The sequence below is a fragment of the Manis pentadactyla genome, chromosome X, assembly GCF_030020395.1.
Source record: "Manis pentadactyla isolate mManPen7 chromosome X, mManPen7.hap1, whole genome shotgun sequence".
In the NCBI taxonomy this organism is placed as follows: Eukaryota; Metazoa; Chordata; class Mammalia; order Pholidota; family Manidae; genus Manis; species Manis pentadactyla.
The window spans coordinates 111,558,761-111,702,939 of record NC_080038.1 but is presented as its reverse complement, the minus strand read 5'-3'; the positions used below and the strand labels follow the sequence as shown (position 1 = coordinate 111,702,939).

Sequence of the window (144,179 nt, the reverse complement as noted above, 5' to 3'; positions counted from 1 at the left end):
ATTTGTTGGGTGTTGAGGTGTGTGAACTCTTTATATATTTTGGTTGTTAACCCCTTATCAGATATGTTGTTTATGAATATATTCTCCGATACTGTAGGATGCCTTTCTGTTCTGCTGATGGTGTCCTTTGCTGTACAGAATCTTTTTAGTTTGATGTAGTCCCATTTGTTCATTTTTGCTTTTGTTTGCCTTGCCCAAGGAGATGTATTCAGTAAAAAGTTGTTCATGTTTATTTTTTTTTTAATTTTTATTAAGGTATTATACTCTTATGAGGGTTTCACATGGAAAAACAATGCGGTTACTACATATACCCATATTATCAAGTCCCCACCCATACCCCAATGCAGTCACTGTCCACCAGTGTAGTAAGATGCCACAGATTCACTGTTTGCCTTCTCTGTGCTACACTGTTTTCCCCGTGACCCCCCACACCATGAGTACTAAACGTAATACCCCTCGATCCCCATCTCCCTCCCTCCCAACCCGCCCTCCCACACCCCTCCCCTTTGGTAACCGCTAGTCCCTTCCTGGAGTCTGTGAGTCTGCGGCTATTTTGTTCCTTCAGTTTTGCTTCCTTGTTATACTCCAAAAATGAGGGAAATCATTTGGCACTTGTCTTTCTCCACCTGGCTTATTCACTGAGCCACCATTATATCCTCCAGCTCCACCCATGTTGTTGCAAATGGGAGGATTTGTTTTTTTCTTAAGGCTGAGTAGTATTTCAATATGTACATGTACCACACCTTCTTTATCCATTCATCTACTGATGGACACTTAGGTTGCTTCCATATCTTGGCTTTGTAAATAGTGCTGCAATAAACATAGGGGTGCGTATGTCTTTTTGAGTCTGAGAAGCTGTATTCTTTGGGTAAATTCCTGGGAGTGGGATTCCTGGGTCAAATGGTATTTATATTTTTAGTTTTTTGTGGAACCTCCATATTGCTTTCCACAATGGTTGAACTAGCTTACATTCCCACCAGCAGTGTAGGAGGATTCCCCTTTCTCTGCATCCTCGCCAACATTTTTTGTTCTTAGTCTTTTCGATGCTGGCCATCCTAACTGGTGTGAGGTGATATCTCATTGTGGTTTTAATTTGCATTTTCCTGATGATTAGTGATGTGGAGCATCTTTTCATGTGTCTGTTGGCCATCTGAATTTCTTCTTTGGAGAACTGCCTCTTCATATCCTCGGCCCATTTGTTAATCGGGTTACTTGCTTTTTGGGTGTTGAGGCATGTGAGTTCTTTATATATTTTGGATGTTAACCCCTTATAGGGTATGTCGTTTACAAATATATTCTCCCATACTGTAGGATGCCTTTTCGTGCTGCTGATGGTGTCCTTTCTGTACAGAAGCTTTTAAGTTTGATGTAGTCCCATGTGTTCATTTTTGCTTTTGTTTCCTTTGCTTGAGGAGATACACTCAGGAAGAAGTTGCTCATGTTTACTCAGGAGATTTTTGCCGATGTTGTCTTCTAAGAGTTTTATGGTTTCATGACTTACATTCAGGTCTTTGATCCATTTCGAGTTTACTTTTGTATGTGGGGTTAAACAATAATCCAGTTTCATTCTCTTGTGTGTAGCTGTCCAGTTTTGCCAACACCAGTTGTTGAAGAAGCTGTCATTTCCTCATTGTATGTCCATAGCTCCTTTATCTTATATTAATTGACCATATATGGTTGGGTTTATATGTGGGCTCTCTAGTCTGTTCCATTGGTCTATTGTTCTGTTCTTGTGCCAGTACCAAATTGTCTTGATTACTGTGGCTTTGTAGTAGAGCTTGAAGTTGGGGAGCATAATCCCCCCAGCTTTATTCTTCCTTCTCAGGATTGCTTTGGCTATTCAGGGCCTTTTGTGGTTCCATATGAACGATTTGCTCTAGTTCATTGAAGAATGCTGTTGGTATTTTGATAGGGATTGCATTGAATCTGTAGATTGCTTTAGGCAGGATGGCCATTTTAACAATATTAATTCTTCCTATCCACGAGCATGGGATGTGTTTCTGTTTATTGGTATCTTTAATTTCTGTCATGAGTGTCTTGTAGTTTTCAGAGTATAGGTCTTTCACTTCCTTGGTTAGGTTTATTCCTAGGTATTTTATTCTTTTTGATGGAATTGTGAATGGAATTGTTCTTCTGATTTCTCTTTCTGGTAGTTCATCATTAGGGTATAGGAATGCAACAGATTTCTTTGTATTAAGTTTGTATCCTGCAGCCTTGCTGAATTGAGATATTAGATCTAGTAGTTTTAGAGTGGAGTCTTTATGGTTTTTTATGTACAATATCATGTCATCTGCAAACAGGGACAGTCTGACTCCTTCCTTACCAACCTGGATGCCCTTTATTTCTTTGTGTTGTCTAATTGCTGTGGCGAGGACCTCCAGAACTATGTTGCATAAAAGTGGAGAGAGTGGGCATCCTTGTTTTGTTCCCAATCTTAAAGCCTTTCAGCTTCTTGCTGTTAAGTATGATGTAGGCTGTGGGTTTGTCATATATGGCCTTTATTATGTTGAGATACTTGCCCTCTATACCCATTTTGTTGAGAGTTTTTATCGTGAATGGATGTTGAATTTTGTCGAATGCTTTCTCAGCATCTATGGAGATGATCATGTGGTTTTTGTCCTCCTTTTTGTTGATGTGGTGGATGATGTTGATGGATTTTCTAATATTGTACCACTCTTGCATCCCTGGAATAAATCCTACTTGATCATGGCGGATGGTCTTTTTGATTTATTTTTGAATTCGGTTTGCTAATATTTTGCTGAGTATTTTTGCATCTATGCTCATCAGGGATATTGGTCTGTAATTTTCTTTTTTTGTGGCGTCTCTGCCTGGTTTTGGTATTAGAGTGATGCTGGCCTCATAGAATGAGTTTGGAGGTATTCCCTCCTCTTCTACTTTTTGCAAAACTTTTAAGGAGGATGGGTGTTAGGTCTTCAATAAATGTTTGATAAAGTTCAGCGGTGAAGCCATCTGGTCCAGGAGTTTTGTTCTTAGGTAGTTTTTTGATTACCAATTCAATTTCGTTGCTGTTAATTGGTCTGTTCAGATTTTCTGTTGCTTTCCGGGTCAGCCTTGGAAGGCTGTATTTTTCTCGAAAGTTGTCCATTTCTGATTTCTTCTAGGTTGTCCTGCTCATTAGCATATAATTTTTCATAGTATTCTCTAATAATGTTTTGTATTTCTGTGGTGTCCACAGTGATTTTTCCTTTCCCACTTGTGATTCTGTTTATGTGTGTAGACTCTCTTTTTTTCCTGATAAGTCTGGCTAGGGGTTTATCTATTTTGTGTATTTTCTCGAAGAACTAGCTCTTGCTTTCATTGATTCTTTCTACTGTTTTGTTCTTCTCGATTTTATTTATTTCTGCTCTAATCTTTATTATGTCCCTCCTTCTACTGCCTTTGGGACTCATTTGTTCTTTTTCTAGTTTCGTTAATTGTGAGTTTAGACTGTTCATATGGGACCGCTCTTCTTTCCTGAGGTAGGCCTGTATTGAAATGTACTTCCCTCTTAGCATGACCTTCGCTGCATCCCAAAGATTTTGCGGTGTTCAGTTATTGCTGTCATTTGTCTCCATATACTGCTTGATCTCTGTTTTTATTTGGTCCATTGACCCATTGGTTATTTAGGAGCATGTTGTGAAGCCTTCATGTGTTTGTGGGATTTCCCGTTTTCTTTGTGTCATTCATTTCTAGTTTCATACCTCTGTGGTCTGAGAAGCTGGTTGGTACAAGTTCAATCTTTTTGAATTTACCAAGGCTCCTTTTGTGGCCTAGTATATGATCTATTCTTGAAAATGTTCCATGCGCACTTGAGAAGAATGTGTATTCTCCTGCTTTTGGGTGTAGAGTTCTGTGGATGTCTGTTAGGTCCATCTGTTCTAATGCATTGTTCAGTACCTCTGTCTCCTTACTTATTTTCTGTCTGGTTGATTTGTCCTTTGGAGTGAATGGAGTGTTGAAGTCTCCTAGAATGAATGCATTGCATTCTATTTCCCCCTTTATTTCTGTTAGTATTTGTTTCACATATGTAGGTGCTCCTGTGTTGGGTGCACAGATATTTATAATGGTTATATCCTCTTCTTGGACTGACCCCTTTATCATTACGTAATGTCCTTCTTTGTCTCTTGTTACTTTCTTTGTTTTGAAGTCTATTTTTGTCTGATACAAGTACTGCAACTCCTGCTTTTTTTCCCTATTAGTTGCATGAAATATCTTTTTCCATCGCTTCACTTTTAGTCTGTGTATGTCTTTGGGTTTAAAGTGAGTGTCTTTAGGCAGCATATAGATGGGTCTTGTTTTTTTTTATCCATTCAGTGACTCTATGTGTTTTGATTGGTGCATTCAGACAATTTACATTTAGGGTGATTTTCAATAGGTATGAAATTATTGCCATTACAGGCTTTACATTTGTGGTTACCAAAGGTTCAAGGTTAACCACCTTACTATCTAAGAGTGCAACGTAACTCACTTAGTATGCTATAATAAGCACAATCTAAAGGTTCTTTTTTTTCCCCCTCGTTTTCTCCCTCCTCCATTCTTTATATGTTAGGTGTATCATATTCTGTACTCTTTGTCTGTCCCTTGACTGACTTTGATGACAGTTGATTTAATTTTGCATTTGCTTAGTAATTAACTGTTCTATTTTCTTTACTGTGGTTTTATTACCTCTGGTGACAGCTATTAAACCTTAGGAACACTTCCATCTATAGCAGTCCCTCCAAAATACACTGTAGAGATGGTTTGTGGGAGGTAAATTCTCTCAGCTTTTGCTTATCTGGAAACTGTTTAATCCCGCCTTCCAATTTAAATAATAATCTTGCCGGATAAGGTATTCTTGTTTCGAGGCCCTTCTGCCTCATTGCATTAAATATATCATGCCACTCCCTTCTGGCCTGTAAGGTTTCTGGTGAGAAATCTGATGATAGCCTGATGGACTTTCCTATGTATGTGATCTTATTTCTCTCTCTGGCTGCTTTTTTTTTAAGAGGGCATCTCTCATATTTATTGATCAAATGGTTGTTAACAACAATAAAATTCTGTATAGGGGACTCAGTGCACAATCATTAATCAACCCCAAGCCTAATTCTCAACAGTCTCCAATCTTCTGAAGCATAACGAACAAGTTCTTACATGGTGAACAAGTTCTTACATAGTGAATAAGTTCTTACATGGTGAACAGTGCAAGGGCAGTCATATCAGAGAAACTTTCGGTTTTGATCACACATCATGAACTATAAACAATCAAGTCAGATATGATTATTCACTTGACTTTTATACTTATTTATATGTGAATCCCACATTGCTCCCTTTTTTTTTTTTAATAAAATGCTGAAGTGGTAGGTAGATGCAAGATAAAGGTAGAAAACATAATTTAGTGCTGTAAGAGGGCAAATGTAGATGATCAGGTCTGTGCCTATAGACAGAGTATTATCCAAGCTAGACAAGGGCAACAAAACATCCACGGATACAGAAGATTTCTCTCAAAACGGGGGGGCAGGGGGCGGTGAGGTTCTAAGCCTCACCTCTGTTGATCCCCAATTTCTCACCTGATGTTATGGTAATCTGCCTCTGTCTCTGCCTCCACCCAGAGCACTGGGCAGAGCTCTTTCCATAGTGACTCAATGCATAATAACTCATTGCTAATGGGTGTGGAAACATTAGCTTAGCAGCAGGCCAGTTACATCATCAAATAGTTTAGGGTCAGGTGAGGATCCTGGCCGTAGGAACTTCCATTTTCCACACACCATCCTAAGAGTAAGGCAGATTTTCTGGCTAAGGGCTCCATACTAGGAATTCATCTGCAGCCTCATATGGGCCCAAGTTCATGTCTTTTTCCCCCAGCCCCTAAACTTTAGAGCCCTATGTAATCTGAAACTCATTTGGGCAGTAATTCACTCCTAGTTACTGCTTTGGCTTTGATTTCTCTTTTCTGCCAGACAGAGATTTTACTTTCTATTTTGAGCTCAGCTATTATAGTAGATTCTGTTGGCCCTTATCTTCTTAGCATTAGCTCCACATGTACATAGGGAAAACAGGAGTTCATGGCCAGGAGCCTCACCTGACCTTGGTCTGCTCGCCCACTGCACACATGCAGTGCTCACAGGCACATGCTTGTAGACGTGTTGGCAATGAGCTATTATTGACTCTACATAAAGTGCTCCTCCCAATGCTCTATGGCTGTGGCTGAAGAGAGGCCCTGAAGCAGAGATGGACTTACTGCATGCAGACTGTCCTGGAGGCGGACATAATTTTAGCACTTGACCTGCCATCATGAGAATAAAGTATGGTGTAATTCCTTTTACCTAAAAGATGTTCCATTGTCATTTTTTTGTCTCACTGAATCCAGAGGGAACTTGTCCAGGGCTGAAACCCTCAGGTGAAACAGTGTGGAAAGCTATCTGTTACCCTTACCTCTGAGTCTCTGCCTGAGAGCTTTATATTGGATGTCAGCACACTCAGCTTACAGGCAGGGCAAGCTAGGAATGCCAGAGAATTAATGACCTCGCAATGTACCTGTTAACCAATGACTGATAGAAATTTGGCAGAAAAATACCTTACTTTCCTCACCCCTCATTTGGGATAACTCAGACATGTCCTATTAAGCTCCAGTTGTTCACAGTAGTAACTTGGTTGATAATGCACTCTTTAAGGACTTTATTTCATTTCCTACGCCGCATTTCCACTATCGGTGCTTCCTAGAATTGCTGCCTAAAGAAACTATTGGCATTCAAGTCTTTGCCTTGGGGACCGATTTTGTGGCACAGGCATCATCAACTAAATCTAATCATATGTATAAACTGTGACCCATCAATTCCTCTCCTAAGCATATATACAATGGAAATGCATTTATATGTATGCCCAATAACATGTGCAGAAATGACAATAGATGTTCATTCATAATGCTCCGAGCTGGAAAAAACCCAAATGTCCATTAACCATAAGATGGATAAATACGTGTTGGTATACTCACAAAACAGAATACTACACCTCAAAGTGAATGAGTGAATGATCACTAACCATAACATGGTAGCATCTTGCGAACGTAATGTTGAGCTTAAGGAGCCAGACACAAACATATACACCAATGGATTAAATTCATTGGATTCCTACATCATAGTATTGATGGTATATTGTAAGTGTGGGCAATAACATGCAGCCTAAGGTATACACTACGTAACAAATGAAAAATGAGATACCTTGTACTATAATTCAAAAAATAAGGAGCAGCTAATTTGGGTTTTCTTCTTAAACATGATCTAGATAGTTAGGTGGTTATATATAGAAGAATATTTATTATCCTTTATTATTTGTTATTTTTACCATCTGAGGGTCAAAAACCCACAGTATTCCCTAATTGATTTTATAATGGTAATATCTTCATGGTCTTTTTTTTCCTCAGCATCTGATTAATTACATACATATAATGACATCCACAGTATGTATGTGACTCTCGTTTTAATTGATGCAATTAAAAATAATATGGCACAGACTTTTCAAGTGTAACAAGCAGAAATTAATAAACGGATGGTTCACATTTTAAGTCATCAACATATCAAAAAGCATCCAGAGTGATTGTAGGTAACTTTTGGTTGAGATGGTTGGTTTGCTGCTCCAAACTGAATCCTCTGGGGTCAACAATTTCTTCAGTAACCGTATTAACATATTTTAATACCTGTTGAATGTAGAGACTCACTAATATGCTTAGTAAATGGAACTACTATTTACAGTGATTAACATATTCAGTTTCATCCTAGCCACAAGACTCTGAAAGCATTATTAAAATCCCAATGCAGTAGCAGATTCTCTGTGAGTGTTTAAGATCCTTCTGCCATAGAGGAAGCAAGAAAATACCACCTCTCTTTTTGGAGAGAACCTTTTTCTTTTAGTCCTGGGCTCCCAATGTGGGCTTCCTGAAAGGCAGTTCAGTGTGGGTTCTGGAATCACTCTGCATAGCTTTGAATGCTGGCTTCATTACTTAGAAGTAGGGTGGCCTTGAGCTAGTTATTAACCTCTCTGTGCCTCAACTTCCTCATCTCTAAGCTCCGAAAAATAACCATACAAGTTATTATGAGAGTTAAATGAAATGCAATGCTTTTTGAACTGTACCTGGCATCAAGTTAGGCACTTTCATCTATTTGACTAATATTAATTGAACACCTACTATGTGTTGTTTGGGAATATATAAACACTGGAATACATCAGTAAAGAAAACAAAGATTCCTGCCCTAATGGAATTTACTTATATTCTAGCAAATTTGCTTGTTACTTATTTGAACAATAAACAAAATCAATAAGTACTGTATATAATATGCTCGAAGATGATGGGAACTATGGAAAAGGCACATGCAAAGTAAGCTAAGGGTGGCCAGGGTGCCCGCAGGGGCCAGACAGCTGGCACAAATAAGGTGACCAGGGTGGGCCTTACTGAGAAGGTAAAATTTGAGTAACAGCTTGAAGGAGGCAAGGGAGTTTAGCGGATATCTGAGGAAAGAGAGTTTCAGTAAGAAGAAACTGGGCTGGACCAAATGTGCTCGGTGAGCTCAAAGAGCAGCACAGCAAGGAGGCCCGTGTGGTCGGGGCAGATCGTGTGAAGGGCTGTGGCTGGGCCAAGGGACTGTTCTTATGGGCACCGTAGGCTATTATACGGACTTTGGCTATTACTCTGAGTGGAATTACTGTTGTTGTTAATTACCACTACTTTTTCCAAGACAGGACATCTTTGTTATAGATGTTGTTTGAAGTATTTCTGTCCCAGGTCCTTGGGACCCAAGTGACAGTCAGGAAAGTATGCTATAATATTGGGAATGGCTCCTTTCCTGGTCCCAGGACTTGCCAAGGTTGCCAGAGATAAAAGTCATGAGTTCTTTGCCCAATCAATATAGTATTAGATTCAGTATATGCGGCTCTGTGTCCCAGGGCAGGATTGGCTGTGCTGCTTAGGAGTGGAGGAAGTGGGGGAGGATGGTGGCTGGATTTCTCTCTCTTCAGGAGCATTTCTACATTGGTATGAGTAGGCCGGTCACCAAACCTGTGGCTGGGCATAAATCAGGAAGATCCTCTAGACACTTGCACACTTCACCAAACCATTTCCTTAGGCCGCATTAGGGGAGGCATAGGAGATGCACTTGAATGGGAAGAAGGGATATGGTGTGACGGAAAGGAGGGAAGTTCCTTGTCCTGTCTCCTTTCTGTGTGGTCCCCAATTCCTGCTCCATCTTCCCAAAGCATATACCTAGCATACTTCTGGTGAGCATGGGTTATCTATGTGGATGCAAGCTGGTGTGTGTCAGTGTGCCTGCGTGGGCTTCAAATAATGCCCACTGTCGGAGCTACGCTATCTTTGTTCAGTTACGAGTGAACTATATTAGCAGCAGTTTCAGCAAATTATGGGACTAAGTTAGCCAGAGTCCACAGGAGTGTCCAGAGGGCACAGAGAGATTTAATTGCCTTTCCTTGCCTGTGTCTGGCTTTTGGAGAATAACCTCAGCTGCTTTTTGAATAAGAAACATTCCTTACTTCGACATTCTCCAGGTAACTGGCTAGTTTCCAGCACGGAATTGATTTTGTTCCAAGTTTTCTGTGCATATGAAATGGGATGTGGTGACTCATTGCCTCTCAAGTTCCTTCAAGTTCATAACCAAGATAGATTCTTCAGCTCAAATCAGTGTGATGCCGTTCATTCTATTCCCTGTCTCTCCAGCTCATGGCTACATTGGTTTTTTTGTGCCTTTGGGGCCACACATCTGGAACACTCTAATCTTTCTCTTAGCCCTCCCTGCCTGCATCCTGCCTTCTTTCAGAAATGTGTGGAGAGTTTGCCAAAAGTGCATGAAGACAAGTACCAAAACGTTTTTGTTGTCTCAGCCATTTACAAATAATTTAACAGCCTACAAATTATTTACAGGCAATCCAGCCAGGGTTCTCAGAAACTCCAATCATATTTTAGTCCTTGCTGTTATGACAATCTTTGGGCATATTTATTTATTACTGAGAATTGTCTTTGATTGTATTCACTAGAATCAGGCTCTGAGAGAAAGAGCTGCATTCAGAAGGTTGATTGGGCCGTCTCCTGGGAGATTCACCTGTCAGGTAGGATGGAGGGAGAAGGGGACTGGCAAGGTGTTTGCAGCTGATGCCTCAGCAGATCCTACTGTGAGCTGTGGAGCTGAGAAGGCCTTTCAGAGTCTTTCTGAATTGAGGTTAAGGGGGCTGGGCCTCCCTACCTCCCCACTGGTAGTCATTAGCCCTGGGCCACCCTCTGGGAGGACAGTACCTTGAGCCAGGCTCAAGCTGAGGGCAGTTCCCAGTGAAGGGTGCAGCAGGCGTATTTCCAGCAGCAGAGGATTATGTGGATCAGCCCTGAAGAGGGGATTTAAGTGGAGCAGCACAGTGTCTGTTACAATGACACACTCTTGGATTTTGCACTCTTTCTTCCTCTCTTCCTCCTTTTTTGTCTTTTTTAACTGTGAGAGTGCTATTTAAAAATCTTTAGAGACCCCTGGATCAGAAGAATGGCTGAGGGAAAGCAGAGTAGGGAATCTAACATTGCCTAAGGCCTCTCTGCTTTAGGCATTTTGTCAAGTACTTAACATACTCTTCTCCATTTCAAAGCATAGACAGTAAAAAATAAAAAGTGATTAACAGCCATCATGGGAGTCGCATACTGCCAGGAAAGTGGACTATGCACTACATTTAGTTTTCTAAAGATGGAGCTCTGTGATCCACAGAGGGATGACTCAAGAGGGAACAGTATTTAAAGAAAGACCATACGTATTTCCATCCATGGCCGCCTCTCAAGTTGTGAGGACACAATTCTACCTGCTTATACTCCCTTAAACCTTCAGGAAAGGTATCAGCCTACAAAGCTGGTTATTTCCACTTTGGGGGGAACAGATCCTGAGCTGGAAAACATTTTCCCTGATAGTTTGTTTGGACAATGATGAGGTCCTTTCTTACTAATAAATAACATTTTACTTTATCTCCTACCTGCAGTCTCTTCTAAAACTCTCAGAGGCTGAGAACATTCTCCCCCTGATCCTTTTCTCTCTGGTCCTTTGATTCATGCGACCCTTCAGTCCCTTTTCCAGTCAGTATTTGGAGGAGACAGTGCCGTGGTGTGGTGAAGACTGCAGACAGAGTTAGACAGACTTGGGATTTTGTCCAGCTGTACATGCTGGGCTGAGTTCCTTACTTCTTTTTAGCACCAGTTGCCTATCATGGTTACTTTATTACTGGAGATAGATCTACTCTCCTGGGGTAGTGGTAAGAATTCAAGAATAAAATCATGTAAAATTCTTAGCCTAGTGCCTAGTTTATAGAACATGCAATTTAAAGTTCAGCTAATTTTAAATTTCACATTATTTTTTGCTTTGCTTTCCTCACACACTTTTTAATTTTTCTCCCTATTCCCCAGGAAATCACGGCATTATGAAATCTCAGAGTAAAAGGGCCTGTGGATAACAGGGTGCATGGCCCATCTCCGCCTCCATTCATTGCCTCTCAGCACCCTATATACTTTGCTCTGACTCCTTCTCCCAATTCCACTTCTAATAGCCTCTTCCTTTACATATTCTGTTTGGTCACCAGATTGCACTAAGGAGTCATTTCTGTTTCTCGGTACCCAGAGGACACCCAAAGGCCGGCCCACTATTCACTGCAAAGCCCTGGGAACAACCGTTCGTGAGAGGCCAGCCTGCGGGCCCAGCCGCCCGGTGCAGACTGTAGCCCGCCAGTACCTGGTGGCTGTGCTTAGAGCCATGCTAGTGTTAATCCAAAACGAAGCAATTTTTGATCACTGTGACCGTATTTTCTGGTGCACAAACGGCATGGGCTCAGGCCAGCCTAAAGGGCATTGTGTTACCCAAATGCAAAGAGAAAGGGGTGGGGGTGGGGCAACCATGTGAACCAATGGCGTCACATCGCCATGTGACCCTGAAGCTATGGGTGTAAAATTATTCAGGCTTTTAAAAGTCCTGATTATTGATTCCTTGTCTTGGTTGACGACAACTGCTCAATGCCTTGCTCTACAAATGTCCTGAGTTGCCTCCCACTCCACATTCAACTTTATGAGGTCATTACTTGGTTTCCATTTTTTATTTTTTCATGAAACAAATAGGCCACATCTCCTCTCATGTTGTCCTTAGGCCAAGTTCCCAAGGAACGCAAGTTCCTGCCCAAATCCCACAACTCACAGGACCCGCCACACGTGCGCGTGCACGCACGCACACACACACACACACACACACACACACACACACACAACCCCTAAATCATAGCTTTCTGCAAAGGCAAAAATGCGTTTGTGTCCACCTGCTCCAGGGGTCTCTCCCATCTGCCTGCATCTGTTTTCTACACCCCACTCATCTTGCTTTTCTGGCTACTTTATTTTTGGAGGTCTACTCTTATAGCTCATCCCAGGAAGACTCAGCCTTTCCAAGCACCAGATTCTTTCCGAGGTCTTTCAAGGCCCAGTTTCCAGGAATCTACAGGAGTTGCCCTTTTGAGCCTCCTAGGTGATGAGCAGCCCAGTGACACTGACAAACTGCCTTATCCTCTCGGTGCATTTATCAGATCCTGTCAGATTCAGGTACTGGGGCAGGAGGTAGACAAATTCCAAAGTGAAAAGCAGTTGTTAACCAGTTCCCTCTGACCCCTTCTGGCCCTCACTGACCCCAGAACACAGTCCATAGAGGTGCACTGTGCAGAACTAGCATATGCATTTGTCATTTTTCCAGTGGAGATTTTTCAGACCCTTTGAATCAGGAAACAATCATCAGTATCATTTTTTTTCTTTACGAGACATCTTTCTCACACATTCCTATGTAACATGTGTACCCTTTCATTTGTGGTCATTTTACCAGTAATCAGAGCTAAATAATACACAATTTTATAGCACCCTTCATCTAAGAATTTCACTGTACTTTATAAATAGGAACTAAGTGGAGAGGGACTGCTGTGCATTTATTTAATAATACAGTTGTATCTTTGGTTTTAACAAAATGTTTGGTTCTTTACTTAAGTTTTATTGTCAATGTAATTTCCTTCACATAATACAAATTAATGAGGAGAGAAAAAGCAAATTTGTTTTTCATTAGTTACTAATTTAAGGAATTCTAAGCTGATTAATCAGAGTTCTTCCAGCACATCCCCCATGCATTCCACTGATCAAACATTTTTCTTCATAAGAATGTCATTTGCAGCTAAATATTTGTTTTGATTCCTTAACTTATAGTAATTTCTCACTTGCTTATACATCTGCATTTTTCACAGTTTTCTCTTTCTCCCTCTCCCACAACACCCATGTACACAAGATACAAACACATCCGCACCCTTTCTTTCCCATTTTTCTACCAGCTCTCTTCCTTTTCATCTAGCCTTTCAAAATATATTTCAAAATCATCTAGCCTTTCTTTTTTCCTTTTTTCTACTACCTTTCAATTTAACTCAGTGGCCTCAAGGGCAGTCTCTTTCAATTTGAAGTTATCTCCAAATACCCACATGGACAGGATAGCTTTCTGCTGCTGGGGAGATTATTAACTGCTCATATGACTTCATCACAGAATTTTTTTATGTCTGACAGTTGCTTGTGAAATTTCTATTTTTCCTCAAGCTCTCCAGCAGCATTTCTGTCATCACCACGCATCTTCTTTATCAGGCCCACAGGCAAAACCCAATTATTAATTGTGAAATAAACAGCCCCCTTCCCACTGGGGATTTGTTCACGGGCCTGTGACCTGTGGAGTCACACAGGGTCCCATACACTTGGTTTAACCCTTTGCTGTCACAGTCTTGAAACTCTGAATGACTCTGTAACAAGTGGACTGCATTTTCACTTTGCACCTGGCACCACAGTTACATCATCAGTCCTGCTTCCTCGGTAGTAGTTGCTTCTTCCTTCTATTTGCAGGCCTGGGGGCCCCATGCAAAGTCAAAGGGATGGGGCTGGGCCCTTGGTGTTTACCGTTATTCGAGGAAGAGGATGCGGCAGGCCTCTTCCACCCTAGGAACTTTGCCCCGTCGTGCCGCCTTTCTGCCCGAAGCTCCTCTGGGTCTCCTAGAGCGCCGAGTGACATTTCTCCAGCATGTTCTTCTTCTCGGTCTTTGACCTCAGTCTTTCTCCTCCTAGAACTGCTCACCTGGACTTCGTCTCATCCTGCCCTCCTCCAGCAGGTTCATCCCGATCAGGTTGTCAGGAGTGACCGAGCTCGGGGATTTAACGGCAGAGACAGTGGACCTGGCAGCTAAGGACCTGTGGACCTAAATTCTGAGCTCAAATATTAAGCATGGCCTGAAAAAGGCTTTCCTGATAGTGGCTGCAGAGTTGTCTAGCAGCCACAACCAAGAGATGGTCTGAGGGGAAGAGACGGAAACAAGCTTTGAAAGAAAGGGATTAAAGGGTGATAAGACAATCAACAGGGATTACAAAATAATTGGGTCTAAGGAAGAGGCACATGTTCATCACTTATGAATATGTATGCACACTAAGTGGAAGGGGACAGGAAAGATCTCCCGTGAGTATACAACTGATTGAAATGTTAACTGCCATCTGCACTTAAGGGCCCATTGTGAAGGAGAAGCTGGGACTCTACTGGAAAACAGAACTGACGAGCACTGGACTATGTCTTTCTCACTTAAACACACACACACACACACACACACACACACACACACACACACACACACCGCCTCCAACACGCCTCCAACCACCACCACCATCGCCAGCAACAATCTTGACAGTATTACTCTAGCCTGCCCGATGTGTTCTGTTAGACAGCTGCTCTTAGAGATCAAAGTCTTTCTTTTTCTTCGGAGTCTCTGTTTGTTGCGGCATCTAGTATTTGGGGTGTGTTTTCAAAATACTAGCTCAATCTGTGACCCCCCCCTTCCTTTTAGTACCTATGTTCTGCACTGATAATGACATTCAAAGCAGATTAAATACGATTTGACAAGTAATGAGCATGGGGCGTACTGCTTGAACTCAAATACCCTGCTGCCAGCTCTGCAGCCTTGGACACGTGTCTACACTTTTCTCTGCCTCAGTTGCTCCGTCCACAGACAGGTTGTTGTGAGGATTAGATGGGCTAATATACGTGAAGCACTTAGAATGCTTGGTACCGAGCACTTGATAAATGTCAGCTATTATTAGTGTTGACCTTCCTCTCTGCCTCGTCAGAGGCCCTCCTTTCTGGAGCTCTGGAGCCACATTTCCTGCTCCAGGCAAGAGCTGTAATCTTCCTGGGGTTCCACAACATCCTTACCTCTCCTGGCAAGAGCAAGACTTGATTCAAATGTACAGCTCAGGGCCTTTTCCCCTCCCTTCCACTTTCCAGGCTATCTGAGGTGATATATTTATTCCATGCTTATTTCCCACGGAGATTTGCCAGGAAGAGTGTGTCTGACAGTTCCCATCCAGAGCAGACGACAGAAATCTGACTGTGTGATGTGGGTCATGCTGTTGCCAGATACTGATAAAGCTGGTGCAGTGACGAATAAGACAGCTAGATGAGGATGATATATCCAAATGCATAAGAACAAAACATATTACACTTGGGGAAAACCTCTTTGGGAAATCAGTGGGACCAAGCGGAAAAAATACTAACGTATACCTGGTAGGACTATGGTACCTGAAAAAAGGCAGTCACCTTTCCCTCCACATTGCTACACCCCTAAAAAGGCAATAAAATCAAGCCATTTGCACAATGAAATATTTAGAACGTATTATTTAGTTTAATGTGCTAACCCAATGGTGGACCTTGGCGTTTCCATTGCTTATAGTTTCTTTGTGGAAAGAATTCACCCCATTACGTGACAGCTGTCCTTGATACTAAAATAACATTCAATTTCTCTTCTTTTTTTCAGATGCAAACCAGGGACACTTGTGACTTGCTTTTATAGTGTCTAAAGCACTTGGGCTTTTAACTGATTATTTTTTAGAATAGCCATGCTTGCCACAGAAGAATTCTTTGAATTTTCAAACAAAGCCCAATGCCACAGAAACCCTGCAGAGCCCCAGAATAAAGCAATATTATACCCCTAAGAAAGCATTTCATTTCAGCGGCAGCCGCGCTAACATTCATCAACAACATTCTTTGCCGCCTCCAGTAGATTCACATACGTGGACTCCTGCTGGACAAGATTGTCATGTTCTGTGACATTCAGTTCTCTCTCCACACAAGTGTCAGGTTCTCAGGCTGCACTGACTGGCCAGAGTCAGAGAGCCCCCAAAGCAGCCAAATTTTCAGGAGGCAATAGTTCTGTAGAGGAGCCAAAGGGGAAGAAAAACAACCTTTATGCCCCAAGCTGGTTTCCCTAACACTTTCCATCTGAAGGAGCTACATGAGAACTTCAGGGAGATTGTGGCAGTAGGGTAGAATCATGTAAGCCACCTCTGCCCCTGAGTACGTACATAGTCAACAGCTGAGTAACCGATCGCTTAATCTAAGCTGAGTGCTTTTTGCTGATAATAATAATGATAATAAGTTAAAAGAATAGCTTCCTACCTAACATTTCTTCAGGTCACAGCTAGGTAACCCTTTTATTCTTTCTGGTGCAGCAGCCCATAAGCATGAAGGGACAAAAGAGATATAACATGCTAGAAGAATGTATTTAACCCAACACACTGTGGCACTAATGGAATACATCTCAGACATGGTAATATTAAACTCTTTCCATCAACTCCCTCTTGTTGCTGGCAATCATGCTGTGACAAGTGTCATCTTCAACAAGAAAATAACCTTAACATTCCATTTTGGCACAGGCATCTTTTATCAGCAATGAGTAACCCGAGAAAAACAAGTGCTCCTATGTAGATTTCCCTTGCATACACTGACCTAAGGTAAGGAACACCAAAGGCTAATTAACAAGGTGTTTTCAAAGTAATACTCAGGGGCGCCTATCTTTCTGATTTTCACTTGTAAATATTTACTTTTTTCCCTGCTTGTAATGAAATCTGAAGCTAGCAAGACTTTTGATTGGCTTTAGGAGGGCGTTTTGGCGGTGCAAAATTTCCTTCCGTCTAATGTGAGGATCTGACATTTGCTCTTAGTTTATTCAGGATGCATTATAAAACATTTAGTGTGGGATTTAGATACACATCTGCACTATCTATTCTGTCAGTACTGCATTGGTGTTCAAGGATTAAAAGGGTTTGATCTCCCTTCCTATGTGGAAGATGGGGAGGGAGTCATTTGAGGTCCAGCTGACAGAGTGTTTCTTATTCTCACTTGAGTTATTCAAGGTGATAAAAAAATGTTTCCAGAACGTCTTCTCAAAGGGATTGTAGTCAGGACCAAAGAAAACAATTGGAAGCAACTCACCAAATCTAAGAGAGTCTAACAAGTCTAAGAGAAAAACAGCTAAATGCTTGATGCAAAACCAAATATTTCAGGAATTAAGAGGGCTCAATTCAAATCATTTCAGAAAATGAGAAAATATCTGAGTGGAGGAAGGTAGGTGAGCCACGTGAACTCCCTGATAAGATCTTCACTCTTGCTTTTTAAGGGCACCTAAGGCCCCTTGGCTGGGTGAATTGGAAGGGGCCAATTCCAAGTGGGTGACATGACTGTCTTCCATATGTGGGCTTTATTATTTTCACATGGGACCCAAAGGTCTCAGCACCTGCACTTACAGACAGTTTTCACCCTTTGGAAAGCCTACAGTATAATAATATGGGTTGACAAAGACAGAATTTCTGTGATGGACATAGAATTCTTCATAGACCCACAGGTCTTTAAGTCATTTTCTTGCAGTTTAAATTTGTCTCATCTTCCTAATTTCCCCCATTCACTGCATGTGTGGGGAATGATGTATGAGCACAAAAGGACGGAGATGAGGCAGAAAGATATAGTGTGGACATGGGCATCTTCACTGCAATTAGGCAAGGGAGAGTGATTCCTATGGACAAAGCCAGCTTTGGGTAAATTCCTGAGGCTTGAGAGATGGCTTAGAATACAGCTTAGTGGAAAATATCACTTAGTGTATTTTAGAATGGTCGATATTCCTTTGAATACTAAGGAGAAAGGATGGAGATATGGGAGGGAGGAGTGGAGCAAGATAGGGTCCAAGGGAATAAACCTAGTGGAGAGCCCACAAAAGAGCAAGTTTTTAGGACTACCTGCCAAAAGGCCCTCTTCGCCTTCACCGGGTGTTGATTGATTCCATGGGCCTCAGTTTGCACTGCATTAGACTAAAAGTAGAAGACCTGAGTCTTCAAACTGGCAAGGCAACTTACTACCCATGAGCACTCAGGTAAGTCTCTTAAACTATTTTAATCTACAGAGTCACCTAATCTAAGAGGACCTGCTACGTGACTAATCTTTCTTGAGATTTCTTAGGTGGATCACATGAGAAAGCATATGAAAATACCCTAAAAATCTAAAGTGGAACTTTCAACAACATGGAAGACTGAAGACAAGGATGCAAATTCACATGCTGGAAAAATATTTCTCTGGCAATTATTTAATACATATGTTCATTCAAGACATGCAAAGGAAATCCCAAGTGGCAACAACTGAGAAAGCAAAACCAGAGCAATAAGTAGGAGCTGATATCACTTTCCCAAGTGTGCTTCAGATCATAAATAAACCTGGAATCCAGAGGTTGGGGAACAGAGACATGGTCTTGCATCTGTGTGAGGCTGGGGCTGAAAAAGAACTCTGTGCATAGAGCTTGGAGTCTTAAAGTAGCTGCTCTGTTTGTCAGAAATTTAGAAAAAGTTTCCCTATCAGCTCAGAAAAACAGAAATAAAGCTTACTATTTGTCCAATGCCCTAGGGAAAGGGTAAAGAGTTGCTTATGATAAATTTAAAGCCACATGTGGGTTGTGCCAAATGTTGGTGTAGAGTTGGATTTAATCTACCAGGGTGGTACAGAAAACTTAAACCATGAAATTAGCATTAGAAGCTGATTTTGGACTATCAAATGGCTTAAAATACACAGTGAAACACATCCAAAAGGGCCTCAAAAGTGCTTTACTTTTCTCTCCCACATTCAGAGCAATTAGGATCTCCAGGAAAACGTAGGCTCTGCAGAAGATGAGTTTCACAAATTAAAAAATTACAAACCGCGTGAGGAAACGAATCACCATGAAGGAGAGTCAAGACATAAAAACAAATGAAAACTAGCTAATCCAAGTCTTGAACATAATAAATTTGAGACTATTTTTGAAAGAATTAGACAGAATTTCTGGGAATGAAAATCATAAAGATTAAAACTTGTAAATGCTTAAAAGGATAAGTATTAGTATGATGAGAGATTATACATCAGAAATAGATGTTTTTATTTCATACAACAATAATAAATATTTTGAGAATGAGGGTATTTTATGCAATATTTATTAATGTCCACTATGAAAATCTGTATTAAGTTCTGGGGATACAAAACCCAGTTAAGATGCAGGCCCTGACCTTTTTGAGCTCATATTCTAGGGCAGACCAGAGTAGCACAAAAATAGCAATAAAGTGTTGTCACAGACTAGGTTACAGTTAAGATGTTGTGTTGGAGGTTTCCAGCTCTGGACAAGTTCACTCTGGATTTCCTGACACCAAATGACAACAATGGAACATTGGGGGTAAAAGGTCTTATACCAAGCTTTGTTCATGGTGGCCAATCGAGTGCTAGAACCCCATCCAAATCTGGCAAGTCTGCAATCCAACTCCATCAGTTGCACCTCTCCACCTCCAGGCAGAGCACTGGGAGCAATTCTTTATACAGTAACACTGACGATAATGGCTCATTGCCAACATGTGTGTAAGCACGTGCCTATGCAGTAGGCCAGTCACATCATTGCATGTACATAATGGGCAAGTAGATTAGGGTCAGGTGAGGATCCTGCCATATGAACCTCCATTTTCCCTCCATAGGGTACATAAGAGGGAGTGGTCAAGCCTATCCACTGGCTTGAGTCACTACATAAAGAGCTCCATCCAGTGATATGGCTCTATCCAGAGCCATCAGAAAAAGCTTTGTAGATAGAATTAGAGACGTTCGAGTTGAGTCTTGAAAGTTGAGTTTTTCCAGACCCATAAAGAGGGAAAACCATTAAAAGTAAAAAATGCATGGTAAAACAGCATTGTATGTCTGGGCTATTGGGTGTGGAGGTAAAGGAATGGGTAAAGAAGAAGGCAGGAGCAGATCATAATAAACAGCAAATGGTGATTTTTACAGGGAGGTATGAGGAAAGTACAGGGATACAGTGGTGAGGAACCTGGAATCAGACTTCCTGGTTTAAATCCTGGATCTGCAATAACTACTAATATAACCTGTCTCAAATTACTTAATCTCTCCATATTTCAGTTTTTTTCAATTATGAAAGGTAGGGGAAAATAATATAAAATCTTTGGAAGACTGTTGTGATGATTAAAAGAGATTATGCATGTCAACACTTGGCACAATTTTTAGTATGTTTTAAGCACTTAATGAACACCAGCCCTTGTTATTTTAACTACTATTCTTATTAAGAGAGAGATTTTGCGGGAGATGGAAGCAAACAGCAAAGTAACAAATATCACAGTATTTATTCATTTAACAGATATTTGAGACACTGTAAGTAACTAGGTGTCTTGCCTGAGGGTTCCAGCCCTGGGCAAGTTCACTATGGATTTGGTGAGACCAACAAATGTCAGTGGAACATTCTTGGGGTAAAAGAGTTTATACCCGGCTTCATTCTCACACTGGCAGGTCGAGCACTAGAATCATATTGTCTTGCTAATGGGTTTTGGCCCCGGGCAAGTCCGCTATGGATTCAATGTGACCAAAGAAATTGACAGTGAAACGTTCTTGGGGTGAAAGGGTTATGCTTTTCCACGGTGGCAGGTCAGTCATTAAAATCCCATTCACTCAGAGGGGGTCTGCATGCAGCAAGCCGGTCTCTGCCTCTGGGCCCCTCTGTCCACACAGCCGTTCTCTGGGCCTCTCTGCCTGCACAGACATCCCACACAGTCTTCCAGCACAGCCGTCCTCTGAGCCTCTGTCCTCGGTGCTGCCACCACTCCAGCCTCTGCTCTGCTCTCCCGCAGTCTTGCAGCCGTGCCACCGTGTGACGCCCAGAGCACTGGGTGGAGCTCTTTATATAGAGTCAACAGCCATGTATTGCCCACAGGTGTGCAGTGAGCTAGTCAACCAGGGCCAGGTGAGAATCCTGGTCACAGGAACTCTCATTTTATCCAGACATATCTACATCCTGCAGTCTGCCGGTCTGTCATCCTTCTCCATCTCCACCTCCACCTCCACCCAGATCACTGGGTGGAGCTCTTTATATATAACTCAGTCCACAACAGCTCATTGCTTACACGTGTGGAAGCACTAGCCTAGCAGTAGGCCAATTACATCATCAAGTAGTTTAGGGTCAGGTGAGGATTCTGGTCATAGGAACTTCCATTTTCCCCTGCACTAGGGTTATTGTAATGAAAAAAACATATTCAGTTCTTTCCCTCAGGAGACTCACATCTTAAAGAGGAAGACAAATATTAAAAGGAGGCAGGGAAATATTAAAATATTAATAGGCGGCAGAGAAAAATGCAGTCTTAATCAGTATCACATGGGAGCTTGTTCTAAATGCCATTTCTCAGATTCTATCCCAGACCAGCTGAATTGAAAACTCTGTGAATGGGGCCCAGCAATCTGTATTTTAATAAATAGTCCAGCTGAGTCTGATGCAAGCTAATGTTTGAGAATCATGGCATTTGGCTTCTATTTCTTTGAGTTTAACAGAGGGAGCTCTCCACTGTACTGAAACACCCTAACAGCACTTGGAATGGGGCCATTGAAAATTACTTGGCTCGAGGTGCCCTTATTGTGCCTACAGCTTTTCATGGGATTTTCTGAAGACTAATTTAGGTTTAAAAGACCTGTTTTTTTAAATTGAATCTTGGTAAAATCTTCAGAAAGAAATCAATAAATAATTACAGTCTGTTTGATTTCCCCTTAACCACCCTCAGGGAAATGGAACATAGGCCTGTTACCTCCAGCAGGGGGCTCCATGATCACCCAAAGGCCCAAAGACAGGGACCTACCCAGACCAGGAGGAAGGGCCAATTATGCACATACAATGCCAAGAGTACATTCTTTGGCTCTTGCCACTGGCCACTTTTATGCTACTTAAAGTAAGTAAGTGATAGGTCATAAAGTACCTTCTAAAGAAAGTAGATTCAGTTAATTGCAAGGCTTTTAATTTTGTGATTGAGCATACAAACTGGGACAGTACTTTTGACCTTCCTTTAGACCTTTCTCCTGAGTAATACTCGACCTTTATCTTAATATATGTGTAAGAAATATTTAATAAAAATTCATTCCAAGCAATGCGATGATTAGCCTGCCTCGGACTACCACAGATCCAGGTCAGACCAGAGCAAATGAACAATTCTGCCACAGCTTGTTGAGAGATACACTGCTGATGTGTTCTTGGCCTATCCCTGATACTGCCTGCCTCAAAGGAAAGTCAAGCTGCTGACCTCACTGGAAGTTTAAGCAACAGTTCAGATAATCACAACATCTTTGAGGCTAAACCTAGTCTAGAGGTAATTTTCATCCCTAACATTTGTTTGTAAGGTGGCGGTTTAGCATTTAGAGGAAGTTTTCCTATAGACATCTTGTTATGTAAGGTCATTAGGTAACCAGGTCAACCCATGCTGCGCCCATAAAATAGCATTAATAGAGCTGTTTTTAACTAGACATAACCGCTATCTATAAAGCACAAGGAGGAATGCATTTGGATGCCAGGAATGCATTCGGATGCCAAGCACACATCTCTCTTCCTTAATGGTAGGGTCACTGTATGCAACATTTGGTGACTAGTGTTGGGCTGGGAGAAGGGAGATAAGGAGAAAAGATGTATTCTCTCAGTAAAGGTGTAGTGGTTTTTTATACTTTTACATCTTTATAATGGAAGAAAATGCTTGCTGTCAAATATAAGAAGGTGTCTCTTAGTGTTCTGCACTGGACACAGCTGGCATTTTGATGGGTGGTTGGAGGTGGAGGGGTGGATTGGGCTCTCCATCATTTTATCATTTTAAAGCCAGGGTAGAGGTGGGGTTGCCTGTTTGGCAGCATCTGGATGTGGTCCTAAAGTAAATGCCCAAGTGGAGACCCTGACCTTTTCTTTAGATGAAGAACAAGAAAGTGATTGACAGATGGAAAGTGTTTGTGTGTGCGGCCAGAATACTGGAACCACTATGGATCCCTAATATTTTAACGTGAATTCACTAGCATTCCTGGAGTTTGATTTATAACTAAGTGATGATAAAAGGGCCGCTGGTGACACCTTGCCTTGAGGAGTGGAGGATTCCATAGGTCCGACGTCCCCCCTCTTGGTAACTGACCAAGGTTAGACCAAGGTGAAAGATGGGTGAAAGATTATTACATATTTCTGGCAAGTGTTAGTGAGATGTAGTGTAGGTTGATAGAAGATTTTAGTAAAGTTATAATTAAGGCTTTGTACCAAATAAGAAGCTTTATTTTGGATAATTTAGATAATTAGCTTGAGGGAAAAAAAAGGGAAGTTCCTATGGCCAGGATCCTCACCTAACCCTAACTACTTGATGATGTAATTGGCTTACTGCTAGGCTAGTGCTTCCACCTACATTAAGTTTCCTATAGATGTCCATAAGAAAACTTCCTCTAAATGCTCTACAGGTTAGACTATGTTGGGGGCAGCAGGGTAGGGGCTGGTTGCCACAGAGCTAAGAAATAGCCTATGACACAGGTGGGTGTTGTCAAGGTAGAAGTCACCGGTCTCAACAAATTTTTTATTACAGTAAACTGGTTATTTTGGGAAAAGATGTTGAGGATAATAAGGAAAGATGAGAATGGTTAGTTTTTAAGCTTCCAATGGTTGGCTCATTGTCCTTTATGTATAGTTTCTTATGAACTCTCAAAATTTTACAAATGGAGAAAACTGGAAGTAGAGAGAGGTTAGGCAACTTGCCCGAGGTCACAAAGTGGTATAGCTGGGTTTTGAAGCCAGCTGAGCTTCCAAAAACTTAACTGCTTTTAAGCCTCTAGATTTATGGACAAAAGGATGTATCAGCCTTTTGCAGTCTAACCTGCCACAAGTGGAGGAGCTTCTATATATAAACTTTGCACTTAACTTCAGTTATTCTGCAAGTTCAGATATACACGCAGTGAGATTGAGGCATTTTCAATGCATTGGTTTTACTTGGAAGAATTCCTTTGGACTGTTTTTCTTACAGCTAGTCCCCACCCACTCTCCCCACCTCCCATCTCTGCATTATTTAAAAGAGTTATTATAGTGGCTAGAACTACTATATGTTTGTACATGACCGTAAACCAGAGGAATTCTCATGTGATTCTAGTATCTATGCTTGTAAATGGCAGTATCTACATCTGTAAATGGCAGGTAATGGCTATCGCCCGACAGGTTTTTTAAACAACAATTTGTAAATGACTTCTGGCTTTTTGGATCGAAGAATTATATTAGTTAAAACAGGAACAAAAGATTCTGACTTAACAGCAGTTATTTCTGGGAAATAGAAGAATGTGCCTACAATAAGAACCATGGAGATCAAAGGGCCAATGCATTAAATTGAGTGAAACTAATAAATTATTGGAAAACAATTTTCAAATAGAAGAAAATATTACAATATGAACAATAGCATTATTACTAACTTTAAAAGAATAGAGGATTTCTCACATTGCAGTCCATCAAAATCATGTTTCAACCATGTTTATTTGGAAATAATGTTACTATAATGTTCATTTAGAAACTCAAATTCCCAGTGCAGAATAAGCACTTATTCATTGGTGGAACTCTGGAAGCTTAAAAGGCATTAGACTGAGGTGGGTGGGAGCAGCCTTGCAGCCTTCTCACAAGTGAGATCAAGACGTGCCCAGGAGGATTACCACGAGACCTGCTGTCTGATCTGAAGGGGATATTGACAATACACCAGAATCTGGATAGTAGTAGACATATGTTATTTAAAACTTAGGTTTTATGTAGTATATCATAGGTACAGGCTTTCCTTCCTAAGTACCAGAACCATATGGCTTTTAAATCTGACTACTGCCACCCTAGCAATTGATGAAGAAAAACCCTCTCGTTTCATATTCAGACAGATTAAAAGGATCCAAGAGTTCCTGGTACCCTCTGGTTGTTCAGAGCTTCCCAACTTCCTACAAGTATTTCATGCTCCAAAATTCCCTACTCTATATAACTGCCAAAATAAATCTCAGCCTCCTTAAGTCAGATGCCCTCAGACAATGTGCCAGAAATAGGTTACAGGTGCGTTTTTAAGCTTCAGCTATTGCTTTCCTCAGTACTAACGGGGCCGGGGTGGGTCAGGGCAGTGGTTTCCAGGCCACTAGCAGGTTCAGCAGTTTACGCAAGTGTAATATACTAATATGACTTTCTGTGCATGTTGTGGTATTTTACAAACAACTGGGGAAGAACTTTTCTGAGTATTGCAGATTGATGCTCTTATGAGATCAGCTAATACTGATTTAGAAAATGTTTACCTGCTTTTTTTAATGAATAGAACTGTGGCTGCCAGCATCCTGAGGCAGGGTGGCCACGCTGCCGCAATCTGGTTCAGTTTCTTTGACAGGTATGCAACCGGCTGCTGCCAGGGCCTAACAGTCTATGTCAGAACACCGAGAGCTACTTTTTTTTTTCCATGTACGAAGAGATTGAAGGGCGTTTTTATATTCGGCAGGCCTCTGAAGCAGCCTCTCTTTCTAGGAAGATGGCTCTTGCCTCTTCTGTCTAGACAGGGGGCTCTCGGTCTGTCCCCCCACCCCCACCCCAGGGGGCTGTAGAGGGGTTTTGCCATTGCCGAGAATCCAGGAATCCAGATTCTGCAGAACCCGGCGGCCCCCAGGAACTCTTGTAGGCCTTTCTTCGTCTGGGGCTGTGGTAAGGAGATAATGACATTGTTTCTCTCCGGCCCTAGTGCCCTTTCTCCCTGGGTGAGGAGGAAGCCCAAGTACCAGACTTGCTGCTGGACTGCTTTTGTCCCCGTGGCTCTGAGAATAGTAACAGTCTTGTTACTGAAGGGGGCTACAGGGATTGTGACCACAGTGTTCTGCCCCTGTGTCAACCATAAATGTCATGTTTTGGCCCCCCACTTTCATTCTGACCGTGGGCTCATGAGGGCCGAGAGTGAGAGAGCCCAGTCCTTGTCAATCTGAGTCTGTTCCTGCCAGGCCAGTGAGCCTTTCCCCGTGAGGCTCCTTCCGGTAGTGACTGGGCTTCGGGGCTTTGCCTCGGTTGGGGCGCTCGTTCTTCCAGTGCCCCTTCTTTTAACAGTAAGCACACTGGTCCCTGGCTGGGGGGGGGGGTTCCTCGGCTTTCCCCCTCTTGGTGGTGGGCTTTTCTCTGCCTTTTGGTTATTTCTTTCTTTTAGAGCAGCTGCCAGGAGGCGGGCCTTTTTTTTTTTTTTTCGTTCTTCTTTCAGCCTCTCTGTCGGCCTGAACTTCTCTGTCTAGATATACTTTGTTGGCAATTTTAATCAATTCAGTGATATTTATTCTGGCAAAGCCTTCGAGTTTTTGGAGCCTTCGTCTGATGTCTGGGGCGGCTTGAGCTACAAATAAGGTGTTGGCCATTTGCTGGCTCCCTGGTGACTCAGGATTGAAGTGAGTGTAGATTCGATAAGCTTCACACAGTCTCTCATTATAGTCCCCAGGAGACTCTCCTGGTTGTTGAGTGACTGGAGATACTTTGGTCATGTTCATAGGCTTTTTGGACCCAGCTTTGATCCCCTGAAGGAGGGCGTCCTGATACTGGTGGATCTGATGCTGTCCCTTATGGGTGGTAAAGTCCCACTTGGGGCACTCCTCGGGGACAGCGATTTCAGCCCATGCACCCCGATCAAGGACCCCGGCTGCCTCTTCTCTTCCGTTGTGAACAGGTTGTGGAGAAGCTGTTGGCAGTCTTTCCAGGTGGCCGATGGGTTTGGAAGACGGATTTCATGAGATCAGCCGGGGCTTGTGGCTTTTCCGATGGGGTGTTGTATTTTTAATTGAGGAGGATAGTTGTGGAGAAGGGTTGATAGTAAAGCATGGACTGGCTGGGCTGGATGGTCCTGTCTTTATTACACCTTTCAGGCTCCTGCGTCTCTTGCGCTGGCATCTGAAGGGCGCCTGCTCCCAGCCAAGGGCTCAGTCTGGCTACTGGTCTGGGGGAGAGTGGGTCCACTGGTTCTGGAGTTGGCGGGGAGGCTGATGGTGGTGGGGTGGCCAGGACCAGGGGGCTGGGTGCTGATGGCCTTGGGGGCGCATAAAGTGGGGGCAATATTGGCTCTTCCTCTGGATCACCAGCAAGAATTTGTGGCGGCTCAGGCTTCTGTTGATTCTTTGTGGGCTGCTTTGTTGAGGCGACCAAGACCCTACCTTGTCCCTGCCTGTTGCAAGCAAATTGCACCCAAGGGGGAAGGGTCTGGGCAACTCCTAACTGGGAGTCAGTGTATGGGAACTGATAAGGATGACCTGGATCTCTAGTGATGACCCGCCAGACTCGACAGATTGTTGGGACATCTAGGGTCCCCTCAGGAGGCCACCCCACATCAAAGGCGGGCCAATCAGATGCTTCACTTGCCAGGGGTCATACTTATTCCATATTCTCCCTGAAATCCCTTTTTGAAATTTTTGATCATGGCTTCAAGAACTGTGGGTTTGCTGTGTCCCGATCCCACGATGTGTTCGTGAGACGGTGCCGCAAAGACAGACAGGGGACGGGGTGTCATACACTTCATCATTTTAACATAGAATTCCATTAAAGAAGCCTCCCGCTGCTAAAGACTATGACTCAGAAACAAAGGTTCAGCGGAGAAGAACCTAACGCTTTTAAAAAAGTGGGCCTGGCCTCTTCCCTCTTAGCCTTATGCTTGCATTGTTTTTACACTGGCAGTTTCACACAAAGAAGACAGGATGAGCAAAGCAAAGGTATGACAACTTTTTTCCCGTGAGGGATTATTCTGGAACACTGTTCAGGAGACCGTCTCCCTACTCTTGCTTTGAGCAGCATTAAACTAAAAGGTCTCCTTAAACAGCAGGAATTGGGATCTTCTCAAGGATGTGGAGGGTGGCAACATACATCTGAAGGCCTGATAGCTTCGGAGCCAGAAAATATGCTTTCCTGGGCTGGTGGGAGGAGAGGAGAAAAGGGAGAAGAGCCCTTTCTGGCCTTGATGGAATTGCTTCTCATCTTTCTTTTCAAGTGCCTGAGTCACTTCTATTTCCCAATCTCCCCCACAAAAGCTGAGGGTAGTGAACCGAATTTGGGTCATGGTGAATGAATTTTGGTAGCCACCTTCCCGTAAATCGCCTTGAGGAGCTTCTTAGGACGTTTCCCCTAGAGTCCAGTGTGCAGCCTGACCTTGTCAGCACCAATGGAGCTGGTCTGTCTGGAAACACACTGCTCTCTGACTAAGGACTCCCCTCGTCCTATCTTGCCCTTCCTTCTGGTCACAGAGGGGCAGGGTGGGGATGAAATGGGGTGCTGGGGGAGGGATGGAGGAGAATATATGGGCCGCTGCAAACTCATCACAGGCACTTGGGAAACGTCTGTGACATGCAGGGCCTACTGACAGTGACTCGGGGATGTCCCTCATGAAAGGAGGCCTCCTTGTCATTCTGTGTAAACGGCATTTCCTTGCCCATTGCCATTCATACCCTACCTGCCCCATGTGGTACACAGAGACAGATATATTGAGAATGTACGTCTTTACTGATAACACAAGTGTGGAGGGGATAAGGGTGGCATGGGCAGCATGGGTGGCCCATGGGCCCATGGCGCCAGAAGCATCCATCTGTGCTCCAGCTCTGGAACTAGGATTCTAGGGCCCCTCCATCATTACGATGGCAGGGTGGTCTGGGTCAGCTGGCGCGTTCCTGGGCACGAGGTGCTCTGATTTCGCTTGTACTTGGCCCTCCGATTCTTAAACCACATCTATAATCAGAGGGAAAATAGGATTGGTTTAGTATATGAAACAGTTAATGCCATCATAGAAAAAACACAGCATGCAACTTTATATCTGCCATTCGAATTTCAAACTGCATCAGGAGAAACTATTTAATTATTGCTAAAATAACTCCGCAAAGTTAGCACCACACCCCCTCCCTCCGGCTCACCCTCAGCTCCAGCTATGTGCCAAGCTCTGGAATAGGTTTATTACTTTGTCTCTGTGCTCCCAATTTTAATATTCTAGTGTTTTTTCCAGGTATTGGCTGGAAGTCTGGCTTATTAACTGGACCAATCCTTGCTGCTGATCCCAGGCCTGATTACAGGATAAAGAAAGGTCTGTATCCTGACAGTGGATCATCAGCTGTCCAGCTGCCTCTTGCCCCTTCCTCACTAGGGATAGGGTCAGCTTGTGTGCGGGGGAATTTGGACATTGTAAGTAGTGGGCCCTATTTAAATTCGTATTGAGGGGAAGAGCTCCCTATTTGAAAAGCCTATCTATCTTCAGTGAGAAGTAAATAATCAATAGGAAGGAACATGGATTTTTAGACAAGGTTTCCTTCATGGATGTCCTAGGGGTCATGAGTCCTTTGAAACCTCTCGAGAGTTAAAACGCAGTCTGCCCCTTTTTAGGGAGGCCTGGCCATAGGGTCCTGAGGAGTGTGTGGCTTGTCTAACTGGGACCTGAGAGTTGCTGACATCTTGGACACTGCCTTGATTCTTGTAACCTGCAGCATTAAGGGAAGTCGAGACCATCTCAAGGCACACCATGGTCACTGTTGTCAATTCTGCATGCTCCAACCTGCCCCACCCTTCAAACCTTCCTGGGCTCAGGACCAGGTCAGCCCACTCTGCTCTGGCTACAGTTCCAGGATCCTGGACCACAGCCGCTGTTGTCCAGCATGGCAGGTTATCCTAGGCGCTGCTACTCAACCAGGAGGTCCCAATCCCATCCCTTATTCTTAAGGCAAGAACGTGGAACAGGCATTTTAGGAACATAGGTGACAACAATGAGGCTAAGGGGTTGTAGCATGGCTCCTCCCTAAATATCCGCCAACTAATTTTGCAAACAGAGCAAAACTGTCAGTCCAACTTCACTATCTTCTCAGTGTCCTAGTTAATGGGCTTTACATTGTACTTAAATCCTTTTGGAAATTTCCAAACTGCGAATTTTATGTGACACAAAGGGCCTTTTTTCCCTGCCTGAAGCCTCATTTCCGCTCTCCTGTCTTAGTATTTGCAGTCTTTCTGCCGCAGGAATACATGTTTAAGAAAGGCCAGTGTGATAGAGCTCATTTTTGCGGGATCCAAAGGCACCAGTGGTCAAATCTCCATAAACATAACCAAAGCCCACAGCTGGCTGTAGCGGTCTGGGCTGATATTAGGTCTCTATCCCCAATATTGGTTTCACCAAACAGTTCTATTTGCAAAAGAAAGGAGGAAGACTGTGTATTAATTTTCTCATGGAAATGCATGCGGCAGGGTTTGGAAATAGATGAGAACCCTGACGTTTTTTTTCCTGATTTGTGGTTCCTCGTGGCTCCCATTGCCTTCAGAACGCCAGTGAGAGAACACTATATAAACCCGGAGCGGGGGGCAAGCTACTCACCAAGCATTACATTTTCCTTATCCTCTGCAATATGCCTTGCCGGCCTAAGAAACTGCTCCCAACCTCCTCCCACCCTTCCCAAGCCGAGCCAGGCCTGTGAGCCCAGCCTCTGGCATTAGGACGCCAGCACTCAATGGTCGGCTGTGTGGGGCTGCTTTTCAGGCACTCCCAGTGCCAGACCTTCAGCTCTTTGTTCATCACTGCACTCAAATGTGCACTGCAGCAAAGCTAATGAATTCAAAACTCATACCGATTTTCTTTTCTTCTTTGGGGGGAAATACCTCTTTGATAAACCTTAGGGTTCTTTTTATTTTTTTTTGGCCGCCCATTTGTCCCAGATGGGAAAAAAAGTATCATTTCCTGGGGGAATGAAAAGTACTTGAAATTAACACAGCTATGAATCTACCCTGAAAGGAGGGCCATCCTTCCCTCCCCCACCAAACAGATTCCACAAAATTCACCTCTTCAAAGTAGTACCATCACAATGGAAAAAAATAAATTCCTCAGATGTTAGAAATTCCTCAAGAGAATACTGGCACATTTAGTAGATTCATAATGTTGCATTTGCATGGTGTCTGTAAAGACCTATTTTGACTATATGTAATTCTTTTCCTGACCTGTTTCTCCCTTGTTAGGTCAAATTAATATTAATTCAACATTCTTCTTGCTTGCTTCATTCTTTAGGCAAATTTTCAAAGCTTACAAAACTTTCTTCCCATTCTCACCATAATGTGGCTATTCTAGCAATGTCTTCAGGTTGATACATCAAAGAATTAAAGAAAATTGAACTTTAGAGCTGCCGCTCTACGCTGCCTTACCAAACACTTAAAAACACCAGTGAGAGAATCAGGCAACCGGACTTTTAAGCTATCTTCCTCTGTCTCAGCTTAATTAAAAGTTACTCCTTCACTCCCCCATTTATAAACACACTCATTTTTCTAACAGCTTATGTCTGGTTTTAAGTGATTTAGCACAACTGAACCCTCTCATAACCTGCTCTGTGCATTAATTTGAGTACTTCCAAATTTAGGATGAGTCCCACTCTACACAGAAGTGTTCCCTACAGGATACCACTGTTAGAATGAGTGGAACGTTATTGAACATACACATATATATGTATATGGGTATTATATATTCTATATGTATATATAGATCTACATATCTATATGTTTGTAAAATATATGTATTTAGATTTGTACACAGAATAGAAGCAGTTCCTTTTTTTCCCTTTTTCTTTAAGAAATCATGTTCTCACTTGTCATGGGAAATATTCATAAGCTGGAGTTTAAATATCCCATTTTCCACCTGCAAAGATCCCTAAGGTTAAAAGTTCTTTGCCAGTGGAAAAACAACAAAAACACGAATGTGAGAATGCCTAGAATAAAAGCGTCCAATCCTCAAAGCAGGCTTCAGAACGGCTGCCCTGCCATGCAGTTGTACTCACCTGCACTCTAGCTTCAGTCTCACCTATGGATCTTGCAAGTTGGCTTCTGAAGAGAGAAAACCACAAATGTCTTAGTATTCGCAGTTGTGGATAACATTCAATATGTACATTTTATGCTTGTTTTAAATTTGTAGTCTCCCCTCAAGACCGCCCAAGTAAACTTTTCTGTCATTTACGGCCCCAGGCTTCCTTTTTAGATGGCTTCCCCTCAAAATTTAAGGTGGCACTGACAACTCAGTATCCAAGAAAAATAATTTTAATGCACCTTTAAAAAAAATTAATGCAAAGAGTCTAATGAACAAATTATCACAACTTTTAATAAAAGAACAATCCATCAACTGGGGTTGCATGACAGTACCTCACTCTCCTTCCCTGATTCCACTAAAATTTTATTTACTAAAAAGGGCCACTAGCACAGGTGGCAAAAGCAAGAAACACATACATGGGACTACATCAAAATTTAAAACTTCTGTGCATCAAAGGACACAAACGGAGTGAAAAGACAACCCATGGAATGGGAGAAAATATTTTCAAATCATGTATCTGATAAGGAGTTACTATACAGAATATATTAAGAATTCCTACAACTCGACAGTAAAGAAACACCCAGATTAACAAAGGGGCAAAGGGCCCAAACTGACACTTCTTCAAAGATGACACACAAATGGCTACTATGCACGTGAAAAGATGCTCAACATCAATATTCATTAAGGAAATGCAAATCAAAACCACACTGATTTCCTCCTCATCCCATTAAGATAGCTACTATCAAAACACCAGAACACCAAGTGTTGATAAGGATGTGAAGAAATTGGAAGTCTTGGGAATGTAAAATGATGCAGCTGCTAAGGAAAAAACAAAATTTACAAATGGGATTAGCCTATGATCACCAATGTTCCACTTCTGCATATATACCCAAAATAATTGAAAATGGTCTTGGGAAGATATTTGTACTATTCAGAATAGCCAAAAGGCAGAAGCAACCCAAGTGCCCAGTAATAAATGGACAGGTAAAGAAAAGATGGTATTTACGCACAATGGAATATTATTAGCCCTAAAAAGGAAGGACTTCTGGGACACGCTACGACATGAATGAACCCTGAGGATATGATGCTAAGTGAAAAAAGCCAGTCCCACAAAGAAAAAACTATGATTCCACTTCCATGAGGCACTCAGAGTAGTTAAATTCATGGGAACAGATAGTAACAAAACGGTTGCCCGGGCTGAGGGGGCTGGGGGAACAGTGAGTTGCTCACAGTGTACTCACTTCTCAGATTTCAAGATGAAGAGTCCTGGAGATCAGTTATACAACAATATGTGTGTACATAACACTACTGGACTGTATGTTTAAAAATGGTGAAGACACTACATTTTATGTGTATTTTGCCACAATAAAACATCAGGAGAAAAGGAACAAGACAAGGATGCCCACTCTACCCGCTTTTATTCAACACAGTGCTGCAGTTTGTAGCCATGGAAATCAGACAACACAAAGAAATAAAAGGCATCCAGTTTGGGAGGGAAAAAGTCAAACTGTCACCCTTTGCAGATGACATGATACTGTACATAAAAAACCTGAAAGAATCCACTCCAAAAGTACAACTACTATCTGAATTCAGCAAAGTTGCAGAATACAAAATTAGTACACACAAATCTGTCACAGTCCTATACACTAACGACGAACTAGCAGAAAGAGCAATCAGGAAAACAGTTCCATCCACAGTTGCATCAAAAAGAATAAAATACCCAGGAATAAACCTAACCAAGGAGGTGAAAGACCTATACCCTGAAAGCTACAAGACACTCTTGAGAGAAACTAAAGAGGGCACTAATAAATGGAAATTCATCCCATGCTCTTGGGTACCAAGAATTAGTATTGTCAAAGTGGCCAGCCTGCCTAAAGCAATCTACAGATTCACTGCAATCCCTTTCAAAACACCGAAAGCATTCTTCAAGAAACTGGAACAAATAGTTCTGAAATTCATATGGAATCACAAAAGACCCCTAATAGCCAAAGCAATCCTGAGGAGGAGGAATATAGCAGAGGGGATCTCGCTTCCCAAATCCAAGCTCTACTACAAAGCCACAGTAATCAAGACAATTTGGTACTGGCACAAGAACAGACCCATAGACCAGTGGAACAGGATAGAGAGTCCCGATATTAACCCAAGCATATATGGTCAATTAATATATGATAAAGGAGCCATGGATATACAATGGGGGAAAAGATAGCCTCTTCAACAACTGGTGTTGGCAAAACTGGACAGCTACATGTAAGAGAATGAAACTGGATTACTGTCTAACTCCAGACACAAAAGTAAGCTCAAAATGGATGAAAGACCTGAATGTAAGTCACGGAACCATAAAACTCTTAGGAGAAAACATAGGCAAAAATCTCTTGAATACCAACATGAGCATATCTCCCCAGGCAAGGGAAACAAAAGCAAAAACGAACAAGTGGGACTATATCAAACTAAAAGGCTTCTTCTGTACAGCAAAGGACACCATCAGTAGAACAAAAAGGCATCCTAGAGTATGGGAGAACATATTCATAAATGACATATCCGATAAGGGGTTGACATCCAAAACATATAAAGAGCTCATGTGCCTAAACAATGAAAAACCAAATAATCCAGTTAAAAAATGGGCCGAGGATCTGAAGAGACACTTCTCCAAAGAAGAAATTCAGATGGCCAACAGGCACATGGAAAGACGCTCCACATTGCTAATCATCAGAGAAATGCAAATTAAAACCACAGTGAGATATCTCCTTACACCAGTTAGGATGGCCAACATCCAAAAGACAAGCAACAAAAAATGCTGGCAAGGATGTGGAGAAAGGGGAACCCTCCTACACCGCTGGTGGGAATGTAAATTAGTTCAACCATTGTGGAAAGCAGTATGGAGGTTCCTCGAAAAACTAACAATAGAAATGCCAATCGACCCAGGAATTCCACTCCTAGGAATTTACCCTAAGAATGCAGGATCACAGATTCAAAAAGACATGCACCCCTATGTTTATTGCAGCGCTGTTTACAAGAGCCAAGAAATGGAAGCAACCTAAGTGTCCATCAGTAGATGAATGGATAAAGAAGATAAACAATGGAATGTTATTTAGCCATAAGAAAACAAATCCTACCATTTGCAACAACGTGGATGGAGCTAGAGGGTATGGATCTGATGGACCTCAGTGAAATAAGCCAGGCGGAGAAAGACAAGTACCAAATGATTTCACTCATCTGTGGAGTATAACAACAAAGCAAAAACTGAAGGAACAAAACAGCAGCAGACTCACAGAACCCAAGAATGGACTAACAGTTACCAAAGGGAAAGGGACTGGGGAGGGTGGGTGGGAAGGAAGGGATAAGGGGATTAAGGGGCATTATGATTAGCACACATAATGTGGGGGTGGGGCACGGGGAAGGCGGTATGGCACACAGAAGACAGACAGGTAGTGACTCTGGCATCTTACTATGCTGATGGGCAGTGACTGCAATGGGGTATGTGGTGGGGACTTGATAATGGGGGGAATCTAGCAACCACAATGTTGCTCATGTGACTGTATATTAACGACACCATAATAAAAAAATTAGGAAAAAAGTCTTATAAACCATAAGAATGGGGAAAGGACTCGAATAAGCATTGTAAAAGATGCTCAACATCGCCAATCAACAGCAAAACGCAAATCAGAACCACAGTGAGCTACCACTTCACATGCATTGAGATGACTAATATCAAAAAAACAAAATAACAAGTGTCGAAAACTAAGGAGAATCAGAATCGTTGTGTACTGCTAGTGGGAATGTAAAACAGTGCAGCCATTACGGAAGACAGTAGAGCAGTTGTTAAAGTAAATTAAAAAGAGAATTACCACACAATCCAACAATTCCACCTTTGGGTTTATACCTGAAATAATCGAAAACTGACTCCAACTGATACTTGCACACCCAAGTTCACAGCAGCATTATGCACAGCAGCCAAAAGGCAGAAGCAACCCAAGTGCCCATTAATAAAGGGACAGGTAAAGAAAATATGGCATTTACACACAACAGAATATTAGCCCTAAAAAGGAAGAGACTTCTGAGACATGCTACCACATGAATGAAGCCTCAGGATATTACACTAAGAGGAAAACTCCAGTCACAAAAAGAAAAACTGATTCCACTTACATGAGGCACTCAGTCAAATTAACGGCAATAGAGAGTACAAAACGGGTGCCAGGGCTGAGCTGGGTGGGCGAACAGCGAGTTTCTCACTGCGTATAGACTTCTTAGTTTTCAAGAGGAAGAGTCCTGGAGAGCGGTCATATAACAATACGAACGTACATAACACTACTGGACTGTAGGCTTAAAAATGGCAGAGATACTAAATTTTGCCTTTACGTAAATTTTACAATTAAAAAAAAAAAACACCAACCAGTTTCCAGACTTGATTCACATAACTACTGTGTGAAAATATTTCTGTTGCTGCACAGAAGGCATTCTCATCCCCCAACCTTGGGGCACAGGTGGCTTTTTTGGCTTAGGAAGGGAGAGAGGAGGCTGGGGGAGAGACAAAGGTGCTTGGAAATGAACCTAAACCTCCTGAAGAACAGAGTGCTCCCTGGAGCAAGCCACTTACCTTGTGAGCCTGTCCAGGTACCGAGTTTGCTCAAAAATGCTTTCCATCACCCGCACCTGCTCCGGCATGAATTTAACGCGCCAGGCACGTCGCTTCCCACGGTGGGGCAGCGCAGCCTCGGCAGCCGCCGCCGCACAAGCCGGGTCTTCAGGCTGTTGATTCTTCTGGCCACCCCCACTACCCTCGTGGCTCCCGTCGACCTCGTGGCTCCCGTCGCCCTCACGGTTCCCGTCACCTTCACGGTTGGAATCGCCCGGGAGGTCTGGAGTTCCTTCGCCAGGGTGGCCACCTCCTTCCTCGTCTGATGCTGCACCCTGCACGAATCCAGATCTTACTCCGGTTTCGTATGTTCCCAGGCAGAAGTAGCCCAGGTTATAGTAGATGCCCAGGTCATAGTAATTGCCGCTGGGCTGACGCTCCATGGCTGGAGCAAGGCAAAAGCCGTGCGCTTCCACAAACTTCTGGCCAGGAACAGAGCGGCCGGCACAGACGTTTTTTCTGGCGCCAGCTACCGGTTCTAACTGGTTTGGGGCTGGTTCTAGGCCTGCCCACACCCCTTCAGACGACTGCTATTGGCTGTCTCTTTCCCGCCAGTTGTAGTGAGTGGGACTTGCTTCGGCGCGAAAGCGGCTGGGGCGTGGCCACAAGGGGTGCTATGAGAAGGACGTGTGGTGGGGGGATGGGCGTGTGCAGAGTCAGGGCTCTACAGCTCAGCTTACTAATGAGTCAGGAGGCGTGTCTGTTGTGCGAGATTATGCAAGCCGATTTTGGGGAGGGGTCGGGAGTGGGGAGAGATGGAAGGCATGAGACCTCACACCAACTATGGGGAGCCCTTGTGAAAAGTTAGGAGACCATCTTACGGTCCAACCCTCCACATTTGGCATCCTGCATATGCTACGAGTTAATAAGCTGAAATGATTAATTAGGGGGCTGTTTCCTCCTGATTTTCTGCACGTGCACTCAAGGCAGAGCCCACCGTGTTCCCCAGGGTGTCGGCACAGGAGCTTGAGGCTGGGTCTGCAGAGCATTCTGGGTCGGGTGTGCTCTGCAAGAAACCCAAAGCGTCCCTCAAAGTTCAAGTTCTCCAAAGTTTTAGTAATGAATCTGCATCAGAGTGCAGGTGCAGATCCCAGCCCCGTGCTTAGTGCATCCAAGAACGCTTGCACTGCACAGTGGATTCCATAGTGGAGTACACGATCTGAATTCCCTTGGGGAGGATGCTTCCTCCGCTGCACTGCACTCCAGCATCTTGCTATGTTCCCCACACAGGCTCGGGTGCTCCCTGTGCTGGGTGGGCTCCTGTTGTGAACCCAGGTGAGTATCCTCCACCTTTCTGCCTGCTCCTCCTCCTCCTCCTCCCTATATAAACTAGCCCCTTTCCTCCCTTTTCCTGGAAATAACATCCTGACCTCTTGCTCAGGAAAAAATAACATTTTATTTATAGTCAAATAAAAAAGATCCGGGCCAGGTTGAGGGCTCGGTGGTTCTCCCTTCAAGACGTGTTTTGTAGATGCTCCAGTGGTGTTCATATCCCAAATATTTAAAGTGGCTTCTAATAGTGGGCCCTAGGCTTGGAATTTTATGTCCTTTACCCTGTTTTTACCGTGGCAGCCACCAGTGTCTTCAGCATCGTTTTATGAAAGAAACCATTTTTGCGGGTCCTTGTAAGTATCATGGAGCTGAGGCACCTCACCTCCTGCGCCTAATGGGTAAGTGCCTCCCATTTCATATTTCTGGAGGACACCTAAAATTCAGCTAGAATGTGGTGACTGACTAATTCACTTTTAAAAAGATGTCCAGGGATGGCAATCCCACAACCTCTCTCTGACTTCAACCAAATTGTTTCCTTTGCAGGCTGGCACTTGGGGATTAGCAGGCCTCCCCTCCTCTTGGCTAGATTATTGATGATGGATTTTCAACCTTGAATCAGTTATTACACGAGAGACCCAACGGGTTTTCCTCATGGTTTGCAATAGACTAGTTAGGAAATCTGTGACAGCACAGGGGGTGTGTCCTTCCACAGATTTCCACAGTGGGCTCCACTGTTATCTAACCTCCAGTCCCTCTCCTCTAGGTGAGTGTTGCTCTACCTCCATACCAGCTATTCCAGTATTTACTTCAACTTTTTAAGTTAGATGTAGTTTAATTTTTATTTTAAAATAAAGGTGGTGTTCTATTCCAAGCGAAAGTAGCTAGGAATCATGGTCTGATGTGACAGATCTGATTGGGAGATCAAGGGCTCTGGAGCCAGACTGCTGGCTTCCAAATGCTGGCTTTGTTTGCCACTTGCTCTCTGGCTACTCTGACGAGCTGCTTATTCTCACTTTGCCTTGGTTTAGTTATCTTTAAAATGGGGATAACAGTTTTAACTAGTAGTTGTAATGGGGTGTTAGGAGGATGAATTGCGCTGATGACAATAAAACTTCCTAAATGACCATTACACTGTGCAGCCTCACATTTCCTACTTCAGTCACTTTCATATTTTTTATTCACAAGGGTCCAAGAGAGGAGAGACTGCTATCCTCTGGCAGTGTTCAGTGAAGATAGGGACATTTTCGTGTGAAAATGACACTTGTATCATGTCTTTTTTTTTTTTTTTTTTAACCAGTGTGCTTCAGCCAATAAGCCTATGTTGGCTTCTTCATGTATAAGCTCTGTGCCAGCAAGTGTATCAGAAGAGTGCTTATGTCAATCAACAGTTCTTTTTCTGGAGCCTTATATACTTTATCCCTAGGAGCCAGAAAATAGTAATGAAATAATAGTTTCCATGTTTTACGTGCCTATTCTGGGTCCAACAGGAGGACAAGCACTATATGACTCATAATTTGCAGGCATGACAGAGTCTAATTCACATTTTACCCATCACATCACTCTGGCTCCCAAGTGGAGAAGGGTCATAGGCAGGAAAGGTGAAAACATGGAGACAGGAGGCTAATGCAACGCCCCGCTTTAGGATGATAGTGGTTAGATTTAAGGCATGTGGGAAAAGTGAAAGGTGTGGGGATGTGTTTTTGAGATGCAGTTAAGATATACTAATGAGCTGGATGTTTGGAGTTGCAGAAAGAAGCTACATGCATTAAGTCATTGAACCCTCACGAAAACTCTCTATGATGTAGGCACTGTCATTATCGCCATTTTTCAGGTAAGGAAGCTGAGAGTCAGACAGGCTCATGTACTGGCCCAGGACACACAGTGAGCCAGGCTTTGGACCTGTGCTCCTAACTGCCTCTTCTCATTATTGGTGGCCTTTCTCTTCCTATTTTTCTCTTACCCTACTTCATTGCTTTTTCTCCTTCCTCACTCTTCCTTGGCTGAGGATAGAACCCAAGTATCTGGCACTGGGCAGGGATCTGTACTTGTCCTCTGACGTGGATTTCATTTGTAAAACTCTGGAGCACTTAAACTTTCTCAAGGGGCACACTGGGTTTCTTCCAGACTGCATGTGACCATCCAGAGTGCTGGGCAAATCTCTCCCCAAGATCCATCCCCTAGAGCTACAGGTTGCATGGAGGGCTTTGATTTCAGCATCACTGCAAATACTTAAAGCAAGCAGCCTCCAGGCCAATCATTTCAGTTTAATTACTAGCCCCTTTGACGTTACTGGCTGCTGGATATGGAGGGCTGGGTCAAAAGACATCTCCAAACTTTGTTCCAAGAGCTAGAATGAGGTCTCCTCTCTTTCCTCTTCGTATCCAAATCAGCTTGTAAAACCAAGCAAAGCCCCGTGCTCTGGACAGGCACCCCACTAACTTGGGTGTACCTGGCTGAGCTGCACTATAGATCCCCCATTCAGTACACACCCACACACCCTACAGGCACCCTTCTTCTTCCTCAACTTATGATTTCATTGGTCAGAGACGTTTCTAGTGTCTTTCTAACACATTTTTGGTGTATATGGATATATGCTCAAATAAATTGTTGTATAGTATTTGAATGAATGGTGAAAAATATATTTGCTCTTAGAATCATGTGCACTAATAAGAAATGCTATAAAGAGAATGCCTTTAAGAAATCTAGTGAGCCTCAAACATTTAAAAAATACTTTTATATGGTATATATTTATAAATTTAGTATGCATAAATATATAAAACATTTGTAAATAATATACAAAATGTTCATAATAGAAAATTATAAATTATGTTACCATATTCTATTATATATTTAGATTTTATTTATATAAAAAATTTAAATATTTATATTTTGATAGTTCAATAATTATATTCTAAATACATTTTATGTTAATCATACATTTAGGTTTTAATTATATATTAAAATGTAAATATGCCCATATTTTAAGAATTCAATAATTCTGAATATAAAAATTTTAGGTTGGTTATATTTATTTTATATAAAACAAAGTTATTCCTAAGTGTTTTTATATTTACATAAACATATAAAATGCAAAAACATCTAAAACTTTTTTGAAGTTGATAAGAACCACTAAGGGCATTCTCTGTAAGATTTCTTAGTAGTGCACATGATTCTAAGAGCAAATATGTTTTTTACCATGCATTCAAATGCCATATAAAATTTATATTTGTAAGGGTTCTTTATATTTATGAACAACATTTTATATTTGATGGTCGCCCACTAACATGCATGCACCAGCAGGCCCCACCTACTGCAACTGGCAGTGAAAAAGCGAGTAGCCCGTGACTAACATGTAGTACGCGTGCTTTGAACCTGAGACCCACACACTGTCACTGCGCCCAGACACCCCTAGAGCACCTGACTGGGCTGCTGGCTACACCTGTGGACCCCAGCCTGGGGTTGCCATGGATCCCCACGCAGAGTCTGCAGAGAGGCACGGCTACATGAAGATAGTCTCTGCCCTGGTGCAGCAGGGATGAAAATGACTACCCGGGAGTCAATGAGTACTGGGGAGAATTAGCTGTATGGTCAGTGCCTGGATGGTGACAGGTGCTTCAGCCAACAATAGGAAATAAACTTTCCGTGGGACAGCGGAGCATTTGTCTATTTGCCTTTCCCCCTTTCCAGATGCAAAACCTCCTGTGATCTCGTTGATTGCATCAGAAGACGAGGAGGAAATACAGTGCAAACCTAAGGAAGGAGCAGGAGCACCAGCAAAGGGCCATGTTGGCGTGGGAGCTGCTAGCCCCGTGGATGGAGTGTTCTGGGAGGACGGTGGGCTGGAGCCCAGGCAGCCTGGGGACAGGCAGCAGACCCTCTACCGTCCCACTTTCATGTGTTGCAGCGACAGGAGTGGGAGAGCGTTTTACAACGAATTCCCTACTTGGCCATGCTGGCTTGGTAAGCAGCATGCTCAGGCACGCTCACTTTCCAGGGAGCACTGGCTGGACCCAGGCTTCTTTCTCTCTCTCGGAGCCTCTTCCCTCCCTTCCTAAGCCAAAGGCCAGTTGGGGGTCCCAAGGCAACTGGGAGACCTCCTGCCCTTGGGCACCAAGGTAATTATTTTCATGTGTCATTAAAATGAATGAAGCAGGGACACTTCAGCAGAAGCCAGGTTTTTGAATACAGTGGTTGATTGGAGCCAGGGTCATGATCAAGGTGAGAAGAGTAAGGCATGGCTGGTTGTGCAAGTGGCGGGTCAGATCCTATCTTCAAGTTTTTGTTAACGCGTTCATAATAATAATTTGGATTTTTAAAAGTCGTGCAAAAAGCGTCATTTATCCAGAATCCTGAGTTTTTGGTGCCCCTTAAATTTAGTGTGGAGAGAAGACCATCTGGGTACTACAGAGTAATATACAAGGGGAGAGGTATTGTGGGTTGAGTATTTAAAAGCGATCATGTAGTATGGATGAACGTTGAAATCACAATGTTGTCTGTGAAACCTTCGTAAGACTGTCTATCAATGATACCTTAATTTAAAAAAATAAAAAATGAATAAATGAAAGCAACCATGAACTGACTATGGTGTATTTAATTTCATCTACAACTTCATATGCTGAATGTTTGTGGTTTTCTCCGCTCAGAAAGGAGCTTGCAAGATGCATGCATGTGACTGAAGCCAGCAGGCAGGTCAGTGTAAATGAAAATAATATTGAACAAAAAACAATTAGCCATGTTTGGAAAATAAGTTTTGAACCTTAGCTCTTCGTGGGTGGAAAATGGGATATGTAAAACCCAGCTTGTAGGAATTTCCCACTACCAGAGAATGTGATTTTCTAAAGAAAAAAATACTTCTGGTCCTTGTATATAAGTAAGTGTATGTATATATATGGATATTATATGTAAGTAAAGTATAAATATATTCTATGTAATATAAGTAAATATATGTGTATGTATATGCATGCATATATACATTAGGGAGGACTTCTGTGTGGAGACTGTCTACAAGATGGGAATAATAGCAATACCTATGTCATAGAACTGATGAGAAGAGTAAATGACATGACATACGTTAAGTACCTAGCACCATGTCTAGCTACAGAGGAAGTCCTCAGAAATATTACTCCATAATATATATCTTAGCGCCACCGCATACCCTGAGGCATATGTGGCGTAATGGAAAGAAGCTCGCTTAAGGAGTCACATATTCTGGTTCTTTTAGCGATTCACTCTGCTTGCCCAGTTCTGATCTCCAATTTCTAACCAGTGAGGACCAGGACGTCACGAGTGTCCAGGACAGGAGGCCCCATGGTAATGAAGCAGGCCTCACTTGACCTAATTGCACTTGTTGGCACATTTCTGCAGCTGTTTTTAATGATAGGTGGGCATCTTGGGAGACTATTAAGAAACATTATGTCTCAGGGACAAGCTCACTGGAGCCTGGAGAAAAGGGAATTTTGTGAGACTAATGTCTCTTGTGGTCAAGAAATACTTTTCTCAGGTTCAGCAGTTCTTTCTATCTCTTTTCTTTCTTTGTCTTCTGTTAAATGAAGTAAATTTTATATTTAGTACTTTTTATTTTTTAGAAGCATATGCGGTATGATTCCAGTCTTACTAGATTCTCTCTCTGTGTACACTCATCCATTCACCCTTTCTTCTCTATACTTGTGTGCGTAGGGATGTCTGTGAGAATATCAACCAGCATTGAATATCACCGATATCAGCCCTGATTATTTCATCTTTGTGAGATGTGAGTGGATTTGTTCTTTCTGTTTGGGACTTGTACGAATTCCTTCAATTTTCATCATGCCAATCGCCGTTTTACAACTAACATAGTATTACATAAAAGAATAAGTGGGTGTAAATAAAAAACATTTAAAAATGCATCGTGGGTAAAATTGTAACATTTCGCGGGTGTCTGGCCTGGCTTTGGTGCATTTGCATATCCTCGGGGGTGGAGAGAAGCTCACCCCACTGTCAATGGGTGACTACCTGGGCAAGTGAGGGCGTGTCTGAACCGGAGAGGTGAGGGGGAGGGGCTGGCTTGTGTGTTTGCTTCCTCCGGAGCCGGGGAGAGAGACTGCGCTGGGCTGCAGTCTGTCGGCTTGCCTGGAACTGTTGGCCGGGTTTCCGTGGCTTCGGGCGGGAGCGTGGCATCAGGTTCGGGACGCCAAGGCCCCGCTCACGAGAGCGCCCCCTATTGTCGCGGCTACAACGGCTCCGGAGCCTGGTTCGCGCAGCCGTGAAGGGGATGCTCCGCGGGGAAGCGCCGCAGTTGGTCGAGGAGCGCCGAGCCCAGGAGAGCCGCCCGCCCCCCGCCGGGCCGCCGCTCTGGCTCGCGCGTTGGCTCTCCGGCCGGGACCAGAATGGCCTCAGCCGTCAGCGTGGCGGCCACAGCGGCGCCTCCGGAAGCAGCCCAGCCGCCCGCGCCCGAGAGCCTCAGAGTGGCAGGGGTCGTGGGAGGCCTTGGGGAGGAGGCGATGGAGCAGGTGGTGGGCGCCCCCCCCCCCCCCCCCCCCCGGCAGGCCCAAGCCCCAGGAAGTGTCGCAAAACATCAGAGCCCCGGTACAACTAGATACACTGTAACCGTCGATGGACGCATGCGCACCTCGGCCTGCCCCCATCCCCAGGAGTTGTTGCAAAAACCATAGCCCGTGTACAGCTAGACACATTGTAAGCCTTTCTAGGCGTCAGAAGGAAGGGGAAGGAGGTTGGCCGCCATCTTGGCGCTTTCTGTGTCCCAGGAATCTGAGGAGAGCCCAGCGCAGAATCTGCAGACGCACACAGCCTCCTCGAGTGCGCACTCAGGACATGGAGCCTCTGCCCCCGTGCCGCCGCGAATTTGCCCGCTTTCGCAGACGGGAAGCCGAGGACGACCGCGAAGAGCTGCGTGGTCGGTGCCAGACGGGACATGTACTGCAGCCAACTCCCAAGAAAGAATCCATGGGGGAGGCGGGCGGACAGGACACCCCTTAGATGCTGCCCCTCATGTCCTCCTTCCCACAGCCTGGGCCCCAGCGCCCTGATCTTCACCTTTGGCTTTCTTCCTTTGCAGAAGCGAGGCCTGCGGAAGGCGGAGAGCAAGAAGGCGGCGGCGGCGACCATGGCGGCCAAGCCCCTGGCCTGGTGGAGGTGCGAAACCTCGAGGCCGTTGGCACTGGCAGCCGTGAAGCTAGAGAGCCTGGAGAGGCGGGGCAGGAGGAGCAGCCCGCGCAGGCCGCCATCGGGGATCCAGAGCCCAGAGAAGAGCCGCAGCGGGCCCAGCGTCACCCCTGCACGTACTCCCAACTGCTGCTAATGGAGTACGTTTTCCAGCACACTGGCTATCCCAGCACGGCCCTGCGGTAAGCGACAGCCCCGCTTGGCGCGAATTTACCCCCGGGCTTGTGGGCTGCCCCAGGGGCCCGTTTGGTTCCCACATGCCTCCGCCCCTTTCGAGCTAAAAGCCACCTGGAGGACTGCTGGGGTCCCCTCCTGTACACCTGGGTCCTAGGGTGGGGGTCAGGGCTCTGCCTTTCGGGAATCAAGGGAAATAGTTGTGCACAGGATTGAGGTAAACCAAGCCGCGCTCCTCTGTTGTGCTAGAATCGCGGCAGGGGCAAATCAGGGCAGGGTCCCTACCTTTCTTTCACATTTTGATAAATCAGTTCACTGTGGGTCGTTTCGGTATTGACTTTTACATTTGTAAACGCTGCGCTGCATCTGAAAAGCGTTTATCATGATTTAGTAATTTCTCTGCATTCCATAACGTTCGCTCTTGAGGTAAAACTGTCCCTAAAGGAAGCTTCAGCCTGGATAGTACAGAACAGTGTAGTGCAGAGGATGGGGGCAGCGGCTCACAGAAAAATGGAAGCTAAGCAGAACCAGAGAGTGAACTGCAGAGAGTTTGTGCCGTCCATTCACGTCTACCAGGGATGTACTTCAGCCTCCTTGGCCCTGATAGACACACAGATACAGAGGGTTACGTCGAGCGAGTGAGCGATCAAGGTGTTTCAAGGCTCTAATTTAATCCATAGAAAGGGGTAAGATCAGTAATTGAGAAGTGGGGCGATATTTCCTCAGGCCGAGGGTTTTACTCATGTTGAAGTTCGTACCATTAAAATAAACTGTGAATGAGATTTTCATGTGGTCTTGGACCGTGCCTCCTTTTCCTGGGACACTTGGCTTTTCTTAACTGCTTTGTGTTGACTTAATTTCACTGTAAATCTTGACATGGTGTGAGTTTTCCTACTGCAGAAATTGGTCCATAAAATAAATCACTGACATTTCCCTGAAAAGGAAAAAGTATTAATGAGATCGCATCCTATACTTAAATTCATCCACTAGTCCAAACGCTGAACACTTGTGATTTTGTCCCCTCAGACAGGAACTTGCAGGAATCGTGGATGTGTCTGAAGCCACAGTGCAGGTGAGTGCACCCGAAAAAGCAGTTAGTCAGGGCAGCAATTCTAAAACCTGCTGCGGGGCTTGGACACCCTTGTCCTACGCTTTCTGACATTCCTGTGTTTCTGTTGCCTTCTTCCTATTTAGGAAATAAGTTTTGAACTTTGGGGATTTGGTGGGTGCCAAAAAGGACAGATGAACGGCAGCATTTGGAAATTTCCCATTACCAGGGGAACCTGGTTTCCTAAAGGAAAAACAAATTGCCATAATATACCATTCCTTGTATACAGGAATATGTATATACGAATGTACTTCATCCTCTTTGGCCCTGATAGATACATAAACAGAAGGTTCCAACGAGCGAGCAATCAAAGTATTTTAAGGCTCTAATTTAATCCATAAAATGGGTAAGAGCAGTAACTGAGAGGTGGCGGCGAGATTCCCTCAGGCTGAGAGTTTGTCATTTTGAAGTTAAAAGAAACTGTGAATGAGAATTTCACGTGGTCTTGGATCCGTGCATCCTTTACCTGGTAGACACACACTCATACACGCACAGACACACACACACAGGTAGATATATTGAGTGCAGTGAAGGAAGCAGGCAGCAGATCTGGTGGCAGGCAGGGGGCCAGGAAAGCAGCCCAACAAAGCAGGCCGCTGGGTGCTGGCAGCCTAAGGCCGGGGGCTGGGCTCCCAGGCGGGTCAGGCCAGGACTAGGGAGGCCCAGGCCTCTGCTTCCTCAAGCAGGCGAAGCAAGCTCAGAGGAAGAGCAACCCTGACGTCCCGGCGAGTCGGTTCCCCTCCCTGGAGGCAAAGTGCTCGGTCAGTGGGGGTCTGGAAGAAAGGGGACACGGCAGAAACAAATAAGGAGAGCGACCTGAGGTTTCCATCCATTTCCAAACTCTACTGCCCGAACTTCCCTAGGACGTGGTCCCTAGTTTTATTGAAATATAGTTGACATACAGCACTGTATAAGGTTAAGGTGCACAGCAATAGGACTTGACTTATACATGTTGTGAAATGATTACCACCGTAAGTGTAGTTAACATCTACCATAAGGCTACAAAGAAAGAAAGAAAAATTGTGTTTCAAGGCTACGGAGAAAGAAAGAAAAAGTGTGTTTTGCATGTGATGAGAACTCTTAGGATTTCTTCTCTTGGCTTCCCTGTGTGCCATACAGCAGTGTGAACTACAGGCATCATGTTGTACATTACCTTCTCCAGGACTCACTTAACACTGTAAAGGGTAGCTTGTGTCTTTTGGAAGAGGACCGCCCTACTCCAAATGCCCCCTCCCGCAGCCCTGCCTCTGGTAACTGCAAATCTTCATCTCCTGTTCTAGGATTTTGTTTTTCCTTTCCTCTGTTTGTAAGGTCCCACGTATGAGCGAGCTCAGACAGTATTTGCCCCGACGGTATTTTAATGGCGGCTGCCCCACACTCTACTTTGCACATACAGCAGGAGCTGTTTGAATAAGAAACCAGGATTAGTAATATGGAACCAGTAGTGGCCTGTACCTCAGTCGCCTGCTCTGCGTTTTGGTTATGTTTATGCAGATTTGACCACTAGTACACCTGGGCTCCCCCAGACGAGCTCCTTGGCCCTGGCTGTTGCAGACTGCCTGTTCATGCAGCAGAAGGACCCACATGCTGAGATGGCAGAGCGAATCTGAGGGCACAGATGGGGGAGGGGGGGCCCTCTGTCTCCTGACAATGGCGCAGACCAGGAACTCCCAGAAATGTGAGATCCAACATAGTTCCCTAACTCAGATGCTGAGGGGACAGTGGAGTGCGAAGGGCAGGCTTTATTTGTGGCTGTTAATTGTTGGCAGATATTGGGGAGGAGCCCTTCTGTGACCCACACAGTTGCTGGCTACCTGCCTGAAAGGTCAGCGCCACGTCCTTGCCCTCAGAATGAGGGAGGGCATGGGGATCTCCTGGGGGAGGAGCAGGGCCTGGGGACCCCACCGTGCTGGGCAACAGAGGCTATGGCCCTGCATCCTGGACCTGCAGCCAGAGCAGAGAGAGCCAACCCAGGCCTGGGCCCAGAAAGGTCTGCAGGGTGGAACAGGGTGGAGCGTGCAGAACTGACGGCCCTGACCGCGGTGTGCCTCCTTCCCCCCAGACGCTGGGCTGGGCAAGGGTTTAAGAGGTTTGCTGAGGTTGGTCGCACTTAGCGTAAGCACCCGTTACCCCCGACTTCTGCAAGGCGAAGGCAGTGTCCAGGCTTCAGGTGGACACTGTGTCCCAGCAAGACAAGCCACAAACTCCCTGGGCCCCCGTGACCCAGCCTCCCTGCGGTACCATCGTTTTCACTCTGGAGAGGTTTCAGAGGGTGGATGGGCCTTCCTTCATCCTTGGCGGAAAGCTTCTGTTGAAAGATTCAACGGGCTCATCCTTTTGGCTCTTTAGTGGACCCTGAACACAGCCTTCTCCAAATGGGTGCTGTTCCCCTCAGTATGACTTGAAAGGCACCCACTTGTTCCCCCGCAAGCAGGGTGCCACTGGTCTAGTGAGTACGGGTCAGTGGCAGCTGGACAGCTGAGGGCAGTTGTCAGGGCACAGCCATCCCAGGGGTAGTTGCAGTCCCGGCAGGGGCAGAGTGCAGTTCCTCAGCTTCTAAGCGTGGGGAAGTGACATGGCAGTCGGGAGGAGAGGGTCGAAGCAGAAAGCCAAGCCCCAGCCTGGCACACAGTGGGCGGTCACTGGGGTGCGCTGAAGGGAGGCCACAGTGGCCACTTTCCTGCAGTCTTAGCAGGAAGGGAAAAGCTTGTCCGGATGCGGTTTAAATGTCACGGGCCTGGAGCACTGCCTGCTGTGTGTTTACGTGGAGCACATTAAATGCTCAGTGTACTCAACCAATTCCTTTCTTCTCTGCGATTGAAGGTTTGGTTCAGGAGGAGGAGGGCCATTTGGAGAAGACAACAGAGGCCATTAAGGTTTAGATTGCCGCAGCCCGTGCTGCTCGGCCGCACCGTGGTCTTAACCTTGTTCGGACTGTGCGATGCCTCCATTCTTCAAGAGCTGGATGTCATATGGGTTCTTCCGGAGCCAGGACCACCGGGGCAGCCTCTGCTGAACCTGCGGGACTTTCCTCCTCTTGTCTTGCCTGTTCTGCCCTGGTTGCTCCCACGTAGGCTTCCCCGTGCCTGGCCTTAGGGGGCAAGGCCTGGTGCCTTACCATCTGTGTTCTTTTTGAAGTCCCCATTTTCTCAGGAATGATCTGTGTGGCACTGCGTGCTTTTGAGCCACATTCGCACTCATATCTCACCATCAAGCATCATTCCCCAAATGCCCGCTGAAGTTTCAGCAGCCCAAAGTTCTTGCCCCTCTGTTTTAGGGCATGTTTTTGTATTTTCAATAAAGTTGTGAATTCTGTTTTCTGTGTCCTGTTCAGTTAATAAATCTGAGGAAATGCCTCCTTTCCTGTAGTCAGATTCCCGACTCACCCTCAGGAGGCCGTGCACATCTCAGAAATTTCCCAACGGACCCACCTCCTTCCCCAACACCCATGTGCCCCCACCCTGCACCACTGGGCCCACAGAGATGTGCAAGATGGGGTGGCATGAGTCATCTGAGCCTCACTTTCCTGGACGCATATAGGGGGACCATCACTATGACTAGTGGTGCTTGCTAAAATAAAAACAATCTGCCCAGAATTCTTATGGCATCAGAATGAAGTCTGGAAAGACATTTTATTAACTTGAATTTACACACATAAGGGGTGATTTACATCGCTGCGATTTGTGTGAAGAGGTTCCACTTGTTTGTCTTTTACAAAAAAAAAGTTTGTCATGAAAATACTCAAATACACTAAACAATGGCCAGAGAACTCTAACAGACCCCCATAAAAACCATCACCGAGCTTCATCGTTCACCAGGATTTGACCAAACTTGCTTCATCCACCTTCTTTCCTCCCTCCCATCCTTCCTTCTTTCCTGCGTTCCTCCTCTCTTCCTCGCTCCACCTCCTCTTCTTGCTGTGATAAGTGAAACTCCAGACATATGGGTCCTTTCATCTCTACATCTTTATCTGTGTGCACTTTTGAAAAAACAGAGACCTTTGCCTGCATAACCAGTGCTGTCCGGGCACTTGAATGGGAACAATGAGCCCTTGGTAATATCATCACCTAGTCCCCCAGATGTAGATTTCCGTGACTGCCTCAAACATGACTTTTTCCACTTGGGGTTTTTAGAACTTAAGCTTTGTTGTGTCTACACTGATAAGTAAGAGGAGAGCTCATGGAGGCATTTGCACGGCTAATGCTACATTGGAAAGGGGGAAGGAAATTAAAGACAACCCCTGGATAGCTATTACTGGTGCTGCATGTATGTGGCCATGAAAGTGATTGTTTTTTTTTTCCCTGCCCTTATCCCTCCCTTAACATTATCCATGAAATACTGTAGATCTTTTTAAAGTTTGTGTTTGATAGTATCATGTGTTACTTGTTTTTCTCAGCATGTAAAAAAATTTGGCTCTTGATTTGGCCATGAAACAAAGGCCTTTTGATCATCCCTAAATGATCTCAAGATCATCCCTAAATTTGCCATTTTAATTTCCCTCATAGTCTTGTCAGGCACTATAGTATTTTATGGCATTTTAGTTAATAAAAACTTTTTGAGCTTTAGTATTAATCATTTCTAGCAGTTCTTGTCTTTTACTATGTTCAAAACGAAAAGGTTTTGTGAAAGAAAAATTCAAATAAAAATCTCCATTTGTGCTTCCAGTAACCTACTGTTGTTATAAGTAAGTGGCTCTGAACACCTTTCCACTACTTTCCTCAGTTACTTGCTCACCTGTTAATTTGCTGAGGCTGGATATACACATGTTCCAAAAGCCGCAATGTATGCCTTAAATTCACTTCATAGTAGTTTACTCTTCAGCCCATGTGTCATATAAATTGACATTGTTGACCAAGAAAAGAGGCAGAATTGAAATAAAACAAAAGCATTTTTATTTGGGGTCTTAGAACTGCCATTTGGGAAGCACAGATTCAGCCAGCAACCCAAGTTGTATATCACACCACACCCTGGTTACAAAAGTCAAAGGTTTATAAAGACAAAAGAGAATTCTTGAATATGTTGTTTACAAAGAATTTTGACTGGTTGGTGGCAGAAATCTAATCTTAACTCACTGTATTTAGTTGCCACGCAAAGTTTCCTACTTGTGGGTAAAATTGCAGTATTTCCAGAATCTCTCACCTGGTTTTAGTGCATCTCCATATCAACAGGTGTTTCTAAGGGGTGGAGAGAAGTAGATCATCTTCACATCAGGGGGTAATTACCTGGGTGAGCTAGGGCTTATCTGGACCTGGGAGGTTGCGGGGAGGGGGAAATATTTGCTTGCTTCTGCCACACCAGGAGAGAGAGAGATGCTGGATGGCTGTTTGTAAGCAATAAGTGGGTTTTCAACTTTATTTCTCCTTTGACTTGATTTCGGTTTCAGCTAGGTATTTTGCCCCAGGATTTCCTGTCCCCGGATTTACACTTACTGCAGCAAGTTGCATGTGTTTAGGCTGAGTCCTTGGAATACTGCCAGTTTGGCCTAATTCAAAAGTGCATGCTTCCTCCAGTGAGGACATACATAAGGTCCCCCTCCTTACTGGCCCCCGAGGTCCATTTTAAAGCCCCTTGACATAAGTGACCCCATTTCATTTCACCTTTCACTACATTAAACTTCAAAGTATGGGACAATACTAGGTAGAAACATAGCCAAATGAACTTTGTTTCAAATCCCAGGTATTATCTATCGAACCATCTATTCATCAGTATTTTCTTACTACCACACTGTACCTATTAGATGAAATCAAACTTCGATTAACAAGATTAAAAAATGTCAACCCTAATTTGTTTTCAGTGCCTGAACTCTTGATTTACAATTACCCCAATAGAATGCATCTTGATAGTTAACTTGAAATGCTATGACTCACTAAGCATTGAATGAGCATTCAGGAGATGTGGTGGTGAGAAACCGCTTTGCAAATAATTTGCTGGATGATGTTGGGTGAGTTATTCAATCAGTCCAGTTCTTAATCTCCTCACTTAAAAATGAGGGACTTGGAGTATTAGATAATTTTCAAGCTTCTTTCTGACTCAAAAAGTCTGTGATTAAGTGAGAGCCAAGATGGCGGTGTGAGTAGAGCAGTGGAAATCTCCTCCCAAAACCATATATATTTTTGAAAATTCAACAAATACAACTATCCCTAAAAGAGAGACCAGAAGATACAGGACAACAGCCAGGCTACATCCACACCGGTGAGAACCCAGCACCTCGCAAAGGGGGTAAGATAGAAGCCGCGGCCTGGCGGGACCCGAGCGCCCCTCCCCCAGCTCCCGGCGGGAGGAGAGGAGTCAGAGCGGGGAGGGAGAGGGAGCCCAGGACTGCTAAACACCCAGCCCTAGCCATCTGCACTAGGAACGCAGACACACAGTGCTTGGGGTGCTGGATGCTAGGGAAACAGGACAGTAAGACCTGTGAGTGGGTCTCTGCAGCCGGTGCCCCTGGGACAAAGAAAAGAGAGTGCTTTTTGGAAGTCTTAAAGGGACAGGGACCCCACAGCTGGAAGGAAATGTCCCGGGACACTTAGCCCAGCAGCTGGAATCCCAGGGAATCCCGGGCACTCTAACCCCCTGGGCAACAGCGCAGCTCGGAGGCCCCTCACAGAGATAAACAGCCTCCCGCCCATTTCCCCACTGACGCTGCTCCGCCATATTGGAGAAGTTGCCTGAGGCAGCAGGGCAGAGCTTCTTTCACAGCGGCCAGGCAAGAATTAGAAACGCCGACTGCACACAGCTGCCCAGCACAAGCCGCTAGGGGTCGCCGTTCACCCAGGAGAGGAAGGCCACAACTAGCAAGAAGGGACGTTCTCCCAGCTGACACACACGCCAGCTCCCCACAAATACCTCTATCACCATGAAAAGGCAGAAAAATTTGATACACACCAGATTAACCCAGACGGTCTCCCCTGAGAAGGAATCTGGGGAGATAGACCTAACCAATCTCCCAGAAAAAGAATTCAAAATAAAGGTCATAACCATGCTGATGGAGCTGCAGAGAAGTATGCAAGAGCTAAGGGATGACATCCAGAAGGAGATTACAGAAATGAAACAATCTCTGGAAGGATTTATAAGCAGAATGGATAAGATGCAAGAGGCCTTGGATGGAATAGAAACCAGAGAACAGGAACGCATAGAAGCTGACGCAGAGAGAGATAAAAGGATCTCCAGGAGTGAATCAATATTAAGAGAACTGTGTGACCAATCCAAACGGAACAGTATTCGCCCTATAGGGGTACCAGAAGAAGAAGAGAGAGAAAAAGGGATAGAAAGTGTCTTTGAAGAAATAATTGCTGAAAACTTCCCCAAACTAGGGGAGGAAATAACCGTTCAGACCACAGAAGTATACAGAAATCCCAACAGAAGGGACCCAAAGAGGACAACACCAAGACACATAATAATTAAAATGGCAAAGATCAAGGACAAGGACAGAGTTTTAAAGGCAGCTAGAGAGGGGAAAAAGGTCACCTACAAAGGAAAACCCATCAGGCTACCATCAGACTTCCCAACAGAAACCTTACAGGCCAGAAGAGAATGGCATGATATATTTAATGCAATGAAACAGAAGGGCCTTGAACCAAGAATACTGTATCCAGCACGATTATCATTTAAATATGAAGGAGGGATTAAACAATTCCCAGACAAGCAAAAGTTGAGGGAATTTGCCTCCCACAAACCACCTCTACAGGGTATTTTAGAGGGACTGCTCTAGATGGGAGCACCCCTAAGGCTGAACAGATGTCACCAGAGAAACTAAAATCACAGCAAAGAAAGCAGACCAACCAAATAATAACTAAAGGCAAAAAATAAAATCAACTACCCACAAAAGCAGTTAAAGGAAACACAAAAGAGCACAGAATAAAACACCCAACATATAAAGAATGGAGGAGGAGGAATAAGAAGGGAGAGAAATAAAGAATCACCAGACAGTGTTTATAATAGCTCAATAAGCGAGTTAAGTTAGGCAATAAGATAATAAAGAAGCTAACCTTGAACCTTTGGTAACCACGAATCTAAAGCCTGCAATGGCAATAAGTACGTATCTTTCAATAATCACCCTAAATGTAAATGGACTGAATTGACCAATCAAAAGACACAGAGTAACAGAATGGATAAAAAAGCAAGACCCATCTATATGCTGCTTACAAGAGACTCACCTCAAACTCAAAGACATGCACAGACTAAAAGTCAAGGGATGGAAAAAGATATTCCATGCAAACAACAGGGAGAAAAAAGCAGGTGTTGCAGTACTACTATCAGACAAAATAGACTTCAAAACAAAGAAAGTCACAAGAGATAAAGAAGGACATTACATAATGATAAAGGGCTCAGTCAAACAAGAGGATATAACCATTATAAATATATATGCACCCAACACAGGAGCACCAGCATATGTGAAACAAATACTAACGGAACTAAAGGAGGAAATAGAATGCAATGCCTTCATTTTAGGAGACTTCAACACACCACTCACTCCAAAGGATAGGTCCACCAGACAGAAAATAAGTAAGGACACAGAGGCACTGAACAACACACTAGAACAGATGGACCTAATAGACATCTATAGAACTCTACATCCAAAAGCAACAGGATACACATTCTTCTGAAGTCCACATGGAACATTCTCCAGAATAGACCACATACTAGTCCACAGAAAGAGCCTCAGTAAATTCAAAAACATTGATATCCTACCGACCAACTTTTCAGACCACAAAGGTATAAAACTAGAAACAAATTGTACAAAGAAAGCAAAAAGACTCACAAACCCATGGAGGCTTAACAACATGCTCCTAAATAATCAATGGATCAACGACCAAATTAAAATGGAGATCCAGCAATATATGGAAACAAATATATGGAAACAAATGACAACAACACAAAGCCCAAAATTCTGTGGTACACAGAGAAAGCAGTCTTAAGAGGAAAGTATATAACAATCCAGGCATATTTTAAAAAGGAAGAACAATCCCAAATGAATAGTCTAACGTCACAAATATCGAAATTGGAAAAAGAAGAACAAATGAGGCCTAAAGTCAGCAGAAGGAGGGACATAATAAAGATCAGAGAAGAAATAAATAAAATTGAGAAGAATAAAACAATAGCAAAAAATCAATGAAACCAAGAGCTGTTTCTTTGAGAAAATAAACAAAATAGATAAGCCTCTAGCCAGACTTAAGAGAAAAAGAGAATCAACACACATCAACAGAATCAGAAACGAGAAAAGAAAAATCATGACGGACCCCATAGAAATACAAAGAATTATTAGAGAATACTATGAAAACCTATATGCTAACAAACTGGAAAACCTAGAAGAAATGGACAACTTCTTAGAAAAATACAACCTTCCAAGACTGACAAAGGAAGAAACACAAAACACCAAAAAAGAAAATTACAGACCAATATCCCTGATGAACGTAGATGCAAAAATACTCAAAGAAATATTAGCAAACCGAATTCAAAAATACATCAAAAAGATCACACACCATGACCAAGTGGGATTCATCCCAGGGATGCAAGCATAATACAACATTCGAAAATCCATCAACATCATCCACCACATAAACAGAAAGAAAGACAAAAACCACATGATCATCTCCATAGATGCTGAAAAAGCATTCGACAAAATTCAACATCCATTCATGATAAAAACTCTCAGCAAAATGGGTATACAGGGAAAGTACCTCAACATAATAAAGGCCATATATAATAAGCCCACAGCCAACATCATACTGAACAGCGAGAAGCTGAAAGCTTTTCCTCTGAGATCGGGAACAAGACAGGGATGCCCACTCTCCCCACTGTTATTCAACATAGTACTGGAGGTCCTAGCCACAGCAATTAGACAAAACAAAGAAATACAACCAATCCAAATTGGTAAAAAAGAAGTTAAACTGTCATTATTTGCAGATGACATGATATTGTACATAAAAACCCCTACAGATTCCACTCCAAAACTACTAGAACTGATATTGGAATACAGCAAAGTTGCAGGACACAAAATTAACACACAGAAATCTGTGGCTTTCCTGTACCCTAACAATGAACTAATAGAAAGAGAAATCAGGAAAACAATTCCATTCACAATTGCATCAAAAAGAATAAAATACCTAGGAATAAACCTAACCAAGGAAGTGAAAGACCTATACCCTGAAAACTATAAGACACTCTTAAGATAAATTAATCACCCTAAAGTAAAGAGGACACTAGCAAATGGAAACTCATCCCATGCTCCTGGCTAGGAAGAATTAATATCGTCAAAATGGCCATCCTGCCCAAAGCAATATACAGATTTGATGCAATCCCTATCAAATTACCAACAGCATTCTTCAACAAACTGGAACAAATAGTTCAATAATTCATATGGAAACACCAAAGACCCCGAATAGCCAAAACAATCCTGAGAAGGAAGAATAAAGTGGGGGCTATCTCACTCCCAAACTTCAAGCTCTACTACAAAGCCACAGTAATCAAGACAACTTGGTACTGGCACAAGAACAGAGCCACAGACCAGTGGAACAGAATAGAGACTCCAGACATTAACCCAAACATATATGGTCAATTAATATATGATAAAGGAGCCATGGACAAACAATGGGGAAACGACAGTCTCTTCAACAGATGGTGCTGGCAAAACTGGACAGCTACATGTAAGAGAATGAAACTGGATCACTGTCTAACCCCATACAGAAAAGTAAATTCGAAATGAATCAATGACCTGAATGTAAGTCTTGAAACCATAAAACTCCTAGAAAAAAACATAGGCAAAAATCTCTTTGACATAAACATGAGTGACTTCTTCATGAACAGATCTCCCCGGACAAGGGAAACAAAAGCAAAAATGAACAAGTGGGACTATATCAAGCTGAAAAGCTTCTGTACAGCAAAGGACACCATCAATAGAACAAAAAGGTATCCTACGGTATGGGAGAACATATTCATAAATGACCGATCCGATAAAGGGTTGACATCCAAAATATATAAAGAGCTCATGTACCTCAGCAAACAAAAAGCAAATAATCCAATTAAAAAACAGGCAGAGGAGCTGAACAGACAGTTCTCCAAAGAAGAAATTCAGATGGCCAACAGATACATGAAAAGATGCTCCACATCACTAGTCATCAGGGAAATGCAAATTAAAACCACAATGAGATATCACCTTACACCAGTAAGGATCGCTACCATCCAAAAGACAAACAACAAATGTTGGCAAGGTTGTGGAGAAAGGGGAACCCTCCTGCACTGCTGGTGGGAATGTAAAGTAGTTCAACCATTGTGGAAAGCAGTATGGAGGTTCCTCAAAAAGCTCAAAATAGACATACCATTTGACCCAGGAATTCCACTTCTAGGAATTTACCCTAAGAATGCAGTAGTTCAGTTTGAAAAAGACAGATGCACCCCTATGTTTATCGCAGCACTATTTACAATAGCCAAGAAATGGAAGCCACCTAAATGTCCATCAGTAGATGAACAGATAAAGAAGAGGTGGTACATATACACAATGGAATATTATTCAGCCATAAGAAAACAAATCGTACCATTTGCAACAACATGGATGGAGCTAGAGGGTATTATGCTCAGTGAAATAAGCCAGGCGGAGAGAGACAAGTATCAAATGATTTCACTCATATGTGGAGTATAAGAATAAAGAAAAACTGAAGGAACAAAACAGCAGCAGAATCACAGAACCCAAGAATGGACTAACAGCTACCAAAGGGAAAGGGACTAGGGAGGATGGGTGGGGAGGGAGGGATAAGGGGGGGAAGAAAGGGGGTATTACGATTAGCATGTATAATTAGCATGTAGCTGGGGGCATGGGGAGGGCTGTGCAACACAGGGAAGACAAGTAGTGATTCTACGCTGATGGACAGTGACTGTAATGGGGTGTGGGGGGGTACTTGGTGAGGGGGGGAGCCTAGTAAACAATGTTTTTCATGTAATTGTAGATTAATGATAACAAAAACAAAACAAAACAAAAAAAAGTCTGTGATTATATTTCTAAATTAACTAGGGTAGACTTCTTGAAATTAGCACCATCAATGGAAGGAATTTAATCTAATTTCATTTCTTTCTATGACATAATTGAACATACTGATCCTGAGTGCCATTAAGAGGGCAGTTACAATTACCTGTAAGCTTTTCTACTGATTCAAGTGGAAATGCTAAGGTATTCTTGCTTCTAGTCTGATTCATCCTTAGTAAAAAAGGACTCTTTTTTGGTAAAATAATTCATTCTTGGGTTAAATCGAAGTGGATTAGTGGATCATCGTCAGCGAGTGACCTCTTAGGGGGTCTATCCTTGTCCAGTTGACCTTTTTTAACATTTTTAACTGACCTGAAGAAAAAAAATTTCCCAAATCAAACTTGGCAGAAATACCTAACATGTTAAGACAACAGAATCAAGATCCAAAAAAACATCTCCATGAAGCTTAAAAAGTAGGCCAAAAGCAAGAAGACAGAAATAAACGGGGACAAAGGTGAAGTTCCATATTTGGTTCTAAGAACACCAGCTATGGAAATACAGAATGTTAAAGAACTAGTTCGACAAAAGCTGCATCCTCTCCTCTCCCTTCCTCTCTCCCCCACCCCCATCTAGCTCCAAAAAGCCCCACACAAAGCTGATGGCTCTGCACAAAATCTTAACATGTACACGGCGCTCTTCGGGGAGCGCCAAGGGCGAGGAGGCGGCGGGCCGCGCTCTGGGGACGAGGCGTGACGCCTCAATGGTTGCCGGGGCGCGGCACGGGGGTTCGGAGGCCAGGGGCTGGAGTTGCATTAACAACAGAGTTCAGCTCAAAGAAAGTAAGTTCGCCCTATACCCTCTACAAACCAAGCCTCACTTGCCAATTACGGCTCCAGTTTGGGGCTCCGCACTTGCTAAGACTGACAAATGAAGATCCAACATAACACCCCCCGCCGAGCTGGACTTTCTGCAGGAGGACTTTGAAACTAAGTCACAGGAAGACTGCTTCAGGGTCTAGGGATCTGGTTTAAAGAGCAGTGAAAGCAGGCAGGACCGACGTCTTTTAGAACAAAGCAGGTGAATGAGAGCGGCCTGCAATTGTTGGCGGCCTGCTCCCTGAGGAAACGCGAGCCTCCGCCGGCGCGGCCGCACGCGCGCGCACCCGCCCGGAACGCCGCAAAGCTGGTGGCGCGGCCCCGGCAGCGTCGGAAGTGCCCCCGAGGGGCGGCCCTGGCGGCCGGCGCTCTTCGGGGGACGCCAAGGGAGAGGCGGTGGGCCACGCGCTGGGGACGAGGGGTGACGCCTCAATGGTTGCCGGGGGGCGGCACGGGGGTTCGGAGGCCAGGGGCTCCTTTTCCCAACGCACCTCTCGTCAGGAGCGGGCGGCTGCGACTACGCCTTGGACGGCCGTCGGGGCCCGAGAACCGTGGGCCCTGGGGGCGCGCGCTGCTCCCCCGGGCGGCTGCTGACGCTCGGCTGGCTGCTCCTGGCGGACCTCCAGGCCACCTGCGGAGCCAACGACACCGCCGTCCAGGATCCTGGCTTGGCCCGCGAGGGCGCGTGCGCGGACCAAGGCCAAGGCGAGGGCGGGACCCGGAACTTCAGGGAGGCGGACCCCGAGGGCCGGGCTGAGGCAGGGGAGGGCGGGGAGGGCGGGAGGCACCCTGGGGGGCTGCGGAGGCACCAGTGGGAGGCCAAGCCCTGATCTTTGCCCGAGGCCAATGAAAATTATCCCTGTTAACACCTGGAGAGCTCTCTGGCAAACAGCCCCAAATTTATACCTACTGGCCTCGAAGAAAGATGTGTTCATCTCCAAGGTCACAGCAAGATAAACTAACAGAAGCACACATATAGAGATTGCTACGGAAACATTGCTAAATATTGCTCTGGAAAGGAAAAAGATGCTTCTCTAAAAAGGGGTAGGAGTCGGAGAGTAGTCCCCCACCAAGGAGAATGATTTTGACTCCCCTTGTGGTTCTGTTGTTCCTTCCCACTGTAGATTTTTTTGCCTTTTGTAGTTTCAAATTCTTGAGGTCTTCCTCCTTTCCACATTTGTACTTCGGGTTGGAATTCGATGGAGTTAGGAATTCCTCTTACTGTGTGTGACACACGTAGATGTCAGACCAATATGCTGGCAAACCTGCTCAGAAGCCGCATGTCAGCTGCATGTTGACATGGAGCAGCTTGCTAGTTAGACTTGGAACCACAGAGAAGCAGTGGCAATCGGGAACACCCGTGAAGGGATCCGACTAGTGGCATTGTTGGGTAATTCGTGTTAACCAAGGGAGAATGAGCCTAAGCTTGGTACATAAATTTGCCTTATTCTGCTGGCTCATTAAGTAATAAAACTCGACAAGTTGTTGTGCATGTTATATTGTTGGTAACCCACGTTGTTGGTAGGTAAAAGGTCAGTTGTAGGTTTGTGGCCATCTAAAGGAGAATGATTCCTTTCCCCAAAAACGACCCAGCTGAGATTCTTTTTAAATCCTTGGCAGTGTCATGTATCCTGTACATGTAGAGTAGACGCTGTATTTATGAGACTTTATTTCCAAATAACAGATGTGACCCTCAGCTACAGAAAGCAATTGACTATCTGAGGTTAATGGTGGGTTAGAGGTTTGTACTGCCTTGATAACACTACATTATGGAGAGCTTGGAAAGGTCCCTGACTGGATATGTGAAAAAGAAGACTAGGGAAAAATGTGTTCTGAGTAGCTATTGTTTTTAACTCTGGTTTTAAAAGTAATTGAATTGACAATTTTAGTATTACATTGGCAAAGGGATAGTTCTAGCTGTAAAATGCTAGTATGTGAGTTTAGGCGAAACCCAGTGATGGAGTTATAATGCCTTAGATTCAAATTCAAATGTAGGCAAGTTATTCTCTCAGTGTCTCAGTTTCCTCATCTGCAAACTTAAGGGAGTCTGTGTACCTTCTGGAATTTTATATATACAATTTCATGCATTGCTGCTTTTACCTGGGGAGAGAGAGAATCCAGAACTTTAAACAATCTGAGGTGTGTGAAATCTGAAAGCTCCAGAGCCATTATTAAAATACGGCAAAGCCCCTCTTAACCCTCAGTGGATGGAAACACAGTCATCACCATTTACCACCAATGGACTCTTTTTTTTGTTTTACTTTTAAGGCATTTTACAAACAATTTACAAAAAAAGAAAGGGATAGTGAAAATTTATTTGAAAATTTAGTAAGAATTTAAACATGGAAAACCCCCAATTTTTATTCCGTATTTCCTGGTTTTGAGGAAAAACCCTAAATGGTCAAAGTACTTTGAATGTTCATTATATTATGCATGAATCGGGAATGTATCCACCTTGTAAATACTGATTCTAGATTTCAAGTACACGTGTAAAAGGCTCTAGCTTATCATGGCTCTGGCTCTATTTGCACTTGCATTGTCAAAACATGATACTTTTGAAGACTGAAGGCACACTTTTTCTGAAGAGAAGACTGGTGTGGTGTCCGCTTTGCTCCATATTGCAAAACATTTCCATTTTAGATTTATAAACACTAATTAGAATGAGTAGTCCCAATGAATTTTATTCATATCTACATCATCTATTTTCTTTTCAGTCATCTTTGTATATACACCTGTCATCATGATTTGTCCATTTACAAACCTTATCAAGTAGATTCTGGTATATAAACAATTTAAAAAGAAAAGCATGGTCCAGACTATTTTCACAAAAATATTTCAGGATCAAATCCTTTCTGTTAAAAGACTAACTGGATGAGACTACCGCACATCCTTTTCATTCTTAGAAATACAATGATCCTTTATTGATTCTTGAGTTAGAGAAAATTCATCTAGGATATTCATCTAAAATATCAGCTGTCACTCATTTTGCTTATGCAATCAACTTCAACATCATTATTAGCATCTTAAGTGCTGCGATCTTTGCTCATCTTCTGATTCACCCAATAATTGTGAAATTTCTTGTCAGTTTTCTTCTCTTTACCATTATAGTCAAAACAAAACTCTAAACTCTCAACTGTGTTCAGTGAAAGCTGAAAATAGACTGCAGGAAAGGTGACTATAGATTTCTTTGATATCTTCCTGAAAGATGATGCAATACTTTGGGCAAAGCAGTAAGAAAACATGTAATACCTACGATTTATCTCACAATTACATCATCTTTCTAGGCTATTCCAGACATTCTTCCACTTTATTGTTTAAGTCTTTTTAGCAAACATGGTTGGGGGTAACTGAAGAGTAATAATGCAATCCATCATTATGGATGATAACAACATGTTTCAGAACACGGGAAAGGTCACTAAATGTCATGTTAGACTTACACCTTTTATACTGCTTTACATTTTATGCCTTTAATAACCCTTATGCCTTTTATAAATCTAAGGGTTTAGTTATACCAACCTTAAAGCTACATAATTGCCAACTTGAATGAGTTATATAAAATGAGCTTTATCCTCTACAAATATAACTGTTTTTTCTCTTTTTCTTTGGAAGATATCCAAGAAAGAATATAAGTCATGAAATATCAATCTTACAAATCAACTCTCAAAAAAGAAACTCAAAAAGTAAAATTCTACTCTGATGGTGGATACCAACAGTTAAAGTGTGCTATCCAAAATTGAAGAGAACATTCCAGGGTCTGGTCAGAATGAAAAAAGCAGGATCATTATCTGCATCATTGTGGGATGCCAGGCTTTTATCAGCACAGTCCAAGACCCAGTAGATTTTTAAGGAAGCCTCATCACACTCCTGACTCCTGTTGAACTCATTCTTGAACTCTCCACTCATTTTCACCTATAGTTCTATAAAATTAAGACTGCCTTTGCAGTATTTGGGGGACAGTTGACTTCTCGGCTGGACTTCTCGTGCAGGACTTTTTATTTCTCTAAGATTTCATTTTGTAGACCGCAGGGGACGCGCGGCAGATCGCCGGGGCTGTCACCGCGGACGCGCCGCGCGCTCCTACCGGCACGCGGGCAGCTGGGGGCCGCCAGCCGCCGCCCCCGCCACTTGCTCGCCGAGGTTCTCGGCGCCCGCTCCGCGGGGGCACACGCCGGGGGAAGGGCGATGTGGGCCAGGGCCCGCCGCAGTCCCCGGGGCAGCCGGGCGCAGCTGCCCGCGCCCCTCTGGTGCTTCTCGGCGGCGCTGGGGATGCTGTGGCCCCCTGCCTCGCAGGCGTTCAACTTGGACGTGGACAAGCTCACGGTGTACAGCGGGCCGGAGGGCAGCTACTTCGGCTACGCGGTGGACTTCCACATACCTGCTGCTTGCACAGCGAGTGTCTTGGTGGGGGTGCCCAAAGCCAACACCAGCCAGCCAGACATCGTGGAAGGGGGAGCCGTCTATTACTGTCCGTGGCCCTCTGAGGGGTCTGCACAGTGCAAGCAGATACCGTTTGACAGTACCAACAACAGAAAAATCAGAGTTAATGGAACCAAGGAACCTGTAGAGTTTAAATCAAATCAGTGGTTTGGAGCAACAGTGAGAGCGCACAAGGGGAAAGTCATGGCCTGTGCTCCTTTATATCACTGGAGAACTCTTAAACCAACACCAGAAAAGGACCCCGTTGGCACTTGCTATGTAGCAATTCAGAATTTCAGTGCATATGCTGAGTACTCTCCTTGTCGAAACAGTAATGCTGATCCTGAAGGCCAGGGTTACTGCCAAGCAGGATTTAGCCTGGATTTTTCTAAGAATGGAGACCTTATTGTAGGAGGACCTGGAAGTTTTTACTGGCAAGGTCAGGTGATCACTGCCAGTATTGCAGATATCATTGCAAATTACTCCTTCAAGGATATTCTAAGGAAATTGGCTCGAGAAAAACAGACAGAAGTGGCTCCAGCTTCTTACGATGGTAGTTACCTTGGATATTCAGTTGCTGCTGGGGAATTTACTGGAGACACACAGCAAGAATTGGTTGCTGGCGTTCCAAGAGGAGCACAGAATTTTGGATATGTTTCAATCATTAACTCAACAGATATGACCTTTATTCAGAATTTCACTGGTGAACAGATGGCATCTTATTTTGGATATACAGTTGCAGTATCAGATGTTAACAATGATGGACTGGATGACGTATTGATCGGGGCACCTCTCTTTATGGACCGTGAGTTTGAGAGCAACCCTAGAGAAGTAGGGCAAGTGTACTTGTATTTGCAAGTGAGCGCTCTCGTCTTCGCAGACCCGCAGGTCCTCACAGGCGCTGAGGCTTTTGGGAGATTTGGTAGCGCGGTGGCACACTTAGGAGACCTGAACCAAGACGGATACAATGACGTTGCCATTGGTGCACCCTTTGCAGGCAAGGATCAAAGAGGCAAAGTGCTCATTTACAATGGGAACAAGGGCGGCTTAAATTTTGAGGCTTCCCAAATTCTACAAGGGGTGTGGGCCTCACAGGCTATCCCTTCTGGATTTGGCTTTACTTTAAGAGGAGATTCAGATATAGACAAGAATGATTACCCAGATTTAATTGTGGGTGCATTCGGCACAGGAAAAGTAGCTGTTTACAGAGCAAGGCCAGTTGTGACCGTGGATGCCCGGCTTCTGCTGAACCCAATGATTATCAATCTGGAAAATAAAACCTGCCAGATTTCAGCGTCTTTGACACCTGTGGCCTGCTTTTCTTTAAGAGTATGTGCATCTGTAGCTGGCCAGAGCATTTCAAACACAATAGGCCTTACTGCCGAGGTGCAGTTAGATTCCCTCAAACAAAAAGGAGCCATTAAACGCACTCTCTTCCTTGATAACCATCAGTCACATCACGTCTTCCCTCTGTCTATAAAGTGGCAGGAATCCCTCCAGTGCCAGGATTTTATCGTTTACCTTCGAGATGAAACTGAATTCCGAGATAAATTATCCCCAATCAACATTAGTTTGAATTACAGTTTGGATGAATCCACCTCTAAAGAAGGCCTGGATGTGAAACCAATATTGAACCACTGCAAGGAAAATGTTGTTACTGAACAGGCTCACATCCTGGTGGACTGTGGAGAAGACAATATGTGCATTCCTGACTTGAAGCTGTCAGCTAGACCAGATAAGCATCAGGTCATTATTGGAGATGAAAATCATCTTATGCTCATAATCAATGCAAGAAATGAAGGTGAAGGAGCCTATGAAGCTGAACTCTTTGTGATAATACCAGAAGAGGCGGATTATGTTGGGATTGAACACAGCAGCAAGGGACTGCAACCACTGAGCTGTGAGTACAAGATGGAAAATGTAACCAGAATGGTGGTGTGTGACCTTGGGAACCCTATGGTGGCTGGAACAAATTATTCTCTGGGCCTCCGGTTTGCAGTTCCACGTCTTGAGAAAACAAACATGAGCATTAACTTCGATCTCCAAATCAGAAGTTCCAACAAGGACAACCCAGACAGCAATTTTGTAAGCCTGCAAATCAACATCACTGCTGTTGCTCAAGTAGAAATAAGAGGAGTATCCCATCTCCGCAGATTGTTCTGCCCATTCATAACTGGGAACCAGAAGAGGTGCCCCGGAAAGAGGAGGGAGTTGGACCACTGGTGGAACATATTTACGAGCTGCACCATATTGGACCAAGTACCATCAGTAACACCCTTCTGGAGGTGGGCTGGCCATTCTCTGCCCAGCATGAATTTCTCCTTTACATTTTTCATATTCAAGCTCTGGGGCCTCTGCAGTGTCAAACAAATCCTGATATCAACCCACAGGATATAAAGCCTGCTGTCCCCACAGAGGACACCCCTGAGCTGAGCGCCTTTTTGAGAAACTCGACCATCCCTCATCTTGTCAGGAAGAGGGATGTGCGTGTGCTGGAGCTCCACAGACAGAGCCCTGCAAACATACTGAACTGTACAAATATCGAGTGCTTACAAATCTCTTGTGCAGTAGGACGACTAGATGGAGGAGAAAGCGCAGTCCTGAAAGTCAGATCACAGTTGTGGGCCAAGACATTTCTCCAGAGAAAAAATGATCCGTATTCTCTTGTATCCCTGGTGTCCTTTGAAGTTAAGAAGTTGCCTTATAAAGATCAGCCAGCAAAACTCCCAGAAGGAAGCATAGCAATTAAGACATCAGTGATTTGGGCAACGCCAAACGTTTCCTTTTCAGTCCCATTATGGGTAATAATACTAGCAATACTTCTTGGATTATTGGTTCTGGCCATTTTAACCCTAGCTTTATGGAAGTGTGGATTCTTTGACAGAGGAAGACCCCCTCAAGATGATATGAATGACAGGGAGCAGCTGACAAATGAGAAAACGCCTGATGCATAAAAAGGAAAACCAAAGACCAAAAAACTCAAGCACTGGTCCTGTTCAAAATAGAAAAAGAACATGAGGGTGAAGCAAAGATTATCCTAGACCTGCCAGTGCCCTAGGAAATGGAAAGGTGCCAGAATATACCACCTCATCTACACTGTGCTTTGGAGAAGTTGCCAAGGAGCTCAGTGACCCTTTTGGGAAAGGAAACATACTCAGCGCTGTAGAAACAACCAACGATCGTGAATAATTTATTTTGCTTGAGTCATTCTGTATTTGACAGACTCTTTGAAATGGGTATGGGAACTAAGGTTGCATTCCAGGTAAATCCAACTTCAGTCACAAAGACAAAATGTCTGAACTATGATAGAATTTAGAAGGTGAACTAGGACTAAACCTTCCAACACTACTGTACCCAAAGGAACATTTGACACCTCCCTATGGAAATGACATTATGGCTCAGGGAGACAAGCATATGTTGTTGGTACTGTAAAAGTACTTTTAAAATGACAAAGATAATTTTGTAAGTGAGGATAACAATTTATTTATTTATTTTCCATTTCTCTAGGCTAATACTCTAGTCACCTAGAGGATTTGGAAATTAAGACTTGGTTAGCTGGTTTTTGAAATCATACACTAAATTTCCTTCTAAGATAAACATTGTGTGCAGAATAAATCATTTAACAGAGCCTCTTCAGGATTTAGTGTTAAGGAAAAACAAATTGGTATTAGGTGACAGTTTCACTTAATACCTTGCTGCCTTCTACCTGAAACTACTTTTACTCACACTTTACAGGGACTCACATCTGCTTGATTTAGCTTTGCAAAAAGTTTCATTTATATTTCCTTTTATTTAAAATAAAAATATTTCCATAGATTTGATTAGCAATATACACATTTCAAGATACTGTTGAGCCTGTGTGGTGTTTAAAAGTAATGGTAAATGACTAGAGTCCATTAGTAAAAAAGCCATTTAACTAAATGAGTAAACATATTATATTTGTGATCTATGAGAAGCAACACCAATAGTTATCTTGGGATTAAATGTTTTATTACTATACCTCAAACTTATATACACAAAGAAGACATGTTAAACATAAATAGCAAGGGAATATAAAGTTATGCAGATGTGAGATAAACCTAGAAATAGACTCCTAAGGATTTTGTTTAGAATTGCCTAGTCCAACTTCATTTTCACTGCTAATCTTTATAGTTATAACTTTAGAAAATAATCATTATTTAAGCTATTTTCCCAATATCTTGAATTTAACCATCACAAAAAACTTGATGTTTAAAACTCTTGTAAATAATCCATAATTGTGTGTAATATTACCATTTTTGAAGTAAAATTGACCAGCCAAATTAAAAAAAAAAAAAAAGATTTCATTTTGTTAGATTTACCCATTATTCCATCTTGTCATTCTCAGATCCTGACTTATCTTCAAACATGTTTGCTATCCTTCCTATTTTTGCAAATTGACCTGGCATGATATCAATATTTTCCAAGTCAGTAATAAAAGGTGTTAAATAAGCAGAGAGTTCTGTGACACAACACCCCTTCCACCCATTGACACCAACCAATTAATTAGTTTCAGTGGGTCTTACTGTTTAACAAGTTATACAAAACACTTAACAAACATTCAGGCTATATACTCCCTTTATACTCATAGGTATATAATGGGAAATTTCAACAAATACCACACTGAAGTCCAGATTCATGTAATTTCCCAACCCACCATTTTAGGATTCTCATTAAAAAAGAAAGTCATTGTATGACCTAATGGGCACTCAAGACCAAAAGGGATGTCAGATACTATCTGATTAAATCTTTTTTTTCTTAAGAGAATTTAAGTAATTTTCCAAAAATAGCATAGGTAGTGAACGGTATAGCTGATTGGTTATTTTTTAATAGTTTTTGAAAAGATTACATTAAAGAGTCTAGTACTTAATCGGCCACCCGTGTTTTCTATGCTCAAGATTTGGCTTTTAAGTTATATCTCACAATGTGCCAGCAGAAAGTATCCAAGCATTTCAAGCAAAAATTTTAATTCAAAATTGGTCATCATGATAATCCAAATAATTTAACAAAGTTAATATTGATTTACTTAACATATGTACATCAAGTGCTTACTGTGTATTCAAGGCATGCATTTTGTGCTTGTAAGTATAGAAGTGTTTATGAAAATATTATCTTATGGTAATCAAAATCAGAAAAAAATCTTAGAATTATATGAAATAAGTATAAAATGAGAATGAATGAAGTTATATCTTAAGCATGTTTATAACCCTAAATAAGTTACAGAATGCTTTCACACACATTATCTCATTTAATCCTTACAGTAATCAAATGAGAAAGGACCTCCTGTCCAAATTTTACAGAAGGGTAAAATAGACCTGAAAGAGTTTAGGTAGTTTGCTCAGACTCCAAACAGCTAATTAGTGGTAGAAGCAGCAATCTGGACTCCAAGTCTGATGTACTCCGATGTAATATTGTTGCCTCGGGATACAATGCCTTTTAAAAATTGTCCTCTAACAGCTCATTTAGTATCTTCTTGTGTCAAGATTTTAGTTCTAGTCTGCTATGAAGAATTGATTATACACTACAGCAAGTAGAATTCATGCCCAACTTCAGAATGATTAGAAAAACACATGTGATTTAAAACCAGCAATATTTATTGTATTGTGTTATTATAAAATACTTGTGTGCTTCTAGATTATCCTGCTAAAAAAAGTGTTGAAATAAATTCTTAGGAACAGTTTGCCCTCTTAACGTTGGAATAAGTAGAACCAATCTGTAACATATAATTTCAATGAACTCTCAGTATAAAGACTTCTTCTCAGATGGAAATGATACACTTAATTTTTTTGGAAAATAGAAAACAGGACAAAATAGGCCTTAAAATTAGCAGGATTTTTTTTGTTTATCTGACCTTCTATAGAACTTTAACTCTTCATGTACCAAACTGATGAGAAAAATTATTTTGAAGTTATATACAAGGTTTAAATACGAAACTTTGCAAATTATTAACTAATTTAGTTTACTGTTTTAAGGGTTTAGGCCTCTTTTGATTTAAACAATAATAGATGTACTAGGAATGGAATTGCTTTTCTGATTTATTAAAACTTAAAAAATGTCAGATTCCCACACAATAAGTGCTTGTATATTCCATCCCCAAATAAGAGTTTTTCAGTTACAAAAATTTTCATATGATTAAATAATGTATCTTTGCACTTTATGTTTAGTTTCAAATACGACAGTAGTCAAAGAAGTAGAATTTGGGATGTTCACATTACATGTGGCCAATGGCATTTAGCAGATAAATAATATTGTGATTTTGAGAGGAGGGAAGGTAAAAGCACTGTGGGAATTTTTATTTGTAATTTGTACACTCTGTCAAGAAAAGGGAGACGATTAATGTACAGAAAGGAAGTTGTGATGCGTCTATTGTCCTCAACAAATAATTCATGCACACAAAAAAAATGTCTGAATGAAAAAGAAATCAGTGGACATTATAAGTAAGCATAAAATCCTCTCAATTATGGCAGCATTTCTCGACATATCTTGCTATCATCATATAAAGCAACAATTTGCATTACTACCTTTGAACATTTGCTCATGTAAGTTTCACTAGACAGAAATACTAAAGTCCTTCATTGTGGGAGGAAAATACCCACTATAGAGCCTAGAGGATTGATTTCAAATAAGATATATATTTATAAACATATAGACAGGTAAGAAAAATAACAACTAGTATATATGGTACATATGTCTGTAAGAGCATGATTTAAATGATTGTTGCATAATCCTAAAATTTTTCTATCCAAGAAAATTAATTCTTGAGTACCTTTCATTTATTTAAATGCACTTGATATTTTCACAAACTGTGGAAGATGAATTCAAAGAAACGTGTTCCTTTTTTGTGTTTTATTTCCTTTAAATCATAAAAAAGAAAACCCCACACAACCTTGATATTCAACATCCAAGTTCATTTTCAACAAGAATCAGAAAACTGTCAAGGACAAACTATTTTCCATCAGATAAATGACTTGGCCACAGAAAATAGTATTATACAAACCTCAGAGCCTGAATGACCACATAAAATGGGTTCCAAGCTTTCTGATCACAGCAGTGACGGGTTATGAATTGCTAAAGGATTGTCCTCCAGAAAATAACAAAAAAAATGACTGGAGAGTACATTTAAAATAAAGTGAAACTGAAATAGAAAAATCACCTCAGTTTTAAGAGATCAAGAAGACAGACACAGGGAGCATATAGATTATATTAGAACCACTCTGGAAAGAAAACCATTTTGAATTGAAATGTTATGCATATGTTAATAGATGGAAATTGGAATGTATTTCAACAGAATGAGTAATGTTACCTGCTTCATTTCATGTCAAGTCTAGATTGTAGAAAACTATGGCCCACTATGTTTACCACCCACCTTATCACTTGCTGCTGGCCCAGTTATGCCCACAATCCTGGTCACTGCTAGGAACTCTGAAGCTCCTGTGTCTAAGTCTTAGCTGTGTAATATGAGAGTGAATTAGGAACTGTTACGGAAGAGAATTAAAGTCTAATTAATGAGATCTTACATTTCAGTAGGACTCAAGGAAACCCAGATTAAAGTATAGACTACCTCAACTACGTAAGGATCAACAATCGTCGTCTGTAAAAAAGCCAATAATAAATGAACTCCAGGAAGGCATGGACAAATATGGTGTAGACAAGAAATCAGGAGTATGAATTTCAACACTGAATCCTTTGATATGTATTCTCAGGTCAGTTACCTATTTTATACGTATATGTGCACACACACACACACACACACACACACACACACACACACACACACACACACACACATCTCACATGTTCCTGCGTACAATTTCAGCCTCATCTACCACCACTCTTTTCTCATTTCCTTACACTTCAGCCCAGCTAGCCTTCTCTCGGAATGTGTCATGTTCCTTTCTGACTCAGAATCTTCACAACTGCACCTCCTTCTACCTAGGCCCTCCTCCCTGTTAACCAGGGTAGTAACACCTATTCGGGCTTTAAGACTCCTTAAATGTCATTCCCTGCTACAGTTTCACAGAACCCTCAATATATTCAAGCTGGTTGTGGTTAATTGTAATTTCTGTGTCTTGAGTAAATGACATACTCCAAAAGAAGAGGAATATTATCTTTTTTGATTTTTTGCACAAACTGTATTCCTAGTGTCTAGTATAGTACCTGGATCACAGGAATAGCTCAAGGAATGTTTGTTGACTGAAAGGATGATTGAAGAATTCTTTTGATTAGTAGGGTGTTGTGTGAACACTTCACAAAATCCTGCTGTTGCATATGCAGGGACCAGTGCCTTGGGGACTAACAGGAAGGCCTCTTGCTGACACATAATTGCTTGGTTTTATTTACTTCCTGGATCCAGATGCAAACTCCAAGGCTTTCCCTGTAGATATTTTGGTGATCAGGAAAAGTAACAGATGCCTGGAATTTAAGAGTAGATACAAACTGGAAGAGGCCTCTGGCCTAGTCTACCTGTAGAGGGAAGCGACTGACCCTATGAATCTTTGGTGGTGTGCAATGGAGACCTCAAGGTCCCCCACAGAGACTATAACCAAGTGGCAAATGACAGAGGGTCTTCATGAGACTTGGAGTAATTTCATCGAACTCTGGAGCATAGTATAATCTACTTCAATATAAGGCTTGTTGATTATTTTAACCTAAAGCAGTGTGGTCACCATACTTAAGAGAGGAGCCCCTGGTCTTGGGAGTAGTATGATTTCGAGAAAGGCCATCAAGATGGGTCTGGACCAGTAAAAGGTCTAAGTAACACCCACAGATCTAAGAGGGAAAATGCTACTATTGTCAAGATGCATTGCTGATTTGCTGTGTGTTATACATTATGAAAGCCTGGCTCACTCAGCCCTGACTCCTCAAAAACAGACCAATCAGTTAGTCCTGCTCTGAAGTATATTTCTGAGTTGGTGTAATATTAACATTCATGCACACTTTCCATTTTGTTCCAAAGACCACCCATACATTTGGGAAATATTGCACCTATATTACCTTCTTGAAGAGTCACAGTGTGTATATCACACTGATGGGGAGCCCTATACTGAAGAAGCCTTCAACTCATTTGGCCATGAAAACTTATTCTTCAGAAAACATTCATGTGCCAATCAGGATAGCCTTAAGAAGGCTGCTGTATCAACCTCTAAGCCTCAGAGGCTGAAAATAACAAGGTTTCCTTCTCTCTCATGCTACATATCCACTGTTGGTTGACTGGAGATCCTGTTCCATGTAGTTCTCGCTCTGGGATCCAAGGTTAGAGCAGTCACCGTCTAAGCATTTCTGGATGCTCTAGCAGAGACAAGGTAAGCTCTGCATGTTTCCACAGTGAGGTGGGCTAGCCTGAAAGTGACACTTGGAATTTTGGCTTACAACTCATGGTCCTACCACATGCCTGGAAAGTAGACAACCGGAAATATTCAGTGAACTGCGCTGACAACTAAACCTGTTAACCTGACTGAACATCAGTGGTCACTGAAGTACAGTGGACATCCCTGCTGTTCATGATTTTGAAAAGAAGGATGGATGATAATTACTATTTGAGAATGTTTAACACTTTTGCTAAACTTGCATGACCATACTTAATCAGAAATAATATGTGGAAGGATGATTTTTGTTTTCATACTTGTCTGAGGGGGAGGAGAGGTGTCACAAAAAAACTATTCTTTTGGAAGATTTTATTAAAACAATTTCTTTTCACTTCAAGTCTCTAGTGGAGTTCCCACAGCAGATAACAAAATAGTTTTCTAGCCAATTCTTCATGGTTTCTTTCAAATACAAATGCTTAAAACAGAAAGCATGGGTAACTCTGGGCAGCCGATTTCTAGGCTACTAGAGAGAGGTATGCCATAAATGCCCATTTACGATGTTTTCACAAATGTGCAAAGTTAATGCTATCATCAGATGAATTCCATAATGAAAGCAATAAAGTTGGCCTAGAGTTTGTCTAAACAGTTAAATGTATTTTGTGCCACTATTATAACCTCTCAAAATTAATTTCTGATGAATCTGCTAAACCAAATGATCTGATGCTTTGCTATCTTGATTGATAATTGCCCATAACTCTATCACATAATGACACAGCACAAAAAGGCAGTGACAATATTCAGAAATGAGTACCTAAGTTTTGAGATGTTATCGCCTGCATTCCAAGCACAGTGAAGGTACGTACCAATAGCCACTCAAAAGTCTTTGACTGTTTTTCTGTGAGAAATGAAGGGCATGTTAAATTCATGTCATTTATTCAGCCATCTCCAAGCTCTTCCCCAGTTGTTCTCTATATACAGCCTATATACAATCATAATGAAATTGCCTAATACATGTGAAATGCTTTGAGCAATGCTTGGCACACGATAGTCACTGACTAACTGCTGGTTATTATAGTTGTTATTATTACTTCATCTCTTACAAGTGCTGCTTTGTGTTACATGCCCTGCAGAGATTCTAAAGTATGAGTGCTCTAGCAAGTTCAATCCAGTGCTCTCAGTTGGGATGAAGTCTGATATGTAAGGCACATTTTTCTTGCTTGGGACAGAACAGGAAAATCACCTTAGAACTGATCAAATTGTTTCTATGAGACTCCGTCTGTGTGTGTGTGTGTGTGTGTGTGTGTGTGTGTGTGTGTGTGTGTGTCTCTAGATAAATGCTACCAAGTGATTATCTGAAATAGTAAATGTTGAGAATTAAAAATAATTCTTGATAATTACCACCAGAAAAATGCACTGAACCTAAACAGCCCCTTCTCATATTGCACTACGTTCAGACTATGGTAAATCATGTACAATATTATTAAACTATTGCACTATATATTTTATTTTTATAATAATGCATCTGACACGCTCTAATTTCTTTTGTTTTGTTACATATCATCTGTACATCATTCATTCCATTCACCCAAAGCACCATCTTCACGTCCAGGTATTTCTGTGGGTGACTGGTCAAGAGAAGTGGTATCTTTGTATTTCACTAAATTCGGCTCGGATTGTATCTCAGTTGTTGAGGCTTTTGTCCCCCAGAAGGCCTTGACTGCCACCCTGGGAGAATAAGCAAAAACAAAAACAAAAACAAAAACATCTCTCATGAAATGAAAACTAAAACTAAGACTTATATTTAGTTGTCTAGATAGAGACATGCCTTCTTAAGCATGATTTTAGTTTGTGATGCATTGTGATAGCAGATGAGCCCTCAGAGGGACATACCAGGGTATAACGCTCATGTAGTTATTAGAAATATTCTCATTCTCACATCAATGAATTAGTAGGTTACGGTAAGTTTTAGAGTTTGGACAATACAAAATTTATTCAATAAACTTATTATTTTTTTCTGTATTTTTCTAGAGTTGTTTATCAGATATAAACTTTCAATTCAGATTTCCATTTCTTTTTTTTTCCAGTAGTAATAATCATCAGGTGTGTGTTTTTTTCTCTAGAGTTGCAGATGAGAGGATCAAGCCGACCAGAAAGTGATGCAGTCCTAGTGTTTGTGCTGACCATTGGAGTTATTATCTGTATATTCATGATCTTTATACTGATCTTCATAATTATAAATTGGTAGGTGAAAAACTGGAACTTAGTCATCATTCTTGATTGACATCCTCTTTGTCTGCCCTTCCCTTTTTCAATGAATCCAAAGCCCTATTCATGATGCCTCCCACCTGGCTCTTGAAACTGTACAAAACAAAACCCTTCCTTCCTCTAGCCACCATCCTAGTTCAGGCTACCTAATGTTATGACTTGCTTCCAAGCCATAAGAGAGCTTAAAATGCAGTTTTTACAATTTTACAGAGTAACAACATGGATGGAGCTAGAGGGTATTATGCTCAGTGAAATAAGCCCTGCAGAGAAAGACAAGTACCTAATGATTTCACTCAACTGTGGAGTATAACAAGAAAGCAAAAACTGAAGGAACAAAACAGTAGCAGGATCACAGAACCCAATAATGGACTAACAGTTACCAAAGGGAAAGGGGCTGGGGAGGATGGGTGGGAAGGGAGGGATAAGGGCAGGGAAAAAGAAAGGGGGCATTACGATTAGCATGTATAATGTTGGGGGGGGCATGGGGAGGGCTGTGCAACACAGAGAAGACGAGTAGTGATTCTACAGCATCTTACTATGCTGATGGACAGTGACTGTAATGGGGTGTGGGGGGGGACTTGGTGAAGGGGGGAGCCTACTAAACATAATGTTCGTCATGTAATTGTAGATTGGGATTTAGTGTGCAAATGATTCATCTTCCTGGAACCAACCTCAAGAGTCCATGGTGTCCTAAGATAGGGCAGTGAACAACAAAACAGAATCACTTTTATGGCCACATACATGCAGCACCAGTAATAGCTATCCAGGGGTTGTCTTTAATTTCCTTCCCCCTTTCCAATGTAGCATTAGCCGTGCAAATGCCTCCATGAGCTCTCCTCTTACTTATCAGTGTAGACACAACAAAGCTTAAGTTCTAAAAACCCCAAGTGGAAAAAGTCATGTTTGAGGCAGTCACGGAAATCTACATCTGGGGGACTAGGTGATGATATTACCAAGGGCTCATTGTTCCCATTCAAGTGCCCGGACAGCACTGGTTATGCAGGCAAAGGTCTCTGTTTTTTCAAAAGTGCACACAGATAAAGATGTAGAGATGAAAGGACCCATATGTCTGGAGTTTCACTTATCACAGCAAGAAGAGGAGGTGGAGCGAGGAAGAGAGGAGGAACGCAGGAAAGAAGGAAGGATGGGAGGGAGGAAAGAAGGTGGATGAAGCAAGTTTGGTCAAATCCTGGTGAACGATGAAGCTCGGTGATGGTTTTTATGGGGGTCTGTTAGAGTTCTCTGGCCATTGTTTAGTGTATTTGAGTATTTTCATGACAAACTTTTTTTTTGTAAAAGACAAACAAGTGGAACCTCTTCACACAAATCGCAGCGATGTAAATCACCCCTTATGTGTGTAAATTCAAGTTAATAAAATGTCTTTCCAGACTTCATTCTGATGCCATAAGAATTCTGGGCAGATTGTTTTTATTTTAGCAAGCACCACTAGTCATAGTGATGGTCCCCCTATATGCGTCCAGGAAAGTGAGGCTCAGATGACTCATGCCACCCCATCTTGCACATCTCTGTGGGCCCAGTGGTGCAGGGTGGGGGCACATGGGTGTTGGGGAAGGAGGTGGGTCCGTTGGGAAATTTCTGAGATGTGCACGGCCTCCTGAGGGTGAGTCGGGAATCTGACTACAGGAAAGGAGGCATTTCCTCAGATTTATTAACTGAACAGGACACAGAAAACAGAATTCACAACTTTATTGAAAATACAAAAACATGCCCTAAAACAGAGGGGCAAGAACTTTGGGCTGCTGAAACTTCAGCGGGCATTTGGGGAATGATGCTTGATGGTGAGATATGAGTGCGAATGTGGCTCAAAAGCACGCAGTGCCACACAGATCATTCCTGAGAAAATGGGGACTTCAAAAAGAACACAGATGGTAAGGCACCAGGCCTTGCCCCCTAAGGCCAGGCACGGGGAAGCCTACGTGGGAGCAACCAGGGCAGAACAGGCAAGACAAGAGGAGGAAAGTCCCGCAGGTTCAGCAGAGGCTGCCCCGGTGGTCCTGGCTCCGGAAGAACCCATATGACATCCAGCTCTTGAAGAATGGAGGCATCGCACAGTCCGAACAAGGTTAAGACCACGGTGCGGCCGAGCAGCACGGGCTGCGGCAATCTAAACCTTAATGGCCTCTGTTGTCTTCTCCAAATGGCCCTCCTCCTCCTGAACCAAACCTTCAATCGCAGAGAAGAAAGGAATTGGTTGAGTACACTGAGCATTTAATGTGCTCCACGTAAACACACAGCAGGCAGTGCTCCAGGCCCGTGACATTTAAACCGCATCCGGACAAGCTTTTCCCTTCCTGCTAAGACTGCAGGAAAGTGGCCACTGTGGCCTCCCTTCAGCGCACCCCAGTGACCGCCCACTGTGTGCCAGGCTGGGGCTTGGCTTTCTGCTTCGACCCTCTCCTCCCGACTGCCATGTCACTTCCCCACGCTTAGAAGCTGAGGAACTGCACTCTGCCCCTGCCGGGACTGCAACTACCCCTGGGATGGCTGTGCCCTGACAACTGCCCTCAGCTGTCCAGCTGCCACTGACCCGTACTCACTAGACCAGTGGCACCCTGCTTGTGGGGGAACAAGTGGGTGCCTTTCAAGTCATACTGAGGGGAACAGCACCCATTTGGAGAAGGCTGTGTTCAGGGTCCACTAAAGAGCCAAAAGGATGAGCCCGTTGAATCTTTCAACAGAAGCTTTCCGCCAAGGATGAAGGAAGGCCCATCCACCCTCTGAAACCTCTCCAGAGTGAAAACGATGGTACCGCAGGGAGGCTGGGTCACGGGGGCCCAGGGAGTTTGTGGCTTGTCTTGCTGGGACACAGTGTCCACCTGAAGCCTGGACACTGCCTTCGCCTTGCAGAAGTCGGGGGTAACGGGTGCTTACGCTAAGTGCGACCAACCTCAGCAAACCTCTTAAACCCTTGCCCAGCCCAGCGTCTGGGGGGAAGGAGGCACACCGCGGTCAGGGCCGTCAGTTCTGCACGCTCCACCCTGTTCCACCCTGCAGACCTTTCTGGGCCCAGGCCTGGGTTGGCTCTCTCTGCTCTGGCTGCAGGTCCAGGATGCAGGGCCATAGCCTCTGTTGCCCAGCACGGTGGGGTCCCCAGGCCCTGCTCCTCCCCCAGGAGATCCCCATGCCCTCCCTCATTCTGAGGGCAAGGACGTGGCGCTGACCTTTCAGGCAGGTAGCCAGCAACTGTGTGGGTCACAGAAGGGCTCCTCCCCAATATCTGCCAACAATTAACAGCCACAAATAAAGCCTGCCCTTCGCACTCCACTGTCCCCTCAGCATCTGAGTTAGGGAACTATGTTGGATCTCACATTTCTGGGAGTTCCTGGTCTGCGCCATTGTCAGGAGACAGAGGGCCCCCCCTCCCCCATCTGTGCCCTCAGATTCGCTCTGCCATCTCAGCATGTGGGTCCTTCTGCTGCATGAACAGGCAGTCTGCAACAGCCAGGGCCAAGGAGCTCGTCTGGGGGAGCCCAGGTGTACTAGTGGTCAAATCTGCATAAACATAACCAAAACGCAGAGCAGGCGACTGAGGTACAGGCCACTACTGGTTCCATATTACTAATCCTGGTTTCTTATTCAAACAGCTCCTGCTGTATGTGCAAAGTAGAGTGTGGGGCAGCCGCCATTAAAATACCGTCGGGGCAAATACTGTCTGAGCTCGCTCATACGTGGGACCTTACAAACAGAGGAAAGGAAAAACAAAATCCTAGAACAGGAGATGAAGATTTGCAGTTACCAGAGGCAGGGCTGCGGGAGGGGGCATTTGGAGTAGGGCGGTCCTCTTCCAAAAGACACAAGCTACCCTTTACAGTGTTAAGTGAGTCCTGGAGAAGGTAATGTACAACATGATGCCTGTAGTTCACACTGCTGTATGGCACACAGGGAAGCCAAGAGAAGAAATCCTAAGAGTTCTCATCACATGCAAAACACACTTTTTCTTTCTTTCTCCGTAGCCTTGAAACACAATTTTTCTTTCTTTCTTTGTAGCCTTATGGTAGATGTTAACTACACTTACGGTGGTAATCATTTCACAACATGTATAAGTCAAGTCCTATTGCTGTGCACCTTAACCTTATACAGTGCTGTATGTCAACTATATTTCAATAAAACTAGGGACCACGTCCTAGGGAAGTTCGGGCAGTAGAGTTTGGAAATGGATGGAAACCTCAGGTCGCTCTCCTTATTTGTTTCTGCCGTGTCCCCTTTCTTCCAGACCCCCACTGACCGAGCACTTTGCCTCCAGGGAGGGGAACCGACTCGCCGGGACGTCAGGGTTGCTCTTCCTCTGAGCTTGCTTCGCCTGCTTGAGGAAGCAGAGGCCTGGGCCTCCCTAGTCCTGGCCTGACCCGCCTGGGAGCCCAGCCCCCGGCCTTAGGCTGCCAGCACCCAGCGGCCTGCTTTGTTGGGCTGCTTTCCTGGCCCCCTGCCTGCCACCAGATCTGCTGCCTGCTTCCTTCACTGCACTCAATATATCTACCTGTGTGTGTGTGTCTGTGCGTGTGTGAGTGTGTGTCTACCAGGTAAAGGATGCACGGATCCAAGACCACGTGAAATTCTCATTCACAGTTTCTTTTAACTTCAAAATGACAAACTCTCAGCCTGAGGGAATCTCGCCGCCACCTCTCAGTTACTGCTCTTACCCATTTTATGGATTAAATTAGAGCCTTAAAATACTTTGATTGCTCGCTCGTTGGAACCTTCTGTTTATGTATCTATCAGGGCCAAAGAGGATGAAGTACATTCGTATATACATATTCCTGTATACAAGGAATGGTATATTATGGCAATTTGTTTTTCCTTTAGGAAACCAGGTTCCCCTGGTAATGGGAAATTTCCAAATGCTGCCGTTCATCTGTCCTGTTTGGCACCCACCAAATCCCCAAAGTTCAAAACTTATTTCCTAAATAGGAAGAAGGCAACAGAAACACAGGAATGTCAGAAAGCGTAGGACAAGGGTGTCCAAGCCCCGCAGCAGGTTTTAGAATTGCTGCCCTGACTAACTGCTTTTTCGGGTGCACTCACCTGCACTGTGGCTTCAGACACATCCACGATTCCTGCAAGTTCCTGTCTGAGGGGACAAAATCACAAGTGTTCAGCGTTTGGACTAGTGGATGAATTTAAGTATAGGATGCGATCTCATTAATACTTTTTCCTTTTCAGGGAAATGTCAGTGATTTATTTTATGGACCAATTTCTGCAGTAGGAAAACTCACACCATGTCAAGATTTACAGTGAAATTAAGTCAACACAAAGCAGTTAAGAAAAGCCAAGTGTCCCAGGAAAAGGAGGCACGGTCCAAGACCACATGAAAATCTCATTCACAGTTTATTTTAATGGTACGAACTTCAACATGAGTAAAACCCTCGGCCTGAGGAAATATCGCCCCACTTCTCAATTACTGATCTTACCCCTTTCTATGGATTAAATTAGAGCCTTGAAACACCTTGATCGCTCACTCGCTCGACGTAACCCTCTGTATCTGTGTGTCTATCAGGGCCAAGGAGGCTGAAGTACATCCCTGGTAGACGTGAATGGACGGCACAAACTCTCTGCAGTTCACTCTCTGGTTCTGCTTAGCTTCCATTTTTCTGTGAGCCGCTGCCCCCATCCTCTGCACTACACTGTTCTGTACTATCCAGGCTGAAGCTTCCTTTAGGGACAGTTTTACCTCAAGAGCGAACGTTATGGAATGCAGAGAAATTACTAAATCATGATAAACGCTTTTCAGATGCAGCGCAGCGTTTACAAATGTAAAAGTCAATACCGAAACGACCCACAGTGAACTGATTTATCAAAATGTGAAAGAAAGGTAGGGACCCTGCCCTGATTTGCCCCTGCCGCGATTCTAGCACAACAGAGGAGCGCGGCTTGGTTTACCTCAATCCTGTGCACAACTATTTCCCTTGATTCCCGAAAGGCAGGGCCCTGACCCCCACCCTAGGACCCAGGTGTACAGGAGGGGACCCCAGCAGTCCTCCAGGTGGCTTTTAGCTCGAAAGGGGCGGAGGCATGTGGGAACCAAACGGGCCCCTGGGGCAGCCCACAAGCCCGGGGGTAAATTCGCGCCAAGCGGGGCTGTCGCTTACCGCAGGGCCGTGCTGGGATAGCCAGTGTGCTGGAAAACGTACTCCATTAGCAGCAGTTGGGAGTACGTGCAGGGGTGACGCTGGGCCCGCTGCGGCTCTTCTCTGGGCTCTGGATCCCCGATGGCGGCCTGCGCGGGCTGCTCCTCCTGCCCCGCCTCTCCAGGCTCTCTAGCTTCACGGCTGCCAGTGCCAACGGCCTCGAGGTTTCGCACCTCCACCAGGCCAGGGGCTTGGCCGCCATGGTCGCCGCCGCCGCCTTCTTGCTCTCCGCCTTCCGCAGGCCTCGCTTCTGCAAAGGAAGAAAGCCAAAGGTGAAGATCAGGGCGCTGGGGCCCAGGCTGTGGGAAGGAGGACATGAGGGGCAGCATCTAAGGGGTGTCCTGTCCGCCCGCCTCCCCCATGGATTCTTTCTTGGGAGTTGGCTGCAGTACATGTCCCGTCTGGCACCGACCACGCAGCTCTTCGCGGTCGTCCTCGGCTTCCCGTCTGCGAAAGCGGGCAAATTCGCGGCGGCACGGGGGCAGAGGCTCCATGTCCTGAGTGCGCACTCGAGGAGGCTGTGTGCGTCTGCAGATTCTGCGCTGGGCTCTCCTCAGATTCCTGGGACACAGAAAGCGCCAAGATGGCGGCCAACCTCCTTCCCCTTCCTTCTGACGCCTAGAAAGGCTTACAATGTGTCTAGCTGTACACGGGCTATGGTTTTTGCAACAACTCCTGGGGATGGGGGCAGGCCGAGGTGCGCATGCGTCCATCGACGGTTACAGTGTATCTAGTTGTACCGGGGCTCTGATGTTTTGCGACACTTCCTGGGGCTTGGGCCTGCCGGGGGGGGGGGGGGGGCGCCCACCACCTGCTCCATCGCCTCCTCCCCAAGGCCTCCCACGACCCCTGCCACTCTGAGGCTCTCGGGCGCGGGCGGCTGGGCTGCTTCCGGAGGCGCCGCTGTGGCCGCCACGCTGACGGCTGAGGCCATTCTGGTCCCGGCCGGAGAGCCAACGCGCGAGCCAGAGCGGCGGCCCGGCGGGGGGCGGGCGGCTCTCCTGGGCTCGGCGCTCCTCGACCAACTGCGGCGCTTCCCCGCGGAGCATCCCCTTCACGGCTGCGCGAACCAGGCTCCGGAGCCGTTGTAGCCGCGACAATAGGGGGCGCTCTCGTGAGCGGGGCCTTGGCGTCCCGAACCTGATGCCACGCTCCCGCCCGAAGCCACGGAAACCCGGCCAACAGTTCCAGGCAAGCCGACAGACTGCAGCCCAGCGCAGTCTCTCTCCCCGGCTCCGGAGGAAGCAAACACACAAGCCAGCCCCTCCCCCTCACCTCTCCGGTTCAGACACGCCCTCACTTGCCCAGGTAGTCACCCATTGACAGTGGGGTGAGCTTCTCTCCACCCCCGAGGATATGCAAATGCACCAAAGCCAGGCCAGACACCCGCGAAATGTTACAATTTTACCCACGATGCATTTTTAAATGTTTTTTATTTACACCCACTTATTCTTTTATGTAATACTATGTTAGTTGTAAAACGGCGATTGGCATGATGAAAATTGAAGGAATTCGTACAAGTCCCAAACAGAAAGAACAAATCCACTCACATCTCACAAAGATGAAATAATCAGGGCTGATATCGGTGATATTCAATGCTGGTTGATATTCTCACAGACATCCCTACGCACACAAGTATAGAGAAGAAAGGGTGAATGGATGAGTGTACACAGAGAGAGAATCTAGTAAGACTGGAATCATACCGCATATGCTTCTAAAAAATAAAAAGTACTAAATATAAAATTTACTTCATTTAACAGAAGACAAAGAAAGAAAAGAGATAGAAAGAACTGCTGAACCTGAGAAAAGTATTTCTTGACCACAAGAGACATTAGTCTCACAAAATTCCCTTTTCTCCAGGCTCCAGTGAGCTTGTCCCTGAGACATAATGTTTCTTAATAGTCTCCCAAGATGCCCACCTATCATTAAAAACAGCTGCAGAAATGTGCCAACAAGTGCAATTAGGTCAAGTGAGGCCTGCTTCATTACCATGGGGCCTCCTGTCCTGGACACTCGTGACGTCCTGGTCCTCACTGGTTAGAAATTGGAGATCAGAACTGGGCAAGCAGAGTGAATCGCTAAAAGAACCAGAATATGTGACTCCTTAAGCGAGCTTCTTTCCATTACGCCACATATGCCTCAGGGTATGCGGTGGCGCTAAGATATATATTATGGAGTAATATTTCTGAGGACTTCCTCTGTAGCTAGACATGGTGCTAGGTACTTAACGTATGTCATGTCATTTACTCTTCTCATCAGTTCTATGACATAGGTATTGCTATTATTCCCATCTTGTAGACAGTCTCCACACAGAAGTCCTCCCTAATGTATATATGCATGCATATACATACACATATATTTACTTATATTACATAGAATATATTTATACTTTACTTACATATAATATCCATATATATACATACACTTACTTATATACAAGGACCAGAAGTATTTTTTTCTTTAGAAAATCACATTCTCTGGTAGTGGGAAATTCCTACAAGCTGGGTTTTACATATCCCATTTTCCACCCACGAAGAGCTAAGGTTCAAAACTTATTTTCCAAACATGGCTAATTGTTTTTTGTTCAATATTATTTTCATTTATACTGACCTGCCTGCTGGCTTCAGTCACATGCATGCATCTTGCAAGCTCCTTTCTGAGCGGAGAAAACCACAAACATTCAGCATATGAAGTTGTAGATGAAATTAAATACACCATAGTCAGTTCATGGTTGCTTTCATTTATTCATTTTTTATTTTTTTAAATTAAGGTATCATTGATAGACAGTCTTACGAAGGTTTCACAGACAACATTGTGATTTCAACGTTCATCCATACTACATGATCGCTTTTAAATACTCAACCCACAATACCTCTCCCCTTGTATATTACTCTGTAGTACCCAGATGGTCTTCTCTCCACACTAAATTTAAGGGGCACCAAAAACTCAGGATTCTGGATAAATGACGCTTTTTGCACGACTTTTAAAAATCCAAATTATTATTATGAACGCGTTAACAAAAACTTGAAGATAGGATCTGACCCGCCACTTGCACAACCAGCCATGCCTTACTCTTCTCACCTTGATCATGACCCTGGCTCCAATCAACCACTGTATTCAAAAACCTGGCTTCTGCTGAAGTGTCCCTGCTTCATTCATTTTAATGACACATGAAAATAATTACCTTGGTGCCCAAGGGCAGGAGGTCTCCCAGTTGCCTTGGGACCCCCAACTGGCCTTTGGCTTAGGAAGGGAGGGAAGAGGCTCCGAGAGAGAGAAAGAAGCCTGGGTCCAGCCAGTGCTCCCTGGAAAGTGAGCGTGCCTGAGCATGCTGCTTACCAAGCCAGCATGGCCAAGTAGGGAATTCGTTGTAAAACGCTCTCCCACTCCTGTCGCTGCAACACATGAAAGTGGGACGGTAGAGGGTCTGCTGCCTGTCCCCAGGCTGCCTGGGCTCCAGCCCACCGTCCTCCCAGAACACTCCATCCACGGGGCTAGCAGCTCCCACGCCAACATGGCCCTTTGCTGGTGCTCCTGCTCCTTCCTTAGGTTTGCACTGTATTTCCTCCTCGTCTTCTGATGCAATCAACGAGATCACAGGAGGTTTTGCATCTGGAAAGGGGGAAAGGCAAATAGACAAATGCTCCGCTGTCCCACGGAAAGTTTATTTCCTATTGTTGGCTGAAGCACCTGTCACCATCCAGGCACTGACCATACAGCTAATTCTCCCCAGTACTCATTGACTCCCGGGTAGTCATTTTCATCCCTGCTGCACCAGGGCAGAGACTATCTTCATGTAGCCGTGCCTCTCTGCAGACTCTGCGTGGGGATCCATGGCAACCCCAGGCTGGGGTCCACAGGTGTAGCCAGCAGCCCAGTCAGGTGCTCTAGGGGTGTCTGGGCGCAGTGACAGTGTGTGGGTCTCAGGTTCAAAGCACGCGTACTACATGTTAGTCACGGGCTACTCGCTTTTTCACTGCCAGTTGCAGTAGGTGGGGCCTGCTGGTGCATGCATGTTAGTGGGCGACCATCAAATATAAAATGTTGTTCATAAATATAAAGAACCCTTACAAATATAAATTTTATATGGCATTTGAATGCATGGTAAAAAACATATTTGCTCTTAGAATCATGTGCACTACTAAGAAATCTTACAGAGAATGCCCTTAGTGGTTCTTATCAACTTCAAAAAAGTTTTAGATGTTTTTGCATTTTATATGTTTATGTAAATATAAAAACACTTAGGAATAACTTTGTTTTATATAAAATAAATATAACCAACCTAAAATTTTTATATTCAGAATTATTGAATTCTTAAAATATGGGCATATTTACATTTTAATATATAATTAAAACCTAAATGTATGATTAACATAAAATGTATTTAGAATATAATTATTGAACTATCAAAATATAAATATTTAAATTTTTTATATAAATAAAATCTAAATATATAATAGAATATGGTAACATAATTTATAATTTTCTATTATGAACATTTTGTATATTATTTACAAATGTTTTATATATTTATGCATACTAAATTTATAAATATATACCATATAAAAGTATTTTTTAAATGTTTGAGGCTCACTAGATTTCTTAAAGGCATTCTCTTTATAGCATTTCTTATTAGTGCACATGATTCTAAGAGCAAATATATTTTTCACCATTCATTCAAATACTATACAACAATTTATTTGAGCATATATCCATATACACCAAAAATGTGTTAGAAAGACACTAGAAACGTCTCTGACCAATGAAATCATAAGTTGAGGAAGAAGAAGGGTGCCTGTAGGGTGTGTGGGTGTGTACTGAATGGGGGATCTATAGTGCAGCTCAGCCAGGTACACCCAAGTTAGTGGGGTGCCTGTCCAGAGCACGGGGCTTTGCTTGGTTTTACAAGCTGATTTGGATACGAAGAGGAAAGAGAGGAGACCTCATTCTAGCTCTTGGAACAAAGTTTGGAGATGTCTTTTGACCCAGCCCTCCATATCCAGCAGCCAGTAACGTCAAAGGGGCTAGTAATTAAACTGAAATGATTGGCCTGGAGGCTGCTTGCTTTAAGTATTTGCAGTGATGCTGAAATCAAAGCCCTCCATGCAACCTGTAGCTCTAGGGGATGGATCTTGGGGAGAGATTTGCCCAGCACTCTGGATGGTCACATGCAGTCTGGAAGAAACCCAGTGTGCCCCTTGAGAAAGTTTAAGTGCTCCAGAGTTTTACAAATGAAATCCACGTCAGAGGACAAGTACAGATCCCTGCCCAGTGCCAGATACTTGGGTTCTATCCTCAGCCAAGGAAGAGTGAGGAAGGAGAAAAAGCAATGAAGTAGGGTAAGAGAAAAATAGGAAGAGAAAGGCCACCAATAATGAGAAGAGGCAGTTAGGAGCACAGGTCCAAAGCCTGGCTCACTGTGTGTCCTGGGCCAGTACATGAGCCTGTCTGACTCTCAGCTTCCTTACCTGAAAAATGGCGATAATGACAGTGCCTACATCATAGAGAGTTTTCGTGAGGGTTCAATGACTTAATGCATGTAGCTTCTTTCTGCAACTCCAAACATCCAGCTCATTAGTATATCTTAACTGCATCTCAAAAACACATCCCCACACCTTTCACTTTTCCCACATGCCTTAAATCTAACCACTATCATCCTAAAGCGGGGCGTTGCATTAGCCTCCTGTCTCCATGTTTTCACCTTTCCTGCCTATGACCCTTCTCCACTTGGGAGCCAGAGTGATGTGATGGGTAAAATGTGAATTAGACTCTGTCATGCCTGCAAATTATGAGTCATATAGTGCTTGTCCTCCTGTTGGACCCAGAATAGGCACGTAAAACATGGAAACTATTATTTCATTACTATTTTCTGGCTCCTAGGGATAAAGTATATAAGGCTCCAGAAAAAGAACTGTTGATTGACATAAGCACTCTTCTGATACACTTGCTGGCACAGAGCTTATACATGAAGAAGCCAACATAGGCTTATTGGCTGAAGCACACTGGTTAAAAAAAAAAAAAAAAAAGACATGATACAAGTGTCATTTTCACACGAAAATGTCCCTATCTTCACTGAACACTGCCAGAGGATAGCAGTCTCTCCTCTCTTGGACCCTTGTGAATAAAAAATATGAAAGTGACTGAAGTAGGAAATGTGAGGCTGCACAGTGTAATGGTCATTTAGGAAGTTTTATTGTCATCAGCGCAATTCATCCTCCTAACACCCCATTACAACTACTAGTTAAAACTGTTATCCCCATTTTAAAGATAACTAAACCAAGGCAAAGTGAGAATAAGCAGCTCGTCAGAGTAGCCAGAGAGCAAGTGGCAAACAAAGCCAGCATTTGGAAGCCAGCAGTCTGGCTCCAGAGCCCTTGATCTCCCAATCAGATCTGTCACATCAGACCATGATTCCTAGCTACTTTCGCTTGGAATAGAACACCACCTTTATTTTAAAATAAAAATTAAACTACATCTAACTTAAAAAGTTGAAGTAAATACTGGAATAGCTGGTATGGAGGTAGAGCAACACTCACCTAGAGGAGAGGGACTGGAGGTTAGATAACAGTGGAGCCCACTGTGGAAATCTGTGGAAGGACACACCCCCTGTGCTGTCACAGATTTCCTAACTAGTCTATTGCAAACCATGAGGAAAACCCGTTGGGTCTCTCGTGTAATAACTGATTCAAGGTTGAAAATCCATCATCAATAATCTAGCCAAGAGGAGGGGAGGCCTGCTAATCCCCAAGTGCCAGCCTGCAAAGGAAACAATTTGGTTGAAGTCAGAGAGAGGTTGTGGGATTGCCATCCCTGGACATCTTTTTAAAAGTGAATTAGTCAGTCACCACATTCTAGCTGAATTTTAGGTGTCCTCCAGAAATATGAAATGGGAGGCACTTACCCATTAGGCGCAGGAGGTGAGGTGCCTCAGCTCCATGATACTTACAAGGACCCGCAAAAATGGTTTCTTTCATAAAACGATGCTGAAGACACTGGTGGCTGCCACGGTAAAAACAGGGTAAAGGACATAAAATTCCAAGCCTAGGGCCCACTATTAGAAGCCACTTTAAATATTTGGGATATGAACACCACTGGAGCATCTACAAAACACGTCTTGAAGGGAGAACCACCGAGCCCTCAACCTGGCCCGGATCTTTTTTATTTGACTATAAATAAAATGTTATTTTTTCCTGAGCAAGAGGTCAGGATGTTATTTCCAGGAAAAGGGAGGAAAGGGGCTAGTTTATATAGGGAGGAGGAGGAGGAGGAGCAGGCAGAAAGGTGGAGGATACTCACCTGGGTTCACAACAGGAGCCCACCCAGCACAGGGAGCACCCGAGCCTGTGTGGGGAACATAGCAAGATGCTGGAGTGCAGTGCAGCGGAGGAAGCATCCTCCCCAAGGGAATTCAGATCGTGTACTCCACTATGGAATCCACTGTGCAGTGCAAGCGTTCTTGGATGCACTAAGCACGGGGCTGGGATCTGCACCTGCACTCTGATGCAGATTCATTACTAAAACTTTGGAGAACTTGAACTTTGAGGGACGCTTTGGGTTTCTTGCAGAGCACACCCGACCCAGAATGCTCTGCAGACCCAGCCTCAAGCTCCTGTGCCGACACCCTGGGGAACACGGTGGGCTCTGCCTTGAGTGCACGTGCAGAAAATCAGGAGGAAACAGCCCCCTAATTAATCATTTCAGCTTATTAACTCGTAGCATATGCAGGATGCCAAATGTGGAGGGTTGGACCGTAAGATGGTCTCCTAACTTTTCACAAGGGCTCCCCATAGTTGGTGTGAGGTCTCATGCCTTCCATCTCTCCCCACTCCCGACCCCTCCCCAAAATCGGCTTGCATAATCTCGCACAACAGACACGCCTCCTGACTCATTAGTAAGCTGAGCTGTAGAGCCCTGACTCTGCACACGCCCATCCCCCCACCACACGTCCTTCTCATAGCACCCCTTGTGGCCACGCCCCAGCCGCTTTCGCGCCGAAGCAAGTCCCACTCACTACAACTGGCGGGAAAGAGACAGCCAATAGCAGTCGTCTGAAGGGGTGTGGGCAGGCCTAGAACCAGCCCCAAACCAGTTAGAACCGGTAGCTGGCGCCAGAAAAAACGTCTGTGCCGGCCGCTCTGTTCCTGGCCAGAAGTTTGTGGAAGCGCACGGCTTTTGCCTTGCTCCAGCCATGGAGCGTCAGCCCAGCGGCAATTACTATGACCTGGGCATCTACTATAACCTGGGCTACTTCTGCCTGGGAACATACGAAACTGGAGTAAGATCTGGATTCGTGCAGGGTGCAGCATCAGACGAGGAAGGAGGTGGCCACCCTGGCGAAGGAACTCCAGACCTCCCGGGCGATTCCAACCGTGAAGGTGACGGGAACCGTGAGGGCGACGGGAGCCACGAGGTCGACGGGAGCCACGAGGGTAGTGGGGGTGGCCAGAAGAATCAACAGCCTGAAGACCCGGCTTGTGCGGCGGCGGCTGCCGAGGCTGCGCTGCCCCACCGTGGGAAGCGACGTGCCTGGCGCGTTAAATTCATGCCGGAGCAGGTGCGGGTGATGGAAAGCATTTTTGAGCAAACTCGGTACCTGGACAGGCTCACAAGGTAAGTGGCTTGCTCCAGGGAGCACTCTGTTCTTCAGGAGGTTTAGGTTCATTTCCAAGCACCTTTGTCTCTCCCCCAGCCTCCTCTCTCCCTTCCTAAGCCAAAAAAGCCACCTGTGCCCCAAGGTTGGGGGATGAGAATGCCTTCTGTGCAGCAACAGAAATATTTTCACACAGTAGTTATGTGAATCAAGTCTGGAAACTGGTTGGTGTTTTTTTTTTAATTGTAAAATATACGTAAAGGCAAAATTTAGTATCTCTGCCATTTTTAAGCCTACAGTCCAGTAGTGTTATGTACGTTCGTATTGTTATATGACCGCTCTCCAGGACTCTTCCTCTTGAAAACTAAGAAGTCTATACGCAGTGAGAAACTCGCTGTTCGCCCACCCAGCTCAGCCCTGGCACCCGTTTTGTACTCTCTATTGCCGTTAATTTGACTGAGTGCCTCATGTAAGTGGAATCAGTTTTTCTTTTTGTGACTGGAGTTTTCCTCTTAGTGTAATATCCTGAGGCTTCATTCATGTGGTAGCATGTCTCAGAAGTCTCTTCCTTTTTAGGGCTAATATTCTGTTGTGTGTAAATGCCATATTTTCTTTACCTGTCCCTTTATTAATGGGCACTTGGGTTGCTTCTGCCTTTTGGCTGCTGTGCATAATGCTGCTGTGAACTTGGGTGTGCAAGTATCAGTTGGAGTCAGTTTTCGATTATTTCAGGTATAAACCCAAAGGTGGAATTGTTGGATTGTGTGGTAATTCTCTTTTTAATTTACTTTAACAACTGCTCTACTGTCTTCCGTAATGGCTGCACTGTTTTACATTCCCACTAGCAGTACACAACGATTCTGATTCTCCTTAGTTTTCGACACTTGTTATTTTGTTTTTTTGATATTAGTCATCTCAATGCATGTGAAGTGGTAGCTCACTGTGGTTCTGATTTGCGTTTTGCTGTTGATTGGCGATGTTGAGCATCTTTTACAATGCTTATTCGAGTCCTTTCCCCATTCTTATGGTTTATAAGACTTTTTTCCTAATTTTTTTATTATGGTGTCGTTAATATACAGTCACATGAGCAACATTGTGGTTGCTAGATTCCCCCCATTATCAAGTCCCCACCACATACCCCATTGCAGTCACTGCCCATCAGCATAGTAAGATGCCAGAGTCACTACCTGTCTGTCTTCTGTGTGCCATACCGCCTTCCCCGTGCCCCACCCCCACATTATGTGTGCTAATCATAATGCCCCTTAATCCCCTTATCCCTTCCTTCCCACCCACCCTCCCCAGTCCCTTTCCCTTTGGTAACTGTTAGTCCATTCTTGGGTTCTGTGAGTCTGCTGCTGTTTTGTTCCTTCAGTTTTTGCTTTGTTGTTATACTCCACAGATGAGTGAAATCATTTGGTACTTGTCTTTCTCCGCCTGGCTTATTTCACTGAGGTCCATCAGATCCATACCCTCTAGCTCCATCCACGTTGTTGCAAATGGTAGGATTTGTTTTCTTATGGCTAAATAACATTCCATTGTTTATCTTCTTTATCCATTCATCTACTGATGGACACTTAGGTTGCTTCCATTTCTTGGCTCTTGTAAACAGCGCTGCAATAAACATAGGGGTGCATGTCTTTTTGAATCTGTGATCCTGCATTCTTAGGGTAAATTCCTAGGAGTGGAATTCCTGGGTCGATTGGCATTTCTATTGTTAGTTTTTCGAGGAACCTCCATACTGCTTTCCACAATGGTTGAACTAATTTACATTCCCACCAGCGGTGTAGGAGGGTTCCCCTTTCTCCACATCCTTGCCAGCATTTTTTGTTGCTTGTCTTTTGGATGTTGGCCATCCTAACTGGTGTAAGGAGATATCTCACTGTGGTTTTAATTTGCATTTCTCTGATGATTAGCAATGTGGAGCGTCTTTCCATGTGCCTGTTGGCCATCTGAATTTCTTCTTTGGAGAAGTGTCTCTTCAGATCCTCGGCCCATTTTTTAACTGGATTATTTGGTTTTTCATTGTTTAGGCACATGAGCTCTTTATATGTTTTGGATGTCAACCCCTTATCGGATATGTCATTTATGAATATGTTCTCCCATACTCTAGGATGCCTTTTTGTTCTACTGATGGTGTCCTTTGCTGTACAGAAGAAGCCTTTTAGTTTGATATAGTCCCACTTGTTCGTTTTTGCTTTTGTTTCCCTTGCCTGGGGAGATATGCTCATGTTGGTATTCAAGAGATTTTTGCCTATGTTTTCTCCTAAGAGTTTTATGGTTCCGTGACTTACATTCAGGTCTTTCATCCATTTTGAGCTTACTTTTGTGTCTGGAGTTAGACGGTAATCCAGTTTCATTCTCTTACATGTAGCTGTCCAGTTTTGCCAACACCAGTTGTTGAAGAGGCTATCTTTTCCCCCATTGTATATCCATGGCTCCTTTATCATATATTAATTGACCATATATGCTTGGGTTAATATCGGGACTCTCTATCCTGTTCCACTGGTCTATGGGTCTGTTCTTGTGCCAGTACCAAATTGTCTTGATTACTGTGGCTTTGTAGTAGAGCTTGGATTTGGGAAGCGAGATCCCCTCTGCTATATTCCTCCTCCTCAGGATTGCTTTGGCTATTAGGGGTCTTTTGTGATTCCATATGAATTTCAGAACTATTTGTTCCAGTTTCTTGAAGAATGCTTTCGGTGTTTTGAAAGGGATTGCAGTGAATCTGTAGATTGCTTTAGGCAGGCTGGCCACTTTGACAATACTAATTCTTGGTACCCAAGAGCATGGGATGAATTTCCATTTATTAGTGCCCTCTTTAGTTTCTCTCAAGAGTGTCTTGTAGCTTTCAGGGTATAGGTCTTTCACCTCCTTGGTTAGGTTTATTCCTGGGTATTTTATTCTTTTTGATGCAACTGTGGATGGAACTGTTTTCCTGATTGCTCTTTCTGCTAGTTCGTCGTTAGTGTATAGGACTGTGACAGATTTGTGTGTACTAATTTTGTATTCTGCAACTTTGCTGAATTCAGATAGTAGTTGTACTTTTGGAGTGGATTCTTTCAGGTTTTTTATGTACAGTATCATGTCATCTGCAAAGGGTGACAGTTTGACTTTTTCCCTCCCAAACTGGATGCCTTTTATTTCTTTGTGTTGTCTGATTTCCATGGCTACAAACTGCAGCACTGTGTTGAATAAAAGCGGGTAGAGTGGGCATCCTTGTCTTGTTCCTTTTCTCCTGATGTTTTATTGTGGCAAAATACACATAAAATGTAGTGTCTTCACCATTTTTAAACATACAGTCCAGTAGTGTTATGTACACACATATTGTTGTATAACTGATCTCCAGGACTCTTCATCTTGAAATCTGAGAAGTGAGTACACTGTGAGCAACTCACTGTTCCCCCAGCCCCCTCAGCCCGGGCAACCGTTTTGTTACTATCTGTTCCCATGAATTTAACTACTCTGAGTGCCTCATGGAAGTGGAATCATAGTTTTTTCTTTGTGGGACTGGCTTTTTTCACTTAGCATCATATCCTCAGGGTTCATTCATGTCGTAGCGTGTCCCAGAAGTCCTTCCTTTTTAGGGCTAATAATATTCCATTGTGCGTAAATACCATCTTTTCTTTACCTGTCCATTTATTACTGGGCACTTGGGTTGCTTCTGCCTTTTGGCTATTCTGAATAGTACAAATATCTTCCCAAGACCATTTTCAATTATTTTGGGTATATATGCAGAAGTGGAACATTGGTGATCATAGGCTAATCCCATTTGTAAATTTTGTTTTTTCCTTAGCAGCTGCATCATTTTACATTCCCAAGACTTCCAATTTCTTCACATCCTTATCAACACTTGGTGTTCTGGTGTTTTGATAGTAGCTATCTTAATGGGATGAGGAGGAAATCAGTGTGGTTTTGATTTGCATTTCCTTAATGAATATTGATGTTGAGCATCTTTTCACGTGCATAGTAGCCATTTGTGTGTCATCTTTGAAGAAGTGTCAGTTTGGGCCCTTTGCCCCTTTGTTAATCTGGGTGTTTCTTTACTGTCGAGTTGTAGGAATTCTTAATATATTCTGTATAGTAACTCCTTATCAGATACATGATTTGAAAATATTTTCTCCCATTCCATGGGTTGTCTTTTCACTCCGTTTGTGTCCTTTGATGCACAGAAGTTTTAAATTTTGATGTAGTCCCATGTATGTGTTTCTTGCTTTTGCCACCTGTGCTAGTGGCCCTTTTTAGTAAATAAAATTTTAGTGGAATCAGGGAAGGAGAGTGAGGTACTGTCATGCAACCCCAGTTGATGGATTGTTCTTTTATTAAAAGTTGTGATAATTTGTTCATTAGACTCTTTGCATTAATTTTTTTTAAAGGTGCATTAAAATTATTTTTCTTGGATACTGAGTTGTCAGTGCCACCTTAAATTTTGAGGGGAAGCCATCTAAAAAGGAAGCCTGGGGCCGTAAATGACAGAAAAGTTTACTTGGGCGGTCTTGAAGGGAGACTACAAATTTAAAACAAGCATAAAATGTACATATTGAATGTTATCCACAACTGCGAATACTAAGACATTTGTGGTTTTCTCTCTTCAGAAGCCAACTTGCAAGATCCATAGGTGAGACTGAAGCTAGAGTGCAGGTGAGTACAACTGCATGGCAGGGCAGCCGTTCTGAAGCCTGCTTTGAGGATTGGACGCTTTTATTCTAGGCATTCTCACATTCGTGTTTTTGTTGTTTTTCCACTGGCAAAGAACTTTTAACCTTAGGGATCTTTGCAGGTGGAAAATGGGATATTTAAACTCCAGCTTATGAATATTTCCCATGACAAGTGAGAACATGATTTCTTAAAGAAAAAGGGAAAAAAAGGAACTGCTTCTATTCTGTGTACAAATCTAAATACATATATTTTACAAACATATAGATATGTAGATCTATATATACATATAGAATATATAATACCCATATACATATATATGTGTATGTTCAATAACGTTCCACTCATTCTAACAGTGGTATCCTGTAGGGAACACTTCTGTGTAGAGTGGGACTCATCCTAAATTTGGAAGTACTCAAATTAATGCACAGAGCAGGTTATGAGAGGGTTCAGTTGTGCTAAATCACTTAAAACCAGACATAAGCTGTTAGAAAAATGAGTGTGTTTATAAATGGGGGAGTGAAGGAGTAACTTTTAATTAAGCTGAGACAGAGGAAGATAGCTTAAAAGTCCGGTTGCCTGATTCTCTCACTGGTGTTTTTAAGTGTTTGGTAAGGCAGCGTAGAGCGGCAGCTCTAAAGTTCAATTTTCTTTAATTCTTTGATGTATCAACCTGAAGACATTGCTAGAATAGCCACATTATGGTGAGAATGGGAAGAAAGTTTTGTAAGCTTTGAAAATTTGCCTAAAGAATGAAGCAAGCAAGAAGAATGTTGAATTAATATTAATTTGACCTAACAAGGGAGAAACAGGTCAGGAAAAGAATTACATATAGTCAAAATAGGTCTTTACAGACACCATGCAAATGCAACATTATGAATCTACTAAATGTGCCAGTATTCTCTTGAGGAATTTCTAACATCTGAGGAATTTATTTTTTTCCATTGTGATGGTACTACTTTGAAGAGGTGAATTTTGTGGAATCTGTTTGGTGGGGGAGGGAAGGATGGCCCTCCTTTCAGGGTAGATTCATAGCTGTGTTAATTTCAAGTACTTTTCATTCCCCCAGGAAATGATACTTTTTTTCCCATCTGGGACAAATGGGCGGCCAAAAAAAAATAAAAAGAACCCTAAGGTTTATCAAAGAGGTATTTCCCCCCAAAGAAGAAAAGAAAATCGGTATGAGTTTTGAATTCATTAGCTTTGCTGCAGTGCACATTTGAGTGCAGTGATGAACAAAGAGCTGAAGGTCTGGCACTGGGAGTGCCTGAAAAGCAGCCCCACACAGCCGACCATTGAGTGCTGGCGTCCTAATGCCAGAGGCTGGGCTCACAGGCCTGGCTCGGCTTGGGAAGGGTGGGAGGAGGTTGGGAGCAGTTTCTTAGGCCGGCAAGGCATATTGCAGAGGATAAGGAAAATGTAATGCTTGGTGAGTAGCTTGCCCCCCGCTCCGGGTTTATATAGTGTTCTCTCACTGGCGTTCTGAAGGCAATGGGAGCCACGAGGAACCACAAATCAGGAAAAAAAACGTCAGGGTTCTCATCTATTTCCAAACCCTGCCGCATGCATTTCCATGAGAAAATTAATACACAGTCTTCCTCCTTTCTTTTGCAAATAGAACTGTTTGGTGAAACCAATATTGGGGATAGAGACCTAATATCAGCCCAGACCGCTACAGCCAGCTGTGGGCTTTGGTTATGTTTATGGAGATTTGACCACTGGTGCCTTTGGATCCCGCAAAAATGAGCTCTATCACACTGGCCTTTCTTAAACATGTATTCCTGCGGCAGAAAGACTGCAAATACTAAGACAGGAGAGCGGAAATGAGGCTTCAGGCAGGGAAAAAAGGCCCTTTGTGTCACATAAAATTCGCAGTTTGGAAATTTCCAAAAGGATTTAAGTACAATGTAAAGCCCATTAACTAGGACACTGAGAAGATAGTGAAGTTGGACTGACAGTTTTGCTCTGTTTGCAAAATTAGTTGGCGGATATTTAGGGAGGAGCCATGCTACAACCCCTTAGCCTCATTGTTGTCACCTATGTTCCTAAAATGCCTGTTCCACGTTCTTGCCTTAAGAATAAGGGATGGGATTGGGACCTCCTGGTTGAGTAGCAGCGCCTAGGATAACCTGCCATGCTGGACAACAGCGGCTGTGGTCCAGGATCCTGGAACTGTAGCCAGAGCAGAGTGGGCTGACCTGGTCCTGAGCCCAGGAAGGTTTGAAGGGTGGGGCAGGTTGGAGCATGCAGAATTGACAACAGTGACCATGGTGTGCCTTGAGATGGTCTCGACTTCCCTTAATGCTGCAGGTTACAAGAATCAAGGCAGTGTCCAAGATGTCAGCAACTCTCAGGTCCCAGTTAGACAAGCCACACACTCCTCAGGACCCTATGGCCAGGCCTCCCTAAAAAGGGGCAGACTGCGTTTTAACTCTCGAGAGGTTTCAAAGGACTCATGACCCCTAGGACATCCATGAAGGAAACCTTGTCTAAAAATCCATGTTCCTTCCTATTGATTATTTACTTCTCACTGAAGATAGATAGGCTTTTCAAATAGGGAGCTCTTCCCCTCAATACGAATTTAAATAGGGCCCACTACTTACAATGTCCAAATTCCCCCGCACACAAGCTGACCCTATCCCTAGTGAGGAAGGGGCAAGAGGCAGCTGGACAGCTGATGATCCACTGTCAGGATACAGACCTTTCTTTATCCTGTAATCAGGCCTGGGATCAGCAGCAAGGATTGGTCCAGTTAATAAGCCAGACTTCCAGCCAATACCTGGAAAAAACACTAGAATATTAAAATTGGGAGCACAGAGACAAAGTAATAAACCTATTCCAGAGCTTGGCACATAGCTGGAGCTGAGGGTGAGCCGGAGGGAGGGGGTGTGGTGCTAACTTTGCGGAGTTATTTTAGCAATAATTAAATAGTTTCTCCTGATGCAGTTTGAAATTCGAATGGCAGATATAAAGTTGCATGCTGTGTTTTTTCTATGATGGCATTAACTGTTTCATATACTAAACCAATCCTATTTTCCCTCTGATTATAGATGTGGTTTAAGAATCGGAGGGCCAAGTACAAGCGAAATCAGAGCACCTCGTGCCCAGGAACGCGCCAGCTGACCCAGACCACCCTGCCATCGTAATGATGGAGGGGCCCTAGAATCCTAGTTCCAGAGCTGGAGCACAGATGGATGCTTCTGGCGCCATGGGCCCATGGGCCACCCATGCTGCCCATGCCACCCTTATCCCCTCCACACTTGTGTTATCAGTAAAGACGTACATTCTCAATATATCTGTCTCTGTGTACCACATGGGGCAGGTAGGGTATGAATGGCAATGGGCAAGGAAATGCCGTTTACACAGAATGACAAGGAGGCCTCCTTTCATGAGGGACATCCCCGAGTCACTGTCAGTAGGCCCTGCATGTCACAGACGTTTCCCAAGTGCCTGTGATGAGTTTGCAGCGGCCCATATATTCTCCTCCATCCCTCCCCCAGCACCCCATTTCATCCCCACCCTGCCCCTCTGTGACCAGAAGGAAGGGCAAGATAGGACGAGGGGAGTCCTTAGTCAGAGAGCAGTGTGTTTCCAGACAGACCAGCTCCATTGGTGCTGACAAGGTCAGGCTGCACACTGGACTCTAGGGGAAACGTCCTAAGAAGCTCCTCAAGGCGATTTACGGGAAGGTGGCTACCAAAATTCATTCACCATGACCCAAATTCGGTTCACTACCCTCAGCTTTTGTGGGGGAGATTGGGAAATAGAAGTGACTCAGGCACTTGAAAAGAAAGATGAGAAGCAATTCCATCAAGGCCAGAAAGGGCTCTTCTCCCTTTTCTCCTCTCCTCCCACCAGCCCAGGAAAGCATATTTTCTGGCTCCGAAGCTATCAGGCCTTCAGATGTATGTTGCCACCCTCCACATCCTTGAGAAGATCCCAATTCCTGCTGTTTAAGGAGACCTTTTAGTTTAATGCTGCTCAAAGCAAGAGTAGGGAGACGGTCTCCTGAACAGTGTTCCAGAATAATCCCTCACGGGAAAAAAGTTGTCATACCTTTGCTTTGCTCATCCTGTCTTCTTTGTGTGAAACTGCCAGTGTAAAAACAATGCAAGCATAAGGCTAAGAGGGAAGAGGCCAGGCCCACTTTTTTAAAAGCGTTAGGTTCTTCTCCGCTGAACCTTTGTTTCTGAGTCATAGTCTTTAGCAGCGGGAGGCTTCTTTAATGGAATTCTATGTTAAAATGATGAAGTGTATGACACCCCGTCCCCTGTCTGTCTTTGCGGCACCGTCTCACGAACACATCGTGGGATCGGGACACAGCAAACCCACAGTTCTTGAAGCCATGATCAAAAATTTCAAAAAGGGATTTCAGGGAGAATATGGAATAAGTATGACCCCTGGCAAGTGAAGCATCTGATTGGCCCGCCTTTGATGTGGGGTGGCCTCCTGAGGGGACCCTAGATGTCCCAACAATCTGTCGAGTCTGGCGGGTCATCACTAGAGATCCAGGTCATCCTTATCAGTTCCCATACACTGACTCCCAGTTAGGAGTTGCCCAGACCCTTCCCCCTTGGGTGCAATTTGCTTGCAACAGGCAGGGACAAGGTAGGGTCTTGGTCGCCTCAACAAAGCAGCCCACAAAGAATCAACAGAAGCCTGAGCCGCCACAAATTCTTGCTGGTGATCCAGAGGAAGAGCCAATATTGCCCCCACTTTATGCGCCCCCAAGGCCATCAGCACCCAGCCCCCTGGTCCTGGCCACCCCACCACCATCAGCCTCCCCGCCAACTCCAGAACCAGTGGACCCACTCTCCCCCAGACCAGTAGCCAGACTGAGCCCTTGGCTGGGAGCAGGCGCCCTTCAGATGCCAGCGCAAGAGACGCAGGAGCCTGAAAGGTGTAATAAAGACAGGACCATCCAGCCCAGCCAGTCCATGCTTTACTATCAACCCTTCTCCACAACTATCCTCCTCAATTAAAAATACAACACCCCATCGGAAAAGCCACAAGCCCCGGCTGATCTCATGAAATCCGTCTTCCAAACCCATCGGCCACCTGGAAAGACTGCCAACAGCTTCTCCACAACCTGTTCACAACGGAAGAGAAGAGGCAGCCGGGGTCCTTGATCGGGGTGCATGGGCTGAAATCGCTGTCCCCGAGGAGTGCCCCAAGTGGGACTTTACCACCCATAAGGGACAGCATCAGATCCACCAGTATCAGGACGCCCTCCTTCAGGGGATCAAAGCTGGGTCCAAAAAGCCTATGAACATGACCAAAGTATCTCCAGTCACTCAACAACCAGGAGAGTCTCCTGGGGACTATAATGAGAGACTGTGTGAAGCTTATCGAATCTACACTCACTTCAATCCTGAGTCACCAGGGAGCCAGCAAATGGCCAACACCTTATTTGTAGCTCAAGCCGCCCCAGACATCAGACGAAGGCTCCAAAAACTCGAAGGCTTTGCCAGAATAAATATCACTGAATTGATTAAAATTGCCAACAAAGTATATCTAGACAGAGAAGTTCAGGCCGACAGAGAGGCTGAAAGAAGAACGAAAAAAAAAAAAAAAGGCCCGCCTCCTGGCAGCTGCTCTAAAAGAAAGAAATAACCAAAAGGCAGAGAAAAGCCCACCACCAAGAGGGGGAAAGCCGAGGAACCCCCCCCCCCAGCCAGGGACCAGTGTGCTTACTGTTAAAAGAAGGGGCACTGGAAGAACGAGCGCCCCAACCGAGGCAAAGCCCCGAAGCCCAGTCACTACCGGAAGGAGCCTCACGGGGAAAGGCTCACTGGCCTGGCAGGAACAGACTCAGATTGACAAGGACTGGGCTCTCTCACTCTCGGCCCTCATGAGCCCACGGTCAGAATGAAAGTGGGGGGCCAAAACATGACATTTATGGTTGACACAGGGGCAGAACACTGTGGTCACAATCCCTGTAGCCCCCTTCAGTAACAAGACTGTTACTATTCTCAGAGCCACGGGGACAAAAGCAGTCCAGCAGCAAGTCTGGTACTTGGGCTTCCTCCTCACCCAGGGAGAAAGGGCACTAGGGCCGGAGAGAAACAATGTCATTATCTCCTTACCACAGCCCCAGACGAAGAAAGGCCTACAAGAGTTCCTGGGGGCCGCCGGGTTCTGCAGAATCTGGATTCCTGGATTCTCGGCAATGGCAAAACCCCTCTACAGCCCCCTGGGGTGGGGGTGGGGGGACAGACCGAGAGCCCCCTGTCTAGACAGAAGAGGCAAGAGCCATCTTCCTAGAAAGAGAGGCTGCTTCAGAGGCCTGCCGAATATAAAAACGCCCTTCAATCTCTTCGTACATGGAAAAAAAAAAGTAGCTCTCGGTGTTCTGACATAGACTGTTAGGCCCTGGCAGCAGCCGGTTGCATACCTGTCAAAGAAACTGAACCAGATTGCGGCAGCGTGGCCACCCTGCCTCAGGATGCTGGCAGCCACAGTTCTATTCATTAAAAAAAGCAGGTAAACATTTTCTAAATCAGTATTAGCTGATCTCATAAGAGCATCAATCTGCAATACTCAGAAAAGTTCTTCCCCAGTTGTTTGTAAAATACCACAACATGCACAGAAAGTCATATTAGTATATTACACTTGCGTAAACTGCTGAACCTGCTAGTGGCCTGGAAACCACTGCCCTGACCCACCCCGGCCCCGTTAGTACTGAGGAAAGCAATAGCTGAAGCTTAAAAACGCACCTGTAACCTATTTCTGGCACATTGTCTGAGGGCATCTGACTTAAGGAGGCTGAGATTTATTTTGGCAGTTATATAGAGTAGGGAATTTTGGAGCATGAAATACTTGTAGGAAGTTGGGAAGCTCTGAACAACCAGAGGGTACCAGGAACTCTTGGATCCTTTTAATCTGTCTGAATATGAAACGAGAGGGTTTTTCTTCATCAATTGCTAGGGTGGCAGTAGTCAGATTTAAAAGCCATATGGTTCTGGTACTTAGGAAGGAAAGCCTGTACCTATGATATACTACATAAAACCTAAGTTTTAAATAACATATGTCTACTACTATCCAGATTCTGGTGTATTGTCAATATCCCCTTCAGATCAGACAGCAGGTCTCGTGGTAATCCTCCTGGGCACGTCTTGATCTCACTTGTGAGAAGGCTGCAAGGCTGCTCCCACCCACCTCAGTCTAATGCCTTTTAAGCTTCCAGAGTTCCACCAATGAATAAGTGCTTATTCTGCACTGGGAATTTGAGTTTCTAAATGAACATTATAGTAACATTATTTCCAAATAAACATGGTTGAAACATGATTTTGATGGACTGCAATGTGAGAAATCCTCTATTCTTTTAAAGTTAGTAATAATGCTATTGTTCATATTGTAATATTTTCTTCTATTTGAAAATTGTTTTCCAATAATTTATTAGTTTCACTCAATTTAATGCATTGGCCCTTTGATCTCCATGGTTCTTATTGTAGGCACATTCTTCTATTTCCCAGAAATAACTGCTGTTAAGTCAGAATCTTTTGTTCCTGTTTTAACTAATATAATTCTTCGATCCAAAAAGCCAGAAGTCATTTACAAATTGTTGTTTAAAAAACCTGTCGGGCGATAGCCATTACCTGCCATTTACAGATGTAGATACTGCCATTTACAAGCATAGATACTAGAATCACATGAGAATTCCTCTGGTTTACGGTCATGTACAAACATATAGTAGTTCTAGCCACTATAATAACTCTTTTAAATAATGCAGAGATGGGAGGTGGGGAGAGTGGGTGGGGACTAGCTGTAAGAAAAACAGTCCAAAGGAATTCTTCCAAGTAAAACCAATGCATTGAAAATGCCTCAATCTCACTGCGTGTATATCTGAACTTGCAGAATAACTGAAGTTAAGTGCAAAGTTTATATATAGAAGCTCCTCCACTTGTGGCAGGTTAGACTGCAAAAGGCTGATACATCCTTTTGTCCATAAATCTAGAGGCTTAAAAGCAGTTAAGTTTTTGGAAGCTCAGCTGGCTTCAAAACCCAGCTATACCACTTTGTGACCTCGGGCAAGTTGCCTAACCTCTCTCTACTTCCAGTTTTCTCCATTTGTAAAATTTTGAGAGTTCATAAGAAACTATACATAAAGGACAATGAGCCAACCATTGGAAGCTTAAAAACTAACCATTCTCATCTTTCCTTATTATCCTCAACATCTTTTCCCAAAATAACCAGTTTACTGTAATAAAAAATTTGTTGAGACCGGTGACTTCTACCTTGACAACACCCACCTGTGTCATAGGCTATTTCTTAGCTCTGTGGCAACCAGCCCCTACCCTGCTGCCCCCAACATAGTCTAACCTGTAGAGCATTTAGAGGAAGTTTTCTTATGGACATCTATAGGAAACTTAATGTAGGTGGAAGCACTAGCCTAGCAGTAAGCCAATTACATCATCAAGTAGTTAGGGTTAGGTGAGGATCCTGGCCATAGGAACTTCCCTTTTTTTTCCCTCAAGCTAATTATCTAAATTATCCAAAATAAAGCTTCTTATTTGGTACAAAGCCTTAATTATAACTTTACTAAAATCTTCTATCAACCTACACTACATCTCACTAACACTTGCCAGAAATATGTAATAATCTTTCACCCATCTTTCACCTTGGTCTAACCTTGGTCAGTTACCAAGAGGGGGGACGTCGGACCTATGGAATCCTCCACTCCTCAAGGCAAGGTGTCACCAGCGGCCCTTTTATCATCACTTAGTTATAAATCAAACTCCAGGAATGCTAGTGAATTCACGTTAAAATATTAGGGATCCATAGTGGTTCCAGTATTCTGGCCGCACACACAAACACTTTCCATCTGTCAATCACTTTCTTGTTCTTCATCTAAAGAAAAGGTCAGGGTCTCCACTTGGGCATTTACTTTAGGACCACATCCAGATGCTGCCAAACAGGCAACCCCACCTCTACCCTGGCTTTAAAATGATAAAATGATGGAGAGCCCAATCCACCCCTCCACCTCCAACCACCCATCAAAATGCCAGCTGTGTCCAGTGCAGAACACTAAGAGACACCTTCTTATATTTGACAGCAAGCATTTTCTTCCATTATAAAGATGTAAAAGTATAAAAAACCACTACACCTTTACTGAGAGAATACATCTTTTCTCCTTATCTCCCTTCTCCCAGCCCAACACTAGTCACCAAATGTTGCATACAGTGACCCTACCATTAAGGAAGAGAGATGTGTGCTTGGCATCCGAATGCATTCCTGGCATCCAAATGCATTCCTCCTTGTGCTTTATAGATAGCGGTTATGTCTAGTTAAAAACAGCTCTATTAATGCTATTTTATGGGCGCAGCATGGGTTGACCTGGTTACCTAATGACCTTACATAACAAGATGTCTATAGGAAAACTTCCTCTAAATGCTAAACCGCCACCTTACAAACAAATGTTAGGGATGAAAATTACCTCTAGACTAGGTTTAGCCTCAAAGATGTTGTGATTATCTGAACTGTTGCTTAAACTTCCAGTGAGGTCAGCAGCTTGACTTTCCTTTGAGGCAGGCAGTATCAGGGATAGGCCAAGAACACATCAGCAGTGTATCTCTCAACAAGCTGTGGCAGAATTGTTCATTTGCTCTGGTCTGACCTGGATCTGTGGTAGTCCGAGGCAGGCTAATCATCGCATTGCTTGGAATGAATTTTTATTAAATATTTCTTACACATATATTAAGATAAAGGTCGAGTATTACTCAGGAGAAAGGTCTAAAGGAAGGTCAAAAGTACTGTCCCAGTTTGTATGCTCAATCACAAAATTAAAAGCCTTGCAATTAACTGAATCTACTTTCTTTAGAAGGTACTTTATGACCTATCACTTACTTACTTTAAGTAGCATAAAAGTGGCCAGTGGCAAGAGCCAAAGAATGTACTCTTGGCATTGTATGTGCATAATTGGCCCTTCCTCCTGGTCTGGGTAGGTCCCTGTCTTTGGGCCTTTGGGTGATCATGGAGCCCCCTGCTGGAGGTAACAGGCCTATGTTCCATTTCCCTGAGGGTGGTTAAGGGGAAATCAAACAGACTGTAATTATTTATTGATTTCTTTCTGAAGATTTTACCAAGATTCAATTTAAAAAAACAGGTCTTTTAAACCTAAATTAGTCTTCAGAAAATCCCATGAAAAGCTGTAGGCACAATAAGGGCACCTCGAGCCAAGTAATTTTCAATGGCCCCATTCCAAGTGCTGTTAGGGTGTTTCAGTACAGTGGAGAGCTCCCTCTGTTAAACTCAAAGAAATAGAAGCCAAATGCCATGATTCTCAAACATTAGCTTGCATCAGACTCAGCTGGACTATTTATTAAAATACAGATTGCTGGGCCCCATTCACAGAGTTTTCAATTCAGCTGGTCTGGGATAGAATCTGAGAAATGGCATTTAGAGCAAGCTCCCATGTGATACTGATTAAGACTGCATTTTTCTCTGCCTCCTATTAATATCTTAATATTTCCCTGCCTCCTTTTAATATTTGTCTTCCTCTTTAAGATGTGAGTCTCCTGAGGGAAAGAACTGAATATGTTTTTTTCATTACAATAACCCTAGTGCAGGGGAAAATGGAAGTTCCTATGACCAGAATCCTCACCTGACCCTAAACTACTTGATGATGTAATTGGCCTACTGCTAGGCTAGTGCTTCCACACGTGTAAGCAATGAGCTGTTGTGGACTGAGTTATATATAAAGAGCTCCACCCAGTGATCTGGGTGGAGGTGGAGGTGGAGATGGAGAAGGATGACAGACCGGCAGACTGCAGGATGTAGATATGTCTGGATAAAATGAGAGTTCCTGTGACCAGGATTCTCACCTGGCCCTGGTTGACTAGCTCACTGCACACCTGTGGGCAATACATGGCTGTTGACTCTATATAAAGAGCTCCACCCAGTGCTCTGGGCGTCACACGGTGGCACGGCTGCAAGACTGCGGGAGAGCAGAGCAGAGGCTGGAGTGGTGGCAGCACCGAGGACAGAGGCTCAGAGGACGGCTGTGCTGGAAGACTGTGTGGGATGTCTGTGCAGGCAGAGAGGCCCAGAGAACGGCTGTGTGGACAGAGGGGCCCAGAGGCAGAGACCGGCTTGCTGCATGCAGACCCCCTCTGAGTGAATGGGATTTTAATGACTGACCTGCCACCGTGGAAAAGCATAACCCTTTCACCCCAAGAACGTTTCACTGTCAATTTCTTTGGTCACATTGAATCCATAGCGGACTTGCCCGGGGCCAAAACCCATTAGCAAGACAATATGATTCTAGTGCTCGACCTGCCAGTGTGAGAATGAAGCCGGGTATAAACTCTTTTACCCCAAGAATGTTCCACTGACATTTGTTGGTCTCACCAAATCCATAGTGAACTTGCCCAGGGCTGGAACCCTCAGGCAAGACACCTAGTTACTTACAGTGTCTCAAATATCTGTTAAATGAATAAATACTGTGATATTTGTTACTTTGCTGTTTGCTTCCATCTCCCGCAAAATCTCTCTCTTAATAAGAATAGTAGTTAAAATAACAAGGGCTGGTGTTCATTAAGTGCTTAAAACATACTAAAAATTGTGCCAAGTGTTGACATGCATAATCTCTTTTAATCATCACAACAGTCTTCCAAAGATTTTATATTATTTTCCCCTACCTTTCATAATTGAAAAAAACTGAAATATGGAGAGATTAAGTAATTTGAGACAGGTTATATTAGTAGTTATTGCAGATCCAGGATTTAAACCAGGAAGTCTGATTCCAGGTTCCTCACCACTGTATCCCTGTACTTTCCTCATACCTCCCTGTAAAAATCACCATTTGCTGTTTATTATGATCTGCTCCTGCCTTCTTCTTTACCCATTCCTTTACCTCCACACCCAATAGCCCAGACATACAATGCTGTTTTACCATGCATTTTTTACTTTTAATGGTTTTCCCTCTTTATGGGTCTGGAAAAACTCAACTTTCAAGACTCAACTCGAACGTCTCTAATTCTATCTACAAAGCTTTTTCTGATGGCTCTGGATAGAGCCATATCACTGGATGGAGCTCTTTATGTAGTGACTCAAGCCAGTGGATAGGCTTGACCACTCCCTCTTATGTACCCTATGGAGGGAAAATGGAGGTTCATATGGCAGGATCCTCACCTGACCCTAATCTACTTGCCCATTATGTACATGCAATGATGTGACTGGCCTACTGCATAGGCACGTGCTTACACACATGTTGGCAATGAGCCATTATCGTCAGTGTTACTGTATAAAGAATTGCTCCCAGTGCTCTGCCTGGAGGTGGAGAGGTGCAACTGATGGAGTTGGATTGCAGACTTGCCAGATTTGGATGGGGTTCTAGCACTCGATTGGCCACCATGAACAAAGCTTGGTATAAGACCTTTTACCCCCAATGTTCCATTGTTGTCATTTGGTGTCAGGAAATCCAGAGTGAACTTGTCCAGAGCTGGAAACCTCCAACACAACATCTTAACTGTAACCTAGTCTGTGACAACACTTTATTGCTATTTTTGTGCTACTCTGGTCTGCCCTAGAATATGAGCTCAAAAAGGTCAGGGCCTGCATCTTAACTGGGTTTTGTATCCCCAGAACTTAATACAGATTTTCATAGTGGACATTAATAAATATTGCATAAAATACCCTCATTCTCAAAATATTTATTATTGTTGTATGAAATAAAAACATCTATTTCTGATGTATAATCTCTCATCATACTAATACTTATCCTTTTAAGCATTTACAAGTTTTAATCTTTATGATTTTCATTCCCAGAAATTCTGTCTAATTCTTTCAAAAATAGTCTCAAATTTATTATGTTCAAGACTTGGATTAGCTAGTTTTCATTTGTTTTTATGTCTTGACTCTCCTTCATGGTGATTCGTTTCCTCACGCGGTTTGTAATTTTTTAATTTGTGAAACTCATCTTCTGCAGAGCCTACGTTTTCCTGGAGATCCTAATTGCTCTGAATGTGGGAGAGAAAAGTAAAGCACTTTTGAGGCCCTTTTGGATGTGTTTCACTGTGTATTTTAAGCCATTTGATAGTCCAAAATCAGCTTCTAATGCTAATTTCATGGTTTAAGTTTTCTGTACCACCCTGGTAGATTAAATCCAACTCTACACCAACATTTGGCACAACCCACATGTGGCTTTAAATTTATCATAAGCAACTCTTTACCCTTTCCCTAGGGCATTGGACAAATAGTAAGCTTTATTTCTGTTTTTCTGAGCTGATAGGGAAACTTTTTCTAAATTTCTGACAAACAGAGCAGCTACTTTAAGACTCCAAGCTCTATGCACAGAGTTCTTTTTCAGCCCCAGCCTCACACAGATGCAAGACCATGTCTCTGTTCCCCAACCTCTGGATTCCAGGTTTATTTATGATCTGAAGCACACTTGGGAAAGTGATATCAGCTCCTACTTATTGCTCTGGTTTTGCTTTCTCAGTTGTTGCCACTTGGGATTTCCTTTGCATGTCTTGAATGAACATATGTATTAAATAATTGCCAGAGAAATATTTTTCCAGCATGTGAATTTGCATCCTTGTCTTCAGTCTTCCATGTTGTTGAAAGTTCCACTTTAGATTTTTAGGGTATTTTCATATGCTTTCTCATGTGATCCACCTAAGAAATCTCAAGAAAGATTAGTCACGTAGCAGGTCCTCTTAGATTAGGTGACTCTGTAGATTAAAATAGTTTAAGAGACTTACCTGAGTGCTCATGGGTAGTAAGTTGCCTTGCCAGTTTGAAGACTCAGGTCTTCTACTTTTAGTCTAATGCAGTGCAAACTGAGGCCCATGGAATCAATCAACACCCGGTGAAGGCGAAGAGGGCCTTTTGGCAGGTAGTCCTAAAAACTTGCTCTTTTGTGGGCTCTCCACTAGGTTTATTCCCTTGGACCCTATCTTGCTCCACTCCTCCCTCCCATATCTCCATCCTTTCTCCTTAGTATTCAAAGGAATATCGACCATTCTAAAATACACTAAGTGATATTTTCCACTAAGCTGTATTCTAAGCCATCTCTCAAGCCTCAGGAATTTACCCAAAGCTGGCTTTGTCCATAGGAATCACTCTCCCTTGCCTAATTGCAGTGAAGATGCCCATGTCCACACTATATCTTTCTGCCTCATCTCCGTCCTTTTGTGCTCATACATCATTCCCCACACATGCAGTGAATGGGGGAAATTAGGAAGATGAGACAAATTTAAACTGCAAGAAAATGACTTAAAGACCTGTGGGTCTATGAAGAATTCTATGTCCATCACAGAAATTCTGTCTTTGTCAACCCATATTATTATACTGTAGGCTTTCCAAAGGGTGAAAACTGTCTGTAAGTGCAGGTGCTGAGACCTTTGGGTCCCATGTGAAAATAATAAAGCCCACATATGGAAGACAGTCATGTCACCCACTTGGAATTGGCCCCTTCCAATTCACCCAGCCAAGGGGCCTTAGGTGCCCTTAAAAAGCAAGAGTGAAGATCTTATCAGGGAGTTCACGTGGCTCACCTACCTTCCTCCACTCAGATATTTTCTCATTTTCTGAAATGATTTGAATTGAGCCCTCTTAATTCCTGAAATATTTGGTTTTGCATCAAGCATTTAGCTGTTTTTCTCTTAGACTTGTTAGACTCTCTTAGATTTGGTGAGTTGCTTCCAATTGTTTTCTTTGGTCCTGACTACAATCCCTTTGAGAAGACGTTCTGGAAACATTTTTTTATCACCTTGAATAACTCAAGTGAGAATAAGAAACACTCTGTCAGCTGGACCTCAAATGACTCCCTCCCCATCTTCCACATAGGAAGGGAGATCAAACCCTTTTAATCCTTGAACACCAATGCAGTACTGACAGAATAGATAGTGCAGATGTGTATCTAAATCCCACACTAAATGTTTTATAATGCATCCTGAATAAACTAAGAGCAAATGTCAGATCCTCACATTAGACGGAAGGAAATTTTGCACCGCCAAAACGCCCTCCTAAAGCCAATCAAAAGTCTTGCTAGCTTCAGATTTCATTACAAGCAGGGAAAAAAGTAAATATTTACAAGTGAAAATCAGAAAGATAGGCGCCCCTGAGTATTACTTTGAAAACACCTTGTTAATTAGCCTTTGGTGTTCCTTACCTTAGGTCAGTGTATGCAAGGGAAATCTACATAGGAGCACTTGTTTTTCTCGGGTTACTCATTGCTGATAAAAGATGCCTGTGCCAAAATGGAATGTTAAGGTTATTTTCTTGTTGAAGATGACACTTGTCACAGCATGATTGCCAGCAACAAGAGGGAGTTGATGGAAAGAGTTTAATATTACCATGTCTGAGATGTATTCCATTAGTGCCACAGTGTGTTGGGTTAAATACATTCTTCTAGCATGTTATATCTCTTTTGTCCCTTCATGCTTATGGGCTGCTGCACCAGAAAGAATAAAAGGGTTACCTAGCTGTGACCTGAAGAAATGTTAGGTAGGAAGCTATTCTTTTAACTTATTATCATTATTATTATCAGCAAAAAGCACTCAGCTTAGATTAAGCGATCGGTTACTCAGCTGTTGACTATGTACGTACTCAGGGGCAGAGGTGGCTTACATGATTCTACCCTACTGCCACAATCTCCCTGAAGTTCTCATGTAGCTCCTTCAGATGGAAAGTGTTAGGGAAACCAGCTTGGGGCATAAAGGTTGTTTTTCTTCCCCTTTGGCTCCTCTACAGAACTATTGCCTCCTGAAAATTTGGCTGCTTTGGGGGCTCTCTGACTCTGGCCAGTCAGTGCAGCCTGAGAACCTGACACTTGTGTGGAGAGAGAACTGAATGTCACAGAACATGACAATCTTGTCCAGCAGGAGTCCACGTATGTGAATCTACTGGAGGCGGCAAAGAATGTTGTTGATGAATGTTAGCGCGGCTGCCGCTGAAATGAAATGCTTTCTTAGGGGTATAATATTGCTTTATTCTGGGGCTCTGCAGGGTTTCTGTGGCATTGGGCTTTGTTTGAAAATTCAAAGAATTCTTCTGTGGCAAGCATGGCTATTCTAAAAAATAATCAGTTAAAAGCCCAAGTGCTTTAGACACTATAAAAGCAAGTCACAAGTGTCCCTGGTTTGCATCTGAAAAAAAGAAGAGAAATTGAATGTTATTTTAGTATCAAGGACAGCTGTCACGTAATGGGGTGAATTCTTTCCACAAAGAAACTATAAGCAATGGAAACGCCAAGGTCCACCATTGGGTTAGCACATTAAACTAAATAATACGTTCTAAATATTTCATTGTGCAAATGGCTTGATTTTATTGCCTTTTTAGGGGTGTAGCAATGTGGAGGGAAAGGTGACTGCCTTTTTTCAGGTACCATAGTCCTACCAGGTATACGTTAGTATTTTTTCCGCTTGGTCCCACTGATTTCCCAAAGAGGTTTTCCCCAAGTGTAATATGTTTTGTTCTTATGCATTTGGATATATCATCCTCATCTAGCTGTCTTATTCGTCACTGCACCAGCTTTATCAGTATCTGGCAACAGCATGACCCACATCACACAGTCAGATTTCTGTCGTCTGCTCTGGATGGGAACTGTCAGACACACTCTTCCTGGCAAATCTCCGTGGGAAATAAGCATGGAATAAATATATCACCTCAGATAGCCTGGAAAGTGGAAGGGAGGGGAAAAGGCCCTGAGCTGTACATTTGAATCAAGTCTTGCTCTTGCCAGGAGAGGTAAGGATGTTGTGGAACCCCAGGAAGATTACAGCTCTTGCCTGGAGCAGGAAATGTGGCTCCAGAGCTCCAGAAAGGAGGGCCTCTGACGAGGCAGAGAGGAAGGTCAACACTAATAATAGCTGACATTTATCAAGTGCTCGGTACCAAGCATTCTAAGTGCTTCACGTATATTAGCCCATCTAATCCTCACAACAACCTGTCTGTGGACGGAGCAACTGAGGCAGAGAAAAGTGTAGACACGTGTCCAAGGCTGCAGAGCTGGCAGCAGGGTATTTGAGTTCAAGCAGTACGCCCCATGCTCATTACTTGTCAAATCGTATTTAATCTGCTTTGAATGTCATTATCAGTGCAGAACATAGGTACTAAAAGGAAGGGGGGGGTCACAGATTGAGCTAGTATTTTGAAAACACACCCCAAATACTAGATGCCGCAACAAACAGAGACTCCGAAGAAAAAGAAAGACTTTGATCTCTAAGAGCAGCTGTCTAACAGAACACATCGGGCAGGCTAGAGTAATACTGTCAAGATTGTTGCTGGCGATGGTGGTGGTGGTTGGAGGCGTGTTGGAGGCGGTGTGTGTGTGTGTGTGTGTGTGTGTGTGTGTGTGTGTGTGTGTGTGTTTAAGTGAGAAAGACATAGTCCAGTGCTCGTCAGTTCTGTTTTCCAGTAGAGTCCCAGCTTCTCCTTCACAATGGGCCCTTAAGTGCAGATGGCAGTTAACATTTCAATCAGTTGTATACTCACGGGAGATCTTTCCTGTCCCCTTCCACTTAGTGTGCATACATATTCATAAGTGATGAACATGTGCCTCTTCCTTAGACCCAATTATTTTGTAATCCCTGTTGATTGTCTTATCACCCTTTAATCCCTTTCTTTCAAAGCTTGTTTCCGTCTCTTCCCCTCAGACCATCTCTTGGTTGTGGCTGCTAGACAACTCTGCAGCCACTATCAGGAAAGCCTTTTTCAGGCCATGCTTAATATTTGAGCTCAGAATTTAGGTCCACAGGTCCTTAGCTGCCAGGTCCACTGTCTCTGCCGTTAAATCCCCGAGCTCGGTCACTCCTGACAACCTGATCGGGATGAACCTGCTGGAGGAGGGCAGGATGAGACGAAGTCCAGGTGAGCAGTTCTAGGAGGAGAAAGACTGAGGTCAAAGACCGAGAAGAAGAACATGCTGGAGAAATGTCACTCGGCGCTCTAGGAGACCCAGAGGAGCTTCGGGCAGAAAGGCGGCACGACGGGGCAAAGTTCCTAGGGTGGAAGAGGCCTGCCGCATCCTCTTCCTCGAATAACGGTAAACACCAAGGGCCCAGCCCCATCCCTTTGACTTTGCATGGGGCCCCCAGGCCTGCAAATAGAAGGAAGAAGCAACTACTACCGAGGAAGCAGGACTGATGATGTAACTGTGGTGCCAGGTGCAAAGTGAAAATGCAGTCCACTTGTTACAGAGTCATTCAGAGTTTCAAGACTGTGACAGCAAAGGGTTAAACCAAGTGTATGGGACCCTGTGTGACTCCACAGGTCACAGGCCCGTGAACAAATCCCCAGTGGGAAGGGGGCTGTTTATTTCACAATTAATAATTGGGTTTTGCCTGTGGGCCTGATAAAGAAGATGCGTGGTGATGACAGAAATGCTGCTGGAGAGCTTGAGGAAAAATAGAAATTTCACAAGCAACTGTCAGACATAAAAAAATTCTGTGATGAAGTCATATGAGCAGTTAATAATCTCCCCAGCAGCAGAAAGCTATCCTGTCCATGTGGGTATTTGGAGATAACTTCAAATTGAAAGAGACTGCCCTTGAGGCCACTGAGTTAAATTGAAAGGTAGTAGAAAAAAGGAAAAAAGAAAGGCTAGATGATTTTGAAATATATTTTGAAAGGCTAGATGAAAAGGAAGAGAGCTGGTAGAAAAATGGGAAAGAAAGGGTGCGGATGTGTTTGTATCTTGTGTACATGGGTGTTGTGGGAGAGGGAGAAAGAGAAAACTGTGAAAAATGCAGATGTATAAGCAAGTGAGAAATTACTATAAGTTAAGGAATCAAAACAAATATTTAGCTGCAAATGACATTCTTATGAAGAAAAATGTTTGATCAGTGGAATGCATGGGGGATGTGCTGGAAGAACTCTGATTAATCAGCTTAGAATTCCTTAAATTAGTAACTAATGAAAAACAAATTTGCTTTTTCTCTCCTCATTAATTTGTATTATGTGAAGGAAATTACATTGACAATAAAACTTAAGTAAAGAACCAAACATTTTGTTAAAACCAAAGATACAACTGTATTATTAAATAAATGCACAGCAGTCCCTCTCCACTTAGTTCCTATTTATAAAGTACAGTGAAATTCTTAGATGAAGGGTGCTATAAAATTGTGTATTATTTAGCTCTGATTACTGGTAAAATGACCACAAATGAAAGGGTACACATGTTACATAGGAATGTGTGAGAAAGATGTCTCGTAAAGAAAAAAAATGATACTGATGATTGTTTCCTGATTCAAAGGGTCTGAAAAATCTCCACTGGAAAAATGACAAATGCATATGCTAGTTCTGCACAGTGCACCTCTATGGACTGTGTTCTGGGGTCAGTGAGGGCCAGAAGGGGTCAGAGGGAACTGGTTAACAACTGCTTTTCACTTTGGAATTTGTCTACCTCCTGCCCCAGTACCTGAATCTGACAGGATCTGATAAATGCACCGAGAGGATAAGGCAGTTTGTCAGTGTCACTGGGCTGCTCATCACCTAGGAGGCTCAAAAGGGCAACTCCTGTAGATTCCTGGAAACTGGGCCTTGAAAGACCTCGGAAAGAATCTGGTGCTTGGAAAGGCTGAGTCTTCCTGGGATGAGCTATAAGAGTAGACCTCCAAAAATAAAGTAGCCAGAAAAGCAAGATGAGTGGGGTGTAGAAAACAGATGCAGGCAGATGGGAGAGACCCCTGGAGCAGGTGGACACAAACGCATTTTTGCCTTTGCAGAAAGCTATGATTTAGGGGTTGTGTGTGTGTGTGTGTGTGTGTGTGTGTGTGTGTGTGCGTGCGTGCACGCGCACGTGTGGCGGGTCCTGTGAGTTGTGGGATTTGGGCAGGAACTTGCGTTCCTTGGGAACTTGGCCTAAGGACAACATGAGAGGAGATGTGGCCTATTTGTTTCATGAAAAAATAAAAAATGGAAACCAAGTAATGACCTCATAAAGTTGAATGTGGAGTGGGAGGCAACTCAGGACATTTGTAGAGCAAGGCATTGAGCAGTTGTCGTCAACCAAGACAAGGAATCAATAATCAGGACTTTTAAAAGCCTGAATAATTTTACACCCATAGCTTCAGGGTCACATGGCGATGTGACGCCATTGGTTCACATGGTTGCCCCACCCCCACCCCTTTCTCTTTGCATTTGGGTAACACAATGCCCTTTAGGCTGGCCTGAGCCCATGCCGTTTGTGCACCAGAAAATACGGTCACAGTGATCAAAAATTGCTTCGTTTTGGATTAACACTAGCATGGCTCTAAGCACAGCCACCAGGTACTGGCGGGCTACAGTCTGCACCGGGCGGCTGGGCCCGCAGGCTGGCCTCTCACGAACGGTTGTTCCCAGGGCTTTGCAGTGAATAGTGGGCCGGCCTTTGGGTGTCCTCTGGGTACCGAGAAACAGAAATGACTCCTTAGTGCAATCTGGTGACCAAACAGAATATGTAAAGGAAGAGGCTATTAGAAGTGGAATTGGGAGAAGGAGTCAGAGCAAAGTATATAGGGTGCTGAGAGGCAATGAATGGAGGCGGAGATGGGCCATGCACCCTGTTATCCACAGGCCCTTTTACTCTGAGATTTCATAATGCCGTGATTTCCTGGGGAATAGGGAGAAAAATTAAAAAGTGTGTGAGGAAAGCAAAGCAAAAAATAATGTGAAATTTAAAATTAGCTGAACTTTAAATTGCATGTTCTATAAACTAGGCACTAGGCTAAGAATTTTACATGATTTTATTCTTGAATTCTTACCACTACCCCAGGAGAGTAGATCTATCTCCAGTAATAAAGTAACCATGATAGGCAACTGGTGCTAAAAAGAAGTAAGGAACTCAGCCCAGCATGTACAGCTGGACAAAATCCCAAGTCTGTCTAACTCTGTCTGCAGTCTTCACCACACCACGGCACTGTCTCCTCCAAATACTGACTGGAAAAGGGACTGAAGGGTCGCATGAATCAAAGGACCAGAGAGAAAAGGATCAGGGGGAGAATGTTCTCAGCCTCTGAGAGTTTTAGAAGAGACTGCAGGTAGGAGATAAAGTAAAATGTTATTTATTAGTAAGAAAGGACCTCATCATTGTCCAAACAAACTATCAGGGAAAATGTTTTCCAGCTCAGGATCTGTTCCCCCCAAAGTGGAAATAACCAGCTTTGTAGGCTGATACCTTTCCTGAAGGTTTAAGGGAGTATAAGCAGGTAGAATTGTGTCCTCACAACTTGAGAGGCGGCCATGGATGGAAATACGTATGGTCTTTCTTTAAATACTGTTCCCTCTTGAGTCATCCCTCTGTGGATCACAGAGCTCCATCTTTAGAAAACTAAATGTAGTGCATAGTCCACTTTCCTGGCAGTATGCGACTCCCATGATGGCTGTTAATCACTTTTTATTTTTTACTGTCTATGCTTTGAAATGGAGAAGAGTATGTTAAGTACTTGACAAAATGCCTAAAGCAGAGAGGCCTTAGGCAATGTTAGATTCCCTACTCTGCTTTCCCTCAGCCATTCTTCTGATCCAGGGGTCTCTAAAGATTTTTAAATAGCACTCTCACAGTTAAAAAAGACAAAAAAGGAGGAAGAGAGGAAGAAAGAGTGCAAAATCCAAGAGTGTGTCATTGTAACAGACACTGTGCTGCTCCACTTAAATCCCCTCTTCAGGGCTGATCCACATAATCCTCTGCTGCTGGAAATACGCCTGCTGCACCCTTCACTGGGAACTGCCCTCAGCTTGAGCCTGGCTCAAGGTACTGTCCTCCCAGAGGGTGGCCCAGGGCTAATGACTACCAGTGGGGAGGTAGGGAGGCCCAGCCCCCTTAACCTCAATTCAGAAAGACTCTGAAAGGCCTTCTCAGCTCCACAGCTCACAGTAGGATCTGCTGAGGCATCAGCTGCAAACACCTTGCCAGTCCCCTTCTCCCTCCATCCTACCTGACAGGTGAATCTCCCAGGAGACGGCCCAATCAACCTTCTGAATGCAGCTCTTTCTCTCAGAGCCTGATTCTAGTGAATACAATCAAAGACAATTCTCAGTAATAAATAAATATGCCCAAAGATTGTCATAACAGCAAGGACTAAAATATGATTGGAGTTTCTGAGAACCCTGGCTGGATTGCCTGTAAATAATTTGTAGGCTGTTAAATTATTTGTAAATGGCTGAGACAACAAAAACGTTTTGGTACTTGTCTTCATGCACTTTTGGCAAACTCTCCACACATTTCTGAAAGAAGGCAGGATGCAGGCAGGGAGGGCTAAGAGAAAGATTAGAGTGTTCCAGATGTGTGGCCCCAAAGGCACAAAAAAACCAATGTAGCCATGAGCTGGAGAGACAGGGAATAGAATGAACGGCATCACACTGATTTGAGCTGAAGAATCTATCTTGGTTATGAACTTGAAGGAACTTGAGAGGCAATGAGTCACCACATCCCATTTCATATGCACAGAAAACTTGGAACAAAATCAATTCCGTGCTGGAAACTAGCCAGTTACCTGGAGAATGTCGAAGTAAGGAATGTTTCTTATTCAAAAAGCAGCTGAGGTTATTCTCCAAAAGCCAGACACAGGCAAGGAAAGGCAATTAAATCTCTCTGTGCCCTCTGGACACTCCTGTGGACTCTGGCTAACTTAGTCCCATAATTTGCTGAAACTGCTGCTAATATATTTCACTCGTAACTGAACAAAGATAGCGTAGCTCCGACAGTGGGCATTATTTGAAGCCCACGCAGGCACACTGACACACACCAGCTTGCATCCACATAGATAACCCATGCTCACCAGAAGTATGCTAGGTATATGCTTTGGGAAGATGGAGCAGGAATTGGGGACCACACAGAAAGGAGACAGGACAAGGAACTTCCCTCCTTTCCGTCACACCATATCCCTTCTTCCCATTCAAGTGCATCTCCTATGCCTCCCCTAATGCGGCCTAAGGAAATGGTTTGGTGAAGTGTGCAAGTGTCTAGAGGATCTTCCTGATTTATGCCCAGCCACAGGTTTGGTGACCGGCCTACTCATACCAATGTAGAAATGCTCCTGAAGAGAGAGAAATCCAGCCACCATCCTCCCCCACTTCCTCCACTCCTAAGCAGCACAGCCAATCCTGCCCTGGGACACAGAGCCGCATATACTGAATCTAATACTATATTGATTGGGCAAAGAACTCATGACTTTTATCTCTGGCAACCTTGGCAAGTCCTGGGACCAGGAAAGGAGCCATTCCCAATATTATAGCATACTTTCCTGACTGTCACTTGGGTCCCAAGGACCTGGGACAGAAATACTTCAAACAACATCTATAACAAAGATGTCCTGTCTTGGAAAAAGTAGTGGTAATTAACAACAACAGTAATTCCACTCAGAGTAATAGCCAAAGTCCGTATAATAGCCTACGGTGCCCATAAGAACAGTCCCTTGGCCCAGCCACAGCCCTTCACACGATCTGCCCCGACCACACGGGCCTCCTTGCTGTGCTGCTCTTTGAGCTCACCGAGCACATTTGGTCCAGCCCAGTTTCTTCTTACTGAAACTCTCTTTCCTCAGATATCCGCTAAACTCCCTTGCCTCCTTCAAGCTGTTACTCAAATTTTACCTTCTCAGTAAGGCCCACCCTGGTCACCTTATTTGTGCCAGCTGTCTGGCCCCTGCGGGCACCCTGGCCACCCTTAGCTTACTTTGCATGTGCCTTTTCCATAGTTCCCATCATCTTCGAGCATATTATATACAGTACTTATTGATTTTGTTTATTGTTCAAATAAGTAACAAGCAAATTTGCTAGAATATAAGTAAATTCCATTAGGGCAGGAATCTTTGTTTTCTTTACTGATGTATTCCAGTGTTTATATATTCCCAAACAACACATAGTAGGTGTTCAATTAATATTAGTCAAATAGATGAAAGTGCCTAACTTGATGCCAGGTACAGTTCAAAAAGCATTGCATTTCATTTAACTCTCATAATAACTTGTATGGTTATTTTTCGGAGCTTAGAGATGAGGAAGTTGAGGCACAGAGAGGTTAATAACTAGCTCAAGGCCACCCTACTTCTAAGTAATGAAGCCAGCATTCAAAGCTATGCAGAGTGATTCCAGAACCCACACTGAACTGCCTTTCAGGAAGCCCACATTGGGAGCCCAGGACTAAAAGAAAAAGGTTCTCTCCAAAAAGAGAGGTGGTATTTTCTTGCTTCCTCTATGGCAGAAGGATCTTAAACACTCACAGAGAATCTGCTACTGCATTGGGATTTTAATAATGCTTTCAGAGTCTTGTGGCTAGGATGAAACTGAATATGTTAATCACTGTAAATAGTAGTTCCATTTACTAAGCATATTAGTGAGTCTCTACATTCAACAGGTATTAAAATATGTTAATACGGTTACTGAAGAAATTGTTGACCCCAGAGGATTCAGTTTGGAGCAGCAAACCAACCATCTCAACCAAAAGTTACCTACAATCACTCTGGATGCTTTTTGATATGTTGATGACTTAAAATGTGAACCATCCGTTTATTAATTTCTGCTTGTTACACTTGAAAAGTCTGTGCCATATTATTTTTAATTGCATCAATTAAAACGAGAGTCACATACATACTGTGGATGTCATTATATGTATGTAATTAATCAGATGCTGAGGAAAAAAAAGACCATGAAGATATTACCATTATAAAATCAATTAGGGAATACTGTGGGTTTTTGACCCTCAGATGGTAAAAATAACAAATAATAAAGGATAATAAATATTCTTCTATATATAACCACCTAACTATCTAGATCATGTTTAAGAAGAAAACCCAAATTAGCTGCTCCTTATTTTTTGAATTATAGTACAAGGTATCTCATTTTTCATTTGTTACGTAGTGTATACCTTAGGCTGCATGTTATTGCCCACACTTACAATATACCATCAATACTATGATGTAGGAATCCAATGAATTTAATCCATTGGTGTATATGTTTGTGTCTGGCTCCTTAAGCTCAACATTACGTTCGCAAGATGCTACCATGTTATGGTTAGTGATCATTCACTCATTCACTTTGAGGTGTAGTATTCTGTTTTGTGAGTATACCAACACGTATTTATCCATCTTATGGTTAATGGACATTTGGGTTTTTTCCAGCTCGGAGCATTATGAATGAACATCTATTGTCATTTCTGCACATGTTATTGGGCATACATATAAATGCATTTCCATTGTATATATGCTTAGGAGAGGAATTGATGGGTCACAGTTTATACATATGATTAGATTTAGTTGATGATGCCTGTGCCACAAAATCGGTCCCCAAGGCAAAGACTTGAATGCCAATAGTTTCTTTAGGCAGCAATTCTAGGAAGCACCGATAGTGGAAATGCGGCGTAGGAAATGAAATAAAGTCCTTAAAGAGTGCATTATCAACCAAGTTACTACTGTGAACAACTGGAGCTTAATAGGACATGTCTGAGTTATCCCAAATGAGGGGTGAGGAAAGTAAGGTATTTTTCTGCCAAATTTCTATCAGTCATTGGTTAACAGGTACATTGCGAGGTCATTAATTCTCTGGCATTCCTAGCTTGCCCTGCCTGTAAGCTGAGTGTGCTGACATCCAATATAAAGCTCTCAGGCAGAGACTCAGAGGTAAGGGTAACAGATAGCTTTCCACACTGTTTCACCTGAGGGTTTCAGCCCTGGACAAGTTCCCTCTGGATTCAGTGAGACAAAAAAATGACAATGGAACATCTTTTAGGTAAAAGGAATTACACCATACTTTATTCTCATGATGGCAGGTCAAGTGCTAAAATTATGTCCGCCTCCAGGACAGTCTGCATGCAGTAAGTCCATCTCTGCTTCAGGGCCTCTCTTCAGCCACAGCCATAGAGCATTGGGAGGAGCACTTTATGTAGAGTCAATAATAGCTCATTGCCAACACGTCTACAAGCATGTGCCTGTGAGCACTGCATGTGTGCAGTGGGCGAGCAGACCAAGGTCAGGTGAGGCTCCTGGCCATGAACTCCTGTTTTCCCTATGTACATGTGGAGCTAATGCTAAGAAGATAAGGGCCAACAGAATCTACTATAATAGCTGAGCTCAAAATAGAAAGTAAAATCTCTGTCTGGCAGAAAAGAGAAATCAAAGCCAAAGCAGTAACTAGGAGTGAATTACTGCCCAAATGAGTTTCAGATTACATAGGGCTCTAAAGTTTAGGGGCTGGGGGAAAAAGACATGAACTTGGGCCCATATGAGGCTGCAGATGAATTCCTAGTATGGAGCCCTTAGCCAGAAAATCTGCCTTACTCTTAGGATGGTGTGTGGAAAATGGAAGTTCCTACGGCCAGGATCCTCACCTGACCCTAAACTATTTGATGATGTAACTGGCCTGCTGCTAAGCTAATGTTTCCACACCCATTAGCAATGAGTTATTATGCATTGAGTCACTATGGAAAGAGCTCTGCCCAGTGCTCTGGGTGGAGGCAGAGACAGAGGCAGATTACCATAACATCAGGTGAGAAATTGGGGATCAACAGAGGTGAGGCTTAGAACCTCACCGCCCCCTGCCCCCCCGTTTTGAGAGAAATCTTCTGTATCCGTGGATGTTTTGTTGCCCTTGTCTAGCTTGGATAATACTCTGTCTATAGGCACAGACCTGATCATCTACATTTGCCCTCTTACAGCACTAAATTATGTTTTCTACCTTTATCTTGCATCTACCTACCACTTCAGCATTTTATTAAAAAAAAAAAAGGGAGCAATGTGGGATTCACATATAAATAAGTATAAAAGTCAAGTGAATAATCATATCTGACTTGATTGTTTATAGTTCATGATGTGTGATCAAAACCGAAAGTTTCTCTGATATGACTGCCCTTGCACTGTTCACCATGTAAGAACTTATTCACTATGTAAGAACTTGTTCACCATGTAAGAACTTGTTCGTTATGCTTCAGAAGATTGGAGACTGTTGAGAATTAGGCTTGGGGTTGATTAATGATTGTGCACTGAGTCCCCTATACAGAATTTTATTGTTGTTAACAACCATTTGATCAATAAATATGAGAGATGCCCTCTTAAAAAAAAAGCAGCCAGAGAGAGAAATAAGATCACATACATAGGAAAGTCCATCAGGCTATCATCAGATTTCTCACCAGAAACCTTACAGGCCAGAAGGGAGTGGCATGATATATTTAATGCAATGAGGCAGAAGGGCCTCGAAACAAGAATACCTTATCCGGCAAGATTATTATTTAAATTGGAAGGCGGGATTAAACAGTTTCCAGATAAGCAAAAGCTGAGAGAATTTACCTCCCACAAACCATCTCTACAGTGTATTTTGGAGGGACTGCTATAGATGGAAGTGTTCCTAAGGTTTAATAGCTGTCACCAGAGGTAATAAAACCACAGTAAAGAAAATAGAACAGTTAATTACTAAGCAAATGCAAAATTAAATCAACTGTCATCAAAGTCAGTCAAGGGACAGACAAAGAGTACAGAATATGATACACCTAACATATAAAGAATGGAGGAGGGAGAAAACGAGGGGGAAAAAAAAGAACCTTTAGATTGTGCTTATTATAGCATACTAAGTGAGTTACGTTGCACTCTTAGATAGTAAGGTGGTTAACCTTGAACCTTTGGTAACCACAAATGTAAAGCCTGTAATGGCAATAATTTCATACCTATTGAAAATCACCCTAAATGTAAATTGTCTGAATGCACCAATCAAAACACATAGAGTCACTGAATGGATAAAAAAAAACAAGACCCATCTATATGCTGCCTAAAGACACTCACTTTAAACCCAAAGACATACACAGACTAAAAGTGAAGCGATGGAAAAAGATATTTCATGCAACTAATAGGGAAAAAAAGCAGGAGTTGCAGTACTTGTATCAGACAAAAATAGACTTCAAAACAAAGAAAGTAACAAGAGACAAAGAAGGACATTACGTAATGATAAAGGGGTCAGTCCAAGAAGAGGATATAACCATTATAAATATCTGTGCACCCAACACAGGAGCACCTACATATGTGAAACAAATACTAACAGAAATAAAGGGGGAAATAGAATGCAATGCATTCATTCTAGGAGACTTCAACACTCCATTCACTCCAAAGGACAAATCAACCAGACAGAAAATAAGTAAGGAGACAGAGGTACTGAACAATGCATTAGAACAGATGGACCTAACAGACATCCACAGAACTCTACACCCAAAAGCAGGAGAATACACATTCTTCTCAAGTGCGCATGGAACATTTTCAAGAATAGATCATATACTAGGCCACAAAAGGAGCCTTGGTAAATTCAAAAAGATTGAACTTGTACCAACCAGCTTCTCAGACCACAGAGGTATGAAACTAGAAATGAATGACACAAAGAAAACGGGAAATCCCACAAACACATGAAGGCTTCACAACATGCTCCTAAATAACCAATGGGTCAATGGACCAAATAAAAACAGAGATCAAGCAGTATATGGAGACAAATGACAGCAATAACTGAACACCGCAAAATCTTTGGGATGCAGCGAAGGTCATGCTAAGAGGGAAGTACATTTCAATACAGGCCTACCTCAGGAAAGAAGAGCGGTCCCATATGAACAGTCTAAACTCACAATTAACGAAACTAGAAAAAGAACAAATGAGTCCCAAAGGCAGTAGAAGGAGGGACATAATAAAGATTAGAGCAGAAATAAATAAAATCGAGAAGAACAAAACAGTAGAAAGAATCAATGAAAGCAAGAGCTAGTTCTTCGAGAAAATACACAAAATAGATAAACCCCTAGCCAGACTTATCAGGAAAAAAAGAGAGTCTACACACATAAACAGAATCACAAGTGGGAAAGGAAAAATCACTGTGGACACCACAGAAATACAAAACATTATTAGAGAATACTATGAAAAATTATATGCTAATGAGCAGGACAACCTAGAAGAAATCAGAAATGGACAACTTTCGAGAAAAATACAGCCTTCCAAGGCTGACCCGGAAAGCAACAGAAAATCTGAACAGACCAATTAACAGCAACGAAATTGAATTGGTAATCAAAAAACTACCTAAGAACAAAACTCCTGGACCAGATGGCTTCACCGCTGAACTTTATCAAACATTTATTGAAGACCTAACACCCATCCTCCTTAAAAGTTTTGCAAAAAGTAGAAGAGGAGGGAATACCTCCAAACTCATTCTATGAGGCCAGCATCACTCTAATACCAAAACCAGGCAGAGACGCCACAAAAAAAGAAAATTACAGACCAATATCCCTGATGAGCATAGATGCAAAAATACTCAGCAAAATATTAGCAAACCGAATTCAAAAATAAATCAAAAAGACCATCCACCATGATCAAGTAGGATTTATTCCAGGGATGCAAGAGTGGTACAATATTAGAAAATCCATCAACATCATCCACCACATCAACAAAAAGGAGGACAAAAACCACATGATCATCTCCATAGATGCTGAGAAAGCATTCGACAAAATTCAACATCCATTCACGATAAAAACTCTCAACAAAATGGGTATAGAGGGCAAGTATCTCAACATAATAAAGGCCATATATGACAAACCCACAGCCTACATCATACTTAACAGCAAGAAGCTGAAAGGCTTTAAGATTGGGAACAAAACAAGGATGCCCACTCTCTCCACTTTTATGCAACATAGTTCTGGAGGTCCTCGCCACAGCAATTAGACAACACAAAGAAATAAAGGGCATCCAGGTTGGTAAGGAAGGAGTCAGACTGTCCCTGTTTGCAGATGACATGATATTGTACATAAAAAACCATAAAGACTCCACTCTAAAACTACTAGATCTAATATCTCAATTCAGCAAGGCTGCAGGATACAAACTTAATACAAAGAAATCTGTTGCATTCCTATACCCTAATGATGAACTACCAGAAAGAGAAATCAGAAGAACAATTCCATTCACAATTCCATCAAAAAGAATAAAATACCTAGGAATAAACCTAACCAAGGAAGTGAAAGACCTATACTCTGAAAACTACAAGACACTCATGACAGAAATTAAAGATACCAATAAACAGAAACACATCCCATGCTCGTGGATAGGAAGAATTAATATTGTTAAAATGGCCATCCTGCCTAAAGCAATCTACAGATTCAATGCAATCCCTATCAAAATACCAACAGCATTCTTCAATGAACTAGAGCAAATCGTTCATATGGAACCACAAAAGGCCCTGAATAGCCAAAGCAATCCTGAGAAGGAAGAATAAAGCTGGGGGGATTATGCTCCCCAACTTCAAGCTCTACTACAAAGCCACAGTAATCAAGACAATTTGGTACTGGCACAAGAACAGAACAATAGACCAATGGAACAGACTAGAGAGCCCACATATAAACCCAACCATATATGGTCAATTAATATAAGATAAAGGAGCTATGGACATACAATGAGGAAATGACAGCTTCTTCAACAACTGGTGTTGGCAAAACTGGACAGCTACACACAAGAGAATGAAACTGGATTATTGTTTAACCCCACATACAAAAGTAAACTCGAAATGGATCAAAGACCTGAATGTAAGTCATGAAACCATAAAACTCTTAGAAGACAACATCGGCAAAAATCTCCTGAGTAAACATGAGCAACTTCTTCCTGAGTGTATCTCCTCAAGCAAAGGAAACAAAAGCAAAAATGAACACATGGGACTACATCAAACTTAAAAGCTTCTGTACAGAAAGGACACCATCAGCAGCACGAAAAGGCATCCTACAGTATGGGAGAATATATTTGTAAACGACATACCCTATAAGGGGTTAACATCCAAAATATATAAAGAACTCACATGCCTCAACACCCAAAAAGCAAGTAACCCGATTAACAAATGGGCCGAGGATATGAAGAGGCAGTTCTCCAAAGAAGAAATTCAGATGGCCAACAGACACATGAAAAGATGCTCCACATCACTAATCATCAGGAAAATGCAAATTAAAACCACAATGAGATATCACCTCACACCAGTTAGGATGGCCAGCATCGAAAAGACTAAGAACAAAAAATGTTGGCGAGGATGCAGAGAAAGGGGAATCCTCCTACACTGCTGGTGGGAATGTAAGCTAGTTCAACCATTGTGGAAAGCAATATGGAGGTTCCACAAAAAACTAAAAATATAAATACCATTTGACCCAGGAATCCCACTCCCAGGAATTTACCCAAAGAATACAGCTTCTCAGACTCAAAAAGACATACGCACCCCTATGTTTATTGCAGCACTATTTACAAAGCCAAGATATGGAAGCAACCTAAGTGTCCATCAGTAGATGAATGGATAAAGAAGGTGTGGTACATGTACATATTGAAATACTACTCAGCCTTAAGAAAAAAACAAATCCTCCCATTTGCAACAACATGGGTGGAGCTGGAGGATATAATGGTGGCTCAGTGAATAAGCCAGGTGGAGAAAGACAAGTGCCAAATGATTTCCCTCATTTTTGGAGTATAACAAGGAAGCAAAACTGAAGGAACAAAATAGCCGCAGACTCACAGACTCCAGGAAGGGACTAGCGGTTACCAAAGGGGAGGGGTGTGGGAGGGCGGGTTGGGAGGGAGGGAGATGGGGATCGAGGGGTATTACGTTTAGTACTCATGGTGTGGGGGGTCACGGGGAAAACAGTGTAGCACAGAGAAGGCAAACAGTGAATCTGTGGCATCTTACTACACTGGTGGACAGTGACTGCATTGGGGTATGGGTGGGGACTTGATAATATGGGTATATGTAGTAACCGCATTGTTTTTCCATGTGAAACCCTCATAAGAGTATAATACCTTAATAAAAATTTAAAAAAAAATAAACATGAACAACTTTTTACTGAATACATCTCCTTGGGCAAGGCAAACAAAAGCAAAAATGAACAAATGGGACTACATCAAACTAAAAAGATTCTGTACAGCAAAGGACACCATCAGCAGAACAGAAAGGCATCCTACAGTATCGGAGAATATATTCATAAACAACATATCTGATAAGGGGTTAACAACCAAAATATATAAAGAGTTCACACACCTCAACACCCAACAAATGAAAAACCCTATAGAGAATGGGTAGAGGATCTGAACAGACACTTCTCCAAAGGAGAAATTCAGATGGCCAACAGGCACATGAAAAGAGGCTCCACATCGCTAATTATCAGGGAAATACAAATTGAAATCACAATGAGATATCACCTCACACCACTTAGGATGTCCAATATCCAAAAGACAAGGAACAACAAATGCTGGCAAGGATGTTGAGAAAGAGTAACCCTCCTACGCTGTTGGTGGGAATGTAAATTGGTACAACTGTTGTGGAAAGCAATATGGAGGTTCCTCAAAAAACTAAAAGTGGAAATACCATTTGACCCACCGATTCCACTCCTAGGAATTTACCCAAAGTAAACAAGATCCCTGATTCAAAAAGACGTATGCACCCCTGTTTATCACAGCACTGTTTACAATAGCCAAGGTATGGAAGCACCCTAAGTGTCCAGAAGTAGATGAATGGATAAAGAAGATGTGGTACATATACACAATGGAATATTATTTAGCCATAAGAAGAAAACAAATCCTACCATTTGCAACAACATGGACGGAGCTAGAGGGTATTATGCTCAGTGAAATAAGCCAGGTGGAGAAAGACAAATACCAAATGATTTCACTCTTCTGTGGAGCATAAGAACAAAGCAAAAACTGAAGGAACAAAACAGCAGCAGACTCACAGAACCCAAGAATGGACTAATAGTTACCAAAGAGGATGGGACTGGGGACGGTGGGTAGGAAGGGAGGGATAAGGGGATTAAGGGGCATTATGATTAGCACACATAATGTAGGGGGGTCACAAGGAAGGCAGTATAGCATGGAGAACACAAGTAGTGACTCTAGAGCATCTTACTACACTGATGGACAGTGACTGTAATGGGGTGTGTGGGGGTACTTGATAATATTGGTGAATGTATTAAGCACAATATTGTTCATGTGAAACCTTCATAAGGTTGTATATCTATGATGCCTTAATAAAAAAAGATTGTGTATCAATGATACTTTAATTTAAAAAAATAGCTTCTATTTGGGGATGAAGTGTTCTTCATCTTGTTATTATTGTCTTCTCAATAAAAATTCCTATATAATAAATTTAAAAAGCGGGAGGGATACTAGGAAGTGGCCACTGATGATAGGCGTCCAGTCCAGGCCAAAGGGAGGCAGGGGTGGAGGAGGAATGGGCAGCATAGGCTGGCCAGGCAATGGTGGCTCCAGAAGAATCCATCTCCAATTAGACTCCAGAACAAGGATGGCATTATAGGGCCCATCCAAGATTATACCCACAGGGTCATGGGGGCTATATTTCTGAATTAGTTAATGCCTTCTGATGTCTCCTCCACTTTACCCTCCTATTATTTTTTTAAGCATCATTGATATACAGGTTTCACACGAACAACATTATGGTTTCAACACTCACCCATATTATCAAGCCCTCATCCCCCGCCCCCATTGCAGTCAGTCTATCATCACAGTAAGAGACTATAGAGTCATTACTTGTCTTCTCGGTATTGTATTGCCTTCCCTGTGATCTACCTGTATTGTGATTGCTAATTATAGTGCTCCTTAATCACCTTCTCCCTCCTTCCATAGACTCTCCTATTCTTAAACCAAGCCCTCAATCAGAGAGAAAAAAAAGGATGGGTTTAGTGTATTGAGCAATTAATGTCATAATAAAAAAGCCTTACAACATACCACTCTTCGTGCCATCGAGATTGTAAACTCCACTGAGAGAAGCTATTTCTTTATCAGTAATATATTTTAGTGAAGTTAACACTGCAGCCCCTTCCCTTAAGTTCACCCTTAGCAACCATCTACTGTATGCCAAACTTTCAACTAGACTTTTTACTTTGTCTCTCTCCTCACACCTTTAAAATTCTGTAATGTTTTTTCCAGCTCTTGGATGCAAGTCTAGCTGATGAACTGCATCCAGTGCCTGCAGTTAATGCCATGCCTGATAAGAGGATGAAGAAATGCCGGTATCACTCCAACAGCAGATCATCAGTTATCCAACTGATCTCTCTACTGTCTATGGATAGTGTCACCCTTGTTGTGGGGGAAGCTAAGCATGGTAAAAGCTCTCCAGTCTAAAGTAAATGTTCAATAGGATTAGGTTGGATTTTTAAGTAAGTTTCCCGTCAAGGATATCTAAGCAGTCATTCATCCTCTGAAACCTCTTGATAATTAAAAAGATGGGTCTGACAAGGAAAACCTGGTTTTTGAGGCCCAGGGGTTTGTGGCTTGTCTTACTGGGACATAAGAATTGCCAATGCCCTGGATATTGCCTTGGATAGTTCAGCCTATAGAGTTAAGGAAAATTTAACCAAACCGCGTCCAAATTCACCGAAACTCACCACCACCAGATCGGGAGCCCATTTCCATCACTACACTCACATACAAGCCATGGAGCAAAGCTAATAAACTCATCCTGGAATTTTTGTTTTTGACAAATACTCTCTTAATTCAACTTACGGTTTTCTGTGTTTTCAAATTCAAATCGTAGTCTTTTGACCTACAAATTAGTCATCATTGCCTGAGCAAAAGTATTAAAAATTATCACAGGTGAGAATCTGGTTTAAACTGAAAGCCTCTCCCCACCACCAAAAAAATATACCCTTAGGTGTTAGGAATTCCTCAAGACAATATTCACTCATAAAGTTCAATTTGTGCTCCATCTGCAAGGTGCATGTTTGTATGCAGTTCTTCTCTAACCTTTTCATCCTTCCTAGCTCAGTGGAACTTTGTCCAAGTTGTTCATTTCCTGAGTTTCAGCACCAAAAATATGTTCTTGTTTGTTTTGATTTTTAGAAAAATTTCCAGTTTCCCTCCCACCCTTGACTATAATGCAAGTATGTTAGCAATGTTTTCAGACTGACACATCAAGGAATTGCAGAAAACCTAAATGTGGGGATGCTACTCTTTACTACAGACTAAACAACAGCTGGAGGCCCAGGCACTTGAACTTTGCACCAGGCACTAAGACCCTGCAGCAGTCTCAGCATAACTGAACAGACTTTAGTCACTCACATAGTGTGTTCTCTGTGTGTGAATTATTCCCTAAACACATGCCTGAATTTGATAAAGTCACTTATTGAGCTAACTTATGCCTAGTTTTGAATATTTTAAGTAATTTAATACAGTTGAACCCTATCATAACCTAGGTCCTTGGAGTTTTAATGTGCATTCACTTCCCAGATCAGACTGAGCCCCACCAAGACTCAACACAAAAATGCTCTGTGAAACATACATACCGGTGTTAGAAGGAGTTGAACTTTATTTATATTTGATTTTACACAAAGTATAGGAGAAGCAGTTTGGTTCCCAAAATTTTGTTTCCTTTAGGAAATCATGTTCCTTTTGATAATGGGCAGTTTCCATAAACTGAGGTTTATTCTATTTCCACTCACCGAAGTTCTCAAAGTTCAAAACTTAGTTCCCAAACATGGAAAAAACAAAAACAACAACTTGAGAACATCTAGAACAAAAGTGCCCAAATCCTACAACGGGTTTTAGAATTGCTGCCCTGCCTGATTAATCACTCTTTTCAGGTTTACTGCTGGGCTTGCTGGCTTCAGTCACACCCATAGGTATTGCAAACTCCTTTCTGAGGGAGAAAAACCACAAATATCCAGTATTCAGAGTTGTGGATGAAATGAGATTACAATGTAAATTTCATCTCATGCTTGTTTTCAATTTTATATGCCCCAGCACACATTTCTGTAATACCCAGCGCCAGGCTTTTAGCAACAATTTCCCTTTTTGTGCAGAATTTAAGGGAGTGCTGAAAAACTCAGTACTCAAGATTAATCATTTTAATGTTATTTAAAAATCAAGACTAGTGCACAAAACATTCCACAACCAAAATTACCAACATTTTAAATAAGGGCAAGATCTAAACCTGCACTTGCACAATGGTGCCTCACCATGATTCAATTCTGATCCAATACAACGTTACTTAACAAAAACAGGAGCGTTGCCAAAGTCTCCTGACAGGATTCCTTTATATACTGCATGAAAATATTTACCTCGACGCCCCGTAGGCATCGGCCCCCACCTCAGAGTTCACAGGCTGGCAGATCCCAGCGGCCTACAGCCCCCTCAGTAGCTTTGGCTCTGGAGGGGAGGGAAAGAGACCTGGGAGAGAGCAAAAGGCGTCCCGGGACGGCCGAGGCCTAGCCCTTGGGTCCTAGAGAACTGGGTGCCTCCAGAGCAAGCCGCTCGCTAACCGAGCGAACACATCGGGGTATTGAGTGCGTTGGAAGACGCTCTCCAGCTCCTTCAGTTGCAAACCCAGTGAACGGGTTTCGGTAGAAGTGCTGCTGCCTGTTCCTGGGCTGTGGACCCTCGGTGGCCGTGTGGGCCAGCTCCAGCTGCTGCTGTGGGGACTCCTTGTCCCTGCCGCCGCCGCCCTTCTGGTTCTTGTCCATGGGGCCAGGGTCCCGGCGCCAACGTGGCCTTCTCCTTCAGCGGCTTCCTGCTCAGGTTTCGGACCATTGACCCTCTTCGAGGGCTCCCCCGGTTACAGTTACTGATACCATGGTAGACTTCGTATCTGTAGAGGACAAAAGAGATCACGGCACTGGAGCTGCTAAGAAAACCATTATTCTCAACTGTGACTTTTATTTCTTGTGACAATAATGAGTTATTATCAGTAAGTAGTAGCACCTATTTATTTAACTGGGGCAACTAGATATCCCTAAAACAATAATTTGAAGCCATGAAGCTGAAAACCCATTGTCTCAACACTAAGTAGTTTCTTTTTGCAATAATGAGTCAGACCATAGATAACTACAGGACTTAGGTAATTTGTTTACTGTGGATTGCTAGAGAAAATCAGGAATCTATAAATCTGGAAGTTGAAAAACCATTCCTCACAACAATAATTCTTATCTCTTGTAGGAATAAAGATTTAGTACTATGGATAACTACTGGTAACCAGATAACTAGCTAACTACAGACAACTGTAGATAAGTAGCTGTAGCCAAAAGATGGAAAGCGCAGTATTTTCAACCCCAAATTCTTATTATTTCTCATGGAAATTATGCATCAGTAGTATGGATAATTAGTAGTACCAGGTAACTAGTTTACCAGATATCTAGAACGGTTTGACTGTAGGACACTGGAAAACATACTCTTTTCACTTCTTATTTTTTGAATATTCAGTTAGCAATGTAGATAATGACAGTTTACTTAGGTAAGAGTAAAATAGGAATAACCATGTAAAAGCAGAATAAATACTTGAAGCCAGAAGTCTAAAAACATTCTCCTTAAATGCTGGTTTTAATCAAAACCACAATGAGATACCACTTCACACCTAGCAGGGAAGGCTATTAGCAACAAAATAGAAAATGAGAAGCATTGGCAAGGAAGTGGAGAAATTGGAACCTTGTGCATTACTGGTGGGAATGTAAATGGTGCAGTCACTGTGGAGAACAGTATGGTGGTTCCTCAAAAAATGAAACAGAGCTACCATATGATCCAGCAGTTCCACTTCTGGATATGTAACCTAAACAACTGAGAGCAGGGACTTGAGCAGATACTTGTATAAACATGTTCATAGCAGCAGTACTCACAGTAGCCAAAAGATGGAAACAACCCAAATGTCCATTGATAGGTGAATGGGTAAACAAAATGTGGTATATACATACAATAGAATATTACTCATCCTTAAAAAGGAAGGAAATTCTGACACATGCTACCACAGGGATGAACCTTGAAGACATTAAGCTAAGTGAAATAAGTCAGACACAAAAGGACAAATATTGTATGATTCCATTTATAGAGACAGAAAGTGGAATATGGTAGTTCCCAGGGGCTGGGAGAAGTTGTGTTGGGGAGTTAGTATTTAGTGGGTAAGGGGTTTCAGCCTGGGAAGGTAAAAGAGTTCTGGAGATGGATGGTGGTGATGGTTGCAAAACGGTATCAGTGTACTTAATGCCACTGAACTGTATGCTTAAAAGTGGTTTACAAAGCAGTTATTTATGTGTATTTTTTGACAAAATAATATTAGTCTTAATTCTTGTTGGAATCATGATTTTGTGCTATGGATATTGGCACTCAGTGTCCTTATGTAGAGATATATAGAATAAGTAATGCAAGTTAGGAGCTTAAATGTAGGGTCTTTTGGACAGTAAATTCTTTTTCTCCTGGTGGGTGAATGAGTTAATAATGTAGATGAATAATGTACTTAGGTAAGTAATTACCTAAAGAATATTAGTGTAAGGAGATGAAGCCTTGAATTGGAAAACATATACTTCTCAACCTAACTTTTTATTTCATGTTGAAAGAATTCATAAACCTGAGATGAATAGTGGCACACAGGTAATTAGTTTACAGGAGATATCTAGAAATAACTACGAATACTAGATATATTAGGAATATTTGGAAGCTAAAAAAGACCTTCTTAAATCTAAATTCTTATTTCTTTTGCAATAATGAGCTAGTACTATAGATATATAGGGGGACCTAGATGATTAATTAACTATAGATAATTAGTGATACCTTCAATAATCAGTCCAAACCAGGAAGGTGAAGACCACAGTCATTTTATGTGTAAATTCTTATTCCTTATTCTAATAATAAGTTAACTGTCCAGCTATCCAGTGGGATCTAGGTAATTTGTTAACTAGAGCTACCTGAAGTAAACCAGAAAAATGAGTTGGTACCTTTTCAAGGGATTTCTGGGCTGACCAAGGAAAAATATATGACCACAAGGTGGCGGTAGAACATACAAGTTTTATTTGGGTGAGGTTTTGACAGCTTTGCGTGGCCAAGTCTTTCACAGCGTCAGGCTGTCCAGAGGCTAAGGCTCGTGGGTGCCAACTTTTGGAAGGGAAGGAATGTAAGTTAACTCCTGGGGCAGAAGGGGATCAGGTAGGGGCCTTACATGTCTAGGCAATGTCATTTACCAGCACGTTGGAAAGCACCTGGGTCACAGCACCAAAGAGTGCTGTGTATTTTGGTTTCAAAATATATATCATTAAAATGTGAGTACTGGCATGTTCTAAAGTAATTTATTTATGCCAAGGTATTGGTTTCAAGATACTATTTCCTACTGAAAGAATCAGGGTTCCTTGGTGAAATGGCTGATTTCAGGTTGAGGGCAAGAAAAGTGTAAGAGTTACTCAGGAAATTTTTCTGTTCCAGAAAACAAGTATATGCTCAAAGACCAATGCGGTCATGCCAAAAGGAATCAGAAACAGTTTAAAGGGGTTTCTGTTAGCAAAACGTGGGACAACTTGACCACCAAAAAGAATAGAAATAAAGAATTTAAAAAAACCCAATGAATACACTGGCTTAAAAACACATGAGTCCATAATGAAAGAGAGGGAGAGGAAGGGAGAGAAAATATGGGGAGAGGTAAAAAGAAAGATTTATTTTTAAAAGAATACCAACTTTTAAATATATAAAGGAGAAACAACATCAATATTTAGGATGTATTCTTGTCAAAATGTGTAATCTCAATTGATTCAATTACATTTCTAGATCTACCCTGCAGTTGATTTGAGCAGGGGACATTGGAACAAATTAAATGACACCATAATAAAACTAACAGAGTAATCCAGGGGGTGGGACAATCTACAAGACAACTTTTCAAAAAGCCAGTGTCATGGGGAAACAAGGTGGGAAACAGATGTGTTACAGATCAAAATAACTTGAAGAGACATAGTATCTAAATGCAACACAAATACAAAGCATGAACTAGATACCTATTCTAAAAATAACCACAAAAGACACTTGCAACAACTGGGAAATCTGAATATGGACCAGATAGATGATGATATTATTACATTATTAAAAAAATTTTTAGATGTGGTAATAGCATTGTAGTTATATAGGTTAGATGCACTAATAGCATTGTGGTTGAAGAGATGTTAGTGTTGTCATATTTCTTCTCTGTCTCCTGAACCTTTCAAAAATAAGTTATAGTTGTCATGATACCTATAACTCCCTGTACCATCCCCAGGTTGAGAGTGAGTGGGACCTATGGTTTGCTTCTCGCCAACAGAATATGGCAAGTGTAATGGGAATGTCACTGCTGTGATCATGTTGCCTTATACAAGACGCTGCGTGAGCACGCTGGGGAAAGAGACCCCCTTGCTGCTCAGAAGAAGTACGTGCCCATGATGTGAGATTGCCTGTGCTGTGGGCCACATGGCAAGGAACTTCAAGCAGCCCTTAGGAGCAGAGAGGGGCCCTTGGCAGACAGGCAGCTAGCAAATGGGGACCTCAGTCCTAAAACCACACGGAAATGAATTCTGCCAACAACCTGAGTGAGCTTGGGAGTGGATGCTTCCCCAGCTGAGTTTCTGTGCTCTCCGTGCTATGGCTAACTGACACCTTGATTGCAGGCTATGAGACTCTGAACAGAGGACCAGTTAAGCCATGCCCAGGCTGCTGACACAGGGAACCCATGAGATAATAAATTTGTGTTAGTTTAAGCAGCTGAATTTGTGGTAGTTACACAGCAATAGAAAATGAACACACAGGCTGCAATGGGCTGAGCCAAGATCCAAATATGTGGGTGTAAAGGCCTAAGTTTCCTTACCATTATCTAGATGAAGTTTCATCTCTTCCTATGCCAACAAGTGATGGCTTTCTGGATTGTCATGTGGTGGATGTATTTGGAAGGAAGGAACTAGACTCAGTGTCTCAGGGAAGTCAGATATAGTGAGACGAGAACCGAAGTCAAGAAAGCAAAGTAAGTTTCAGTGCACCCTGCAGAGAGTAACAGAGCGAGCCTGCCTAAGGTGAGACAGGCCCAGATCCTCATTCTGAGGCTTCTTTTATGTGGTTTTGGCAGGGCAGAGAGGTCCGTAATTGACAGCTGTCAGCTCTCTAGGCTTGTTCTGATTGGTGAAATGAGGACAGAGGCTGTGCTGTGCCTGTGCTTCTGATGTTTCTTATCTGGGGGGACCCTGGGCACTTCCTGAGTCACTTTTGGACCCTGTGGCTTCATCTGATTAACTCTCTGAGTCATTTCTGACTCTCTGGCTCTATCTAATCAACTCCCTGAGCCATTTTTGGAGGGTGCTCTCTCCTTTTCATCCCACTCATTTCTGTCTTTCTGCCTAACATTCCCCCCTCAAGCATCTGGGACCCAAATTACTGGGATGAGGGGCGATGACCGCTCTGGCTGCTTCCTGCTAGTGAGGGACGGTGTGGTAATTTGGGTCCTTCTGCTTGCTGACTGTTGGGATAGTGGAGATTAGGATAGTAAGGCTGCCCATCTAGGGGTCCCAGGAAGACAGCTAATTCATCAGTTGGTAATGGTTTGAATCCTCGTGACAACAGGACTTTGGCCTCAATGGACTTTAGTCTGGAAGAAACAAATTTATTTAAGAGATTTAGTAAGCATGGTCCAAACAGGAGGGCTAGGAGAAGCATCAGCAAGGGTCCTGCTAAGGGAAGCAACCAGGATGCCTAGTTCCAAATTCGGGACCAGTTGACCCCAGGATTCCAATAGTTGTTGTCAGATTCTGGAGGCACAGTCAGAAAGCTTTTGGACAGTGTAACTAGGCCAGATTGGTTAGCATGAAAACAGCATTCTTCATCTAGAAAGAGGCACAAGCCTCCCTTTTCAGTGGTCAGGAGGTCTGATCCTCTTCTATTTCGAAGAGTGACTGCTGCTAAGGAGTCTGTCTGATTTGAACAGGTGTAATACTCTGGGCAATTTATTCTAGGTGTCAGAAAAATCTTTGGACAGACTTTGGTAATATGACAGTGAGATAGTTAGTCTAGCTATGCTAGTGCTTAGTGCCGTGGTGATTCCTAAGCCTATTAAGAGAGGAACGAGCTGTACAGCTCATTTAGCTCTTACGTGAAAGGACAGAGGAATGGTCAGTGATTGGGTATTGGGGACTATGTCAATGTCTGGGGCCAGGTGGACTAGGGTTCAGGTCCCAGTCCAATTAGCTGGGAGGCACAAATAGGTATTTAATCTGCATAAGAAAAAGACTCCGTGCTTTTTGAGGCAGAAGTTGGTTTTGATGGAAAATAAGTGGGTGAGCTTGTTATTTTCATTTTCTCAGGTGGATAGGGCCCCCACTAATACAACTCCAGTTAAGGATTAAAAAGGATCCTGAGGTGTGTAGTGGATTGCTCCAGAAGTTTTGTTTTCCCATTGTATGAAATTCCTTTTGGTATCTATTAGAACCCACTCAGAAGAATTTTCATAAGTGGGGACTAGTAGGCATTCATGTTGAGTGAGGTAGGAACATATTTCCCAAGGAAAAAGATTGATACAAGAGGCAGGTCTGCCTTGGCAATATCCTGACTGCATATTTTTTGATGTATTGGTCCATAAGGAAGGTTTTCATGAAAAAAAAAAAGGGGGCTGCTTGAGTGGCTCGATAATTGGCATGGCTGTTTGAGGGCTTGATCTCTAAGGTGAGGTTACAAAGGTGCTCCTCAAACTCTCCTAACTTTTGGCCTGAAGTTCGAAATCTTGATGCAAAGTGGTACCTGAAAATTAAGTTTAGTGTGGGACGTTATTGGTCCCCAGACAGGCAGGTCAGTAGTGGAGGCCTGAGTTAAATTGTCTAAATAGGATCAGAAGAGTTGGACTGCTCTTCCTGTAACTGTTATTTTTGTATATTCACTAATTTGGAAGTCATAAAGACTATTTAAATTTATTAGTTGGAAGGGGCTTCCCCCTTGGTCCTTGTAATGGAGGGTCATAGTAAGGTTAGGCCATAAGCGGATTAGAACTGGAGCAGCTGTGTACTTGGTAGATAGAGACATATCCAGCAGTCACATGCTCATTGAGGATTGGTAATATTTAAAAGGTGAGGTGTTAAGTTTAGGGTTTTATGGAGGTATCCTATATCCATAAATTATTTTAGGGGTAGCCCATGGCTGCTTATGTGCCAGGGAATGAGAATAAGTTTGAAAGCAAAGGCCGGTGAGTTTGCCCAAAGGGGAAGTCTTGGGAGTTTCATAGCCTAAGTATTGATTATGGTATAGTGGTATTGGTTATAGTATAATTAGTTTTATTCCACTTTTGAAGAGCTAAGCTTAAGCACAGGGACCAAGCTGTATCTCCACAGACATGAGACAGAAGAGCCCAAGGGAGGGAAAATGCCCAAAGAAAAAACAATAAGGCAAATAAAGTTAACTGACAATTTGTAAGCTCAGTCATGAGTGACTGATCTTATTTGGGTAGCTGTCATCTGAAAAGAAATCTTAAGTCTTCTAGTGGTTTGCAGGTAGAGCTGGGGTCCCGGGTGATACTGTCCTCTGTGGTGGTTTCTTTCCAAGGTTTCACTCGCTAGTGATGTGTCCAGCTGGCGACTCCAGGGACCTTGACAGCTGAAGGGGTGGACATAAGGACAGGGTAGGGTCCTTTTCAAATGGGCTGTAGCTAAGATTGAGGTGACCCATCTTTCCGGACTTTGATGAGGACCTGGGTCCCTGGGCTGTACAGAGGATTGTCCTCTGATTGATTAGAGACTGGGACTTGGGTAAGTCCAAATTCTCTCAGAACCTGTTGGAACTGATGTATAGAGTAGCATATTATAATAAGGCACTGGCCTCAGGATCTAATAAAAGGTCAGTGTATAAGAAAAGCTGTCAATAGATGGCTTCAAATGAACTGAAAGTAAGATGGGCCTTTGGAGCTACTCGAACTCTTAATAAGGCTGTGGGTAGAACTCTGACCCAATTTAGGGAGGTTTCTTGTACTAATTTTGAATAGTAGCCTTAAGGGTCTTGATTAGCTCATTCTACTTGCCCCTAAGATTGGGGTCTCCAGGCACAATGTAAGTGGTAGGAGATGTCCAGAGCTTGTAAAATAAGTTGGGTAACTTGGGATGTTAAGGTAGGGCCATTGTCACTCTGGAGTGATTTTGGGAGCCCAAACCGTGGAATGATTTCATGTAGTAGAGTTTTTGCCACTTCTCTCGCCTTTTCTGTCCATGTAGGAAAGGCTTCTATCCACCCAGTAAAGGTGTCTATGTATACCAGGAGAAATCTATATCCTTGGCATAGAGGCATTTGGGTAAAGTCTAATTTCCCATCTTCTCTTGGATAAGATCCTTGCCATTGAAGAGGCTGTACTAGATGGGGCTGTGGCTTTCCTTGTGTATTGTTAACTGTACAGAGACGAATAAGCCTTGGCTACTTATTTGATAGTATTTGTTAGCCTCCTACTGGTAAACAGGCGGCTGACTAGTGTAGTAAAAGCTGCCTGTCCAATATGAGTGGCATCATGTAGTGATTTGATGATTTTCCATTGCAAACTTTGGGGTAGGAAAAGGAGGCTGTCTCTGGTGAGCCACCCATTAGCCTGTAAAGTGTATACCTGTTGCTATCTCCAAGTCCTCTCTTCCTCAGTGTACTGAGGTGTTGGAAGGCTAGTGGAGGGAAAGAGGCCACCCTCAAAAGAGTATCCTGAGGCTGAGGGATCTCAAATAGCTGCCTGTTTGGCTGCCTGGTCAGCTAGATGGTTCCCTTTTGCTATTTCAGCATTTCCCTTCTGGTGTCCCTTGCATTGTACTACAGCCACCTGTTGGGGGACTTGTACTTCTTCAAGCAGCCTCAAGATCTGATATTTATATTTAATAGGGCTGTCTTTAGTAGTTAAATATCCTCTATCTCTCCAGATGGCCACATGGGCATGGAGAACAAGAAATCCCTACTTGGAGTCAGTGTAGAGGGTAAGCTTTTTCCCTTATGCCAGTTCTAAGGCCCGAGATAGAGCAATGAGCTCGGCTAGTTGAGCTGAAGTCCTGGGAGACACAGGCTGGGCCTCTATTATTTAATGTAGGGAGACAGTAGCATTCCCAGCTTTTCATTGCCTATTAAGAACTAAACTGCTCCCATAAGTGAACCAGATAAGATCTGGATTGTCTAATGGTGGGTCTGTAAGGTCAGGCCTAGGGCCAAAAGAGAGCAATAGTGCTTCCTGACATGAATGGATGGGCTCTTTCTGGGTATCTGGGAGCAAGGTAGCTGGATTAAGAATTGGTCATGTAGCTATTGAGATAGCAGGGTTTTCTAAGAGCATGACTTGACATTTGAGAAGTCTTTTGTCAGACAGCTATCGGAATCCATTATACTGTAAGAGGTTAGGGATATTGTGAGAGGTATAAACCTGAATGAGAGCCCCTAGGGTTAGTCTGAGGGTTTCTTCTAGCAAAAGAGTAAGGGCCCCAAAACAGGAAGGCCATCCTTGCACTGTGCAGTCGAGTCATTTTGACAGATAGTCCATAGGTTGGTGAGTTAGGCCTAATTTTTGAGTTAGAACTCCGAGGGCTACTCCTTGTCTTTCATGTGAGTACAATTGGAATGGCCTGGCTGGGTTTGGGAGTCCTAAGGCAGGAGCCTGTGTTAACAGGGCCTTAAGCAGATCTACAGCTCTTTGTTGTGACGGTCCCCAGTCTAAAGGTTTAGAGTCATCCTTGCCTTTTAGGACTTCATAGGAAGGCTGTGCAATGAGTCCATAATTTGGGATCCATAACCTGCAGTATCCTGTTAGTCCTAGGGAAGCCCTGAGTTGTTTGTGGGTAGTAGGCTTTACAACATATACAAAAGTCAACACAAAGTGGGTTAAAGACCTAAATATAAGACCTGAAACCATAAAACTGTAAAAGAAACCATAGGCAGTGCAGTTCCTATCATAATATCAATAGCACCCAATACAGGAGCACCAATATATGTGAAAGAAATACTAACATAATTAAAGGAGGAAATAGAATGCAATGCATTTGTTCTAGGAGATTTCAACACATCACTCACTTCAAAGGACAGATCCACCAGAAAGAAAATAAATAAGGACACAGAGGCACTGAACAACACCCTAGAACAGATGTGTTTAATAAACATCTACAGAACTCTACACCCAAAAGCAGCAGGACACACATTCTTCTCAAGTGCACATGGAACATTTTCCAGAATAGTCACATACTAGGCCACAAAAAGAGCCTCAGTAAATTCAAAAAGATTGAAATTCTACCAACAACTTCTCAGAACACAAAGGTATAAAACTAGAAATAAATTGTACAAAGAAAACAAAAAGTCTCACAAACACATGGAGGCTTAACAACATTCTCCTAAATAATCAATGGATCAATGACCAAATTAAAATAGAAATCAAGCAATATATGGAGACAAATGACAACAACAGCACAAAGCCCCAACTTCTGTGGGATGCAGTGAAGGCAGTTCTAAGAGGAAAGTACATAGCAATCCAGGCCTATTTAAAGAAGGAAGAACAATCCCAAATAAATAGTCTAAAGTCACAATTATTGAGATTGGAAATATAAGAACAAATGAGGCCCAAAGTCAGCAGAAGGAGGGACATAATAAAAATCAGAGAAGAAATAAATAAAATTGAGAAAAATAAAACAATAGAAAAAAATCAATGAAACCAAGAGCTGGTTCTTTGAGAAAATAAACAAAATAGATAAGCCCCTAGCCAGACTTATTAAGAGAAAAAGAGAATCTACACACATAAACAGAATCAGAAATGAGAAAGGAAAAATCATGATGGACCCCACAGAAATACAAAGAATTATTAGAAAATACTATAAGAATCTATATGCTAACAAACTGGAAAACCTAGAAGAAATGGGCAACTTCCTGGAAAAATACAACCTTCCAAGACTGACCCAGAAAGAAACAGAAAATCTAAACAGACCAATTACCAGCAATGAAATTGAATCGGTAATCAAAGAACTACCCAAGAACAAAACCCCTGGCCCAGATGGATTTACCATGGAATTTTATCAGACATACAGAGAAGACATAATACCCATTCTCCTTAAAGTTTTCCAAAAAATAGGAGAGGAGGGAATACTCCCAAACTCATTCTATGAAGCCAGCATCACTCAAATACCAAAACCAGGCAAAGACCCTACAAAAAAAGAAAATTACAGAACAATATGCCTGATGAATATAAATGCAAAAATACTTAACAAAATATTATCAAACTGAATTCAAAAATACATCAAGAAGATCATACACCATGATCAAGTGGGATTCATCTCATGGATGCAAGGATAGTACAAGATTAGAAAATCAATCAACATCATCCACCACATCAACAAAAAGAGGGACAAAAACCACATGATCATTTCCATAGATGCTGAAAAAGAATTCGACAAAATTCAACATCCATTCATGACAAAAACTCTCAACAAAATGGGCATAGATGGCAAGTACCTCAACATAATAAAGGCCATATATGACAAACCCACAGCCAACATCATCCTTAACAGTGAGAAGCTGAAAGCCTTTCATCTAAGACTGGAAACAAAACAGGGATGCCCACTCTCCCCACTGTTATTCAGCATAGTTCTGGAGGTCCTAGCCATGGCAATCAGACAAAACAAAGAAATACAAGGCATCCAGATTGGTAAAGAAGAAGTCAAACTGTTACTATTTGCAGATGACATGGTATTCTACATAAAAAACCCTATAGACTCCACTCCAAAACTACTAGAACAAATATCTGAATTCAGCAAAGTTGCAGGGTACAAAATTAATACACAGAAATCTGTTGCTTTCCTATACACTAACAATGAACTAGCTGAAAGAGAAATCAGGAAAAAAATTCTATTCACAATTGCATCAAAAAGAATAAAATACCTAGGAATAGACTTAACTAAGGAAGTGAAAGGCCTATACCCTGAAAACTACAAGACACTCTTAAGAGAAATTAAAGAGGACACTAACAAATGGAAATTCAACCCACGCTCTTGGCTAGGAAGGACTAATATTGTCAAAATGGCCATCCTGCCTAAAGCAATCTACAGATTCAATGCACTCTTCAACGAACTGAGACAAATAGTCATAAAATTTATATGGAACCACGAAAGACCTCGAATAGCCAAAGCAATCCTGAGAAGGAAGAATAAAGCAGGGAGGATCTCGCTTCCCAACTTCAAACTCTACTACAAAGCCACAGTAATCAAGACAATTTGGTACTTGCACAAGAACAGACCCACAGACCAGTGGAACAGGATAGAGAGTCCTGATATTAACCCAAATATATATGGTCAGTTAATATACAATAAAGGAGCCATGGACATAGAATGGGGAAATGACAGCCTCTTCAAAAGCTGGTGTTGGCAAAACTGGACAGCTACATGTAAGAGAATGAAACTGGATCATTCTCTAACCTCATACACAAAAGTAAATTTGCAATGGATTCAAGACCTGAATATAAGTCATGAAAGCATAAAACTCTTAGAAAAAAAACACAGGCAAAAATCTCTTGGACATAAACATGAGCAACTTCTTCGTGAACATATCTCCCTGGGCAAGGGTAACAAAACCAAAAACGAACAAGTGGGACTATATCAAGCTGAAAAGCTTCTGTACAGCAAAGGACACCACCAATAGAACAAAAAGGCATCCTACAATATGAGATCCGAAAATGACAGATTCATAAATGACAGATCCGATAAAGGGTTGACATCCAAAATATATAAAGAGCTCATGTACCTCAACAAACAAAAAGCAAATAATCCAATTAAATAATAGTCAGAGGAGCTGAACACAGTTCTCCAAAGAAACTCAGATGGCCAACAGAGACATGAAAAGATACTCCGCTTTGCTAGTCATCAGATAAATGCAAATTAAAACCACAATGAGATATCACCTGACACCAGTAAGGATTGCCACCATCCAAAAGACAAACAACAACAAACGTTGGTAAGAATGTGGAGAAAGGAGAACCCTCCTACACTGCTGGTGGGAATGTAAATTCATTCCACCATTGTGGAAAGCAGTATGGAGGTTCCTCAAAAAGCTCAAAATAGAAATACCATTTGACCCAGGAATTCTACTCCTGGGAATTTACCCTAAGAATGCAGCAGCCCAGTTTGAAAAAGACAGATGCACCCCTATGTTCATCGCAGCACTATTTACAATAGCCAAAAAATGGAAGCAACCTAAGTATCCATCAGTAGATGAATGGATAAAGAAGAGGTGGTACATATACACAATGGAATATTACTCAGCCATAAGAAGAAAACAAATCCTACCATTTCCAACAACATGGATGGACTAGAGGGTATTATGCTCAGTGAAATGAGCCAGGTGTAGAAAGACAAGTGCCAAATGATTTCACTCATATGTGGAGTGTAAGAACAAAGCAAAAACTGCAGGAACAAAACAGCAGCAGGATCACAGAACCCAAGAATGGACTAAGTTACCAAAGGGAAAGGACTGGGGAGGATGGGTGGGAAGGGAGGGATAAGGGGGGGAATAAAGGGGGCATTAAGATTAGCATGTATAGTGTGGGGGGAGCACAGGGAGGGCTGTGCAACACAGAGAAGACAAGTAGTGACTCTATAGCATCTTACTACGCTGATGGACAGAGACTGTAATGGGGTATGTGGGGGAGACTTGGTGATGGGTGGTGTCTAGTAAACATAATGTTCCTCATGTAATTGTAGATTTATACCAAAATAAAACAAAAAATAAGAATAAGGGATGGGATTGGCACCTCCTGGTTGAGTAGCAGCACCTAGGATAACCTGCCGTAATGGACAACAGTGGCTCTGGTCCAGGATCCTGGAAATGTAGCCAGAGCAGAGTGGGCTGACCTGGTCCTGAGCCCAGGAAGGTTTGAAGGGTGGGGCAGGTTGGAGCATGCAGAATTGACAACAGTGACCATGGTGTGCCTTGAGATGGTCTCGACTTCCCTTAATGCTGCAGGTTACAAGAATCAAGG

The 144,179-nt window shown here is 43.1% G+C and overlaps 3 protein-coding genes, 1 long non-coding RNA gene and 1 pseudogene across 4 annotated transcripts; 3 read left to right on the top strand and 2 right to left on the bottom strand.

Moving 5' to 3' along the window:
• Positions 1-28,678: 28,678 nt before the first annotated feature.
• LOC130681963 (uncharacterized) lies at positions 28,679-59,790 on the bottom strand. Its single transcript, XR_008995243.1, has 4 exons — positions 59,658-59,790; positions 36,585-36,898; positions 31,965-32,010; positions 28,679-28,899 (listed from the first exon to the last, which is right to left on the bottom strand). It is a non-coding gene; the product is annotated as an uncharacterized LOC130681963 (long non-coding RNA).
• Positions 44,458-49,633, top strand: LOC130681954 (rhox homeobox family member 2B-like). The gene is made up of 4 exons (XM_057495839.1): positions 44,458-44,787; positions 44,950-45,238; positions 46,257-46,302; positions 49,162-49,633. Exons 1-4 carry the CDS (start codon positions 44,487-44,489, stop codon positions 49,432-49,434), a joined length of 909 nt encoding a protein of 302 aa, XP_057351822.1. The 5' UTR covers positions 44,458-44,486; the 3' UTR covers positions 49,435-49,633.
• Positions 59,791-63,189: 3,399 nt separating the features above from the next.
• Positions 63,190-67,222, top strand: LOC130681949 (integrin alpha-8-like; annotated as a pseudogene).
• Positions 67,223-76,882: 9,660 nt separating this feature from the next.
• Positions 76,883-82,148, bottom strand: LOC130681953 (rhox homeobox family member 2B-like). Its single transcript, XM_057495838.1, has 4 exons — positions 81,729-82,148; positions 81,278-81,566; positions 80,214-80,259; positions 76,883-77,354 (listed from the first exon to the last, which is right to left on the bottom strand). The coding sequence occupies exons 1-4, from the start codon at positions 82,027-82,029 to the stop codon at positions 77,082-77,084; spliced, it is 909 nt and encodes a 302-aa protein (XP_057351821.1). The 5' UTR covers positions 82,030-82,148; the 3' UTR covers positions 76,883-77,081.
• A 7,356-nt stretch (positions 82,149-89,504) lies between these two features.
• On the top strand, positions 89,505-97,830 carry LOC130681811 (rhox homeobox family member 1-like). The gene is made up of 3 exons (XM_057495387.1): positions 89,505-89,926; positions 94,499-94,544; positions 97,610-97,830. Exons 1-3 carry the CDS (start codon positions 89,505-89,507, stop codon positions 97,703-97,705), a joined length of 564 nt encoding a protein of 187 aa, XP_057351370.1. The 3' UTR covers positions 97,706-97,830.
• The last annotated feature ends 46,349 nt before the right edge of the window (positions 97,831-144,179 follow it).

Coding starts and splice junctions, on each gene's coding strand:
- LOC130681954 (XM_057495839.1), top strand. CDS start 44,487: ATGGACGCATGCGCACCTCGGCCTGCCCCCATCCCCAGGAGTTGTTGC. Junction 44,788..44,949: donor CGACCGCGAAGAGCTGCGTG/GTCGGTGCCAGA, acceptor CTTCCTTTGCAG/AAGCGAGGCCTGCGGAAGGC. Junction 46,303..49,161: donor TGTCTGAAGCCACAGTGCAG/GTGAGTGCACCC, acceptor CTGCGATTGAAG/GTTTGGTTCAGGAGGAGGAG.
- LOC130681953 (XM_057495838.1), bottom strand. CDS start 82,029: ATGGACGCATGCGCACCTCGGCCTGCCCCCATCCCCAGGAGTTGTTGC. Junction 80,260..81,277: donor TATCCCAGCACGGCCCTGCG/GTAAGCGACAGC, acceptor TTGTCCCCTCAG/ACAGGAACTTGCAGGAATCG. Junction 77,355..80,213: donor TGTCTGAAGCCACAGTGCAG/GTGAGTGCACCC, acceptor CTGCGATTGAAG/GTTTGGTTCAGGAGGAGGAG.
- LOC130681811 (XM_057495387.1), top strand. CDS start 89,505: ATGGAGCGTCAGCCCAGCGGCAATTACTATGACCTGGGCATCTACTAT. Junction 89,927..94,498: donor TACCTGGACAGGCTCACAAG/GTAAGTGGCTTG, acceptor TTCTCTCTTCAG/AAGCCAACTTGCAAGATCCA. Junction 94,545..97,609: donor AGACTGAAGCTAGAGTGCAG/GTGAGTACAACT, acceptor CTCTGATTATAG/ATGTGGTTTAAGAATCGGAG.